Here is a 140,798-nt window from a genome sequence, read left to right as displayed (position 1 = left end):
ACAACTGCAGAGCAGTAATATCTTATCTGGAAAAAGTGTGGGATCCAGCGTTCCTGAGGCCTGTCCTTGTAAATTCGAGCCCAAACCTTACAGAAGGCAAAAATATGGAGATGGCTTGGCAAGTGCAAATAATTTCACTGCTTGGAAATTCATTCATCGTGTTATGTAAACCTTGAATAGCATAATGCCGTGAACATAGGAGCCCCATGCACTGGGAGAGTGACCAATCGAAAAGGAAAAGGAACATGATCCTATTAATTTGAATATTAATAGTAATATACAGAGGGTTAAAGGCTGGCTATCCGAATGAGGAAATAGAGTTTATAATATGTCCAGATTGCTGATGCCCTAATACACAAATTAATAAACAGCATCAGTAGACAGCTGAGCTGCAGCAAAGCGTAGAGAAGGCAGAGAATTAATTTGCCTCATCACTCAAGATGATAAAAACGTAATTAAGACAGTTAGGAAATTAATTTAACAGGAGACTGATGACAGAGACTGGCAACAAGTGGAAAGGCATATGTTCATCTTTCTTGGCGATGCGTGTCATAAAGTCAATATTCAAAAGCAACGTAAGTTAGCAGTTAAACTCCATCGTCTTGTCATAATGCTGTGACACATATCAATCCCAGAAGCAGAACATAATGCATGTACAGGCTAACATTAAGTGACCTTTGCTTCCTTTGTTGAAAAGAGCTTTTTGCTTGCGAGACTCAATTCAAACTATGATCACGGGTTTTGGAAAATATGCAGTACGGAACACTGTGGATTCTATTGTTGCCTTATACAGCAGCCCTGGAGCTTGCAGGTTTGAGTCTGGCCCCCTTCTTGTGTACTTTTTCAAGTACTTGCATTTCCTCCAACACTGCAAAAACATATGATCAGTTGACTTGTGTATATTTTTTAATGACTTGCAATCGGCTGGCATCAATTTCCGGATTTTCCTTACCTTATAGCCAATGTGTAATGTGTTACATTTACATTTACATTTACATTTATGCATTCCACAACAGACAGAGGACTGAGATATAAACAAATGATTATCAAAGTACTGCTGGTTTGATTGATAGCACCATTTTCCTTTCCCAAATATTCGAGTAGCTGGCAGCTTACAGTATATGAATATTAAAATGCACAGAATGGTAAAGGACTAATTTATGAAGCTGTGACAAAGTCAAGAGGGAAAAGGATCCAAAACTAATGAGTTCTGAGACACTTCTTAAATCCTGGAAGGGATTCAGCAGTTCCAAAGGACAGTGGGAGTTTGTTCTACCACATCGGGGCCAAGACTGATAACTGACAGGCTTTTGATGTTTTACCCCTTGTCAATATTAGGCTTTGAAATACTGTGTCCATGGCCATGATTTCAAAAGTTGCTACTTTTAAACATGTAATGTTTTTGTGAAGAAACTAAATGACCATACAAATATAACACCATACTTTTTTTTAATCTTAACTGTGACTCAGACTTAAGACTGAGCTGCTGAAAAAACAGACCCCAGGATAAGGTCTGAACTTGAGGATATGGAAAGCAGTGAGGAAATATGAGAATTCATAAGATGTCAATCATACAAGAAAACACAATCAACAGACAATGCCAGTACATTAAATATAATTCCCTGCATTATAAACGATCCTTTGTGAAAATAATCAAAATTTCTATGTGTGCCAAACACCAGCAGCTACCAACGGGGTTCTTGTTTGATGAAAGTTTTGTGAAAGCAGTCAGTTCTCTCTCTGCACTAATGGAATTGGCCCCCTGCTCTGACACATTAGTGACACTTTAATCCCTTCTCTGCCGAGACGCTTATCGTACTGCATGTAGTTCTGGCACTTAGGACGGATCCAGCAAATGCACAAGTCTGTTAAGGCAAGCTCAAAGGAGATTTAAACCCAAAAAAATTATTCAATTTCTCATATTCTTTCTCTGGAGGAAAGCAAAAAATATAGTAAATTATTAGAATTAGCATAAAAATCAACACCATCAGAGCTGAACAACTTTCTTTTTCCATCTCAAACACTGCTATAAATGATGTGTTTGAAGCTACATTAATAATTCAAGTGCAGGCAGAATGTTTCTAGGGCACAATTTCAGCAGAATTTGCCCTCTTTCTCCCAACTGTAGAGTATTTGGGCTGGAAAGGATGCTACTTTGATGGGCCAGAGGTGTAAAGATATTGATCCGACCATAACATGAATCTGCAGTTCTGCATTAAAGAATTCAGGTCAGCATTTATTAAATACTAGACCGAGATAAAAAGAAAATGGGAGAGGGCTAACTGGAGCATTGTGAGGGCCAGAAATGGGAGCTTTTATTCTCATGAGTATAATACCCATCAGGAGACACTGTGCTTACATTGCTGTTGTTACTTTGGTTTGCTCATCGTTTGCTGTGCAGATCAGATTTTCCTGACTCATCAGTCATTAGTCATACCTCCAACTCATAGTCGTACACAAAGGAAGGAGAGTCAGTCAAAGCCTAAAAACAAGGCTGACTTTATGATTTGAGAAATCTCCATTTGGACCATTCTGGTTGATCTATATATATATATGGTTATATTTTGACATGAAATGTCAATTTTTCTTTTGCTTTCTGTTCTACAAACTCTTTAAAAATGTTGTTGAATTTCAAGCTTTTGTTTCATCTTTTCTTAAGGATAATATTGCAAGGCTGCTACATGAGCATGTCTTATTGACAGAATATGGGTATAGCAACTGGGGGGGGGGGTGCAGTGGTGCAGTGGGGCAGTGGGTTGGACCACGATCCTGCTCTCCGGTGGCTCTAGGGTTCGAGTCCTGCTGGGGGTGCCTTGCGATGGACTGGCATCCTGTCCTGGGTGTGTCCCCTCTGGCCTTACATCCTGTGTTGCTGCTGGGACAGCTAGTAGCATAGTGGTTAGAACTACTACCTTTAAACCTGAAGGTTGTGGGTTCAAATCCCCCTCCAGCTGTAGTACCCTTGAGCAAGGTACTTACCCTAAATTGTTCCTGTAAAAAAATTACCCAGCTGTATAAATGGGTAAGTAATTGGGCATAGCTTGATGCTGTGGGTATAGCAATAAAAAATGGAAACACAGTAGGTCTGTCTTTCAAAGAAAGGAATTCCAAACTTTCCAAAGGATGAAAAAGGAAAAACTGAAATCAGTTTTCCATTTCCTTGACCAACTCTGGGTGGGGGCCCCCATTTGGTCTATTGACCAGCACATTCCAAGAAGATACTAGTATGTGATTTAGGCAAATGTTTCAATCTGCATGAAAGTAACTGGAGACCTTAGGTACAAGACAAAGACCTTGTCTTCTACCCAAGCCTTGAAACATTAAGCTCAACAGGGTGGAAACCGAAGACTGTGGTGATGATCGTTTTCAAAATCCAAATTGTAACGAAATGTAAATATTTCTTTGGAAATGCACTGCTTACTCTGGTGTGTAATGACGGCGTAGTTTTGTGTGTACACAAAAACACACAATAACATGTGGTTACATAAAACACAGCAGCCTTTTATGCGTTACTAACTATACTGACTACTCTTCAGTGCTGTCTTCTAAAGAAGTACTTATGAAGACAGTTCTTCGTAAGACCTTTTATTTCTTCCACAGCTGTCAAAACGATCCCATCAGTCACCACGTAATCTGCTGTGCAACACATGTCACAAATAAGGCATGATTTTTCATCCTAAACTGCCAACAATATGAAAACTTCTGACCCTGGAATAATCTTTCCATGCAGGCATCTTGCAGATATTATCATTTTACAGTTTTGGAAAGCAAGGGACATCATTTCTAATTTTCTTGAATAAATACCTTCTGTCATGAGGTGGAATTGAGGCAACAAGTAAAAAAACCGAAATTAGATGCTCTGAGCAAATAAGAAGATTGAAATATACCAAGAGAAAACCTACTCTACAATCACTGAACTTGGCATGCAGACACTGCCCTCTTTCAAAAAGTGCAGCCTGATTTGATATCTCCAGCGAGAGAGTTCTCAGTGCTAGGAGGAGAAGGTCACAGCGCTGAAACCAACAGATAACAAGTGATTCTCAAAGACACACAAAATGCATGCACTGAATCATAAAATAGGACACATCTTCTGACACATACATCCAAATTCATACATGGGAATTAATTAAATTAATTCTATGTGAATTTCTCTGTGAAACTGGCCCTTGCCAGCAAAAATCAGCAGGATGAAGAGAGGTGGACTGCAACAATGAGAAATTATCACCAGTCACCCACGAAATGCAAATATGTTTTACAGATGGCAGATTAATTTCTGAAACCTTCCAGGCATAGTGCTGATGCAGCCAGAGGGTGGCAAGAAATATCCGAACATCAAAAATGCATTTACAGTAAAATTTCCCAAATGCAACTTCCGGCTCCTTTACCTTTATTCATTTAGCACATGCTTTTCTCCAAAGTGACTTAAAATTAATAAAGTAGTATATACTACAGGTCAACCAATAGCGTAGTGGATAGAGCTGCAGGATCAAATCCTGCCTGCAGCTGTAGTACCCTTGAGCAAGGTACTTACCCTAAATTGCTCCAGCTGAATTACCCAGCTGTATGAATGTACCCATTTATTGTAGGTACACTGTAGGTACACTGTAAGTTGTTCTGAAGAAAGTTGTTTAAATGAGACTTGACTTGAAAACACACATTTGGACCATGGGAGGAAACCAGAGCGCACTTACATTTACATTTATTCATTTAGCAGACGCTTTAGTCCAAAGCGACGTACATCTCAGCAAAAGTACGATTTATGCAATACATTAAGAGAAAGAGACATAGCTGCAGACATGTGACTCAAGTAAATCTAGTTTTCTTGCCAAGCATGCACAGGAAACCATTCCAAACATCCGGGAGAACATGGAAACTCCTCCCAGGCCAAGAGGGGATCAAACCCACAGCCACAAACAGCTCCCAGGCACTGTAAGACAACAGCGTCACCATACCGCCCCATGGTGAATCAGCTTCTGTGAATCAACTGTTTTCAAAGTCGCCTCTCCGATAGGATATCACTCTCTTTTTCATGTGATAGTATAACACACAGAAAGAGTACCAGAAACAACGGGTGTGCATGTGTACTATTCATGCATTTAAGAAAGACAGAAAATGAACTATGTTAAGTAAAATGCAGTGTCACACTGCAGGTGCCAAGATGCCCTCAGAAAAAATAAAACAAAAGATTAAAACGGAGAAAAAAAACACCCAGGGAGTTGTTCTTTCTTGTTTGGTGTCATTAAAGCTCTACCCATGCATTACCAGTGTATGCAGTTCTCACTTACACTGCTTGGTTGTGTATACAATCCAACAGGGAATTCATACAAAGGGGATAAACAATGGGATTCATGTTCTCATATACAAAATATAAATATATTAATAGCTTTCTGCTATTAATGCTAGCAGAAGCAAGAAAAAGTGTAGTACTTTGGTGATAGCACCAGGTAATATTATTGATGTATTGTTCTAATTATAAATTTTGCTTTCAAGGTGACCCTATTGTGCATGATCGCCTGCTTTTGAGATTTAAAGGATGAACACATGAGACCTCTGCCCTGTCCTGATCTATCAGTGCCGAGATGGCAGAGCTCCAGTCAGGCTGTTAGGACAATCTCAGACAAGGGAACAACAGACGGTAATGTTTAAGAATTACTGGTTTTATATCACGCACCGAGTGACCTCACAGTCTGTTTTGATCATGATTTCTGCTATATTACTGCCCACAAGTGTTCTGTTTACGTGATAACAAACCAAGCACTAAAGCTCTTTCTACTGCCGGCCTGTACAATGCAGGGCACAATTTACAGGTTGCCTTGTGAGCTGCAGTGTTATTATATACCCAGAATTCTCATATAAAATCAAACACTGGAAATTAATATTTATGGCAGGAATCCAGTTATATTGCATTGTGTTTGCAGTAAGAAATGAGAGCATAGTATGTGATTTGATGCTGACATCATCAGCATTATCTGTGTAAAAGGCTATGGCATCTTATGCATGTGCATGAACGTCTATTGGATTATACTTAATGTGTGTGTGTGTGTGTGTGTGTGTGTGTGTGTGTGTGTGTGTGTGCATGTGTGTTGCTGTACAGGTCGGTGTGTGGCCTTCCATCTTTACTCACCATCTCTTTTTAGATTGCTGCAGGACCAAGTAACCTATAAAAATTAACCACTTTGTTTCAGTAACTACCAAACCTTTGCTAATATGCTTTGTATGTGAAAGCTTTTTTGAATGTATGTGAAAATTTTGGATGAAGGTGATCAGGAATAGTCTATTCTGAGTTTTGTGCACCTACTTGTGCGATGAACATCGGTGAGTATACTGGAAAGAAACAAAGTTTACTTAAGAATCACATGTCTGCAACTATGTCTCTCTTCCTCCTAATTTAATAGACAAATTGTATTTCTCTGAAATGTACGTCGCTTTGCAGAAAAGTGTCTGCTAAATTAATAAATGTAAATGTAAAGCTGATGTTATGACATTTCGAGAAAATGAGATTTCATTTCAACCACACACGGAAACTAACAGGCATGTAGCAGTATACTGATTTTTTTTGCAATGCTCACACACCACATAGTGAAGCTGGAACCATCATAAGGGTGAAACTCCCATTTAGAAATATATATTTGGTTAATCTAAAATAATCTAAAATAATAATGAAATATAGAAGGCCTAGTACAGAAACAAAATAACAAACCCCATGAGAAAGCCAAATTCATATTATGAGACTATGATATTATGAGCAATACTGCTGCGTGTGTGTGTGTGTGTGTGTGTGTGTGTGTGTGTGTGTGTGTGTGTGTGTGTGTGTGTGTGTTGGGGGGTGGGGGAGGGGGGGGGGGGGTGCTTGGATTTCCCAGCACGGTGACGAAGCGCTATTCGATCAGCTCTTTTCAAATGATCGATGACTGAGAAACACATCCAGGCCCAGCCGCCAGGGTGGAGACCATCATAACAACACATTCATTGTCTGTCTTTTGGGGCAAAATCATCGCTTTTCGCAGAAAACGTTTCTCTAAACGTGACCGGAGACTGTTGTTGACATTTAGACGCATCTCTGACCCGCGCGCGCTATCACATAACATAAACACACAAAAAAAAAAAAAAAACAATACAATGCAATGCATAATTAATATGGTATTAAGTTAGTGACGACATAGCATATTATTATTATTGTTAATATAATAATAATTATTATTATTATTATGGATGTATGACATTTCTATGTAGACAACAAAATTATTGCTGTGAATTACGGTAATATATAAATAATATAACAAGAAGAAAAACGCGGTAATAGTGTAACTCTGGAAAGGAAAGGTGAGGAAGAAGCGAACGTACCCCAATGATCACAGTGTCGTCTCCTTGAAATTTGGGGAGGAATTTGTCCCCGCGGACGACTTCGGCCTGATTCAGAGGACGAAAGCGACACAACACCTTGATGTTGCACTCTGCGGTAGCATCGGCCATTGCGGGGGCTCGTGTCGTGTGTCGTCTCTCCTCTTCCAGCAGCTGCTCCTCTGGTGGAGAAAATTCGCGGATGCTTTGCAGCTTTTGACTGCGACGAAAGGCTCGAAACGATTAAGCGAGGAGGTGGTGCAGGCAGGGTTTGTCCTTGCAGCGCTACACAAGTGACTGTTTTTTTGTTCTACTAAAGAGGATGAGCGAACGATGTATCGATGTTGCCGCCGCGTAACAGCTCCGGTTCGCTGCAGAGAACCAGTGCAAACAGTTTCACTGGTCGAATGCAGCTCGGGGTACAACGTTATATATATATATATATATAAGAGCAGAAAAAATATTCTGTCGCTCTCCTCTAATTAGATAAAGATAAATAACAGCACAAACTTATGGTAAAAGATCATATTAGGTTAAACTGCATTTAAATTTTGCTGGATCTTCTCTGTTCTCCTTGACATTGGCTTTGCGGCTGCAGCTGGAATAACGATGTAACTGAGGTGGCTTCTGTTTTTTGTTGTCGGCGTTACGATGTCCAGCTGAAGGTGAGAGGAAGCGAACGGAGACCGCGGGCTCGCTGATTTTCTCGAGACGCGGGGCGTGGTCTCTGCGCGCGCTGCCGCTCGGCCCCTTTAACTGGGGAGGCTCGCTCGCATCAGCACCACTCAATGACGTGGTACTGAGACCACCGCGGCTGATCCCAGATCAGTGTGCATGCTTCGCACGTAGTGGGTCAACACTGCGGATTGCGGAAGAGGGGACCTGATCTCAAATCAGTTTTCGGAGACAGAATGGGAAGCTGATGTGAGTTAGACAACATGGTGGAGGGGTCGGGGGATATGGGAGTTAGTTTTTATTCGAATGCTAAGCACGCAGTTCCCCTGCAACTTGTCGGGATTCTTTTGTTTTTTTTTTTGTTCCTGATTTATTTTTGCATAATTGAACGGAACCGCGTGATTTTAGAGAGAGGTGAAGAGTAAGCAGGTCGAGGAATTATTTGAATCATGCTTCGAGAAGAATATTATTTATTATTAATATTATTATAAAAATGTGGATTTTAGGGTTCCTGAGCACGTAGCTGTTGAAAATCAAAAATGATATGAAGAGATTAAATAAATTATTTAATTCTGAGTTTAAATAATCAGGAGATAACTCGGCTCGCAAAGATGTATTGTCTTATTGCAGAACACATCTTAACTGGTATAAATAAACTGTATTAAAGGACTGGGCCTTCATTATTTAAAGCATTCAGGTTGCTTCAGAAAATACATCTGAAATGTATTCAATGGGTTGTCAAATTTATTTTTAAATTCACATCACTTTTTTATGTGATTAATATGACAACCGAGGATTTCACAATTTTTAATTTTGTGAAAATATGCAGTATTGACAAAGAAATAGTCACCATCATATCCATATATCACCACGAAATTACACACATGTATTTGAATTTTTAACATACTTTTATGCATTAATTTATTAACAAAGCATTTCATTTATTGACTGGTCTGTGTTTTGCTTGACATTTTATCTAGATAGGAAGATTTCTTTTAATAAAATAATAATTATAATAATAATAATAACTTCATAAGAGAAAGAAAGAATGTTTGTCTGACATGATTGTTACATGTTTACTTGAAATTCTTTAAAATATTTTAATATTAATGATGTACATTTTTGTCAGAGTATGCAGGGTTGTCTGCTGTTTACTGGAAGATGTATACTAAATGTATAGTGCTACTGTGTACAATGTATACTAATATGTAACGTAAATGTTTATATGTATCACAAAAAAAAAACTAGGAATTAGGAACCAGTGATATTCAGGTAAAGTTTTATGCAGCTGCTTGTGTGATGAACATTGGTGCATATGGTGAAGGAAATAAACTAACTGTACTTAAGAATCACACATCTGCAGCTATGTCTCGTTCTCCTAAGGTAAGGCACAAACTGTATTTTCTATGAGATGTACATCACTTTGGAGAAAAACATCTGCTAAATGAATAAAGGTAAATGTAAATATACTGCAGTCTGTTTATGCTTGAAGCAATTCTATCCATTATTTGTGTCAAGTGTGGCATTTTTCTCTTTAACCCCAGTCCCTATCAACAGCCAAAATATTCCTACTCTTCTGATTATTACTTAGCCTTGTAACATTTTTCTCCTACATTTATTCATGCAGTTGATACTTTTCATCAAGGCATCTTACAATGATTTATACATTCATACAGCAGAGTATTTTTTTTCTTTACTGGAGCAATTTAGGATAAGTACTTTGCTTACGGGTACAACAGCAGGAGGTCATATTTGAACTTTCTCTGAGTCTCTGACTGCTCTAAGCAAGTACACTGATTATGGATGTTATATAGCCACATTCTAGAATTCATCTCTATTATGGATTTTATTATGGTCCTTTTGCACTTGATCTGGGGTATCAAGGTTGTTGTTTTGTAGTTGTTAGTAAACGCATTATTATTATTATTATTATTATTATTGTTGTTGTTGTTGTTTCTACAAGGACAACTGTGGCACAGTAGGCGACAGTGATTACGTAGTTATTGAAATATTTTTTAAATTACCACTTTATCTGATACACTCGCAGTTAATTTACCAAGTATGAAACTACAAGTGGCAGGATCCTCCAGTACAAGTCTTACATCATGGTCTGACTACCCACACCTCGTAATCTCGTGAGACATGCGGATTAACGCGAGATTACGCGCCGTTTGTCCTATTGAGCGCTAGATTTATCAAAACCGTTGGAAAATAACTTGATTTTGCGCCTTGGAGCGCTAGACTGCAAAATTAGACGGTAGCCAACGCGAAATTGTCCATTGTCAGTGCAGTTTATTTGAGTCCTAGGTCAGCAGTCACTGTAGTCGCAGAAGTGTCCACGTCTTCTTCCGCGCTCCGTCCGTCCGTGTCACGTCTCGTCTGCAGCAGCAGTGTCCACAACAATGGCGGATCCCAAATACGCCAACTTGCCCGGCATAGTAAGTGCAATGAAGTCTGAAGCTTGTCACTTGTCGATTTTTGTTAAGGTGTTTACCCAGTGGAATACGTTTATAGCGAGTGTTTGTAACGCTGTAAAAAGAGCTGCGTTGTCTTGCTCTGTCTGTCGCCCCTGCCTGCCTCAGTGAGTTGGCTGGTTCGATCGTTGTCCCGACCTAGTGGTGGTAGGCGAAACGCGCCCGCGCGAATACCAGCAGGAGGAGACGGCGAAGGCCGGTGGGAACTTCATTTACCCCCGTTATTATTGGGCGCAACACGCTAGAATAGTTCTTTCCTGAGCACGCATCGGGTTCGAGCGCGATATGTATTTAGCGCCTCGTAGCTAGCTGCGTGGCATCACACAGGAGCTACGGTGACTGTACCGGAGAGCGGCCACGGACAGTGAGTCAGTGGGCGCGACAGACACAGAGTCAGTGGCAGATCGCCGCGCGTTCGGCCGGGGTCGGTACAGTGACAGTCGGACACTTCACTTGTCGACCTGGTAGTTGCGATCTTGCGGGGGCTACGGGCTGCTGACTCTTATCAGGGGCATCTCGATCTCCAATTGATTCATGATTAACTCGTCAGATGTGCGCTTTTCACAGTAGATTCCAGGCAGGTCATGTGAGTCCTGCTGTTCACTGCGGTCCAGTCGGTGTGGCTCCGTGTCGAGAACCCGGAGGCCCTCCGGTCCTTTCGACCTTCTGGTGGTGGTGTTGTTGTTGTTGTTGTTGGTTTGGGTGCGCAAGAGGCGCTTCGAAGAGGTTTGAACCGCCTTTCGAGGTCGCAGCGCTCGGGCCGCGGTTCTCAGGGCGTTGGCCGCTCCGCACTGTGTGGGACCCGCCCTGGCCGGGCCGCCGCTCCATCTGCGCTGCCGTCACGGTCATCTGAGGCCTTACGCTGCTTTTTTTTTGGCTTCACATTGAGAGAATGATGTGTAATTTGCCAGGTTTGTTCTCATCTTTAGCTGCAAGAAGCGCCTGTCCGGAGCTGGGACAGGATAAACACACTGGCTGGAGGGGACAGCAGTCCAACGGGGGGGGCGGGCGATAACACACGCGTTCACTTCCATACAGATTGCAGTGTGACTGCATTAATCCTTTAGTTCATCTTTATTCATTTAGCTGGCACTTTTCTTCAAAGCAACTTATTTATACAGCTGGGTAATTTTACAGTAAGTACCTTGCTCCCAGGGTATTATAGCTGGAGGTGAGATTCGAAACCTGCGACCTAAGTTGGGGTCCAAAAACAGCCCCTCTAACCACTAGGGTACCAGCTGTCCTGTTAGTTGATGACGTTATAATTTATGGCTAAAAATGGACTTGATCTGCACAGGTGTGTGTGTTTGACAGTGGACTGAGAATGTAAGTTGTGTAATTAGTGTAACTAAACTTCACTTTTTAAAAGGCTTTCAATGAGGGTGTTTTGTGTTAACCATCCACCCCACCCCACCCCACCCCACCCCCCCCCAGGCCTTCAATGAACCGGATGTTTACGAGACGAGTGACCTTCCGGAGGATGACCAAGCGCAGTTTGAGTCGGTAAGTGAGAGGCGGAGGAGGTTTCCATGCCAGAGCCATTGCACTGTGGTCCAACGCGGTGCCTTTCCACTCATGCGTTTTCAGTGAATGTTTCGGACATAATTGAGCAGCTTCTCAGCAGACCCAAGCGGTCGTGTTAGAACTGTTTTTATCAACCTTGTGGAAATATGTTCTTGAATGGCAGAGGAAAAGCTCATTTTGCTCTTAAAAAATTGTGAAATATTTTGTCCTTACCTTGGACAAAGGGGTCCGCTTAATAAAGAAAAAGAACCTGAACTACATCGTGGAACACTATTTTTAGAACAATGTATAATAGATAAAATGGGTTTTTGCAAACTGATATATTAAAATTGGTAAATAGTAATATTCTTTGTAAATAATCTTTAAAAATGGCAAACAAAGGCATCAGCGTGTTCATGTTCATCACTTTTACAGCAATTAGGATGCTCAAAAGTACATATACTGGTTCTTGTGACCTCAGGTTTCCTTTCTTTTCAGGTTTTTGAGCATTGGGCACTGAGAATATAATTACGATGTTATAAGATATCATTATGCTATTCATCAGTTCAGAATAGATTCTTCCTAATGACTTTTACGAGAAATTTGTGTAATGCTGCTTTTTTTAGATTGATCATTACCTCAGAATCCATATTTTGATGCTGTCTTATGTGTTTACATTTGGCTCTTGTGTTTTCCCCTTTATGTTTTAATCTAATAGATTTAATGTTATTAACACTAAAGGTAAATAAACATTCAAAAAAATAATCATTTTGGACATGAATACTATGCTTGCTTACTTTGTTTCTATTACTTCATGTTCATATATGGCAATTATCTGAGCATTGTTTTATATACATAAAGTAAAACCATTTAGTACAAATGTCTTTTGAGCAAAGGTAATCCTCATAAAAATAAAGGTAGGCTCAGTTTTACTCCGTGCTGAGAACTTTACCAGCATATGGACTCAAATTCCTCTAAGTGCTCAGACTGCGGGTGGTTCTTTCACAGAGATGAAGGGATCGAGTCTCAGTCACATTTTCTGGTGGTGGAGTCATATGACTGGAATCCTTCTGCTACTTCAGAATGGTCTCCTTATATATGTAATTATGATAAAAATGTAGCCGTAACTCTCCTGTTAAAGTGATTTTTTTTATTAAATGCCTACTGAAATATCAGATGTGTTCTTCGTGTTAGAAGTGTTCTCTGTCAAGGTGAATAATTGGTCAGTTGTGTCTAGTGCTTCTTTGCTGTCAGAATTATATCACATTTCAGTTGAGCATCAAGCAGGTGACTGATAACCAGATGTTGAAATGTGTTTTCTGTTTTGTGAATAACAGAGGGAGAGTTTGTGTGAGGGCAACGTGTGTAAAGTGAAGCACCTTGTGTGTCACATTTCTGTACATCAAATCACTTGTTGAACTTCTGTTGAGCAGGTCATCAGAGACAAGGAAAATACCCCCCCTCCCCCCCATTGTGTTGGTGCCCAAGTACTGGTATAAGGTGCAGAAGAACTGCTCTGGGGAAGCTATAGCTCTTATTTCATATTAGCTACTTCTCATGGTTTTCTGTGCAGGGTTACTGGAAATCTTTGCTCTCTCCGTGAGACACAGTACAGGTGCACTGCCGTCTTGGCAAGGAAGGGCAAACCATTTCACACAGTCCACATACATTAGTTTTATCTGGGGAATATCTATGGGCTGATGCCTTTGTTTCGGACCTTTAAGTGTAAACACTAAGAAATATGGAATGCTTTTTGAACGGAGCTTGTTGTTGAGCCCCTCCTTGTCCCTTGCTTGTTGTGCTTTTGGTCTTCCATTCATATTTCTGTTTGAGGTGATGCTGCAGGGCTGGCGGGTTCAGTGTCTTTCACTTTGCGTTCATGTGGGCAGGACTGTGGGGGAGATGTTTCACTTTACCATCCATATTTGAAGAACATCTTGTGATGTTTTGGCACTGCTCTCTAAATCTTAAGAAACCAATTCCTTTCCGTGATACCTTTTCCAATTCTAAAGATGGTAAGAAGTTACTGGCAACATCTTAGCTTTTATGTTCCCAGCAGAAAAAGTATCTTTATGGATGCACAATCATATTTAATCACCACAGAAATTAGATCACATTTTGCAAGCTGTGAGGATTTGACACTTATATTTTTATTTAATTGTCCTATGCTTTGTCTGAATTTCGTTTTTGTCCTTTGTGGCAAGTCAAATGTAGTATTTATGACAAATATGAAATTATCAGTGACTTTAAGACTAAGTGTAATTAAACTGAGTCAGTAACACGTTAACAAATAATCCCGTCACAATAGATATACATTTAAAAACATTGACCTGACATCTATGTTCAGCACAATAGGTGTGTGTTTTAGGTTATTTCGGATATTGTTGTACCACACGTTAATGCTGTGTACCGGGACTGACTCCTGATGAGCACTTATTCCTCCTCTCCCTTTTGTTGGGGTGTATCCTTGCTGATCCCTGTTGCAATGTATTGTTGAAGCACTGAACCCACGTCCCCCTCAGATCACAGCAGCATGTTCCTAAGATGCAGTGTTTGTTGTGTATATTGTGCTGACTGACACGCACTAAACCTAATAGCATTTTCCCTCCCGTGTCTCACCCCCTGCTCCCTTTCTCCACCCTTGTTTTGGCTCTTTCCCCACCCCACCCGGGATGCTAGTTTGTGCAAGTAAGAGCTCTTTTTTTTTAAATGCTACAAAAAAGTACATGCATGGGTTGTAATTTTTGATACTCAAATCAGATTGAATTGATCGTTTACATGGTGTTTTGTCATCTAGTGTTATCCTAGCATTATGAACTTGAATCCTCTGCTTGGATGTGCTAGCAATGATTTTTGTTTCCCCCCCCCCCACCTCTCTATTGTAACGTTCATTTATGTTTCCAGCCATGATTCCATTAATTCTGCCGGAGCTGATTAGTGTCTGATTTGCTAATGAGTATATCATATAATAGAAGATCAGACCCTAATTAATAAGGCTTGCACCCTTCATTCTGTCTCATGTAGAGTAGAAATACACTACATATGAAAAGTTAGTTAAGCCCTTGTCAGAGAAATGGCAGTGGAGGTTTGTGTGTGTGTGGTTTTTAATTTTATTTATTATAAATAGTTTTGTAACCTCCATTAACAGCTAACACTAGCTCTGTGTTCCACCTGCATTAACTCTGCCCTCTACTGGTGATGTAACCGCACTGCAATGAAATGTCTGGGGCCTGTATGAAAATGAATGGTGTTCAAAAGAGCTGCTAAAACATTGGTGAGGTGTCAGAAAGAAGGGAGATGGCAAGAAATGACTTAATCGTAGACCGGTCTTGGGTCGTACTGGGAATACTGTCCCTATCTCCTCTCTACTGGCCACTCCTGTTGTGCATGGCATGTCAATAACCACATTAATCTGTCTCTCTTTTCTCTCTCTGCATTCTGTATCTCTAATTTTCTTTGGGAACCCAAGGAGCTGGTAAGAGCATACCTGACTCCCCCTGTTAACATAGATCTTAAACTTTGTTTCTGTGCACTTGTGTGTCTGTTTGTGTTAATGGAAAATGAGCACTACACCTTCACTTTGTGTGTAAATCAAAGGCAAGGGAAGCGATTCTGCCTAATTGCACAGCTGTCTGAGCTATAAGCATTGATATTATGACCCCCACTAGTTAATTGTGGAGAGAGAAAGTGACAACTAATAGACCAACACTCTTTTCATAACATTTTCTCTAAACATTTAATGTAAAAAAGTTACAACAGTAATTTTGTGCAGCTGCACCTTTAATCCTAAATCTTTGCTTGTGGTCCTCACAGTTCATCACACCTTTTTGGGCTCAGAGGTCTTATTTGCCCAGCACTGATTGGGAAATTTAACAGAATATATTGCACAAGCATGTAAAGCATTTGCTTTTCAGTCCCGTTAAACCAAATTACTTTCATTAAGAGGATACTTAGCCGGGTTAAGAAAATAAGAGATATTTTGAAAGTAATAATTTGCTCCAGTGAAATGTATCCATTCTGGAACGATTTCTTGTTTCTCCCTCAGTCGTCCACATTACAGTAACTGATTGCTTTGTCCACACTAACTGTGTACCTTGGCCAACAGTGCTTTTGCTGGGCTAAACTTATTCTGCTATTCTGTTTAGGCTGGTTAACCACACGTTTACTTGGGAATTAGCGGGTCTGCGGAACACTCATTCAGTTTTCCAGATTTCACACTACAGCTCTTGAGTAGGCATTTAGTGGGTCAAACAGTTTCATTCTGCAAGTAAAGGTAAGGTAAATAGTTTTTCTTGGCAGCTTCTGAGCAATCATCTCATGTTTTGAATTTAATTGAATATTGCAGCAATCCTATACTGTTCAAATATGCAAGCTTATTTCCTGCTCAAGACATATGTATAGATGCCGTAACATTTGTCTTTTGCTTCAACTGTCATGATTTCTTCTATAAATCCCTAGTTGAGAACAATTGCTTACAATAGATGAATGGGGTAGTTCAAGCCAAATGAGAGTAGCGCTGACTTGACTGGTAATTTCACTGAAGTAACAAGTTGTCATCTTGTTTTGCTTCATGTTTAATTAGTTTTTTTTTCCTTTATATCTGTCCTCCCATTCATTGTTTTGCCCTCTGCCTCACTGACCTCATACCACCCTAGCACCTCTCCTACTATCCTCAGTGCTGAAAAGCCCAACAGCGCTATTCAGACAGCTCTGCAGTAGGGGGCAGTGTTCATCTTGCATTTCTCCTTGAGTGAATGGAACTCAACTGACCTCATAGAAATAGTCTATTTACCAAGCAAAAAGGCAATAGTACTATATCTAAATCCTGTTAACCTGGCTCTACTTTATGAGAGTGATTGTGGAGTAGGAAATTTTTTTTCTGTAGTGGTTAATTCCTCCAAACTGGGGTCATCATGACATAGTGATCCCATGCTAATGATTGCATGCATTTAGTCTTGAAATGATCTGGGTGGTTGTGTGCAAATTTGAAGTCTTTATGCATGCTGTGTTTCCTGTTGTTACTGGGAATTCTGTTGTGTACTGAATGCACTTCAGCATGCATAAGTGTAGAAAGGAATAGGATGACAGTGGTCATTCCTTGACCTCAGTCAGCTGATCTGACTGACCAGCTGGGGGACACAACATGCATGCAGAAATTTGGCAGAAATCTCTGAATCACAAATTCCACATTCTGTACTAGATCCACCTTGGTTTGTTCCATCCCAGAGATGTTTTTCAATAAAATAGCAGGAAGGGGGGGGAGAAAAAGAGTCAATGTTACATACAGTTGTGAGGGAAAAGTTTATGAACCCTTTTCAATTATTTGGATTTCTGTATGAATGGCTCCTAAAATGTGATCTGATCTTTATGTAAGTCACAAAGTTAGTCTTTTTTACCACACAAAATTTTACATGGCTTAAATGGTTAAGGTTATCGGAAAAAGTATGCGACCCTCAGGATAATGGCTTCTTGAAAAGAGAGTAATTGGAGTCTGGTATTCCAGTCAGTTAGTTTGAGTTTTGCCTTGAGGTATTGTGAAGAATACAATTCTGCTGAAGGGCAATATGACCCGACAAAGATTTGAAGCTACTAAGACTGGAAACGGTTACAAAAGGATTTGTAAAGGCTTGCTTTGGTCCAGTCAGGCAGGTAGTTTACAAATTGAAGAAATTCTGCACTACTACAACTCTGCCTAGGAGTGGCCATCCTACAAATGTTTGTAAGGACATTCTGTGATGCATCTTAGCTGTGAATGGTGGGGGGAGTATAATGTTGTGGGGCAGCATTGCTGCCACAGGGCCTACGTGACTTGCAATGACTGAGGGACTAATGAACCTCAAATTATATCGGGAAATTCAATAGCACAGTGTCAGGGCGTCTGTCAGTGGAGTCGGACTCATGAGTTGAGTCATGCAGCATGACTGATCCAACACCAAACAGAAAACATCTGTATTTTACAATGACCAAGAGTCCTGACCTTGATCCTATTGAAAGGCTGAAGTAGACCCTTTAAAGCAAGAAATCCCAAAAATATACATGAACTGAAACAGTTTTATATAGAGTAGTGGGTCAAAATACCAGCAAGCCACCATGCAAGTTTGGGCAGCAGCTGCAGAAAGCTTTTAATTGAGATTATTTCTATTAAAGGTGGTTCTACCAGTTAGTAAATATAAGCGTCCACACATTTTTTTTCTATCTGTGACCTTGGTTGTTCAGTAAAGATATTGCAATGTGTTTGTGTTGTTTTATAAGTCTTCCTCTTATTATGGCTTAGATGAATTTCAGATCACATTTTATGAGTAATTCATGTAGATATAGTTCTAAAGGGCTCACAAGCTTTTTCCTCCCTCTAAAACTGTATGTGTGCAAATTTGGTATAGTTTATAAGTCTAGAATATCTTTTATAAGGTCTATTAAGGCTTAACATTGTATATTGTATGGTTTTGGAATTAAATTTAACAATAAACAATTATAGCTGACCAAAAAGAACACATCTCAGGAGAATATACACACCAGTGCTATGGAATAATCTATGGTGGCTCTAAGTGCTGTGTCAAGTGTGTGTGCATGTGTTTTGTGGGCCTTGCCCTATGACACTTGTGGATGTCTCTCTCTCTCTGTGTCCCTGTTTCACAGGAGGAGCTGTGCAGTGACAGCGTGGAGCGCATCGTGGTCAATCCCAATGCAGCCTATGACAAGTTTAAGGACAAGCGTGTCAGCACAAAGGGCTTGGGTCAGTATCTCTGTTGCTTTTTGTGCGTTGTGATGGGAGGACTGTGCGTTGGTGTTTGGCGTGTACCAATGAAGACAAAGCTTCTCAAGTATTTTTCATTCTTGCTCTGTCTATCTCAATGTCTCAGACTTCTCAGATCGCATCAGCAAAAGCAGGAGGGTTGGCTATGAGTCTGGGGACTATGAGATAGTAAGTACCTACAGCTCTGCTGTTTTCTCTTGAAATGATCTGTTAATTAGTGTAAAAGTTGAGAATCCTTTTTCCAGTTTTGCTGTTTTCTGACTCGTCATCAGCTTTGTTGGACATGGGAAATGTCCACATGTCCATTAGATGAGGGTTAGTATTGTGCACATGGAAATGTACCTTTAAGTGCAGAATTACATTAAAAATGGAATTTCATGGTTTTAATAAAGTCTGCTGTGTTTTCCTGTTTTGCTCATTTCCTGTCTCATAGGGCACCAGAGGTTTGAGAATACATGCATTATGGAAATGCTGCATATACTATATATAGACATGGTTCACAGAAAACATACAGTATAACATGAGCACCTTTTTTGGTCATATTGAATAATCGTTGATGATCATTCAGGTCTTGGATTCACTTAACCCCTTTTTAGTCTCGCATCTACTCTGTACTTACCCTTTAAATGTTTAAACCATTGTACAGTTGAGGTTTTGTAGTAGATCATTTACTTGTTAATATGATTTTTCCCTCCATTTTGAACAATGGTTTAGTTCTTTAAATGTGCTCCTTCAAAACTGAGTTTATTTTATTTTCTGGATCATCACCTGTGGAATACAGCCCTCTGACTTAGCCACATCTTTGAAATAACACATTTGTGTGTTTTTTGTTCATTTATATATTTTTTTTTAATGGAATGTTTTTAATCATCCCTGTGAAAGAGCCGCTGTGACGGTCTAAAGGTGATGTGGCCATTTGCCGCCCCTTTTGTCTGTCTCTTAGCTGGCGGTTGGATGTGGGGTGAAGGAGACCCCTCAGCAAAAGTACCAGCGTTTGGTGAATGAGATTCAGGAACTCACTCAGGAGGTGGATAACATCCAGGTTAGTATCTGCATTCCTCTGGGCCTGTCTGTCTCTGTTTTTACTATACATTTACTCATTTAGCAGATGCTTTTCTCCAAAGTGATGTACGTCTTGTAAAAAATACAAGTGCATTAAATACATATTGAGATATTTACTATACAGGACCCACAAAAAAAATGACAAAGGAGCCACTTAAAGCTAAATCATAATTTTAGCGTCCATGGCAAAAAAAATATAGTTCTGGCAGAATTTCACATTTTGCACTTTGTGTTTTCCTTTGTCACCTACAGTACAATCCTGCCTAGATAGCATGAAAATCAGTCACATACCTCATTATCTCTTATGAGTGTTACAATAGAAATTAAACTGGTAAACATTTTAGAACATAACCTTTGGCAGATTATTCAATGTCCAACATAAATAAGTATATAGGTAATTTGTTACCCTTAATGTCATGGTGTTATTTTTCTTGTCATTGATGTCATTGTTTGTGTTAAGATCATGTAGTGATATACATATTTTCCAAGAAAAGTAGTTCTAGAATCAAGTCACTCACTGGGTTGTAACCTCAGGTCCAGCACCTGTGAGCTGGTAGGCAGAGGAACACGGAGTAGAGAAATGAGGATGGACTGTCACTCTGACTGACAGCACTGCTCTGTCCCCAGGCGACGACTCGCGAGAGCAGTGCCGAGGAGAGGCTCACCCCAGTGCTGCTGGCCCAGCAGGCCGCTCAGCTCAAGCAGCAGCTTGTCTCTGCGCACCTGGACTCTCTGCTGGGCCCCCAGGCCCACATCAACCTGGCTGACCCTGATGGAGCCCTGGCCAAGTGAGGGAGGGGATGGTTGGGAAGGAGGGAGGCCTGGCGAGCACGAGAAAGCACCAGCGACTTATTGTCCTCCGTGTGTCCCTCGCTAGGCGCCTGCTCACCCAGCTGGAGGTGGCGCGGGGCAGCCGGGGGAGTGCGGGGAGTGACAGCAAATCTGGGGGGGCCAAAGCCCCGGACGGGGTGGTCCTGTACGAGCTGCACAGTCGGCCTGAGCAGGAGCGATTTGTCGACTCGGCCAAGGTGACAGTCAGATGGGGCTGGGGGGGGGGAGTATGGACAACGGCGAGATGTCTCACACGGGTTTCTCCCACTTAGATTGCCGAATTAGAGAAGCGTCTGTCAGAGCTGGAGACGGCAATGGGGAGTGGCTCTGACAAACAGGTATGCGAGACTCCAGCACTGCATGCGCAACGTGGCACACCTGGGATAGAGACCACTTTTACCATTTATGCCGTGTCCTCTCTTCCAGAGTCCTCTGACTGCTAGAGTGCAGGGAGGCAGTCTGATGGTGAGTCTCTGCCCTCTTGGTCAGTGTAAACCGTGAGCACCTCCCAGATGGCAGACCTTCCTTTGGATGTTGGTCTATTGTGTGTGACCTCCTGTTTTGTTTGCTCAGGAAACCCTGGAGCTGCTGGAAGCGAGGGTCAGCGCCCTAGACTCAGCTACGCTGGACCAGGTGGAGGCCAGGTTGCAGGTACCAGCTGCTGCGCGCGAACAAGGCTGTAGCTTGTGTTTAACTTGACCTCCAGAAGGTGGACCTCAGTACAAGTGCTTTGCAGCATTAACAAAGGAGTGGAACGCTGAATGTGGACATGGCGTGACGTGTTGGTGATTGTCCGATGACGGGCTGCTTCACCTCGTCCCACTCCTGTCTGAACGGAGTCCGAACTCCTCTTCCGTGTCTTTCAGAGCGTCTTGGGTAAGATGAACGAGATTGCAAAGCACAAGACTGCCATTGAGGACGCTGAGACAAAGAACAAGGTTGGTACTGCCTTCATTATGCGGGCCACCTGCTCTTGAGTGCAGAAATCAAATACATTAATGTAAATTTGATAATTGTATGCATTGTTGTATCACTAGACAGCTGTATTTTTTTTTTTCCCCCCCTTATTTCCCAGGTGTCCCAGCTTTATGATGTCATCCAGAAATGGGACGCCATGGCAACCTCTCTGCCCCAGGTGGTGCAGCGACTGGTAGCTGTAAAGGAGCTGCATGAGCAAGGTACTCCACTGATTCTCATTGCAGTCCTCCTTCAGTGCCTCCAACTGAAGCCTGAGGGCTGATTTGGTCTCTTGTCCCCCTTAGCTATGCAGTTTGGCCAGCTGCTCACTCATCTGGACACAACTCAGCAAATGATCAACAACTCCCTGAAGGACAACAGCTCACTGCTCACGCAGGTAGGGTTTCTTTCCTGTGCTGTCTTCTCATAACCTAGAAGACAATGTCACTTTCTGTTGCTTTGCGCTAGCAGTTTTTCTGTTACGTACTGCATGTATTCCAGGCTGTGGAGTGCCAGTCAAAAGTTTGAGCGCGCCTGGCCAATCTTGTTCCGGATTAACTGGACAGGAGTGAAAACATAGCAGCTCACAAGTGCCTTACACGTGTGGGGACTGCTGCAGAAGCTCTGGGAAGATATGGTGGCTCATTTTCAATGTTAACCAAATGCTTTGAGGACAAAACAGCTCAAACTTTTGACTGGTACTATATCTATACCCATTAGAGTAAATGGAACTGAATTGTCCCTCAACTACTGTGGTGTGGCTTTTAGGTGCAGCATACCATGAAGGAGAATCTCCAGGCAATTGAGGAGAATTTTGCAGCTCTGGACCAGCGGATGAAGAAAGTGGCAAAATAAATGTCTCTTTACAAGTAGCGATGGAAAGTGGAGGGGGAACATGAGCGTGTGCAGCTGTTCTCTCCCATCTCTGCCCCTCTCTCCACCGCTGCCTTTTTCCAAACGGTTGGGGAAAAGATTTTAAGAGCGACCAAATGCTCCCATAGTACAATATCCAATCGCCTGCTCTTGAGTTTGCTTCCCTTGTCTCAGGTTGCAGCTTGTAAAGCCAGTGAATCTGCCTCTTGCTCCCTTACAGGCCAACACTGCCTGAGGGATGAAATAAATAGAACGACAAACACTGCAGATGTTGTTCAATCCACATTTTAGCTATATTTAGATTTGGACCCCCTTGTCTATTAGAGTTGGTTTGTTCGAATTTACTTTGGGTTCACACTTGGATCAGCTGAAGTTTCATTAATATTGCACTTGAGTCATGTTTTTCTATGGAAGATGAATCACATTTCAAAAAAATCCTATTTAAAGTTGTCATCTTAAGTGTCAAAACCTGGTCTTCATAATTAGATGGGGTGTCTGTGTTAGGGCACATCTTGAAAGGATGCTTGTATATATTGCCTGTGTACCTTATATTTTCATGCTCATTTGCTTGTGATTGTCCCTGTATAATAATCAACACTGACCACCACAGGCCAAGCTGAGCTCTGCTTTGTCATGGCCTACAATGGACTCTACTGTACTTTGGACTGTGGTGTTGGAAACTATTAAAGATGCTAGAACCATTAAACATGCTTTCAGTGCATTTGTTCTTAAAAACAAGCAGCAAGGCTTATCTGTTGGTAATCATTTTAATCTGTTAAATAAAAAATTAACTCCCATATAAAAACAAAGCTACAGTTCATTTTTTTTTTTAAAAGTATCTGTACAAAACAAAAGCAACCATGAATATGAAAAGGATGTTGGGTTGAAAACTTTTTCTAAAAAGTACAAAATAAAATACTAAAACTGTACATATATACAAAATCCAATAGTAAAAATTGCATAATCTGCTTCATTATAACTTTTCATTATTTAAATACAATAAGTAACGGGTGCCTATATTGAATAAGAACTGGCAGTCAGTCGTACGAAAGACCCACTACTACTATGACTCAGTGTTATTCCTACTGGAGAAAAATGCCACTACCGCTCACACACAGCTCAACACACCTGAATTTAAGAACGGGGACACGATTAACTCCTGTTTTCCAATCGAATGGAAGAAACTGCGGTTCCAACAGAAATTCCCAGGTCGCTTCAAGGTTTCGTTTGGGGGAGGGAGCGTGGATTTGGATCCCTTTGAGAGAGCCAGCCGACAGGATCGGAGCCCCAGGCTACTAGTCAAGTGTAAAAGAACAGCTGAACATGCAGGGTGCAACTGCAGGCAAGTGGGACTGCGTCACGGAGCAGGCTCAGTAACAGCAGGACACACACACACACACACACACACACACACACACACACACACACACACACACACACACACACACACAGAGTACACTCTAGGCCTCACAGCCACAATCCTGTAGTCTGGCATTCAAGTCAACCCTTGTAACCCTGATGTAGTATACATGTGCAGACACACACACATCCACACACTTTTCACAGACTTAATTCTAAGACTCATGTACGCTATTTAAAATGTTCACCAAAAAAAAAAAAAAAAAAAAAAAAACACGCACACACTTCAAATGAAGAGCTGGTTGGGGTGGAGCTAATCCCTCTGATCTTTTCTCTGATTCCTTTCCATCTATCACAACTTCTGTTGCTCACACTCCCCCTTCCTTCAACACGTGACACAAGGCGAGTTTAGTTACGGACCGTAACGTAAAGGTTTGTTGAAATAACGAGTACAGAAGGAGTGGGTGGCAGAAATCAGAACGCAACGCGCTGACAGCACACGTCCTTTCGCCTTAACAGTCTTGCAGTATTGCTGGGTGCTGCGGTGCTGGTGTCCCTGGGGCACATCTATCTGAACACCCTTCTCCTCTTCCCCTTTACCGACCTCTCTGGTTTCGGCTGCACCACCTAAAAGAAAAATGAAAGCAAAATTAATTGATTCTCAGTTCTAAGACCAAGGCCCAGCACTACAACTGAAAGGCAGGGTTCACTGGCCGCTGGCAACCAGTACAGAACGTAACGTTTCACGACACTGGGGCAGCGTGATTCGCTCGTTCGTTCATTAGTATCAGATCTTTGTTTCAGTGCAGAGTCACGGTGGTCCAGAGCTTACACTGGACGCATGGAGCGCAAGGCAAGTAGGGTATACTCTGGATGGGATGCCAGAACGTTGCAGGAAAATCACACACTGCCACTCGCACATACACACCTCTGGCAATTTAGAGTCACCAATTCACAATTCGCATGAAACATGTCTTCGGACTGTATGGGGAAGCACGCAAGAACATTGAGAGAACATGCAAACTCCACACAGCGAGCCACATTGAAGCCCGTAGCTGAGGTGCTGCAAGGCACTGCTACCTGCTGAGCTGCTCTGCCACCTAATTCAATAGCACAATAATACATTAATATTTCATTTTAAAAAAGTTGCATTAAAAATAAGGCTTCTCATAATAATTAAGAGCATGCAAATTGTGCTTATTCCTAAAATATTATTTGAACCCCATACATAATGTTGTTAAAATGAAGTGTCAGCTGCAGGATGCATGATATAGCAAGGATCAGAATTTGGTCAATAATGTGGAGTGTAGTGAGACCACAGCTGAGTGTGACTCAGGCTTTCAAACAGCATTGTGATGAGCAAAAGTAACAGATGCCAAAGCAACAGAAAGCAAGAGTCCATCTCCCAACACCCTATTTCTCCATGTGTAGGGAAAAAATTCCCAGCATTCCCTGAAGCACTAGGATGCTTATTTCTTTACAAGGAATAATTCAGTTCAACAGATTGGTCAATATTCCTTCCTGATGGGAAGGGTGTGAACAAGGATTACTACGTTCCCATCCACTGAATGCATGGTGTCAACAGTTGGGAGAGGAGCAGATGATACACACTTGTCTCTCTACGGCCTCCACAAGCACCAGGCGCCAAGGGCTAGAAAATGGTTCATATTTCTCCAGGAGTGAAACACGTATGGCATCGACTGAAACATAGGCATCATCTTTTGAATATTATAACTACTACTATAAAAAATTTATTTTAGACATCATTAAAGCAGCACTAGTAAATGAAAGCCCATTAGGAGAAGGTTATCGAAGAATTTGCTGTGATCTTCAATCAGTAGCTGGCTTGGTCTACCTCGTAGATTGAGCAGCATCGCATTGTAGGGGCAGAGCAACAAGCTAAAGTTCCTGTTCAGGAGCCTACAGGAGGAGTTTCAGGGGACACACGTGAGGGAAGTGCTGTAGTACGGGCACTGAGCTGAGGACAAGGAGGAAGTTGAGTGTACAGAGAGATGACAAGGCCCAGGAACAGGAGAAACCCAGGAGGTGCACTCAACAAGACAGGTGACTAGGAGTGGACAAGGTGGGAAGAGCTTAGGAGAGTAGAGCCTCAGCATATGAAGTTCTTGAACCAGGCAGTCTATGATGGCTTCAAAATCTAACCTGTTCAGTTGAGGAAAAGTTGACCCTCCATCACACTTGTTATGTCCAAAGAGATAGATACTGGAGCACATCCTGTGAGCAGTGAGGGGAGCCATTGTTGGCCCCATGACCAGGTGCTCAACGTTGTGGGAGAGTCTATCAGTGTGAGCAATACTAATAGGACCTGCAGGACCTGTTGAACAGCAAGGTGAGCTATAGTGTTTGTCAGGGAGGGTGAAAGAGCAGAACTGCTACCCAGAAACAGCTCTGGATTTCTGGTGACTGCACATGGCAGGCAGTTGTTGGTTGACATAGGAAGGCTACTGAGATTTCCAGCCTCTATCACAGAGATGTTGCAAAGACCAGACACTGTGATGATGTCTGAAGCTCCTGGACAGGTTGTCTTGCTGGAACTTATAGTCCCATGGAAAGAAGACATGAAGGAGACCAATGACAGGAAGAAAATTAAGTATTGGGAGATGATGGAAGGTTAGAGGACAAGGTGTGTACCCACTGGAAGTGGGGTGTAGTGTACAATGTGTTGGGTATCATATGCAGTCAGAGGGAAAGACCATTAAAGCTGCTACTGATGCTGCGGAGAGGGTGTCTGATGGCTGTGGATCAGGAGAGGTAAGAAATGGCCTCAAGGTAGCGCCACCCGGATACAGGCTGGAGTCTGATCAACCCAGGTTGCATCACCTGAGCGAGGGGGTCTTATGTTGAAACACCCCAAGTGTGATAGACAAATAAAAGCAGAGGTGGGTAATGACAAACCATGTTGACTCTGTACCTTGTACTTTGGTAAATTTCTGGAGCAACTGTATAATTTAGAGTACACACACACACACACATTTTCAGAACCGCTTGTCCCTCACGGGGTCACGGGAAACCGGAGCCTACCCGGCAACACAGGGCGTAAGGCCGGAGGGGGAAGGGGACACACCCAGGACGGGACGCCAGTCCGTCGCAAGGCACCCCAAGCGGGACTCGAACCCTAGACCCACCGAAGAGCAGGACTGCGGTCCAACCCACTGCGCCACCGCATCCCCTTAATTTAGAGTAGTTTCTGCCAATAATACTTGTTATTTTTACTCAAGTATTTATGAAAGAATGATTGGAAAGAATCTAACTGCAAAATGTACACTCCTATTGCTGCACTTGATTTATATTTTCAGATTTAATATTTTGATCTCTCTTTCAAACTAGTTAAGTCACTTTTACGGTTGTGCAGCAGGTAGTGCTGGGTGCTCCACAGCTCTGGGTATGACTTTGGACATGGGTTCAAATACTGCTCTTTCTGTGTTCACGTGGATATACAAGTTTTTCAGGTAAACTGGTGTCTGAATGGGGGCGCAGCGGATTTGGCCTGTGCCTGCTCTCTGGTGGGTCTGGGGTTCGAGTCCCGCTTGGGGTGCCTTGTGATGGATTGGTGTCCCATCCTGGGTGTGTCACCTCCCCCTTCAGCCTTGTGCCCTGTGTTGCCGGGTTAGGCTCCGGCTCGCTGCGACCCCGCTTGGGACAAGCGGCTTCAATCAATGTGTGTGTGGTGTCTGAACTGCCCCTTTCGTGTGCATGTCTGAGTGACTGTTTTCTGTGTGTTTCCCTGAGATAGACTGACATCCCTTCCAGAGCGTACCCTGCCTGCACCGTGGCCCTATACCTCCAGGCTAGGCTCCAGACCATGGTGACCCTGCAGTGGAAAAATGTCAACGCTGAGTTTTTTTCATTTTTTTTAATAACACTACTTCTACTTGACTGCACTACTCACCTGTGGTAACTTAAGACCCAGGTAACGAAAACTGAAATGGTTGCAATTATTTGGGCAAAGGGTTACTAACAATGAGCGAGTTAGAGAGAAATCAGCACAAAAGACCGAACCCACAGTCCAGCATCTATGACGTTTCATTTGGCTCATTTCACAAGCAGTATAGCGCTCATTCCTTCAGATAGTTTTCTCTAGTTTCTTGGGTGTTGTTATATAATCGATTTCTGTATTGTTTACTTTTTGTGGTAACCAAAGAGGAAATGTCAAGTCCTGCAACGGGTCAATAGTATTTTTTAAAAAAAAAAGAAAAAAAAAAAAAAGAAAAAGCCCCTTGCTGGAGGTAGTACAGCATTACGTAGAATAAAGTTGTAAAGAATGTGCAACAAAGAAATAATCTTAACACCTGATGTAATACTTCAGCTCCTTTGTTCTACTCCTGGGCTTAAGTTCCAGGACGTTCCTCAGGTGGGAACCCGGTTTCTATGCAACTATGAATTAATTAGTATTTAAAGCAGTGGATTACTCATACATCAGACACAGTTCTTGTTCCGTGCTAATGTTCACAGTGCCTATGATTGTCTCACCGTGTCCCTCTGTTCCTCAGTGGCCCCACTTTGCATGTCCCCAGGGCCTCCCGGCATCCTCTGCAGTCTAACACAGAGAGAGAAACAACTCCCGTCACTCACAAAAAGAAGTGATGACACGTGGCTTCACATAAGAGGCTGCTGCTGCAATACACTACTGGGACCGTGTATCCATATTGCTAAAATAAAAACCACACAATACACTTCTCATGGTAAAATTCTCAGCCAATATGCTTAACAAGACAGAGATGTAGCACTAACTCAAAATGTAAAGCGTTTGGATGACCTGTAGTTTTACTGAGCTGTCTGGGATATTTCACTTACGTTTGCTTTCTCTTTCGTCCTCTCCTCGCTCCCGATGTCCGCCCCGTGGGCCCCTGTGCGAGTGACAGAAGAGGAAGGGATGCAAGGTGTGCAAAAAAGCAACGTTCAGGAAGGATTCGGTCAAATCCAGTGGGTCGTGACCTCGGACTCACCCTTCCCTGCACGGCATCCTCGTGAGCCATGCTGTCCTGCCCCGTTCCATTAACTCCCTCTCTAGGGTTAAGGTAACCCTGTGATGGGGGTTGCCCCTCTACCTCTGCCTCAGCCGCTGGGCCTGAGGGCAGTCCATTGCTGTAGGGGCAGATGGAGGAACAGTCGGTCTTCGCTTCCTCCAGGAAAGCAGGTGGTAGAGGAGGGTCGCTGTGGCCCTCTGCAGCCCCTTGCTTACTTGGAGGGGGTGACGAAGTATCGTCTTCGCTAAGTTTTGGAGTGCCTCGAGCCGGGGACTGGGCCACCTCCATGCCCAGACGGGACAGATCAGGATTGCGTACAGAACATGCTCGGCGAGGACTGAGAGAGGGAGGTGAACTTGGCTGGGTGGGCAGCGCAAAGGGGTCTCCGGAATAGGAGGGTGAACTCTGGGTACCTCCCTCAGCGTGACAAGATACCCCTTCAGGACACTTGCCGCTGACCTGGAGGAAAGAAGTGTAGATGGTGTCCATAAAGGAGCTATAGGGGTCAAGCAGGGCCCCTGTAGCCCCTTCCCTCTGCTGGGATGTTTCTAATGCATGTCCTGGGGAAGGTGCAGGCTCTGGGCCAAGCTGACTGGCTGGAATGTCCTCCTGAGGCGTGGGGCTAACAGTATCCTGGAGGCTCAATGGCTTCTCCCCTCCCATTGCAAGGCCAGGACCCATGTTAAGCTGAGGAAGTGACAGAGATGTAGTTCCATTACCTCACTCCTTCACCACAGTACAAAGAGTGGACATAATTGGATCAGAGGCGGAGCCAGATCCACGGTGATCCAAACCAAGGGTACCTGCAAGTTGTTGAGGAGGCAGGCCAGAGGGTTGAGGCCCGATGTTGTACCCTGAAGGATGGGCATGCCCAGCGCGGGGGCCTGCAAAGGGGGCAAAAGCAGAGGTCCACCACCCAGCAAGTTGTTTCCTATCGCTGACATGTCACCTGCAACGACAGATGAGACACAGCTATCACACCAGCTATAGCAATGTCCCGTGTGTCTGTCGCACCTGCCACACAACGCAGTAAACACAACACGCAGAAACAAGAGAAAAACTGTTAAGTATGTGCTCTGTTGACTTGACAATGGATAGAAACATACTGTGACCGAGAAAGCGGGGTATCCGAACACAACGGTTACCCAGTGTTACTTGGACACCTGAACCCATCTGATGAATACCACCACGTCAGGGGACTCAGGTGTACTTCACCATCAAAGCACTAGGTGGAAGCAGCTCTTCACTGTTTCCCTATTTTTAACAATCACGTCTCTCTCATAGTCAGCACATCCCTCTCCCACCAGCTGGTTTGGTTCCATGAATACGGTGCGCTGCGGTCTCACCAGAATTGCTACAACGAGGTGGTTGCCGGACTATCTAGTAGAATATCTTTTCCTCGCTTATGAGGAGCAGTAAAATAGATGGAAACATGCAAAGAAAAGCAACACTAACTACAGGTTCTCAGAGCCGAACTGGTCCATTCAGAAAACAAAGGAAGACGGTGTACTACGCACCAAGTACCCCAGGGGCCAGCAGGGGGGGCAATAGCTGAGGGAACAAAGAGCTGTTCTTGCCTTGTCCTGACAGGGGTGACAGAGTTTCTGCTACATCAGGAGCGGAGGCAGGCACCAGGGACGAGCACGACACAGAGGCAGAGCCCAAGGAAGAACTGGAGAGGGTCACCTGCACAGGTATACGCAAATCATCAACACTTCCTCAGACCCTTGGAGAGAACATGGTGACATCAGCCACACAATATTGGTAGGACTGAATACAACATTTGCAACAAAAATGTGGAATTTGTAGACACAAACAGCTAAATTAAAAGTGAATATGACACGTAGCATAACGAAACACTTTGTGCTCTCTGCAAACAGCATGCTTGTGGTTAATAACTAACTAAAGTGTCATGTATTTAGAGCTGAACACCTGGGATGGTGCAATGCAAGTTAAAAGATTACTGATTAGGCCCAGCTGATGCCTACCTGAGTATGGGCTTGTTGGGAGTTTTGAGGTGGCTGCTGCTGTGGGCTTGGCAGAGGATCGGAGGGACCCAGGGCAGCAGCCAACAGAGCAGGGTTAAGGGAAAGGAAGGCTGGGGGTGGCAGGGGTGTTGGGAGCAAGAGTGACTGCAAAGCCTGGAGAGCACCCTCCAATGGGGGAGAGATCCCCTGCAGGGCCTCCTGGAGCCCAGGGCCTGAGAGCACTGAGTCTGAGAGCACTGGAGTCTTCTCCAGAGCAAGGCCATCCTGGAGGGGAGGGAACTGCTGCTGTTGCTGTTGCTGAAGGAGAAGATCCAGGTTGAGCTGGCCAAGTCCCGCCAGGGGGAGCATGGCTGCAGTCTGCTGCTGGCTGAGCAGCAAGGAGGCTACCAGCAACGCCTGGAGGCCGGGCTTTTCGCCCACATCTCCCACTTGGTTTGCAGCAGGTGGCGCAGTCTGAGGAGGGGGAGGCGGGTTTAAAAGACTCAATAGATTAAGTGGCAAGTCTCCCTGAGCTCCCACTAAGGAAGGCAAAAGGTTTAACTGGGATGCCTGGTTTAACAGGCCACTCTGTTGCTGCTGCTGCTGATTCTGTTGCAGTGAAGTCTGTGCTTGCTGGCCACCCATCCACAGCCCAAGAGGTGGGGAACCCAAGAATGGGGGGCCCAGTAGGGAGGGCAAGCCAGAGCTTGCAGACAGCAGTTGCAGCAGCTGATCCTGATTCATGAAGGGGAAGGATTCCCCCAGCTGCAGCGGGCTGGAGGGGTCCCCTGGTGCACTAGGAGGAGTGGGGACAGGTCCAGGGACAGATCCAGGGCCAGGGACAGACCCAGGGCTACAAGTTTCTGGCAGCCTTGTTTCTGGGGATTCCTGAGGGTCCGCTGGCACGAGAGAAGCTACAGGAAAGGGTGAAAAACACAGCTTACAATGAGGTAAATGCAAATTCTTGAATGAGATCCCAGAGCTTCCTCTACCACAGGTTAAGTACGGTGGTACAACCAAATGAAGTGTAACACACAACACTATATATTCAAAAAGGTTCTAAACTTTTTATTATTACAATTCACAGGCTTCCCTCAGATAAATGGAATGCCTTCCTGATAATCTGCTCATAAGGTGAATGTTTGCGAACTCTTAATGCCATTTATTTAAATGGGGCAAAAAAAAAAAAAAAAAAAAAAATTCACGAACCACAAATATCCACCCATCTTCACTAAATGAGCAAAATTCCTGTCCTAATTTTAAAACATATAATAAACTAACTGAAAACAAGTTCAGAGTATCAGAACTACATAAAATTCCCTTAAATTCAGGCTTAAGACCCACATGTTCTAAAATGCTTACAAATTTCTTATGCATTTGTGTACTACTTTTTCTCCATTGCCCTAACCCCTCATTATTTATCTTACATTACTTTAATTTTTTGTTATTTTATTCTGCTGTTTTTGGGCAGCACGGTGGTAGCGGTTGTACCTGGCTCAGTCTACGTGGACTTTGCATACACCCTCTGTTTGCGTGGTTTTCCTCTGTGTGCTACGGTTTCCACCCACAATTCAAAGGACATTTTTCAGCGAAATTGGTGGCTCTAAACCGCCTGTAGCGTGCGTGCGTGTGTGTGTGTGTGTGTGTGTCTGTGAGTGAGAGACAGAAAGGAAATGAGTGCGCCTGTGATTGCCATGCGAAGGACTGGCTTCCCAGACTAGACTCAGCACCACTGTGACCCTGCATTGGACAAGTAGTGTACAAATAATATGGATTCTGTTGCTTTTATTTATATTATAATTTTTATATGCTGATATTTGCTTAAAATTTCTTCCGGTTCCTAACATATCTTTATTATAAGGTGCTTTTGAGAAGAATAAAAAATTTTTTTTTTTACATGTTTATATTAATATTACAGGATGAAAATTACTAGAAAACTACGTAATAAGGCAGTTCTCAGAGTACTTAAAACCCCCTTTGCTGAATTATACTTCAAGTTTCACTTGCACCAAACCAATATAGACAGTCGTGCAAAATTATTCGCAATGATATTGGCATTTAAGACCATTCCATGCCTTTCATCATTTTCATCAAGTTTTACAATGACAGGCAAGACTTAACCTTTGCCTTTTAAACTTCATTTAACACTCTTTTTTTTGGCTTAATGTGCAACATTGTTCTATTATAACTTTAAGAAAGAAAGAAAACACTAAATTTCCAAGTTGCTTGCGAGCAAGTTCTCAACTACAAGACAAGATGCACAGAAGAAGCCATACCACACGTAGGCGGGCTGTTCGCCTTGTTCCATGCTCATCGAGGCTTGCGTTTTGAACTGAAATTTCTGTTTTCATAATTGATTCTTGTAACTGATGGCTCATTGAGTAAATTTTAATGTACAAATGACATGTTCTCATAAGCCGCGATTCTTATAATACAAGCGCTTGACACGCAAGTGACGTCTGGATTAATTTAAGTAGTTAATTAACTGTTAGTGTCCACTTCAGTCCAAAGTGTGTTTTCTACAACAGGTTACTCTAGTGCAGTAATTTGGTGTAAGTATTTACTCCAGAACAGTCATAAGAGGGGCTTGAGCTGGCACTTGTCAGGTTGCAAATCCGTGACCTAAACTGCTATGCTACATGCCTTTAACCAATAAGCTACATACTTTTATATGACATTTAGTAATTCAAATGGCGCTTTTCTCCAAAGTGATTTGCAACATTAAACTACTTACAATTACTTACCCATTTATACAGCTGGGTAATTTTACTGGAGCAAATTTTAGGGTAAGCACCTTGCTCAAGCGTACTACAGTCGGAAGTAGGAATCAAACCTGTGGCCTTTGGGTCCAAAGGCAGCAGCTCTACCCACTATGTTACCAGCTGTCGCCACAAATTCTTCTATAGTTTTTGCACTTTTCTACAAATAAATAGGATGTAGCTCATAAGCCTACATCCTATCCACCAGATGAGTAAACTTGAGCTAAGCATTCTTGGGTTCACAAGGGCAAAGTGAAATTTTATGCCACATGCCAAAAAAAAAAAAAAAAAAAGAAATATATAATGATATAATGTGTGACAAATACCGCTTAATCCTGTATAGTGGCTAATGCTAAGGAGTACTGCCTAAGCCGTACTCTGAAATAGCGCCATTACAAAATCCAACCAGTGCATACTATCGTATTAAACACTGCCTGAGGTATGCTGTCTTTAGTACAAGTCTCAAAGGGGGAAACCACAATTTTATGCACATTTTATACTACATATGAATTACATAACTCTCATAAGGAAATCTCAGAAGTTTTCAGTGCCGGAGGTAGAGAATAGGATGCCCCCTGGTCACTGTCAGACACTGAAAAACTGATTATTTATCCAAAGACTTTCCTCACAAGTTGTGGTCCTTTCATTTACACTATCAATAACCAAAACCAACTACCGCCAAGCAGGATTCAGTCTTGACAACCTGACAAACAAACACATGAGACTGAGTTAAGGTTCACCTGCTGTGCTGCTATCATGGCTCTGCTGAGATGTGCTGTTGGTTTCCTCAGGTCCAATTTCTTCTGTTTTTAGCCCCGAGTTCTTCTCCACCAAGGAAACAGATGGAAGAACTGAAGATGACAGCTGACCCAGCATACCAAGAATTTGGCTGCTGACATCTTGAGATAGAGGTGTGGTGGTGCTGTGGGCCTGGCTGAGGCTGACATTAGGGCTCTGGCTGCATTTGAGGGTGGAAGAGCTGCAGTCAGATTCCTCAGACACACCATCTTGAGTGAAGGTTTGTGGTGAACATGACTGGCTGGGCTGCTCCATGGAGCACGCAAGGCTTTGGGGTTGCTGGTGAGAGGTCTGTGGGTGGTACTGTGCTTGCTGAAGAGCAGAGGAACCAGGAGAAGCAGAAAGCATGTGGTCCTGCTGGATACTGAGTGCAGTCAGTGATGGGTTTGGAGAAGCCTGGGTGGCTGCAGCTTGGGTGCTCTGAACGCTAAGCAAGTGCAGGAGGGCAGAGAGGGGCTGGGCTGGGGGCTGTGGAGGTCCAACGGCTGGAACTGCGAGCTTCTTGTGGTCCTGCGAGTCAGAGTGCTTGGGGATTTCGGAGGAAACAGAAGGCTGGCTTACAGCCAGAGGCAAGTGGTTCTCCAGGTGAGGGTGCAAAGCTGAGGTAGAAGCAGAAGCAGGGGGGTATGAGGCGCTGAGAGCTGTAAGTTCTCCAGGCGTCCTCAGGCTCCTCAGCTGAGACTCCTTCAGCATGCTAAGTACCGTAGGCGACCTGCGCTGACGCTTCCGGCGTGATGCCTTGTCCAGAAGAGCAATAGAAAGGGCACGTGGAGCCCGTGACATGGCGGAGTGCGGGAGGAGGAGGGGAGCTGCGGGTGAAGGCCGTGTGGTAGGGCGAATGCTATTGTGCAAAGTGCTGATGAATACCTTGGACTGCTGGGCCTCCTTCGCAGTGCCTGCAGAGGTGGTTGCAGTACTGACACCAGCATTATTGCTTGGATTCTGGATCTGGCTTCTCTGGCTGGCCAGCTGTGCCTGTGCCGAGAGGAGGCTGCTGGCTGGGAATGAGGCAGAATGCTGCTGGTTCTTTTGTTGAGTCAGGAGCTGGCTCAGAGGCAGTCCGAGAAAGCCGGCAGCACCAGCGCTTCCCGTACCTACACCAGGGTTCGTGGCTGCTGTTGCCGTCTGCTGCGCATTCTTCCTGTCAGAGGCGAAAGAGGACATTATGAGAGGTGTGGGAACACTGAAGTTGCTTTGGCTGTTGGAAGCATGGCGGGCCTGGGTAGGATTGTTACTGATTGGTGGAGCACTACTGTTCCCAGAGTCCTTGTACTGCTGCAACATGCCCTCCAGTCTGCTTTTTGGACTGATCGGGGGAAAGGCTTTGGGAGAACCCCCTCGTGTGATTAACGGCAACGGGGAGCGAGAGGGGCAGGACAACTTGGCCCCAGGGAGGTAGGCAGCTGTAGATATTCCAGAGCCCTGTTCAGAAAATGGGGACGAGGCTGACGAGTGACGGGATCGCGGCTGGGGAGAGGAGCAGTCCAAACTCCCGGAGGGAGAGGGGCAACTTGAAAATGGGGATGGGGAGCCTAGCTTGGCTCCTTGCTGGCTGCTTTGCCCGACTCTCCCAATTTCCACTGTCACAGAAGAGGGGGAGGAGAGAGGGACGTCCAGTGAATAAGCATTCACGTGTAAACTCAGGCTGGGGGAAGCCGGCGGGTCCGGCGTGCACGCCGCTCTCTGGTTCTGTATTACGTTTTGGGACAGGTGGGGGAACCTCTGAGGTGTCCCATACCCAGAGAAAGGTCCGCACCCTGGGGACGTGGGGGGAAGCTTCCGTGGGAGCTGAGTCAGTTCGGGAGAATGCGGCGAGCTAGAGCTTGAGTGAGAGAGGGGCAACGATCCATTGCAAGGGAAGAGGACGGAGGGCAGTTGGGGCGAGCTGCTGCTGCTTCCTCCGCTCCCTCCACGTGGGCTGGGACTAGGGCTACTGCTGGTCTTGGTCTGGCTTGAGAGGCGAGGCCGGGGGGAGTAAGTGCAGTGGCCTCCGTCCTCTCGCGGTTCCCTGCTCTCCACAATACCGGAGTTACTGCCTGCTAGAATAAGAGCACATAAAGGTGGAAGTCAAACAAAGCATATTTCTCCTTGTCCTCTTACAGTTTGTTGTTGCTGTATTAGCTGTGACAGAGAAAAACATGGATGTCCTGAAACAGGGCTTGTACAAGGATGTGTTGGAAGTGGGAGGGGCATGTTTAATACTACTATGGACTGTACCTGTCCCACGGGCTGGAAGGGGCAGCTGAGAAGCCTGCATGCTGCGGCAAAGTGCGGCCATGGCAACCACTTTCCGACGGTGGTTACAGAGCTTGGTCATGTCCTCTTCTGTCTTCCCAGGCTGCTGGCTTCGCTGCTGAGCCAGTGCTCCAGGGTCAAAGTTAAACACCTGTGGGAAAAGATGACTCAGTGAGGGTGGCTGATCGTGTATACACAAACGTGTATACATTTAGCAAGAGAGAGCTCTGCAGTCCATCAGATACCAAAGAATCACAGACAATAACGTTTTGCTCCTGTCCGGCGATGTAACTATACTGGGTGACTTGGAGATTTTTCTCCCAAAGACTATAAATTATGGGGGAAAATGTCACTAGTTATGTGATTCCTCACAACCATCTCTTTTTTTTTTTTTTTTGCATTTTATACATTTCCAAGGGCACCATGGTAGCACAGCAGGTAGTGCTTGAGTTTCACATGGGTTTGAATTCGCTTCTGTCTATCTGGAGTTTGCACGTTACCCCTGTGTTCGTGTGGGTTTCCTCTGGTTTTCTCCCGAAATCCAAAACCAAAACCACACACTTCAGGTGAACTAGTCTATCTAAATTGCTTGTAGCACATGCAAGTATGAGTGACTGACTGTGCCCTGTATTTCTGAGTCAAGCTCAACACTGTCTGCAACCCCGTACATCTCAAGCAAATACACATAATAGTTGGACAGACTTTTCCTTAATTACATTCCAAAACAAGGATGAATCCTAGACAGTGAACAAGTACTTCAAATAAATATAAGCCTCTCACCTTGTGCAAGACCAGCGGACACTCCAGCCCACACTTACAGGTACCGTCTGTCAACAAGTACGTCTTAACTTCCTCCACCGATGACAGGACTGTACCACTAGGGCTACAGGTCACGAGGAGCGGTGGATAAACAACGAAGACGTTGGTAAGAAATGCATCCTGAAATATGTCAGCGTTTAGATATCTTCAGCATCCAGAACTCAAGCTTACCTGATGTAGGCCACAGTCCCATCCTCAGCTCTCCTCTGCCAGCCAACAGGAACCTGTGCAACTGACGTGGGGACATTGTCTTTGTCTCCAGCACCACTCTCGCTGCCTCCCGTCATTTTCTCACCTCAGGCTTCCAGCACCTTGATACAGGAGTGGAGACATTGGAGGAGAAACGAGGCAAGAAAAGCAGACGACCACATGATACACAAACGGCTGAATAAAATGCATCCAAGATCCATAATGGTTAAAAATAACCAAATATAAAAATGTAAAAATCACACTGCTTTATTATATGCTTTTTTAAGAAAAGAGAAATGGAGAAAATGACCAGAAGAATGTCAGAAGTTTTCATTACTGCAACTTTTGTCCGCAATTACGCTGTATATCTTGGACAACGTTAAATGTTTGAGTTTGCAGTTAGACGCAGTTACGCAACCTTCTCAAAGTCACGAAAGCAGTGCCTCTACGTGCTCTGAAAGGCTGCTGCACCAACCGAGAACATAATCGTAAAAAGAAGGAAAGAACCACATCCATACCTTTTCATCTTTATAAAGCCTTGATCAGCGTCATCCATGGAATCCACCCGTCAAAACACATGGTTTTGGAATGAAAAGGACGCAGTGGGACCCGGAACAAGCCGACGGCCCCTGTTCAAACTTCAGTGATCTTTCTTGTGCTTAGGAGTTACCTAATATCCCTCGTCGTCACAAGCTGCAACACACAAAGTTTATATAAGCAAACTGTAATTGACTGATACAACACCAATTAAGGCACGATGAGAAACGGATCCCCCTTCCCTAACCATACCGAGACGGTAGTTGAGACAGGTTTGTAAATATTCGAGCCGGTTGTAAATTCTGCCTATACAGGAGAGTAAACAAAGAGGGAGGGTCAGAAGAACGGGGTAATCAGGAGGTGTGAAATGTGTCACTGGGCTCCACGTTTGAAGTCCTGACTGTCACTTTCTCCCCGTTGTGTGACAGCAGCTACCAACAGGAGAGAAAAGCGGGGGGAAAAAAAACGGGCACGGAAAGGAAAGGAGGGAAAAGAAAAATCAAAGCAAGGAAAACAAGAAAAGTGAGAGCGGTAAAGAAAGAGGTAATGGTGGTAAAGATAAAAGAAGAGCACATCAAAGAGTGAGAAAGGCAGTGGAAGCACAAAGTGGGGTTACATCTGTGACAGGAGAGCAGAGCGCCACTTGGCACAAGGGCAGCACCGCGAGTATGAGCATCCCGCTGTCGTCTCCAAGCCGCCCCTGCTTCAACAGCATTTTCCACATTCAGAGAACATGTGAATATGTATGGGATAACAACGGACTGAAATCTACACACATCAAGGAAAGATACGCATCTCGCACCCATCAGCCGACACCCCCCCCCCCCCCGGTGTCATTCTGACTATCACTACTATATCAGCTTTGGATGCGGGGGGGAGGGGGGGATGACAGTGGACTTAAGCTTCAATATTGCACAATCTGACGTTTAAAGTAATATCACAGAGAACCCATCATAACATCATATTTGATCACACCTCAAAGGTGTATTTTGTCAGGGACAATCTGATTCCCCCCCCCCAAATTCTATTTGAATAATATTATCTGTATCAGTCTCTTAACTATTTTCTTAGAAAAATATATTATTGACAGAAAAGACTGTAATAGATTTTTTTAATTAAAATAAATTACAAATATCTGTTTCAGTATAGCAAAAAAAAAAAAACAAAAAAAAAAGTCTTGGACTTACGAGTGCAGGATGGTATTCCATCATCCATGTCATTCACGGTTTATGTTTAAATGCAGCGGTAACGTTAAGGGAAACAAACACTTTGATACTGACACACAGTGTCAAGTTGCCCCGAAGTTCTCGTGTGAAAAGCAGATTAAAACGCCACGTTTCGCTATGTAGACAGTACCGCCAGGTACGGTTTAGCGAACTGAAGAACACGACTACAATTTATTTATGTACATCCCGCGAGGCACGAGTATCACACAGGAGATTTGTTGTTTTATTTATTTTTTTTAATTATTTTTTTAATTTATTTATTTTTTTTAAATTTATTTCAGCTGCTCGAGCCAAGCCGAGGGAGCATTCGGAGCGGCACCGACCGAGCCGCATCCACCTTGTGTCATGAGTAAACAAATCCACCATGTCTGCGTGCGCTACCTACGTCCCGAGCCCAGGCAGCGCGCGCACCGTGTGTCTGCAGCCCGTCTGCACGGCCCACACGGTCCGCGCGAGACAGACAGACAGGCAGCCAGCCGCGCGCCAGCCCGCCGCAGCTGTGCTGGGGAAACGGTGCGAGCAGCAGCTGCGGGGGCAGCGCAGCCACTGCGCGAGCGGCAGCTAACAGCTAGCGGCTAACAGCTAACAGCTAGCCGCACACAGACAGACAGACAGCAGGCAGGAGGGAGCAGCAGGCAGGGACCTACCTCTGTTTACCAAGTTTCCTGCTTCTTCCCTGCGCCGCGCACAACGGCGCTTGACGAGCCGTCTGCCACTTGAGCGATTGTTATTTAGATGGGCCTTGATGTTTTTTCGCTTTCCTCGCTTTCCCCCTAGTGCCTCCGTCTGCCCCGTCCTGCTAAAAACAAAGGGCAATAACGCAGGGTTTTATTGCGCCCGCTGCATTGTCGCAAATGACTTTAAATTCGCCAAGGTCCCGGTCGAGCGCTACGCGGGCGATCGCTCCCTTTGACCGCTCTGTTTCTTTGCCTCGGACCTGTTTCGACCGCACGGCGTTGCCCTGCGTTCAGATTTTGACTTTCTGGAGCGCGTTTTCGCCCGTTCCTGTTTCCAAGTTCCTATTTTTTCCTTCGGATTCCGTGCCAAAAAAAAAAAAAATCATGGAGTTTCCCCTCTGCGCATGCGCACTTCAGGAGGGACAGCCCTGGGAATTCCATACCCACAATGCACCGAGTGCGCGAAAGGGACGTTTGAAAGTGTAGGGAGAGCCGTGCGGTGGAGGTGTCACGGTGTCCAAATGAAATCTTTCTTATTACAGACATAATCGCGTACCGTTGCTCACAGTTTCACCTCAGGCGATGTACACAATCTGAGCCATACAGGGCTGCGTCCTTAACCGCTGTCCTACCGACCTCCCCGCGGGTAGCGCTCATCTAGCCATCCTGTCATGTCATTTACTCTGCCGGCAACCATGTTAAAATAGCCAATAAGTTATACCTTTTGTCAGTTACTATTCTGAATAAACTGTTGCTACTGATTTGCCAGTTTTTCGGAATTTAGCTGTGTGTGAACTTCGGCGGTGTGGCGAACCAACACACAGTAACTTAATTTTTTCTTCCAGTTTGGACTGAGTGTCTGCGCGAGAGCTCTCAACATAAACGTGTGCAGAATACGAGTGTCGCACTCTTATTAATGATGAGCTGTGCATTATTGCTCGGCTACGCGATCAAAACTTGTTTCGGCTGTTTGTGACTGAGCGGATCACATTTTAAAATCTGTCCAATGTTCGTTCAATTAACAGTCGAGTCGCACTTTTCGGTTTTGGAGTCTTATCTGTGTAGAAATTCGTGTGTGATTTTTTTTTTAAATATGAAAATGGGTTTTTAGGTGTGAGGTGTTGATTAAATTCACAACCATTTTGAACTACCGTTCTTTATCCAAAAGAGAAGGTATTATCTCTCCTCTCTTTTCATTGTATTTTAACTATGATACTTAATCGTCCTTCGCAAGATTTTAACAACTCCTCTTGCTCACCTGCTATCGAATCTCTTTATTGTTGCTATTGCAACAAAATGTATCATTCGATTCAATAAGTGTAAATAAATATATTGGCAAAGTTCAGAAGATTAAGACTGCTTGTACACTTGTCACTTCTATGGAAGATTCATTCATTAACTGACACTTTTCTCCAAAGTGACTTGCAATGTTAATCTACTCACAATTATTTACCCATTCATACAGCTGGATAATTTCACAGGAGCAATTCAGGGTAAGGACCTTGCTCAAGGATACTACAGATAGAAACTGAACCTACAACCTTTGGATTCAAAGGCAGCCAGTCTAACCACTACACCACCAGTTGTTCCCTGGTAGTGTATAACATGATGTGATATACATGTATCTATATTTATATGGTAAGGGCATGTTGGAGCTGCCGGTATCAAGTTTGGTGGCGGAGTATAAGTGTGTGAAGGTGGGTTTGGAGCTGACTCTAGTGGAGTAAAAAAAAAAAAAAAAAAAAAAAGTTTGTGAGAAAGGTGGTGCCATCAGTGAGGACAGGTAGGGGGTGGAACCCCAGAGATGCAGCTCAGAGAGCAAAAGGGGCGCTGATGTTGTTGGACATGATTGGGCATGTGCAGAGAGGGAAGGCAGGGTTTGGCCCTAGCCATTTGCAGCGGTTGTGGAGTGTTGTCCCGGAGGCAGGGGGACAGACGGCGGTTGGTTGTTGAGCAGGTCTGAGGGCAGGAAGAGGAGATAAGGCGTGCAAAGGCGGTCGCATTGGTGAAGCAGGGTCAGTCGATGGGTGAACTGGAAAGGTGTGGAGAGGAGGAAGTTACGCTGGCAAGATGTATGGGCGATGGAGGCAAGTTGCCTTAAGTTTATTGTTGGAGCAACTTTTGATGTGCTACCAATGCCACAGAATGTTAAGCAATGGGCAGGTGGCGATGGTTCTTGTAAGTTGTGTAGTGGTGTGGCGACTCTGAGGCACGTTTTGTCAGGGTGTAAGGTTAGTTTGGGGCAGGGGCGCTATACTTGGTGCCATAATCGAGTTCTTAGATGTTGAGCAGGTATGTTTGAGAGCAAGCGGCAAGTTGTTAATTCTCTACCTGTTGGCAGGTTAGCCAGAGCAATTGGTTTTTTGCGGGCAGGAGAGAATAGCACTATGCAAGGGTAGATGTGCCCTGATAGGTAGGGTAACGCACGGGACTGCTGGCTGACGTGGGCAAGCGGCTTCAGGTTCCGCAGGTCATTGCTGTTATTTCACTGTGGCCGGATATAGCGTTATATTTGGAGGGTGAGCGTATCGTGTACTTTGTAGGGTTAACAGTGCCGTTCGAGGATGCTACTGGGGAGGCATATGAGTGGGAACTGTTAAAGTATGCTGATCTGGTGGTAGAGGCAAGGGAGCGTGGTTAGTAGGCTCACGTGAGGCCAGTAGAGGTTGGTGTTAGAGGGTTTGTGGCTAAATCAGCTACAGTACTGTTGGGGGAGTTTGATATTAGAGGCCCCTTGTTAACTGGGGTGGTGAAGGAGCTGTCTGAGGCAGCTGAGAAAGCAAGTCAGTGGTTGTGGCTGAAAAGAGAGGAGAGTAGAGTAGTTGGGGTTATAGGCTGGAGGGAAGTGTATGATGGTGGAAAATTTAGTGGCAGGTGATGAATAATGGGAGGCAGCTGGTGATAATTAAGGTGTGGCCTTGTTAAGTAGGGTAGTTTAAATTTGTGGAGTGGTACAGCTGTACTTGGTTTGGTGGCAGCTATGGAGGTAAGGTTAGAAGGTATGTATAGAACTGTGGTTTAGCTGGTTGAGTTAGCAGGTTTGTGGTAGTTGTGGAGGGTATCAAATGTGTGAAGGGGGGTGTGTCTGGGATGCTGGATTGCACTTTTGAGCCTTCTGGAGGTGTCATGGGCCCAATTCAATGAAACACTGATGATGGGAGGTGCCCACTTAACTTCAATGAAATACTCATGTTGGTGCCTGGCTGGTGTGGTTTGGCTGGTGAGTTAGGCTTGGTCTGGTGATTTGGTTTTTTTGGAGTTGGTTGATGGTGTGTTGTGTGTGTGTGTGTTGGTTTTTTTTTTTTTTTTTGTGTGTGTGTGTGGCTGGTTAGCCTTGGTTTGGTGGTGGATCAGATGTGGTGTTGGTGGGTGTGGTTTGTTTTTTGTGTGTGTGGGTTAGACTTGGTTTGGTGTTTGGTGGTGGGTGTGTTTGGTTATTAGGCTTGGTTTTGCTGGTGGTATGGGTGGATGGTTCTGAGTTGATGTTAGCCCTGGTCTGTGTATGTTGTTGGTGGTTGTGCTGTGGTCTCTAGGTTTGGATTTGTTGGGTGTGGTCTGGTGGTTGGTTATTAGTGGGGTGGCTGGTTTGTTGGGTTAGGCTTGCTTTGGGTGTTGGGTGTGGCTTGGGTTTTTTGTATTTGGTTAGGCTTGGTTTGATTATTTGTTGGTGTGTTAAATCTGGTTTATTGGTTTTGATTTTGGTTGGTGGGATTAGTTTTGGTTTTGTGGGTGGGTTAGGTTAGTTAAGTGTCTTGGTTTCAGGGCATGAAGATGTATGTTGGCTATGCTGGGTGTTCTCTGTGATTTTAAGATGGTGGGTGGACTGGGTCTTTGTGTGCAGCCATTGGAAAAATATGCACGGGGTATAACATCTTTCCCTGTGTATCATGAATGAATGTATGTATTGTGTGGACATATGTAAATCAAATTTAAGGGGTGAACAAAATATTTTGACCACCACAAGGAAAAGGACTTTACCAACTATTATTACTTAGCTGACACTTCTGGCATTTGCAATGTGAGGTTTGTACATGAAGCTACATAAAACTATTTTTCTATTTATGCAGCAGGGTCATTTTAGTGGAACAATTCAGGCTAAGTACTTTATTCAAGGGAGCTACAGCAGGAGATGGGTTTTAAACATAGTTCTTAATTACAATGTGATGGTTCTTAACACTATACTACTTACCATCCAGGTAGCTAAGTGATAAAAAGCAGACAACTTTTGTCCTGTTGAGTACCACTTACCAATAGGTACCAGCAACAAAAGAGGTCTAACAACCAACTATAAAATGTAACTTTTTTTTTTTGAAATTTTAAAAGGGACTAATAACTTGTATGAACTGCAGATATCAGTTCCAGAAAGTGTTAATCTAGCAAGAGAAACAGATCAGAAGAGGTGTGGAAAAAACAGAAATCACTGATTTTATTTTGAGATTTGATTTCTAAACAAGAAAACTGCATTGTAAAAAGGGACAGTGGTTGGAGTCTGAATCATGATCATGGAAACATGGACACTACACAGTAGAGTTACTAAAAAAGACAAAATAATGGCCTCCAGTATTACAACAGAACTGAATTGATTGCCTTCATGACCCAGTCTTAATAAATGTGTATGCTGTGAGCTTGAAAAGTATAGCTGCTGTTTGGTAAATACTTGTATCCAAGGCTAATGCACAAACTACATGAGCACAAAATCTGCCATGAGTACCATAAATAGCGATTTGATATGAGTGTCTTGCTCTTTTCCCTCCATCTGGATGTATTTGTTTGAAGAACACAAAAAGATGCCTTATCTGTTGCCAACTGTTAAACACAGTTGTGGATTTGTAGTGGTGTGAAGAGCCAGTTCCTGAGAGTCAAGATATAAAAGACAGCATTCTAAGAAGTTTAGACCTGTTTTGGAAACAGAGGGGCCTCATTCCTTATAAGTTAGTTGATATTCTTATATTTCTTTTGTATTTACAAGATTGTGCTTGCCTATATAAATTGCATTGCAAAAGTATTCAGACCTTGACAAGTTCCCATTTTGCTGAATCACAAGATTGAATGTTGAAATTTTGATTGATATTTTATTTCAAATCCTTGAAACTTTAATGCTCTTATAATTGAAAATGAGTATTTTTTAAGAAAAATAAAATAAGCTTAAATACACTGTTCAATAGCATGGCTATTCAAACTCTACATGTTTCTGACAACCATGTCATGAAGTCTAGGTTGAAAATCCCCCTTTATGTGAACCATATATAAACATGCATAAATGCTGTTATATAATGGGAATCTTTTCAGATTTAATACAATACACATGCTGAAATAATACTAATAGAATACAGTACAATATATTTTCATGCACTATTTTCATTCATTTCTAAATCAACTGGCTTCTACTTTTCTGTTCAGCACCCCTAGAACACACTTTTTGGCATGCTAGCATTTAACATAACTTGATAGGAATCATAAATGTTTTATAAACAAATCACCATTGCTGCGATACACCCAAATGCTGACTAGACTGAGACCCAAACAATAAGTTTGCGGCAGTGTGGCCAGCCGATGTTATTGTACAGCATAGGGAGCAGTCATTGTTAAGCGTTATGACCAAATGTCAGGACTTGAAAAGAATAGTTAAGAAGGTTAATGGGACATGCAGCGTGAAGTCCACATTGTTGTAAGTCACATATGTTGTGAGTCCAGGATTACCTGTACCAGCTTCTCACATGGTTTTAGAGTCATTCTGGGCCATACTGTTCCAGGTATTTCACTGTGGTTGGATGACAGTTGTGGACTGCAATTTCCAAATAGTACCACCGATTCTCAAGTGGATTGAGATCAAGACTTTGACTGAGCCACTGCAGGACATTCACTTTTTTGTTCTTGAGCTATTCCTATACTGCCCAAGCCTTGTGCTTGGGAACATTGTGCTGCCGAAAAGTGAAATTTTCCCAAGCTTCAGTTTTTTTTTTTTTAAATAGCAGACTAAAGCTCTTTACTCCTATTTCTGAAGCTGGTATTAGCATTTCCCTGTTTTGATCCATCCATTTTTTTTACATCTATTATAAAAATCCCAACAACTCCTGATGAAAAGCAGCACGCAGTATGATGCTGCTAACGCCATACTTCATGGTGTTTCTTGAGGAATGGGCAGGGTTACCCAAAACTCAAAGCACTGTTTGGGGCAAACCTAACATTTCCAGTGTTAATTTAGTAAAGGGTCTTAATACTTGTTCAAGACACTGTATAGTATATAATTATCATAACAGATGTCAGGCACTGACTCACAAAATAAAGGGCAGACAACAGAAGTATGTGCCATCGCTGCAAATTTGAAAGTATTAAGGTAAAACATTCTTATTAAACCATTTTTTCTGAAACTATACTGTGGAAGTATTGATTCACTTTTTTTTTATTAAACCATGATATTTACATACTGTAAATGTTCTATGGGGGGGAATACCACAGAACTTATGTACTGGCAGGTTTTGCTCAACTCCAGGGCCCAGAGAAATTAAGTAATTATGACTAGTTCATCAAGAGGCCAACAAAAAACATTAACTTTAGTAAATACTAATATTACTACTACCACAGACAATACTATATTTATTAGTAGTAAATATAGTATTTCAACATAATAAATTCAAAGAAAAGTGACTGGAGAAGAGACTTGCTCTAAGAATTCAGACAATTTGCTGGTAACAGGGAAAGGTAACTCCGAGTTAGACAAAGACTGACAACATTTCTGCATATTTTTCTTTCATAGACGACTGCCCTTGTGATAGACAAGCAAGTGTGATGCACGAGCAAGGACCTGCTGTCTTTGCCTATCTTCACCTGGCTTGTTAACTCAAATTTCTGGGTTCACAACAAACACATATTTTAAGTACATATAACTTAAAATGAAGTGTCTATAAAACTGAAAAAGTGAACCACCCATACATGTCTACGCAACAATACTTTACAACATGCCTTAAATTAATTTTCAAGTGACAGATCCTTTGACCACCTTAATTGTCTTCCAGACTCATTTCTCTGATAGACTTGGCAAATCACAGCAATGTCCCACCTGCTAAGAAACAGACGACAGCTGACGTATGCCTTGGAGTCAGTTCCCTGATGTTCTAACCTCTTTTTGATCAGAGAACCACTTTGGCACTGTGCTGCAGTAAACTGTCAATCTGAGGAGCAACGCAATCCTTTCCGCCTCCATGTACGGGGACCAGCCAAGGTACCCCGGCCAATTTAAATCCTCCCTCCCAAAGCCGAATATAAACTTTTTGTGCTGCCAGGGGCGCTCCCAGTCACAGCCGGTGACACGGCCCATATTGAAATTATGATCTGAACTGTAGAAACTAAGATGCACTCAGGAAGAGTGCCTTAACTAGCTGAGTCACCTGTGAGGCAGCTAAACTGATTTATTAAGTAATAACAAAAAGTGACACTTTGCTTAACTAAAGGGCTTGGGCAAATATGACTCAATATAATCCCCTGAAAGTTAGTATAATTACTCATTGTCATATTAAAAAAAAAAAAAAAAAAAAAACCATTCTCAAACGGCACCTGTGCAGCAGTCTGGGCTGCTGATTTCTTTTTTTTCTCCATTGTGATTAAGTGATCATATCACTGTTGTTGATCAAAAGCTCTATATACTTGTGGGGAAATGCTACTACAGTAAACTATACACAAACTGTAAAAAAAAAAACTATTTATTTTGCTTACACCGTTGTCTGAGGCCACTTACAATTTTCTTCTTTTCCCTCTTCATGTGCTGCTCTTCAGACTAAAAATGTACAAGTATCATGCTATCACAGCTTTAGAGAAAATCTTCAACACAGAAATAGAATTTCACACGATTTCTTGAAGAGGACTTCAGCGACTTGCAATACATGCACTTTCACACCATGTTTGTAAAAAATTTCACAAAATCACTGAATTTTTTTTTTTTTTTTTATTACAGTGCATTAAGCTATGCATGCATCCAAAAACTATCAGTTTAAAATCAAAGTATTTTCATTTATTTTTCCTGTCTACATGTGATGCTAGACAATGTACTGCATTGTGACGCATGCTTATTTGGCAGAGCTACAAAGAAACATACAATGTATTCACACAGTATTTGTTGAGGACTGTTAGGATTAATTACACAATTGTGCAATTTAACTGTGTAATTAAGATACCACTATCATTGCTTGAGGTAATTAACTTTATACTTACCATTTTATATATTTTTTTTTTTATTTCAGTGTAGGGGAAAGTCCAAATTGTATATTATCACTCCAGTTTATAGCAAAATAGTGATATTTTTGTAGATTAAAATATAAATCCTCACTATTACGAAATGTATTTAAGAAGTTATATGCTCCCTAATCGCTTCTAGTGTAATAATCCGGAGGAACAAATAATGCATGATGTGAACTACAAAACTGTCGAAATGAAACGAGGGACTTTTTGGCAGCGTTTCATCATTTGGGCTACACAAACATCTTTTTTTTTTTTTAGCGCACGCATTTACTGCAACTTAAGTTTTGTTCTCGTGGTTATTTAAAATCTGTGTCCAGATGCTGCATGGATAATTCTCATGTGTACATTTTTTTTTTTCTTTTCTTTTTACATATCATCCGCATACTGATAAACATCAGCAGGCAAAAAAATAAAGAAATAAACCAGAGTAAAAGAAGCAGTAGGGAGAAGACTAGGACGAAGTGATTTTATCATGAGACACGAGTTGTCACGTTGTGTATCGTACTACCTACCGCTCATTACAATGAATGTTTCAGGGGTAAGGAATTTTATGTCGCCTTATAAAATAAATTATTCGACACCAAAAACCGTCAAAGGCGTTTCCTTCCACAATGCCAGGAGAAGCGGGCTATCCGAAATAACAAACATTTGTAGGTGGAGAACATGAACTATTAGCCTACTCGGCAACAGCCGCCGGTTCCGTGACGTACGAGCGGCGTGTCCTGTCGCGCGCTCGCCGCGCTCCTGGAGACAGTATTTCGCTTTTCTATTCGCTGCCCTCGCGTACATCCCTCTCGCGCTGTTGCTAGGCTATAAACACGGCGCTTTGCACCATGCATGCATTTTGCAGTCACATTTCGGTTACTATGGACATTTGCGCTACTTCGGCGAATAAAAGTAAATGCGGTCATAATTACATTAATGACCGGGTGTGTATTTACTAACCGTTTCATTTTGCTCGCTCTATTATTACCTACTGCGGTATCGCGTCGTGTTTTTTAATTAAAAATTCTCATTCCGTCACTCGCACACACAGAAAGACAAATCTTTTCCTTACGAAATATTTAGTCAAGCCTAATAACTCGTTAAGTTCGGTCAGGTTATAAAACAGCCCGCTTATTACTGCATGGGTCAGAGTCGCTGCTGCTGCTGCTGACTGACCGCTGCGACATTCATTGACCGCTCGAGACAGGCTTCTACGCTTCATACTTTACGTACACCAGTCGCCTCCTGTATTTCCGACATTTTGCGTGGCAAACAGGCCAATTTCTACAGACACAATGGGCTATCTTTAGCTTCGTTGTCTGTAAAACTTTTTTTTTTTTCCTGCATACCAAGTATTTTTCCCTCATTTGGCGATATCAAACCTTAAAGAGTTTATAAGAAACGGTCGGAGAACTATGAAGAAAATAATTCACTGCCGGTGTTGCTTAGCTGTGATAACGAAACGGCTAAATACGAAATACACATATTCCGACCTTAAGCTAAGGAGACTTGTTTAAAGTGTGGATACACATTAAATCCCGGTCAGACACTCAGACCTCATATACACCGGAAGTGAAAGGAAACAAGGAGGTCGTTATCAGATAACTATACCGTATTTCAGAAACAGAAAAAGGTCATCCGTCGACCCATTTTAGTTAACCAGACATTAAAGTACCCGATTTGGTTTTAAAACAAGAAACGACAGGTTCTTCGTGTTTATCGAGTTTCTTTTCATCATGTCCTACCATCATAAAACGACAGGAAAAACGGCATAGCTACACCGAAAGGAAAGTCAAATGTTTGTTGTGTCGATTGCAGCTCTCTCGATAGTCTAAAATTAAGAAAAAAATAACGTTTTTATAATGGCGCGAGTCGAAGGTAATGCAAACGCAAGCAAAATAGATTAGAAACTTTCGAATATCCTTGCATAGTTGTTATGATTTAACGAAAGACTGTTAAATAAAACATGCTCCGATTTTGCCAGTCTTATCTCCGGATGGAAATTGGTTGCCAACGATTGCATCATTCGTTTCATGTGACTCCCATACGCCCCAAATTCGTCCTGGCCGTCTTATGACTGCATCACATCTTTCTTTACACACAAACTATCTTGAACGGGACAACTAGCAATGTCATAAAAACCCCGCCCCTTTTTACCCTATCCATCCATACAGTGAATGTCACCAAGCAAAAGAACTTGACTCTTTGCCGTTGATTGGATAACGTCGATGGCAATCTTCCGTTCGCGGAAAACCTAAGATAGGTTGTGAATTCTCTCCTTCCCTCTTAGTGTTTGGTTGGCCTACTATATATATAAAGATCACCGGGAGTTTCCTAAAATTCACATTCAGTGACTTATACTGAACAATGGTTAACATGAGCTATCAGCAATCTCAACTAAAATACATACATACTCCAAACCCTAGACAGTCGAAAAAGCGAAATAATAAAAGGAAAAGGGTAAGTGATTTTTTTTTTCCCCCCCATTGTGTCATGATATATTACTACTAATTACCGAGGTATTTATGTAACGAAAAAATGCATAACTGTTTTCTTCAAGAATGTTTTCCTGCTCGCCTTCGTGATGTGCTGTGTATTCAGATGCTGAATTGACACGAGTGTACTTGTGATTTGTCCAAGTTGCGATGGTCTGCACACGCTGTGAGAACTTTATGAAAAAGGTGGAAAAGTGGACGGGTTCTGTCTGACTTGGCACCTTTCCCAGATCTGTTTTGGGAGTACAGTTGCCGTTCCCATGTTAAAATGTTGACATGTCTTTTAATAGACGTTTCCTTCAAGCTGCCTGGCCAAAAAAAAAAAGAGAAAAAACTCAGTCACATAACGACATCGTCACGCGTGAAACTTTGACAGGATCTGCTAAAAAATGTGCTGGACTAGTTTTAATACAAGACCAGACGTACTCAGCTAGAACTGTGGATCCGTGTGATAAGCCATCTGTTTGCCTAGGGCATTTTTCTAACGAATTTAATGCGGCTTGCATAGATGTTACTGACCGGGATACTGTACTTGTGTGTTGTGTGTGAAGTGGTGTGAGCGCGCGGGCGGCTCCTGCTGTGTAACGGGACTGTTAAAGGGACCGATGGACGTGCCCGCGCGGGCTCGCGACCTCACTGAAGTGTCGCGCGCTCGCGGCTTCTACTCTTTGTTTTCCTGCTGTACTTTGGTTCCATGACGTAAAACACTACACTCCGGAGGAGTTAAACATTTAATGTACCTGCGTCGAGAAACTGGAAAGCGTCCGTCATGTACAACCATCGGCGAGTTGAGTGGCGACACACGCCGGGCACTTTTGAGTGCAGAACAGTACTGGACGTTGAGCCAGAACAGCATTAGAACCGCGTAACTGGCGACATGATCGGACATGTCAATGTCATTCGACATTTATAGCACTACTAACTTAACGAAGCAGCTGACCCATGAAAGGGAACGTTTTTTTTTTTTTCCTTTTTTTTTTTTCCCTCCAATTGAATGAACTCAGTGACGTTGTGGATAAAGGGCGATAATAAAACTCTTATCTCCGCAAAACTTAACTTGCCGCTGACTCGGATTTAACACAGTCCACTCAGTTCGCGTCAACGTTACTAGCTCGTGCCTCAACCATTCGCTTGACAACTGCCTAACCAGTTCGACACGCAGACGCGTTAATGCCTTTCGGAAATTTCGGAAAGGCTTTCCGCTGGAGAATGACTACACTTCTGGGCTCAATTACGCGCTGACTTAGAGAAGGGGGGCTGTGATGTTGTTACTTAATGCTGAGGTAAAGCGCGGCGTCGCCGCCGCCGCCGCCCACCGTGGACCCTAGTCGAGGCGGCGCGCGCGGTGCTGGAGCTCTCGTGCCGCGCTGCGGCGGCGGTGCCGCCGCCAGACCGGCGCGAGGGGCACTCACGAGCCGCGCGCGTCGATCTTTGTTTACATGAGAGCCGATGACCTAAATTCCGCAACGCGAGAGCTGAACGATCGCGCGGCGCGAACCGTAGTAAACGGAACGTGCGTGCGATCATTTTATTCTCCGACATCAGTTGTCCCGACCCCGTGTGCTATGAATAAGAGTCGCTCTGCTATACCCTGGTTATGGGGAGACGTTTGCTCGCGTCGTGGGACTGGAGTGTTGCCCGAAGCCCCCAGGTGTGCAGGTGGTGGAGCTGCTGGGACACTGGAGTCCCGCTCTCACTCTGCGGTGCTGCAGTGCTGCTCTCCACACAGCGCGCTTCCCTGTAAACGTGTCCATTCACCTGCTGGGTTTCTTTAGTCATCAAATTGCACATCAGCTGTCATTCTGTTAGCCTTGAGTATAGTGCTCATAACTAATTTCTGGTTTCTGTTTTTCTTTTGTAGACTTTTTGGGACAAATTATCTCCGACCACACACCAACAGACTTGATTAACGGGCGATTTTAAAATAGAAGGTAAATTATTAGTAGTATTACTATTTTTTACCAGAACCTCAAGAGTGTTGAATACGTTAATAAATACAATAAACTGAAATGAGGTCTTTGCCCATTACATCATTGTGATGTTATTTTCAATTAGTGCAGTACGCGATCTGTCCACTGGGTGTCACAGTTTCATGTGGCCACTGGAGGAGAAGCAAATAATTCAATGAATTGGTGATCCATTTTAGTAACATTCAGTCATGACCATCCACCCGCTCAGTGCATCTTTAAGATGTGTTTGGGAGAAAAGCTTGCTGTTGTTGATGCTCCAGGTTCAGTGTGTACCTGTGTGGAAGCATATCTGCGTTGCGACTGTGTGGTGAGATGACTGCGGAGTGGCTGCACTTGCCCCCACCGTATCCCCCAGGTGTGGGGCCGTTGTGTGGCGCAGAGCTGGAGGCGTGGTACGAAGACCTGCAGGATATCCTGGGCTCTGACACGGGTGGGGCCAAACATGCCCGCGCCCCACCTGGTCCTGAGGTCAGTTTGTGTGCTCATCTTCTCGTTTTGAAAAGTGCCTCGCTGCTTCTTGTGAGGCGTTGGACTCTGGATGAAATGACCTATCTTTGTCCTTGCGTTTCAGAAGGAGCCAGAGTTTCTGGATGTCCTTGAAAGCTGCTCTCTCACCTGGCTTACAGATGGCCAGGTGTGGGGTGAGGGGGTCCAGCAAGTTGTCGAGGAAGAACCCCAGCAACTGCCCAGTCATGGCTCCTCCTCAGGTTTAAGCCCCCCTGTTGGGGGAGGTGGTGGTGGAGGAGGAGGTGGGAGCGGGAGCGGGGGCGGGGGTGCAAGTGGAGATCTGTTGCCACCAGAGTTCTTTGAGTTGTTGAGTGAAGGCGGGGTTGGCTTGATGGAAGCAGGGGCAGTGGAGGTGAGCAGTGGTTACCTGCCAAGCCAGCAGCCTCCTTCCCCTTCTGCAAGTGAAGAGGAGCTGCCTTCTGCTCATGATGACTCCTCCTGTTCTTCCTCCTCTGCTTCTCAGTCCCCCACCTTAAACAGCTCTCCTCCTCCCTCTCCTCGCTCCCCACCTGCTGTTCTTCCACCACGGCTGGGAAAACGCAAGAGATGCACGGAGAAAGGTGGGGTCATCTCCAGCACCTCGGCCTCCAGGTCCTCTACTTCAGCAAAGAAGAGCAGGAGAGAGAGGGAACAGGAGAATGAAAGGAAGGTGCAGGAGCTGACTGATCAGAACGAGCGACTGAAAGCAGAGATTGAGAGATTGGGAGAGGAAGTGCAGAGAACACGGCGAGCCCTCATTGAGAGACTGGTCAACACTCGAAAGTGAGGGTGCGGGGCGGTGCAGAAGGGAGCGTGTGGAGAGGTAGGGTAGTTTAACATCGTGATTGTGGCGTGGATGGTTAGGGAAGGTCGAGGACAATAACAGGGAGATTCACATGGATTGAGACAAAGTTCATGAAGGAAAGAACTTGTGAGCCATAGCTGAGTGCAGTGGTGAGAAGGTAGTAAAGGCAACTGGAAAATGGAGTGGCGTAGCAAATACGATGGATACTTGGAGAAAGGGCAGGAAAGATGAGCTTCTCTAGTGAAAATGGTGAACGCAACTGTGGTGTCAATGAAAGAGATGGAATGGTGCTGGAATTCGGTCAGAAATGGTCAACTTCCTGGAATATCTGTTGTGTAGGAACGTAAATGGGTTTTACATCCTAAACGTTTGTGCTTTTGGAGAAATGTGGCTATGGACAATGTACTCAGAGTAATAATGGGTGGAATAATTGAAAGGCATTTGTTTGAAGAAAGGTGTATGCAGGTCGTTTTCAATGTATTTGTAGTGTCGCTAAAATCACCCATATCCTTACCTATCCTCTTGTAAACAAATATTAAGGGCTTTAATATTAATACGGTGTCCCTCGGTTCGGTGGTAAGTGAGATCGGCGATGAGCGCGACTCGATGGGGTAACTTACCAGCTCACGACTGTGCTTGTTTTGAATGAATGTATGAATGTTGGAAAGAATGAGATGATTTTTCTAGTACTTTTTATGCAGTAACCACTCTGCCTAGTGTACTGGGTGTGGGATTGGGGTGGAGCGGGATCATACTAATGGGTGCGAGTGCCTGTGCAGGTGGTAGGCGGACTGCCCTCCTCCTTTCAGTTAAGAAAGGGTTAAAGGGGCAGCAGTTTTTGCCACCTTATTCTGCACCTATTTTTTTATAGTACCTTCTTAAAGGCATCATTTAATTCAGTACCTTTATTCATATTAATACATTTAATTCATTTAAAATGTATATTCTTAATGTAGACAACTGCATGTTACTGCAAAATTACTGTAACCAAAAAAATGCTACTTTAGAAGCATATTATTAGGAAGTTGGGATTATTGTACTGTACCTGTGCATTTACTATTAAAGTTGCATTTTATTTCAGATGGAGTCTTCTTTCCATTCATTACTAGGAGAGTGTGTGTGTGTGTGTGTGTGTGTGTGTGTGTGTGTGTGTGAGAACAGGAAAAAAAAAAAAACAATCGTGGAATATTTATCGACTGGTACTGTCCCCAAACCCAGTTTGCTCAACTACTCTCAGAAGGCACAGATGTTGGCGACAACTTCAATTTATTTTCATTGTGCAAAAAAACAGTGGTACTGTGTTGACAGCAAAGATGACAGAAGACCAATTATAAATTTATACAAGAGTTGATGAATGTAGAAAACATTTGGTGTATTGGTCTCTCCCTTGATTAATTTACATATTTGTGCAATCAACTGCTTTTGGTACAAAGACCTAAAATGCAGGCTCCAAAAAGCCATGTGTATCAGTTCCACCCAGCTGCTTTAACATCTGTCTGGCTGTTTCAACATGTCCACACTGATTCTGGAAACCCAATTGGTGCACATTCTGCTTCCTTCTTCCCTCCATTTCTCTTACTTCCTACTTGTGCTTGGAGCTGCCTTTTCGTGTTCCTTCCTTCATGTCTTCCACGGCCTCAGTCTATCATTTCTTCTTGCCTTTCTGTGGGGATGGTTCAGGGTTCTTGCCCTCTGCTGCCGCCAGCTGCTTCTTCAGCTGGAGCAGTTTCGCAACCTCCGCAGTAATCAGGGTCTTCTCTGCTTTTTGGGCCTTAAGAGCGCGCACTCTGTCACCCTGAAACAGTAAAACGAGCGTTAACCACCAAGAACGGGATCTGCTCGTGCTGCACGCAGCATGTTTGTAGTCTGTACGCAATTCCTCGTCCTCATGGAGGTCTAAAGGTGCCTGACGTGTCTCCAGTTCATCTCTCTGCCAGCCCTTTCCTACACGGAGCCAAGTGGAGCAGTGTGGGTGGTACAAGCACCAAACGGAGGAGTGACACAGCCCTCACAACTGGCAAACAGCCTGAACTACTTGTGTACATCTGAGGAGCTGAAGCCAAATCTGTCCAAGTACCAGCCTGTTCTGCTACTATGGGCTTCTAGCCACAATCCACGCATGGATGACCTGGACCTGAACCTTGATCTGGGTGCAAGCGGTTTAACCTGCCTTTCAAATTAATGCAAGACCACATGTATACCTTTAATCTTCTGTTACTGTGTTACCTGCTCTGCCACTTCCTGTAGCAGCTGCTTTGCCCTTTCAGGATTGGCAGAGGTCTCGATAGTAGCGGAAGGTGAAGCGGGAACGGTGGCGGCTGCAGGTGCAGCAGATTGTATCTGAAAATGAAAGAAAGTCACTTGTGAGTGTAACGGCACGCAGATACTCATACCAAACTTAAATTCCTCAGTCCAGTTAACAGATCAACCACACAAAAAAGGGACAATGCCCTAACAACCGATGTGTGTGTACTCAAGAGAATGCTAAAATGATCACCCTGTTAAAACACACCACCCGAAATCAAAATCTCATGCAGCAACTTTACTGCAGTGTTAGAACAGTGCTGATCCACTGATGAAACAATAATGCTGGGCAGGAAAATCAGAACATGCAGAAGAAGCAACCGTTGCACCCGCCCAGATACCTGCTTTTTAGGCTCATCTTCCTCCTCCTTGCAACAAGAAGGGAGAACAAAGCAAAGAGTATAAGGCATGAAATTGTGCGGAAGGACAGAGAGAAATTAGGGAAAATGTACAGGTAATCCTCGATTTAAAACACGTCTTTTAGGACAACCCAAACTCTCAACAGCCGTTCCATCAATCTCATTATTTTCAAGTCGTGACGAACGCCGTCTACTGTACGATAACATCGGCTGCCGCAAGACATCCGTATTTACATTTATTTATTTAGCAGACGCTTTTGTCCAAAGCGATGTACATCTCGGCAAAAGTACAATTTATGCATTACATTAAGAGAAGGAGACATAGCTGCAGACTTGAAAGTCTCAAGCAAACCTAGTTTGTTCCCTACCACTTGCTGCACTGAGGTTCATCGTTCGAGTAGCTGCATAAAACACAGGATAGATAAATCCTGATGCCCTCTTTTTTTTCCCCTTTTTTTTTTTTTTTTAAATATTCTAAGATATAAAAATACTCAAGTACAATGCCGGCCTAGTGGCTGAATAAAGGTTGTATCGGGGGATGCTCATGAAGTTACGATGCACGCACCGTAACGTCACGCATATTTCTAATGAACGCTGTGCCTGTCGGCGATCACATTTTATTTACAAAAAAAAGTTTCATTTGCAGAACATTTCAGTTGTGATTCCACTCAAGTTACTTTGATAAAATGGCTAGAAAACGATAATGTGAGTATTTGGGTGGTGCAGAAAAGCAAAAGCTAAATAAAGCTTTTTACAAGAAAATGATAGCGCAGCGTGAGAAACCAATCACAGTACTGTTCTCTGTGTGTGTGCATATATATATATATATATATATATATATATATATATATATATATGTATGCACACACGCACACACACAGATATTCTATCTTAGTATTATTTTAACACAAAATGTGAAATTAGTGAAAAATTGGGTGGAGTAACTGAAAACAAACCCCTATTATACAACGTAGCATTGATGCGGGTTAACTGTTTATTCATCCACGTGTAGCGAGGTCGTCGGTTCAGAATTCCGTTGAAGTAAAGGACTACCTGCACTGGAGAAGAGCTCTGACAGCGTCACCGTGACAACACGGGCAAACCTCCGAGAAACGAGAACCGCCGCGCACTGACCTGCTGACCACCGAACCGCCGCTTAAGACTCTCAATCTGCTCGGCTTCCAGTTTCTGGAACAACGGACTGATCTAGAAGAACGGGAAGGTGAGAGGAGTGACGCGTTAGTGATATGAAAATAAACACACAGGAGGCAACCAAAAAAAAAAAAAAAAAAAAAAAAAACGAAAAGCCACAACCACCTCTACCCTCCCCACGCCCACGATCCTCGTGAGATGGTCTCCTCACCGTGCCGATGCGATGTCCGGCAGGCAGCGTGCAGACGAAACTGCCGGCGCCCTGAAACATGGCGTCCGCACAGTTGGCCGGAGCGCACAACTGCTCGCGGATGGTCGCGCTCACAGCCGGCATGTACGGCCGCAGCATTGCGGACAGCAGACAGGCCACGTTCACAGACACGCCCGTCACAGTACCTGCTCGTAGCCTACAGGGCGCAGGGGGTTTAAGCAGAACGAGCGACTGTCGTCAAGGAGTCTATGCCGCAGTATGGATTCGGGGCTCATTTTGAAAATGGAAAAACGGGATGTATAGAGAAGGGCAAAACTTACCTGTCTTCATCCCCTCCTTTGATCTTCTTCCAGGGTTCATTCACTTGAATATACTGGTTACCATGGCGAGAAATGTTCAGGATGCACTTAAGAGCATCACGTATTCTACAGGAGGGAACAATTGAGGGGTTGATGTTGCCTTATTAAGCTGTAGGATGATTTGTTACACAAAACTAATCAGGTGACTTTAAATCAAGCCGCTCAACATAAAAGAATATGTATGCGCGCGCACACTCTCTCACTCACCTGACCCGGTCGAGCAGCTGAATGTACTGCCGCAGCTCGAAGCCCACCTGTGCCAGCAGCCGCTTGTCCTCCTGCTGCAGCTCCATCTGGGGTACGCGCCCCTCGAAGAACTTACTCGCAAACATTCCCGCCCTACGGAGATAAGCCCGCCGAGCGGCAGCGGAGCGAGGCGTGAGCCGTTCACACTCACACTACAGCCGTTTATCAGTCATACTGTCCATACTCATTTATCATACCCATATGTGTCATATCATATAACCGTTGAAACAGTGGCCTTATTCAAGGTTATTACCAGTACTAGCACTCCGCTCAGGACTTATAACTTACACCTTTTTTACTCAGTGCCCCTAAGCTGTAGAAGGTGTAGGGTGATGCTGGATGGCTTCAGCAGCAGAGTGCCAGCCTCTGACCCCCGGGTGAACGCACCTGTTGATGAAGTTGCCCAGGTTGTTGAGCAGCTCGGAGTTGTTCTTCAGCGCCATGTCGGCCCAGGAGAAGGCAGAGTCCTGGCCCTCAGGCCGCAGATAAAGCAGGTAAAAGCGCCACACATCGGAAGGGATGTCCGTGTCTTTGGCCATGTCCCCGAACACACCCACACCCCGGCTTTTGGAGAACTTCGTATCCTCGTAGTTCAGGTATTCTGGGGGGGGGAGGGTGAGAGTGCACGTCCACTTGGTACAGTTCGCACTGTGCGGCGTGTTGCCTCAAGTCACATTTCAGCGCTTGGGCTTCAGGCGGTTCAGTTGGTTCGTAGGTGAGTGTTACCTGTGGCAATGAGGTTGCTGACAAGTGTGTAGTTATCCTGGGCACCAAGCAGCGAGCAGGGGAACACCACGCTGTGGAAGGGAACGTTGTCTTTGGCCATGAAGTTGTAGAGCTCCACCTGGGAGAAGAAGGACAAATAAACATGCAGTATGTTTCTCTCTTCCGTTTATAAAGTGAGAACTTTCCATTGATACTTGCACCTGCCTACAGTGGGACACACTCCTAGATATACACTGTATGGTACCGTTACTTGTATAAAGAGAGTGTACATTAATGTATCGCAGGTTTGCTGTAATTCCCCACGTTGCTATGATCTGCTGAAGTCTCTCGTGCAACTGAATGGGGACATTCAGACTCCCTTACAAGACTGCGGAGATTTTTTTTCCCCATGAAGCAAAATCTAGAACCACATTTTCAAGCTAATTATAGAGATCCCAGCAGAATTCTTCATTAGAAACTTCACAGCAGGAAAAAAAAAAAGAAAACAAAAACAAAACAAAATTGTCATTGTTGCAAACCAGAATTTAATTACCGAATTAAAACAGGTCTGTCCCATATCAGAGGAACCAAGCTGGAAATGTGCATTAGAAACAGATATTGTACAAATACTGTATAATACCGCATTGATTCATCATCTAGATGTATAATACCACATCTGATTCATCATCTAGATGAATCAAAACTCACACAATCTCACACCATCACTCCTCATTGTGTGAGTTTTGATTCACCTAGATGAAAACCAAGGTACCTTTTCTGGATTCTTCCACCACTTCTCCCATTCATCAGTGTAGCTGGCAGTGATGGAAAGGTAGCCGATGGGAGCGTCAAACCAAACGTAGAACACCTACGAGTGCGAAGGAAGGGCAAACAAACGTTTGTCAGTAGTTATTTTTCGCCTACAGTTAAACACTGCAGCATCTCATCCCGCGTATAAACACAGCAAGTCTCCAGTATAAGTTGCATTCCTTAATTTAGCTGATGCTTTTCTCCAAAGCGACTTGCAATGTTACGCATCTAACAATTACATACCCATTTATATAGCTTGACAATTTCTTTTTTTACTGGAGCAATTTAGGGCAAGTACCTTGCTCAAGGGTAATACAGCTGGAAGCGAGATTCAAACCTGCGACCTTGGGGTCCAAAGGCAGCGGCTCTAACCACTACGCCACCAGCTGCCCCTAGATTAGAAGGAAAGCGAGCTCCTCTTAGCTTTTGACACTCATGAAATCGACAACGTGGCAAGTTTTCAAGGCATTTCATGCTGCTCTTTGATCCACGTATAAAGGATGCTCCTCGCTATTACATCAGCCTTGGCCTGCAAGGAGCCAACAAGTACGTAAAAAGGGCTTTTTCCACCGAATCAACATCGTGCTGCGCAAAGAATAAACTGTCGCTTCGGTTACACTGCGATCCCCACCAGACTGGGCGAAGCGCCTCGTTCCTCACCTTGCCCGAGAAGTCGGGGTGCGGCACGGGCGTCCCCCACCGAAGGTCCCTGGTGATGCAGCGCGGTTTGAGGCCGTCCCGTAGCCAAGAGCGTGTGATGTGTCGTGCGTTGCTGGTCCAGTTCCCCGTGCTCATAGACTGCTCCAGCCACTGCTCCAACTGGGACTCTAACTGGAGAGGCAAGGGAGCCCGAATACGAAATTATCAAGAACCGCCCGTCTAACGCGGGGTTTCGGTGGTCCGGACTCTGTCCCACATTCAGAGGATGTGAAGTAGGGTAAACCCTGGACAGGACAACATTCCATTGGAGGGAAATTTTTTTTCTTTCTCTCTCTCTCTCTCTCTCTCTCTCTCACACACACACACACACACACACACACACACAAAGGCCTATTCAGATTACAAAACCCCCCGAAACACGTTTGGACCGTAGCAGGGAAGTCACACGAACACAGGGAGAACAGGTGAACCGCTCACACGCTGCTGTAGATTCGAACCTACGTCTGAACCCAGGAGCCGTGAAACACCTGCGTGTCACCCGCCATGTCACCATGCTGCTCTACTACATGTTAATAATATAAAACAGCGGCAATCATAAGCGATTTCTCTCCTTACCTTGGGCAGGTCTAGGAACAAGTGAGCGGAGGAGCGAACAACAGGCGTCCTCTTGCACACCTTACACTGGGGGTCCTGAGAAGGATACCAAGAGCCGTGAATTCCTTCTTTTCTTCGCAGGACGCTCTCCGACGCCTCCGCCAAACGTTTCAAAAGCACCCAGGCGTGACTCGATCTTGCCATCAGTTCCGTTTCTCGTACGAGCGATAAGACGGCGCTGGTTAACGCTTGTATCCATGCTGCCATTTCCTGTGGCATCGCGGTAGAATCGCACTCGGAGCACATCACCCCCTTCCCTGCGGTTTCAAACGTTTCTGCTCTACCCTGACGTAACTTATCTGATTAATTTCCAGCCAAAGAGAAATATTCGCGATGACACTTTTGACAGAAATCGAGCCTTGACTGCGTATATTTACAAGCAACGACATGTGAGACGCATAATTGGTTTTTCACAAAACGTCCTCGCTAGCTTTAATATTACACTCAGACTGCCGTCTTCTGCACCGCTTAAATTTCTACCGTTGCCCGTGGCAACTGTCAAGCTGCTTTAAAAAAAAAAAAAAGAGAGAAAAACCCTTTGCAACGTGAACTCAGCTTTCCGCGAGCTTCAGCTGTGTCATAGCGCTGCTATGTGATGTGGCTCCGTCAATCAGCTTTCAGAAACAATTTCTCAGACGAACAAGTCCCGGATATCCCGAAACGAGATTGCCTTCGACAACTGACCTTGAGTTCCACGGCGTTGATGAGGCGGCCGCACTTGTCACACTGGTCCCCGCGGGCCTCAGGGTAGCGGCAGTTGGGACAGATGCCCTCCACGAAGCGATCGGCCAGGAAACGCTGGCAGTTCTCGCAATGCAGCTGATCCACCGTGTCTGGGATGAGAAAGCCTCTGTCGTAGAGCCGCCAGAAGATATCCTGCGCTATCCTGGGCGAGGAGAGGTCACGGCAACGGTCACTGTCTGCAGCTCTGCTCCATGCTCAGTTATCAATTAACCAATTTTTAAAAAAAAAAAAAAAAAAAAAAAAAAAACCTTCTTAACTGATTTCATCCAGGGACTTACAGCTCCAATCACTGTCGCAAGTGGATCTTTTCACATTTCCATTTATTCATTTAGCTGACACTTTCCTCCAAAAAGACTTACAATGTTAAGCTACTTTACAATTATTTACCCGTTTATACAGCTGAGGACTTTTTTACTGGAGCAATTTACGGTAAGCACCTTGCTCAAGGGTACTACTTCAAACCTGTGACATTTGGGTCCAAAGGCAACAGCTCTAACCACTACACTACCGGTTTTTTCCTAAAGCAATTGAGTTCTTGCACGTTGCTTGCAGGTGAAGCACACAGGTTTAAAAAAATTAATTTAAAAAAAAAAAAAAAAAAAAAGCAATAAAAGTTCACTCCTGAGACTCTTCACCTGGCAAAACACAAGGCCACAAATGCGTGAGTTTAACCACTACAATTCCTGGCGCTAAATACCTACCGCACTACAAGAACAGATCAATATTTCCCGTATCAAAAGAAATCGCACACGTGCTCGTGCGGACGCGACCGATCTCCTTACTCCGTCTGCTTCTCGGTCGTGGTGCGACCGAAGTGATCAAAGTCGATCTGGAACCACTTGTAAATGCTGGCGTGTACAGCGTGGTACTTGTCGCAGATCTCCTGCGGCGACAGGCCTTCCTCCCGCGCCTTGTTCTCCGTGGCCGTGCCGTACTCGTCCGTGCCGCAGACGAACAGCGCGTTCCAGCCTCGTAGCCGCCCGTACCTGACGGATGAGCAGACCCGCGTCAGAGGCGGCCCGCTGGCCGCGGCTTCTACACCGAACGCTCCGACGGCGTGACCCGGGGCGCTCGCCAATTTGCGCGCGCTCGATCGCAGCGGGAGCTGCGGAGCTCACATTTTGAACATTTTCCTTTCGCCCATTTTATACTGCACTAATCCAATAATAATATGCTCAAATGGAAACATTACAACTCTGCGATCGTGACCTCGGCATCTTCGATGGCGGCTGCAGCCACAGAGGGGTCACGGAAGACCGGAGAGGCGACGGAAGCAGCCGCCGGCAGAGGACGCTACCTGGCGAAAACGTCCGCGCTGAGTACGCAGCCGATGATGTTGCCCAGGTGCGGGACGTTGTTGACGTAAGGCAGCGCGCTGGTGATGAGGACGTTCCGCTTTCCCTCCTGCGGCAGACTGACGAGAGTTGCACGTCCGCGGTTAGCACGGCTCCGCTACAGCGCAGGTACTGGAGAATGGCTTGGCTACGATCGCACAGCGAAACGCACACGCGAACACACGCGACTTGAGAATCGGGGCTGCAGGAAGCTCACATGGGATGCCGTCTCTCTGCAGGGGTGGGGCGGTCTGCCAAGCCACGGCTCCAAGTGGCGCCGGCCGCCTGAATCTCCTCATCAGTCATCTCACGCTCAGCATCCTCCTCCTGAAATCCATTTGACAACACAGTCAGATGGTATCCTCACGGTAAACACCGGGCGTAAACCCGTACCTCTCTCGGTCACCATCGCTTCGCCTCTCGCGTCGTCACCTCGGCCCGGTTGCACAGCGGAGCGTTTCGGCATCGGGCGGGGGGCAGCGGCTGCTTCTGCAAGAAGCGCTTGAGCGACTCCAGGCTCTTTTGCTGCTGCACACGCTGGGCCACGGTCTGACATACGGGGAGCGCATTCACCTGCTCGAACCACCTGGCCACACACTGCAGCTTGTCTACAAGAAAGAGATGCACATCAAATGCAGGTACACAATGGAATGTCAAACTACACACACACACACACACACACATATATATATATATATAAGGATTGAACACAAATCAATCTGTAATTACTATTGTTCTTATTTATTATTAATAATAATATATTGTATAATGACAATGAAAACAGAGTAATTAAAAGATTAAATACTCACCTGGCAGGAAGCTGGAGTTGGACAATAAAGGATAGAGTGCCGCCCACAGAACAATGTCTACCACTGTTGCCTCCTCCTATAAAAAATATTAATTTGTAATAAATAAAGTTTAAAAAAAAAAAAAAACACACACAGTTGGTGTCAGCAATAGCTGGCAGTGAGAATCACATGAAAAATTACATCCTGATGTCAATGAAATAGTGACAAAATGGAATAGTAAGTGGCAAGAAGAACCACGTGAGGAGGAGGAGCTGTTAAGGACAGGGCCTTGTACCCTCACTGTTGCTGGTTCAAGCCCTACACCCCTTGTACCGCTGTAGTACCTCTCAGTAAGGTACTTATGATGAAGTGCTCCAGAAAAACACCGAAATACTTCGCGTGAGCTCGTGACAGTCGGTAGAGGGTCGACGTACTGCAGCGAGGAACGGAGTGGCTCCTTTGCTCAGGCGTTGCTCCATGTAGGTGAGATGTCCTTCGAGGGTGTTTGCAGCCTCCGTCATCTTCCCCAGCAGTACACACTGGTAAAGGGCCTGCATCAGGGCAGGCTACAGGGGACGCAACGGGCAGCGAGTAAAGCGAAGATACAACATGCAACAGGGACATGTGCCATTCAGTACGAACACGGCAAACCAAGAGGGGCTGCAGAGGTTAAGAAACTGAATTTTTAATCAAATCTCTGCAAGTGCTTAGGCTACATTTAAAAAAGGAAAGAAAAAAAAAAAAACTGTACAAAATATTTTTGTGAAAGCTGTATAAAGTGCTCGGTAAAGTTGTTACGCAAAGGAACACAAATAAATAAAAATAACTACACCTGAAGTTCTGCTGCCTCCCATTCCAGCCACTGACTAGTCAGATCGCAGACGTCCCGTCCGCTAACTTCTAAAAAGTACCTGCGAACCAGAAACGGGTAACTGCACGAGGAAAAAAACTGGCACAACAGACCTTCTCTGTAAACATGACCACATGGTGTAGATGGGAGATCAGGGAGATGCGAATCTCAGAAACAGAGAATCTCTTAAAACTCCCAACAACCGACTGGTTTTTGACGCAACATTTATTTATTATTTGGACGGTAGATCCGCAACCAGAATGCTGTAACCAAGAACGCTGAGGATGAATAACGATGTTATCGTCATACAAAGTTTTAAGCTGGACGTGTGGGGAAAAAAAAACAGGACAGCACTTTCATGTGTACCCCAGCCTAAACCTGCTTTAGTACAGGAATGAATTTTAATAATCTCTGATCTCCTCTGAGCACAATGAAGATACGATGATAATTTCCCAGGTGACTCGGGTGACATTTTGACGTCGGTAATTCCCCGTCTGACCTTAATGAAACTAACCCTCCAAACTCCTAAAGAACTGACAAATTTAAATGGAGATTAAACCTCAGTTTTTCCCAGGTAACTTCTTAACAGAGCTACAGGAGAAAGAGCACGGGAGAGGAACCTGTACGGACGCTGCTTAGTTTTAAAGGCGAATGAATAAATAAATGAATCAAGAGAAATAGGGAAAAAAAAAAATACATAATTTGAATCCGAATGAATCCGGGAGCGTACTAAACTGTCTGAATACGAGGTACGGTACAAAGCTGTCGTTGGTGCCGTCTAGGGATCTGACCGCAGAGCACTCACAGGCAGATGGGATTGGCTTTGAAAAGGTGTTGTCCGCACGGCAGCAGCAGGACCGGTCGCACCGGGTGGCTCAAAAAGGGTACCAGTCGTTCTGAAAAGAAAGGAGAGCAAACTGGCCGGTCACAGCAGCACACTCCTTTGACCCCCCCCCTACAAATAAAGTTCAACTGTCACAGCATATTTTTTGACTGGGATCCTTAATAACTGATAAACACAACACCGCTCTTAGCATTACATGTATTCATTTAGCAGATGCTTTTCTCCAAAGCGACGTACATTTCAGAGAAAATACAATTTGTGCATCACATTAGGGGAAAAAGACACGGCTGCAGACGTGCGACTCTTAAGTAAACCTAGTTTGTTACTTTCCACTTGATGCACCGATGTTCATCGCTCGAGTAGGTGCATAAAAGGCCGGACAGATGAATCCTGACAACCTTCCTACAATTTTTTAAATTTTTTTTACTGGAGCAATTTAGGGCAAGTACCTTGCTCAGGGGTACTACAGCCAGAGGTGGGAATCGAACCTGCAACCTTCGGCTTGAAAGGCAGTAACTCCAACCACTACGCTACCAGCTGCCCCGTACGCCTTGTTACCACACGAACCAGTCCACGTGTAGGCAATGTAATGCAATTGTGGTTCAATCGGATCAGACCTGCTGAGAATAAAAAGGAAATAAAAAAAAAAAAAAAAAAAAAAACATAATCCGGATGGAGGAGTGGGTGGGGGAGGATGGTGATCTCCAGCCTTATGGATACATGCCAGATGGTGCCCGGCCTTAGTCATTACAAAGCTCGCAAGTGTCTAACAGCTGGGAGATCCAGCCAAACTGCATGGAGTCTCTGGCTGTCGGGGGTGATGGATCAGAGGTGCTCACAACTTCACACTTCAAAGATCAATTGAGGAATCATAGTTTCTCACTCCTAGAGTAAAAACTGGGGGTGAATGATCATCATTTAGAAGAAACTGCACACTGACTGAACCAACTTATGTGAGACTACAATCTCACACTGTACACAGTCACAGTGTGTGGGATGAGTATTTTCCATCCGCTGATGTTATTTACGCACAAGTACAAATGTTTATCACCTGTAGTACAGGTTTGGCTTATAAACTTAAACTTAAAGTAACTTGCTGAAACACTAACTAACTAACCCAGATGGTCAATCAATCAATGTGGAAGCTCTGCGCCTCCGAGCTGCTCCGGTTCCCACTCACCGTCATCGCTGGCGTGACAGATGTCACACTTCACTCCAGTCAGCTCCGCTACTGCCAGCACTTTCAGACAATGTGGATTACCATCGCTAACAAAAAGCTTCATTTCGCTCATTTTTCGCTTCCAGCACAGCCCGCTGAATAAAAGTGTAAGGTTGTGGCTGTTTCAACGTGCAACTTCGCCGGTAAAACCTAGGAACACTGTGCGTCTGATGCAACGATGACCCAATTGCCAATGGCGAATATTGTAGTTTTAGACACCTACTGAGTCCTTTGAAAAGAAAAGCCTGTCGGCACTCTATAAACTACATTTCCCACATACATTCTTCATCACGCGTTAGCGTAGGGAAGCGTTCTGAAACACAGTAACTCTGATTGGGTCGCTGAAGTCACAAGGAGAGTGTTGACCAATAGGAACTAACTTTTCACGAAGCGGTTTAACCAAACATTCGACAGTAAAATCGTCATAACGCTTTCAGCAGGCAGTGGGGCAAGACCCCTGTCACGTGATTCGGCACAGACTGACGTTTGGACTTGTCGTGCGGTGGAAAGCAGATATTAAGAGTACTGTTCGCACACCCGGTGCGTGGTGGTTGCCGTTAGGCTGCATTATAAACTTTGAAAAAGAACGCTGGAGCAGTTATTCCGGTGAGTGAAAGGCTGTTTCAGCATCAGATTTGTCATATATAATATTTTTTAATCTGCGCTTATTTGCTTGAGTTTTATGTTGACTGTTTTTTTAAGTTGATTCGAGTGGCTGGATGAAAGTGAATGAAACTAAAAAAAATCTTCATCTGGACCCCTGCTTGTTCCTCAGTGTGATGTTCTTAACATTTTTTAAACGGCACTTCAACCTTTCCTCTTTAATTGTTCTATTTTTTAAAGTAATGCAAAAATTTAATTTAATAGGTTTACTTCATCATGATGGAGAGATTTACTGTGGTAACAGAAAATGATCCGTATTGTGTTTTAAGATAATTTCAAAATTAAATAATGCACTACTATTGTTATTATTATCAACAGTTACATAGCTACTTGTATGCAACCTACCTTCTCACTGTTACTCACTGCTTTTTGTGCTGTGCCGCAAATCATAATTTTTTTAATAGTTTAAATACTTTGTTTCATTTACATCCCGATTAATTCACACAGTTATTGATTGGACATGGACTGGAGTGTGGCTATCGTGATTTGTTAATATGTACATGACATGTTTGTTGAGATTCTCAGATCGTAGGATTGTTCAGTAAAAAAGTCACACACACAGACAGAGTCGTTCTTCGTGCGGTATTTATTCCGTGATTTTTACACCGGCACTGTGTTCGTTCGTGTTCCCCGCTCGAGACTAGACACAGTGACAGTCTCTAGCCGTTCTGTGAAAGTCTGCGTTTTGCGGAGTTTTGGTGTTTCGGACGGGAGCCGAACCCGCGCTGGGATGCTGCGTTGGCGCGGGACGCGGGTTCGAGCGGCAGCACCGTGAACGCGCACTCAGCGCGCGTGACGAGAAGAAGGCGCGCCGCGGGAGCGCATGCTGCGAGCGGCCGGTGGTCGTGGGTGTGTCGGGGGTTTGGGGGGGTGTTGGGCGGTCCCGTGACGGAGCTGCTGCGCTGCCCCGTTAAGCGCGAACATCACAACTTGAGTGTGTGTTCCACACGTGTGTGTGTGACGCGACTCCAGCAGGACGTGTCGTGTGCGGGACACACACACGCGGCAAAGAGGACTAACTCCCTGCAAGTGCTTTTTCCCACAGTAACGTGTTCACATCATTTCGTCATAGTCTCGTAGAACAAAAAAAAGCATTAGGAAACACGCATCCTCTCACACACTGACTGAGTGAACAGGATATTTACCGTGGAGTTCAGTACTGAGCGGCACAACACAAAAGCTCAGTAACTGTAAATCAGATCAGTAACACTAAATCCTGTTCCTTCTCTCATCTCAACGTGTCATTCACGTGTGGGTTATGTCCGTTTGAACAAAACATTTTTTCACTATATATTATAGTGGAAAAAAAAAAGTTTCTAATATATAAATACACACATTTTCTATATATATATGCAGTTTATTTATACTATACAGTATATTTACATACTATATACTGTATATATAGAGTCAATACTGAACTCCACAGTAAATGTCATGTGTATATATAATATAATTGATTAAAATGGTATCCAAAGTTTTTAATTTATACATTTATTTATTAAACTTGCATACCTGGGCATACAGAAGTGTTGGAATTCTTAACAGGTAAAGATTGTTCTTATCATCTGTACTTGTTTCATTCTGATATTTCTGTTCATTTTTATTGGTTATTTATTCCAGAATAGCAGTATCTTTCATTAGTCATTTCCTACTGCGGGTCACATCCTTCAGTCAAGGGTTCTGCTAGTGTCACCCTGGTTATGAAACCATGATGTGTGCATTTTGTCATCAAGATGGTTTACGTTTACATTTATTCATTTAGCTGACACTTCTCCAAAACGTCTTACAGTGTTAAGCTACTTAGAATTATTTACCCATTTATACAGCAGGGTAATTTTGCTGGAGCAATTTAGGCTAAGTACCTTGCTCAAGGGTACTACAGCCAGAGGTGGGATTTGAACCTATGACCTTTGGGTCCAAAGTTTTCTGAGATTTATGGGGTGTCTTTCTTTTCTTAAGATTGTAACAGCAGTTCAGTTCTCTTCCTCCGTTATGATGTGGAATTTAAGTCACCTACTGCGTACTGTATTCTCTGTTGAGTGACATGTTGTCCAGCCTTGGCTCCCTATAAGGTAATTATGTATAGCTGGTGCCTGATCAACTTTAATTGTCAATAAGAGGACAGGTACATGTCTTTTGCTCTAACATGATTTTTACATTAATCTGATTCTCTGAAAGCAGGATCTGTCTGTTGGGACAGCAGGGACTATAGTAGTTTGTTCTGACCCCTGTGCCCTAGAGGTTCCCATTGCAGCATCCTTCATCAAACCACTTACCCTGAAGTGTGCTCGTAAAATACCATGCTCTTTGAATGGTTAAGCTATTGTAAGTAACCTGATATGCAAACCCACCCGCAAGTCCCCGTGTGGAAAGGTGTCGGCTAAATGAATATTAATCTGTTGTTTCTGTGATGCATCGCAACAATGTAAAGGGCCAGGACTTCCAGGGCAGATGGAGGCCTGGGCACAACTGAAATGTGCTCCTAGGGATTACCATGTTCTTGGCTGTTTAATGAAGACCGAACGGCCATATGCCGATACTTTTCATTGCAGCCACCGTGACATAGCATCATTTTGGACAAGCCAAGCAGTGGTTATTAGTGGAGTCCACTTCCTGCACGTGTCTGTTTGTCTCTTAGTGTCTAAATGAGGTTTCCCTCCGTGGTTTTGGCCATATGGCCGAGAGCAGGGGATACATCTGTTACTGGGGCTTCTGAGCCCACTCAGTTTCGTTCGAATTCGTTCGCCGGCGCCTCGTCTCTCGAAGCCTTTCATGTAAAAACCGATCAAACATTCATACGGCACCAAATTGCTGCAGGCAGGATTTTTAGGCAGAGAGGAAGTATTTCTCAGTCTCATCTAAATGGGGATTTTCTCTTTATCGGTTTTTTTTTTCGCTCCAAGTTTCACAGGGAGTTTTTCAGCAATCTCACTCACTCACAAATGAGGACAACATTCGCGGGGGGGGGCATATTAAATGTTTGCCTTGCTTTGATGCGAAAATAGGAAGAACCACGGGCTGTTCGCGGATGAAACGAGCTGCGTAATTCGCTTAACAGGTGCAAAAATAAAAACAAACACATTTCTGTGTGCAAAACAATACAAAGATGTCCAGAAAGTTACTCGGGACCCATTCAGATACTGACATTTTCTGGCAGTCTCACTAAAGACATCATACCCTTGTAACTCATTTGTAACCCTGTGACTCACACAGCAAACACGGTTAGTCTGTTTGAACGTTCGCTCGATATCCTGTCAGCTCTGCATTGTTGCATTTTTTTTTTCTAACGTTCTTTTTTTTTTTTTTTTTTTTTTTTCTTCTCTCTCCATCCTGTTTACGTAGGTGCTGTGAGGTAGGTCGCTCTTGTTGTGGGATCTTCTTCAACGTGCCGAAAACATCAGCTCAGCCTTTCATCCGCAGGCCCCTATTTTCGCCTTAATTAGCGTTATTTCCGCGGTGATGCAAAACTGCGGCGCCGAAGAAAGCCTTACGTTTATGACCGGCTAAGCGCAACGATTTTATCTTTGTTCTTTTCGTTTCTGAAAGAGTAGTCGAAAAAGAGGAAGGTAGCTGCACGACAGTTTCGATGCCATCGGTACATCCTGCCCAGACACGCTGCCTAGCAGCCTCTGCGTAACCTTGCGATAGGAGCATCTTGATCTATGGCGCAGGCCCCAGTGACCCAAACTGCCATCCAGCCCATATAGCCCTCACTACCGTGGTGTTTACGGCCCCGTTTTGCGGTGTGTGTGTGTGTGTGTGTGTGTGTGTGTGTGTGGGGGAAGGAAGAACGTTCTGCAATTTCGTCTTTTGTTTATGCTGCACTACATTTAGATGTTGTAATAAATCACAAATGGAGATAAAGTTCTTTAATACAAAACAAAGAAGAAAAAAAAAAAAAACTTCCAACCGCTCTGCTTTGCGTGGAAGAAATGAGTCTTCTTTATGTTGCATTGTTAGTTGTCGGCGCTAATTCGTTTTCTTCTTTTACTTCCTGAGCTCCGTGACTCGGCCGGTGCGTGGAGCTCCGAGGTGGGGCCCGGGTTTGTGTCCGGGTGCATCGCCACGCTGCGTCACTTTGAATTATAGACCCGATCGCCGCATCGCTACGAGTTCAGCAGTCGGGGCGATGCGTCGCGCTGCCGCAGGCTGGGCCGAGCTCGGCTGAGCTCCGGAATTGGCCCGGCAGCCGCCGACAGCCCCGCCTAAGAATCAATTATTTCTGGTGTGCATTTTGAGAGAGCCGTCGGGGGGCCGCAAGGCCACAGCGTCCCGTCGAGTTGACCCTGCCCCCTGGGTACTCCACGTCAGCCCCATTCCAAAACTTTGACAGGGTCCAAATCGTTGACTTAACATGCCGTAACGTAGTACAAATAATAATGAAATAGTACAGTATATTTAATAGAGTGTTAGTTTACTCATTTAGCTGACGCTTTTCTCCAAAGTGACTTACAGCGTTTAGCTACTTTACAGTTATTTCCCCCTTTATAGAGCTGGGTAATTATAATGAATCAATTTTAAGGTAAGTACCTTGCTCAAGGGTACTTCAGCTGGAGGTGGGAATCAAACCTGTGACCTTTGGATCCAAAGACAGCAGCTGTAACCACTACAGTACCAGCTGTCCTCATATTTCAGTCCCTATAATTTAATGCTGCAGTGATTCATTTAGCTCAACTATGTTGGGCAGATTTGAAACTACATGGCCACAAAATAAGACAAAAAAAAAATGACAGAAATGTGGCATTAACTTTATTTCTTCCGTTTAATGCAGTAGAATGAAAGGTTTAAGGAACATACTACATATGATATACTACTGTACCAAAATACAACATGAACTGACAAATTAAATAGCTTTAAATAAAACATAAACTGAAACATTTTGTGCTGTACATCTGAACCCAGTGAACGAGTGTAAGAACAATGGTTATTTTTGCCTGCTGTTTAAGTGCAGATGTTGATGTTTACCCTAAGCATTGAGCTAAAGGTCAGCCTGCATCATACCGTAAGGGGATTTGCTGGAAATTGCAAGTACATGATATTTATTTCTGTGACTTCCAACATTACATCATGTCACTTATATTTGTCATGTGCTGAACACCCCTAGAAATAACTCGCATTCATGTGATCATTTTTAAGTTAAAATATAAAATTGATATTTTAAAAAATAAAATATTTTTTTTCCCTTCTGCTTCGGAAGATAATATTGGAGACTGTTGAAACAAACCGGATGCACAGGGGCATTGTTGAAACCGTAATAAAGAGTCGAAGGAGTCGCTAACACAGTTCAGTTCCCTGGGGGACATGGAAGCGTTGTGTAATAAAATGCAATAAATGAAAGGGGTATACGCATGAAACCGAGCCTGTGAGGGGTTATTGCATGCCTGTCATCGTTAAGCCTGGAGATTTACTTTGTCCGTCCTGTTGTGGTTAGGTACAGGAACCTGTAGGACGATTGCGGACTGTGACTCGTGATCCTGCTCTTGTCCGATTGATATAATTGCGACAACAGCACATTCCTGTTACGGTGCATTATTTTTCTACTGTATGTTATTTTTCATGCCCCCCCTACCTTGTGCCAGAGGTATCCTCCGCATTGCTCTATTGATGCCAAAATAAAGATCGGATGATGCTGATGTTCAGGCATATTGTTCACGTTGTAAATTCATGCAGTGGTATTGTGGGTAAATATTGTTATTCCACATTTGGTGATTAGTTTCTTTATGACGTTGCTGTGGTTGCAGTAAGCGGAAGCATAAATAATGAACTAGGAGTTGTTCTGTATTAAATATAGTGCAGTACAGACTGGGGATGAAGGAACTGTACTATTGTTAACAGAGAAACATTCATTTGTATTGTTATTTCTTTTTGCCCTATATATCTTATGAGAATGGGTCAAAGTCATCATTTCTGGTTTGTTACGTTAAAGGGACAAAGCAGTGATTTGTTTGAAAAGATCATTAATTTGACTTTGATTTTTGTATACTTCTTGATTATTTTTCTACAGGTAGAGCGATTGCACATTTTAGTAAAGATTTGTTCACATTGTTGTCTTGAGGACAAACCCATCCACTGCAGTTAAACATTAATGAGAAAACAGTCTGGATGCGTCACCGAAATTGTCACTGAGCTCTCCTTGATGGGCACAAAGCATCACTGATCTTCTGGGCTCTGTGTCGCACTGTGTCCTGGTGATGCTGTTCGCAGTCGGTCCGATGCTGAACGAGAGGCTTTTGGTGAAAACGAACACAACTACTATAATAAAATAACAAAAAACAAAAGGAAAAAACCTGGAATCTCTCTTTCATCGAGAGATCATATAGGTTTGAGACCATTCAGTTTTTCTTTTTTAGTTGTTGCCATTTTACGAACGTCGCATTTAAATACTAATCTTGGCGTAATTCGGTCGTGCATGGAATTTTTTTGTACTTAGTATAAATTCTGAATAAAATTAAATGGTATCATGCAATGTGCACTGTGCGGTGATTTTATTGTATTTCAGAGAAATGGCACGTGAAAATTTATATTACATGATCAGGGGTAACTGTGTCTAGACTATGTCTAGAATGTTAAAAAGTGGCCAAACATGATGTAATTTTTACCACCAATTTGACCTCAATAAGCTTGCAGTGTAGTACTGTGTTGTACATTTTGCACAACTTCTTCTGAATTGCTGTTGCTATGGTGGCAGTTGTATGACTTGACCAATTAAATTCCTCCAGGCGGCCTATCCTCGCCCCTGATTGGCTGCTGTAGCCCGGCTCTTCGTGACAATAGTTAGCGAGGGGAGCAGCCAATCCCGCCGATCCCACCCTTCCCGGTTCGATACTCCGACCCCGAACGCAGCCCCCATCCGAGGCGCCCGGACCGCATGCGGGGACACGGAGTGCGTTTCAGTGTTTCTTTTTGTTTGGCGCATCAATAATGCATGCGCTGGAAAAGATGAAAACCAATGCTGGCTGCAGGCGCTAGCCTCGTGCAGAGAGACATGGGTGCGAGAGGGTGCCGCCGTGATCCTCGGCAGGCGAATCGGGAGGGCTTTATCCCGTTTCTTGCAGCATTTTGCCTTGGCGCCACGTTTACCATCTCGTGCCCCGAAAGTGAAGAACTTAGAGTAAAGTTCTACGGTTCTGTGAGTCGGAGACTTTCGGAGCGATCATTTCACTTCCCTCGTTGTGGTGGCAATGGATGGTTATTTTATTTTTTGTTGTCCTCCAAATTGGCGGTTGTTTTCTCTCATTACAAGTTGGGAAGAACCCGCTTCTGCGCTGAAGACGTGGTTTTCTCAAAATGCGTGCTCAAAGCCTCGGGGGAAGCCGTTAAAGGCTGAGTTCTTTGGCGCCGAGACATTAGGAAGAGCGAGTGGAAGAAAGCACTGCGTTTCACCCAGGTACATGAGTCGGACGAGAAACTCGAGTCGCCAAAAGCCAGCCTGTGCTGCGGTTCTTACCTCCTCTCGTCACGGACGAGGCTGCTGGGTTGAACCGCAACCTATTTGCATGTTGTGATGGCCCAGCTACGCGAATGCCCGTGTCGGACACATCCAACCAAAAAAAAACCTGACTTTTAAAAGTTATTCCTGGACAAGAGATTGATTTAAATGTGTTTTTTTAAATCCTTTAGCTTCCTACACAAGTTTTATCCAAAAAAGTTCTATTTTTACACTTCTAAACAGCTCGATGTTGAGGTTTGAAGTACCTGGCCTAAGGGCACAGCAATCTGGCCTCCTAAGGAAAGGTCCTTAGCGCCATACCACCTGGAGCTCCAATAATTAACATCCGTAGATCCTGGAAAAACTAACACGTTAATTATCACGGCAGCTGCGCGGTTCCTCTTCGATTAAAATTTTCCGACGGCTCGAGCGAACTTGTTCTTTCGGACCTGCCTCCGCGGGTCACGCGGCCTGTCGTGCCGCACGCGGCCCTCGCGCAGGGCGGGCGACGCTCGTCAACGGCGTTATTGTGTAAATGTCACTTGCGCGTAAAGCCTGGAGGACTGCTCTATTTCTGTGGTGTGCGAAGCATTGAGGATGGGGATATTTCCGCTGTCGCCTGCCGTCTCGCGCGGTCCGTGCAGAAGCGCGGGCGTCACGAGATGCGCTTCCAGACAAACAGGTGACCGACTCCCCCCCCCCCTTCTGCAGAGTGTCTCTCCCTGCCTCCTCAGATCTCCGCAAAAGGATTTCAGCGTGACAGATGCCCGCATGTTCAGCAACGCAGAAAATACACAGCTTCTGGGCTTTCGAAGCAACGAAAAAAAAAAAAAAAACCTTTTCAGCATCATCACGGACGCTCTTCGTTTCCGGAACTGGGCCTTCTCTGCGCGTCCGAATAAAATGGACATGAATAAAGTGGAAGCAAAATGTGGTCAAAAATGTGTCTGCAGTTTTATTTTATTGTAAAGTAAAGAAGTAGAAATGATTGAATTAACTCAGTGTTTTCTGTGAGACCATTCAGTGGGAGGGCAGTCGAGAGACGTGTGTGTGTGCATGCGCGCGCGCGCACACGCATGTGCATGCGTGCTGTAACCACACTCGACAGCGAAGGTCACCGCAGGGAAATAAAATTTTTTTTTTTAACACATTTTCTGTAGTCATAACTTTGAGGCAGCGACCATCTCTCGGCTCCGATGAGGTCAGGGTCCTCAGTCTGGGTAGATGAGGACGTTCGCCGTCGTCGTTTTCGCCGCTACTGGCAGGTGGCTGATTATAATCGATGGAATTTTTCATACCCCCTCATAAGGTGAAAAACAGCAGGCAGAAATCTGCTTTTCTCTCCATTCCGGATATCATCTTTCTGTGCCGCTGATAATCGAACCTCAAAGTAAGTTAGAAACTGCCTCCCTCTCTGTCTCACTGTCATTGAAAGGCTCACATTTCCCATGTACCGATTGTGACCGTCAGAATACCTCAATGAACCGCTCTACCAATCGCGAAGTCGCTGACCAGCCAGGGATGGAACGGAACGAATACACAGAAAGAGTGAGTTTCAAACCACTGATCTGCAGGATTGCCATCCGACCTGAGACCCTCTCGCGCGAACACGACGCTGGTGTGCAGCCGCACTAATAAACATGTGGTGTATTTACATTTATTTCTTTAGTAGATGCTTTTCTCCAAAGCGACTTCCAGTGAACTCTATGTAGTGTTACCATTTACACACCCTTATTCACCGTGGTGACTTACACTGCTAGATACACTACTTACACTGGTCGCTCATCCATACATCAGTGGAACACATGCTCTCTGTCACTCACACACTATGGGTGCTGAAAAGTGCATGTCTTTGGAGTGTGGGAGGAAACCAGAGCACCCGAGGACTTCCACTGCTAGATGCAAGACTTACACTGGGGCACTCATCCATACATCAGTGGAACACACTCGCACACTGTTTCTGGAAGGAGGCAGGTTATCAAACACACAAGCTTGCGCAGCTTTTTCTGAAAGGTTCTTGTGCCACTTTAGCGAGTTTGGCCCATTGTGGTTATCGGACATGTTGCTCCACACGCTTGGCTGGCGATCAGGGATCAATGGACACATTGATGAAGTTGATGCAGGGTGCGCTGTAGTGGCGCACACAACTGAAACCCCTGGGGGGGGGATGGTAAAAAACATGGAAATAAACCATCACCGAGGGTACGGTCTGTTTTCCTGGATATGCCAGCAGGGAATGGGCTTTGCCTCCCTCTGCACTGTGTGTGTGAGAAAAAAGATGCTGGTCAGTTCAGCTTCTCTTGCTTGTGCTTTAACACTTGCTTGTCAAGTATTTATAGAGAGTGTATTTATATAGGTTTCTGTAGTTGCCTCTGCGAACTTGAATGTCCACTTTTGGTCAGAAGTCTGCGTGTTTCAGGCTACCCCGGTACATTCGTGGTAAATGATGCATTCTAATAGAGATACTGTATTTCAGGGTCAGAGCGCGATGCCAAGGACTGAGGAGTAGCCTGTTTTGTTTGTACTTCCTTTGAGCTGTCGGAGAGGCAGACAGAGATGGTGAGTTTTTCACTCCCCCCCCCCCCGCGCACGCACACACACACACAAGTAATTTTTACAATTTTGTCATGTTAGCAAAGCACCTGTGACAGTACGGAGGATGGAAATAGGATTCTGCAGCCAAATGATGCAAACTGAGAAGAAAAGACACACTAATGGAGTGTGAACTTGTTCCTCCGTGAAAGAATGCCTGTGTCTGCGGGACGTGACTGTACCAAGCTCCGGTTCGCCGCTGTCTGCGTGTGCGAATGTACCCCCCTCCCCCCGTCCATCGGCAGTGCCAGCCCCGTCTGAGCGGCGTGCCCTCGGACACTGGCACAATCTGCGCGCAGCTCGCACCCGGCTCAGAAGGAAAGGCTCTGCCTTTGTCACCATATGGGCTCACTGCATGTGTGTGTGTGTGTGTGTGGGGTTGTGCTACTGTGCGTTGTGCTGCGGATGCAGTCCCATGTTTGCTCATTTATATTTGTTAGTTTATTTTGCCCTTTTAACTGTAAGCCTGTTACTGTGTGTATGCACCGTGACGCAGCCCATGTCGCACAGTCAGCTCGGCAATTCTGGCACAGGCACCAAATGAGCTTAAGCCTCAAATGAAAGAATGGAGCAGAAGGAGATCGGATTGAGGGTGGAACACGGCGGCGCACGTAGCGAGCGCAGGATGGAAACCAGCAGCAGGTCTCCACGCGGCGCCGTCGTACAGCGGGGTCTCCGTAAGCGCGTAGGATGCACTTGTGCACCGTTGTGAGGAGAGGGTTTTGCACGCGCTTTTGGGATCGCAATGCGTTGCTGAAATGTGCTTTTTACCCCGAAGAAGGAGGAAGTGGATTCTGTCCCCATGTGGAGACACCGCAGTGTATGCGCAGGTGTTCTGCTTCTCTTTCTCTGTCTAACATCCCCTGCTCATTACCCTGTCCCCACCTGACCAGGGTCAGCAAACTCAGCACTGCTCACCACCTATTCTTATATACTCTATGGCTGTACTGTGGGGTTTGTCCAGAGCGTCACTCCATGGACTTAATTTCTTGGGGTCCGGGACTATGTTTTCATTTTTGTCATGTCAATTTTAATTTTTCTTTTTTTGCTGTTTTGCTTGGGACATCTAGCAAACCTCAAGGGTTATCAAAAACTCTTAGTGGTCAGGAGCCTATCCTGGAAACGGTGCGACGTAGGGAACACCCTGGACGGGGTGCCAGCCTATCACAGGGCAATCACATGCACTCATGCACCCACACACTAAGGGAAATTTAGAGTCACTAATTCAGCTGATTGACAGACTGTGGGAGGAAACCAGAGCGCATTGAGGAAACACACACAGAAATACAGAAAGAATTAGGCCAACTCCACATGGACTGACACCGCTTCAAACCCACGACCTGCTGTGGCACTGTGTGCTGGCAAGGAGCACAAGCTTCTTGTTTCGTCTTTTCCCTCCACTCAGAAAATTAGATATTAAATAATTCCTCTGTTAGGCAAACAGGTTTCGGAAGAATGTCGACCTTTTCAGGGTGAGATAGGCGAGGATCAAAACGACGTTTCGTTTGCGATCGCTCCTCAGCCTACGCCGACGCGCTCCCAGGGTCCGATGGTGGCGACGCGTGTGCCACCCTTCCACCCTCACAGTGACATTTTTCCCTCCCGCTTGTTTGTGCCGTATTTGGATTAGCAACCTTTCAAAGCCCAGCGTGAGCCCCTGAGCCTTCCATATGCTGGAGCGGAGGGCTTTGGGTAATTCTCGCAAGGCAAGGGTCACACATTCTTGCGGCACAGATTACGGGACGCGCTCTGTCGAAGTCCCCTCCGCGTGATCAGAGATGGCTCCGTGCGCCAGGGTGTGGCGTCACCGGTGCCCGTTCGTGTCGGGTTCGTTCTCGGACGACGGGCGGCCACCACCTCCGCGCTCGAGCCCATTCCGAATTCGCGCTCCTCCGGGGTTCTCTTCTGCTCTCATTTCAGCGCTCTGTTATGTGTGTTATGTAAGCAAGGCCCGGGAGTCCCGCCTGGCGCTTTCGAAACAGACGGATTTTGCTGATTTTGTAGAGCGCCGAGGATGAATCTGACTGGCAGGGGAGCGGTATTTAACTGTTAACTGTATCAGGCTCCCCTCCGCAGGTTCGACACACGTTGGACGGGCGAACCAACCGTTTATTCCGTCAGTAGCGGGACGCAGAACACCGAACGTGCACTTTACAGGTGCTCCCTTTGGCAGCAGTCGTAATGCACCGGATGGCCATCCGCCCCCTCCCTGTACGTGCGCTATCCTGGCTTGAAAAAATAACAGTGAAGCACGAAAGATTCGGCAAATGTACAGTGTACTGGTTCGCGTTGTGCGTTAATTTGCGCAATTGGCTCACACGCAAACGTTGGCTGAAGCCGCTTGTCCCAAGTGGGGTCGCGGTGAGCCGGAGCCTAACCCGGCAACACAGGGCGCAAGGCTGGAGGGGACACACCCAGGATAGGATGCCAGTCCATTGCAAGGCACCCCAAGCAGGACTCGAACCCCAGACCCGCCAGAGAGCAGGACCCGGTCAAACCTGCTGCGCCACTGCACCCCCCCAGTTTGCGCAGTATAAGAGTATATTGTGTGTCATACACTTGTGTGTGTGTGTGTGTGTGTGTGTGTGTGTGTGTGTGTGTGTGTATGATTCGCTGTGTGGACAGTCTGTTTACATGAAATCAGTAAGAAACACGTAGAAAGAGCAGAACATGTTACTTAACGTGATCCCATCGTTCGCTGTTGGAGCGAATGGGTTTTATGGCTGTGAATCGACACGATTTGGTAATTGTTACTGGAGCACTTCAGCCTAGGTGCCTTGCTCAAGGGTACAAGAGCGGGAGGTGAGATCGGAGCCTGCATCATTTAAATGTAAGGTGACGGCTCTAACCGCTGCGCCTCCTGCTGTCCCTGCAAGTGATGACGTGGCCGTGGGTTTATCGAAGCTCTGCGCTCTTTCCGTTTCAGAACGTGCTGTCGACGCTCTTCCAGGCCGCGCTGCCAGTCCTTTGCACTGCCTCCAACGGCTGCTCCGCCGCCCTCTGAGCGCGGTGCCGAGAGCCATGCTGTCGGGAAGCTGGCGCCGCTCGGCCGTGCCCAAGTCTGCCGTCTCGGTGCCAGGCGGCAGGGGCGGCGTCCGTGGCGCCGTGGTGCTGGAGGCGCAGTATGACTATTCGTACCGCGGTGCGGACGGCCGTCAGGTCTCCATGCACGAGGGCGAGCGCTTCATCCTCCTCCGCAAGGCCAACGCTGACTGGTGGCAGGTGCGCAGGTTCGGGGGGACGGCAAAGGCCAAGCCCTTCTACGTCCCGGCCACCTACGTGGTGGAGGTGCCGACCACGCCTGCGGCCGCTCCGAGCCCTCAGCCCGCGTCCGTCTCGCCATCGTCCTCCTCCTCTGTGGTCACCATGAGGCTGCAGTCGAGGGCCTCGCTCACGCCTTTTTCACCCACGCAGGACTCAGGTAGAGCCGCCGTCACTTTGTGTTTCTCTGCAAGATAACGTGTGTGTGTGTGCGCGCGTGTGTATTTCTTAAATTTTGGGGCAATATCTGAATTTCGAGTCCAGAACGACTAGCTGAAGAGAATCTGTGCGGAGTCCCCACCGTGACGTGAACTTCCTTCGACAGGGACCTCCACCTTCTCCCCTGTGACCAAAACCTTCTGCCGCTCCATGGAGAATCTCAACTCCAGCTGCGCCTTCCGGGGCGGGGGGCACGGAACCGGCATCGCAGGGGACCGCTTCACGACGCTCCCCCTGTCTGGTCCCCCAAACCCGGTCGCCTCATCATCCGGGCACCTTCTGGTCCCCCGTGGCCCCTGTGGCCCGATGCCTCGCAGCAGGAGCTCCAGCAATCTCCCTCAGAACCCGTACGGTGACCAGGGAGGAGCGAGCGACAGGGTCGCGCCGGTGGGCGCGAACCCCTCCAAATCTTATAGCCAGTGGGACATGGCTGCCTCGTCCCGAAGGCTCGGCAACAGCCAGGTGAGCCCCTCGCACCCGGAGCCGCCCCGAAACAAAGGATCGGGTGGCACGAACGGAGGCGCGCTTGCATTGTTAGTAGGTCGCGTGTTCGACACGGCTCCGACACGGCCGTCACGGCGCGTTCCCTCTACGCGGTCGCGTCCCTCTCCCTTCTCCCCTCGCGCCGCTAAGCTCGGTAAGCGGGGATTAGAGCCGCATTCGGGTCACAAGCTCCCGTTTCCGCAGCAAACGCGCAACGCGGCGCGCGCCGGCCTGTCTGGGGCTCGTCTGTGAGAGGCGGCACGCTGTCACACTCTGTCACTCGCTCCCTGCGCTGAAGGCGTTCCATAAAGGCTTAATTAATCACTGTATTTCACTTTAAAACACACTTTATGTATTTCAAAGGTTACCTGGATCTAAATATATATTTACTAATTCGGCTGATCCCTAAGGCCTCCTGTTTCGCCATTTATGATACCTCCCTAGAGTTTTGTGTTTTTTTTTTTCTTAAAACTGACTGGAGAATCAGTTTTTTTTGGGCTGATTGTTGCGTCTGCGCTCGACCACCGTAGCTCAGTATGAATTACATCAGTAATTGTGATTAAAACCCTAAAATGTCCCGGGTTCGGTTCCCGCAGCGCGCCGCGTTTCAGGATATATCGTGCGTGAGCGTAAGCGGGGCAGCGTTGACCGCGCTCCTCAGGCTCGGTGTGAGGTTGTGGGGGCGAAGAGCCGCGGGGGCTGCGCGGGCGGCCGGCTTGTGGCGAGGCAGGAACTGACACCCAGGACGAGAAGAGGCACGAAGTCTGTTGCAGGCGCGTAGTGAAACTGTCGCCATTTCCTCCCTCCGACCTGGCAGGTTAAGGTCCCAGTATCTCAAAACAAAACTGAAAAAAAAATGAAGCAAAATTAAATGAGCTCAAAAGTGCTTTTCCAAGAACAGCACAGATCTTTGTATCTATAATTTTTTTAAAATTTTTATTTTTAACCTTTTTTTTTTTTTTTTTTTTGAGGTTTTGTGGAGGAGTTTGTTTGTGCTGCCCTCTGGTGGCACCTCTCAGCACTGCAGCAGGATGCACTTGGGGGGGGGGGGGGGGGGGGGATGGCTGCTTTAAAGACAATTGACTGACAGTTTTTGCAAGTTGATTTTAATATTTCTTTATTCACCCTCAACATAAAATGTGCGCCCCTTTTTGTGTCATCAGTTTACATGTGCGGTGTGTTTTCTGTAGTCTTCGGCTTCATCGAGTCGTCGTTTCCAGGTCCTGTCCACAGTTCCCCCGGGTCCCGCCGCATGCCCCCCCCCCCCATTCCTTGCCTCGACGAAGGCTTCCTACAGACACACTACTGCGTCTGTCCGCGCTCGCCGGGCTGCGGGGGGCTTATGCAATGCCCAGCAGTTCGAACCTTATCTCCTGCGGTGGAGCCACTCCAGTTCCCCTGCCGCAAAGCCCCCCGCTCACACGCAGCGTGTAACATCGGTTTCGACCGGAGCCGCAGCCTGACCCGTTTCTTTCTCCTTTATTTGTTCACGTTTCACACGTATTCATGTAGCAGACACTTTTGTCCAACGCAGCGAACGATGACTGCTGCGAACGGGTATTTGGCTGACACCTTGATCCAAGGTCACTTACAGGTACACTGAACTCCCTAGCATCACTCGTACATCTGAAAACTCTCTGGATTGTGGGAGGAAAGCCATGCCAATGCCACGCACGCTGAGCGGGATTCGAACCCTCAGCCCTCGGCACCTGCGCCACCCTCTGCGCAACCGTCCTGCGGCGTTTTCTTTCGTACGCACGCTGCCTGCCGCGCGTTCGCCCCCTCCTTCGTTCCACCTCTCAGCTTGGCCCATTTCCCGTGGCCCCCGTCGCTGTCGCCCAGGCTGCTCTTCTGCTGCGTTTCACCACAGTCTCCTGCGGTCAGCACCCTCCGTCCCCCGCCCCACCCTCGTTTTTTTTTTTGTGCCACGCTCTGCAGATGGCGGCCCGCTCCTACATCCCCCAGCATTCCTTGCTGGAGTCTCCGCTCTACAGCGGCCTGCAGGAAGTGAAGCGGCGCCAGGCGGAGCCGCCCGGCCCGGCCCCGGGCCAGCGGCCCCTGCAGGTCCTCGACCTGTGGGAGCAGTACGTGGACCCGACCTCGGGCCGCTGCTTCTATGTCAACAGCGTGACCCAGGAGCGGTCCTGGAAGCCGCCGCGACGAGCCCGCAACCGCATTTCCAACCAGGTGCCTCTTATTTATTTATTCAGCTGACACTTTTCTCCACAGCGACTTGCAGTCTGAAGCTGGGAAATTTTACTGCAGCACTTTAGGGTAAGTACCTTGCTCTAGGTTGCTACAGCAGGATGTGGGATGCAAACCTGTAACCTTTGGACCCAAAGGCAGCAGCTCTAACCGCTACACTACCAGGTCTGAACCGCTCGTCCCATACGGGGTCGCGGGGAGCCAGAGCCTAACCCGGCAACACAGGGCGTAAGGTTGGAGGGGGAGGGGACGCACCCAGGACGGGACGCCACTCTGTCACAAGGACTACCAGGTGTCCCTTAGAAATATTTACTTGTTTATACAGTGGGGTCGTTTTACTTTGGGATCAGTTCTTGATGAAAGGCACCACAGGTAAACGTGGGTTCGAACCCGGGTCCTTCGATTGCAAGGCGTTTTCTGCAACTGCCGTGCCACCTGCTGCCCTCCCGCTCGCCTGTCGGAATTGGCGCCGGTCCCGTACCGCCACAACCTGGGATTCGGACGTTTCTCAACCTCACTTTGTGCGTTTGTCCCAGGCCAGTCCGGTGCAAGGAGGAACATTCCCCTGTGAGTCGAACCACCTGTCTCTGACCAGCCCAAATTCTGGCAATGGCAGCGCCACCATGCACAGGGTATGGCCGTCTGCGTGTGTGTGTGTGTGTGTGTCGCTGTCAATGCCCCCTGCCGTGCTCTCGAGGCTTTCTGTCTGGGTTCTGTGTGCCTGAGAGAGGAAATGCCGCGCCGCATGTGGGGCCCGGCTTTTCCGTGTCACGATGCAGACACGGTGCCCCCGCGGCCCCTTTCGATTCCGGGCGTCACACTGCTGCCCGCGTGCAGCCAGTCTGCTTGCACGCACTGCTTGGGCAGCGCAGCATTAAGGCTGATAATGGAAGAGAAGAAGAGAGTTTGGCTGTCTGGTTGTCCTCACCGCGCTCTTATATGGTTTTATGTTCAAGTCAAACAAGGTTCATACCTCTTTGTCAGGAACCGCTTTTACCTATCAATATCCGTCAGTAACTTCTGATCCAGTGGAGGGTCGCAGTGGTCCGGGGCCTCTCCTGGAAACACGAGGTCGGGTTACCGCCTGGGCAGACGCAGGTCCGTAACAAGGCAGTCTCGCACGCGTGCTGGGAGGAAACCAGAGCACTTGGAGTTAACCCCAGGCAAACTGCACGCAGACCGAGCTGGATTCGGAGCCGCTTTGGGGAGTGACCAGGTGGGGAACAGCGGTGGGTGGATTTGGGAGACTTGGACCCATGGTCCGCAACAAAAGTACCATAAAGTCCATAATATCGCCCCTATGCATTGGGTCCTTAAGGTTAGTTACAAACTTTCGAAGATACAAATCTTTTTCAGTTTTTGTTCTTAATAGTTTTTTTGATTGTATTTTTGCCGTCCCCACGCAGCGTGCTGTGCCACCCATGCTAGTGCGCACTTGTTTCGGTCTCCGTGGAGGGTTTCTGGCCCCCGCTGGCGCACTCACCATGAACGTGTTCCCGCTGCCCTGTGGAAGGTAGCAGGAATGTTCGGCATTTCAGCAGCCAGGTTTGAAACGGAGGACAATTTCCTGTAAAGTGTGTTCATGTGGTCGCTGGCCTTGCCCGTTCGCACGGCCCTGGGGTTCGCGCACCCCGCCCCCCCCTGCAACGGTCCAGATTAAAGGGGCCGAATTAAAAAGGGGATTAATTCTCTTTTCATTATTTTTTCCCCCGTTTTATATGTTTCCCAGAAATGGCGCTTTGTGCAGCGCAATCCTATAATGTTTTGAAGGGTTAGGTCTCTTGATCTAATGCGGTCGGGGGTGGGGTGCTGCACGTGGGGGCAAAGCTGACTCCGCGAACGAGGGCGCCGCCATCAGGTTGGGCCACGACCACGTGGCCGCTCCGTACCTGTAGCCGGACTCCCCGGAGCTCTGCCTCGCGTTCGCCCCGAGGGCCGTCCCTCCGTCCGTCCGCTTCGCCCCACCTGTGCCGTCCCAGAGCCGCCCCCCTACTGACCCGCACGTGCTCTCCGGCACAGCTGTCACTTGCGCCTCTCGTGCTCCGTGACGCCGCGCCGAAGCTGCAGCTTCCTCCTGAGCAGAGAAAGAGAGATCGCAGCTGCTGATAGAGCAAACCCAGCTTCCGCATAGAATGGGGAAGTGTGTGCGGTGGCAGTGCGGAGAGAGAGAGAGAGAGAGAGAGAGAGGGAGGGAGGACAGGACAGGTCTCAGCATCTGTGCCCGTGTGTGTGTGTACGTGCCCGCACCTCGGTGTGAGCCTCCCCGATCCCTTACCGCTCGCCGCGTACGGGTTCAGTTCCAGCCGATTGGTTTATCGCTCTGCTTCCTGGCCTGTAATCTCACTCTACAGATGAGCTACCGCGCTGTAAGTTGAGTGCCGAAGTGTGTGAGAAGCAGAGGCACGTCTGTGCGCGCGCTGCGTGTTGACCGTGTTTCGGCGAGAGGGTGCGTTTGAGAGAGCCTCCCCGCGTCGGTGTGGGACTGAGGGTTACCGCGGTGTTCCTTGCGGTACGTCGCTCACGTGTTCGTGGCGTAAAGGTTTTGGAGAGGAGCGGACGTACGTGGACCCTTGTTGCTCTGTGTGAGAGTGTGTGAAGGTCTGTGTGTGTGCTGACCTACGTGGATTTGTGTGAGGAGCGAGTGTGTGTGTGTGTGTGTGTGTTCGGAAAGCGGTGGCAGATGAGATTTCTTTCACTTTGGGATTCCTTTTAACCCTTTGTTAGACATAAAGATGTGTTTTCAGGGCCGATGGGTGCGTTACGATGGGAGCGCAGTCGGGCTGGATGCGCGCGCGAAGTCGACACGCGCTCCGCATCGAAACGGAAAGGTGTCGCCGCGAGAGGAGCCACGCTCCGAGGCGAGTGCGGCCGACTGGTCGGGCGCGCCAAACCGTGTTTCGGCTCTAAATCGCGTGCCTTCCTCCTCGCAATTTTTTTGTCTTGTTTTTATGCTGGAGAGTGAAGAACACACCCCGAGTCTCTCTCTCTCTCTCACACACACACAGCCGCTGGGTGTGTGTGACGGGAACCCGGGTTTCCTGAGCTACTGCTGGTGACACAGGCGATCGAGCCCCTGTATGAGGTGGAGCTGGCGGATGCTCCAGTATTGCTAAATTCCGCTGTTTATCCTCACGTCTCGGTCTTGTCCACCCTAGTGCGGTTAGAACATCCGGATTAAATGATGGAAAGAAGACTACGTACTTTCACAGACTCCTCGAACCCGGGCGGTATCGGGCGCTCCTCGTATCGGGCAGCGGTGCGTTACTTTCTGTAACGGTGCCCACATAGACGTGTTCAGTGAAGGTTTTTGGATTGCTTTGCTTGTGGTGTGTATCAGCATGATCATCAACAGGTGATAAGAAGGTCCTTTGCGTCTGTTCATCAGCAGAATTAGTCTTTTTTCTACACTGGTTACCATGGTATGTTTCAGCACTGTTCTGACAATTGCTACATGGCTCATAGCTGGCCTGACAGACATATCGCTGCGGTATTGATGAGTAGCTGTTGCCACGGTGACCCGGTGGCATCAATGATCTGGAGTTCTCTGTGTTCCAGCTCTCCCCGGACATCATCTACAGCATCCAGGATGCAGCGGAAAGCGGCTGGCATCTGAGACAAGTGAGTTGATCGCAACCCCTGGGCAACCAGTAGGAACACCAGCAAACCCTCATTTACATTCACTTATTTAACAGACACTTTTGTCCAAAGCAACTTCCAATGAACTCTGTGTAGTGTTACCAGCCCACACACCTTATTCACTGCAGTGACTTACACTGCTAGATACCCTACTTACATTGGGTCACTCATCCATACATCATTGGAACACACTCTGTCACTCACACACTATGGGGAACCTGAACAGCATGCATTTGGACTGTGGGAGGAAACCAGAGCACTCAGGAAACCCATGCAGACACTGGGAGAACATGCAAACTCCACACAGACTGAGCGGGGATCGAACCCATGTCCTCTCGCACCACCCAGGTGCTGTGAGACAGCAGCGCTGCTCGCTGTGCCACCGTGCCACTCGCATCATCGGCCTCCTCGTGTCATGTGGCCGTCCTGATTTCCCGACATCCACTTATTACACTTATTCATGGGAGAATTGCTGTGCGACGAGGCTGTTTCTTGCGAACGCTTGGGAGCACAGAGAGTCCAGCAAGAGCGATTCTCCCCAAAAAGTCGACTGCAGCGCAGATTGAGTGGAAATTCAGTGCATCTAAAAACACCAGCAGGGAGGCTGTGTGTTGTTTCCACCCAAGTAACTGACAGCCGATTAGCATCTCTTCTGGGGAAGTAAGTCGAGGTTTAATCAGGGCAACGCGGCAGCCCTCCGTCACAGTTCTCCATCGGTATATTTTTGCGGTACCCAAGAAAACACAGAGGTGAGACAATTAAAAATGGAAATCAGATTAACTCTTCTCTTTAACTTTGTCACAACGAGTTTAATTATGTTTGCCAAAAGTGTGAAGTGACACATTTAACTTGTGACGGGTAACAGTTATAGGGGATGCGGTGGCGCAGTGGGTTGGACCGGGTCCCGCTCTCCGGTGGGTCTGGGGTTTGAATCCTGCTTGGGGTGCCTTGCGATGGACTGGCGTCCCGTCCTGGGTGCGTCCCCTCCCCCTCCGGCCTTACGCCCTGTGTTGCTGGGTTAGGCTCCGGTTCGGATGCGACCCCGTTTGTGTGTGAGTGGGTAACGATTACGAAGTGGAGCTCGCGAAGAGTAATGAGCCGCCGAGGCAGCAGGGTCCGTGAACATTGCATTCGTTCGTTTTTCCATTCAAAACTGAAAGACAAAATGCGAATTACGATGCCTTCATTCAGTTTTTGATTTAATATTAAAAGCGGGAAGATGAGAAATGGAAAAACGGCTTTTTATCGTTTCTGAGCAAAGACACAAAAAAGAAAAGGACTTGTTTATTAATTTTCTCTTTTTGTTTAATCACACAAAGTGTAGAAATCAAAACCTCATAATACCAAATATGATGAATGCTCTGAAGTGCACAGTATTTCCGATATAACAAGTACAAGTAACCTAACCTAGAACTTCCTCCCTGGTGCTTTTCACCCCTGCGCTTAATTAGTAATAAGATTCTTCAGAAGCAGCACCTGAAAAATCCTGCCGATTTTCTCGGTGGACATGTCTTCCTCCCTTACTGTCACTCTCTCTTGCTGCTTTTGAAAAGCATGCAGTGATCCATATTAGCTTATGAAAAACTCGGAGCGAAGGCAGCACGTTTGAAGCCGCTGATGGATTACGCACGGTTCCGGTTTGTTTGCGCCCAAGTTGTTCAAGAAAACCACAAAACGAAACGACTCAAAGTCGAAAAATAAGACGGCAAGAAACTCTAAATGAGGCATCTTTTCAATTTTTACATTTTGTGCAAAAATGGTTTGTAAACACAGTTCATTCATAATTTTTCCTCTTTAAAAGAAAAAACTAATGAAGGCATCGTGACTCGCATTTTGTTTCTCAAATTCGAACAAAAAAAGCAAACGAACGCAACGTACACGGACCCAGCAGGCAGTGCAACGGTTAGAGCCTCTGCTTTCGGACCCAAAATCCGCGGGTTTGGATCCCACCTACTGCTGTTGCACTAGTGATCAGGGTACTAGCGCTGAACTGATACGGTAAACGTGACTCAGCTGTATAAAGGGGTAAATCGTTGTACGTACCTCAAGAGCACGTGTCACTTCGGGCAGAAGCGTCAGCTAAGTGAACAAATGTATAGGCAGCGAACCGGAGTCTAACCCGGCAACACGGGGCGCGAGGCCGGAGGGGGAGGGGACGCACCCAGGACGGGACGCCGGTCCGTCGCAAGGCACCCCAAGCGGGACTCGAACCCCAGACCCACCACACAGCAGACCGCTGCACCACCGCACCCCCCCTTGGCATGACTATTCGGGAGTAATTTGGGCAGCGTTGATAGTGGCGCACTGTCCATGGGTCGGCCCGGAACCCGCTCCTCCTGACCCCTCCCCTTAGGTCATGGCCGCCTGCCGAGTTCCTCGCTCTCGCCTCCCACAGGACGTGCAGCGACCCGCGTCCTCAGATGCTCTCGGCAGCGCCTCCTTGAGCCTGGACGACATCCAGCTCCGTAACTCGACCCCGTTGCGCGGGTGCGCGCAGCTCGGGCAGTCGCCCGCGGCGGCGCTGCCGCACACCAAGGTGAGTGAGCGGCCGTTCTTCGGAGCCCGTGAGAGCAGGTCGGTCGGTCCGCGTGCACGTGCCCTCATGCCCCCTGCTTCCGCCTCCCAGCGCTGCATGGACTTCTCCTCTCACGCGAGCGGCGTGGCCCTCGGGCACCGCTTCCCAGCTGAGTCCCCGGATTGTTCCGAGAACGTTACCCCGGTGAGATTGACCGTTACACCCCGCTTACCTCCCTCCCTGATCATTCCACCCTCGCACGGTTCTGGCACCATGTCGCACTTGCGCGTTCGAAGCGCGACGGTTTCGGGACGGCAGCTCCCCTCACCGTCCCGTCTCTCGCGTTTTGCGGCGCAGGAGCTGGAGAAGGCCGGCCTGCTGAACAAGACGAAGATCGCAGAAGGAGGCAGGAAGCTGAGGTACGTGAGCTCTCGGGGTGTCCTTCACCTTGCTTGAACCCTGTGGTACGGCGTTATTTTTAGGAAGAGAGAACGAGTTGCGCAAAAACCTTTCTGTCGTCACCCTCAGAAGCGACACGTTTATTTTAGCGTCAGGGTTTGAGAGAAGCAAGGCCGGGCTCTTCGGGCCCATGCGGCGTGCTTGCTAAACGAAACGAAGGAAACCGCTTGGGTGAGAAGCTGAACGGCTTCCCGGTGACGGAAATGATGCGCGAGCTCGCTCCGACTCGGGACGCCAGAGCGGAGTCGTTCGTGGATGCCCCCCGGCGAACACTTGGCCCGGGGGGGGGGGGGGGCGGTGTGCGCTCAGCGTTCGGCTGCCTGTACCCGCAGGAAGAACTGGAACCCGTCCTGGGTGGTGCTCGTGGGGAACAGCCTGGTGTTCTTCAAGGACCCCAAATCGCAGACGCCCTCCAGCTGGGTAAGTGTGTGCGCATCTCTTGCATGAGCCCATGTGATCTTAATGACTATATTAATCAAGAGTCAATCAGTGCTTCTTTCTGTAGTCTTGGTGCGCATATCAATTAGAGACGACGCGACATTTGCATTTTTCCATCAGTTTACGCCATAACCCCAGCAGAAAAAAACACAGTAAAAATGTACCGCCGTTTCCGCAAAACCTAAAGCAACCTCCCGACTCCGTTGCCTTCCCCCGGTGTGCGCTTGTCCTCCGAGTTACCGTGGCCCGGACATCGATAACGGCTTAATAACCGCTGCGTTCTGGTCCGTATTGGATCATCTGTAATACCTTGACCCGGTAAAAAAAAAAAAAAAATTGAAAGAAATCCGAAGTGCCGCCATGCTGTACTGATGTGTGTCATGGCAAAGAAGCACAGAATTCCCTCACAGCGGTGGTACGTACTGATGGTGATGCACTGATTATGTTCTAACTCTTCCCTTTTGTCAATCACTGCATCCTGCAGCTGAGAGTTAAACACTGAATATTTCAGCCACTCAGCGGGACTGCGCTCATATGGTAATCAGGCAGTTTTTTTTGTTTTTATTAAAGATAACGGTTCGGAAACTAACTAGAGTTATAGCTCAGAGGAGGCACGTTTTGGCTCCAGGGAAGAGTGTGTATAAAGAAATCTGCTGGAAAACGGTGTACCTCGGGGGGGGGGGACACGGACCGCTCACCGGGTTCCGTGGTACGAAGATGTTTTCCTGCGTCACGCGGCGAAAAATCACAGCAGCTTTAAATAGACTGAGCCTGCACAAGAAGTGTTTTGAAAGAGTCGGGAGTGGGGGGGGGGGGGGTCATTTAGAGGCTGAAAACACACATAGTGTCCGGATGCTGTTAGACAGGTGCTGTTCTTTTTTTATTCATAACACTTTTCTACTTAGTGATTTAGGGACGTTTGTACCACGTTTGCATTTACACATATTCATTTAGCAGACGCTTTTCTCCAAAGCGACGTACATCTCGTCGAAAATACAAAGTGTGCATTACATTAGCAGGAAGAGACACTTGGATGCAGATGCGCGGTTCTGTAGTTTGGTACTTTCCGCCATATGAGCCAATGTTCATCACACGAGTAGCTCCATAAAGGTTTATCCCAATATCGACAGTTCGTAATCACTTTTTATATTATTAACATTTACGTTACATTACTGGAGTAGCTGCGTGAAGCTTTATCTGTTGTTTAATGGTTGTGATCTCAAATTTATAGAGCGTGAACTTGAGAGATCGTGGGAGAAGTGAGTCCGGCTCGCTGCTCAACCGCCGCAAATGATTTATTCGTTCGTAGAATTCGGCCGATACAGGGATCCCCGTTCGAGGGGAGGGTACTGCTGTGGGAACAGGGATTCGAACCTTGGTCCTTCGACTGGACGCTGACTCCTCCGACTGCTGCTGTTGGCACTTAACATAAATGCAAAGCCCAGAGTGACTGGGTGGGCACAAGTTTTGGAATCCCAATTCCCCCCCCCCCCCCCACAGTTTCTCACCCATTTTCACAGCATCCAGATATGAACGGGCGAATCGATGATGTTTCGTGTGAAATATCCGCTGACCGTTGCGCCTCTGGCTGTCCTGCAGAAGCCAGGGAACAGTAAACCTGAAAGCAGCGTGGACCTGAGAGGAGCTCAGCTGCACTGGGCCAACGAGCTCTCCAGCAAAAAGAACGTGTTCAGGGTAAGAGCGAAGGGGAAGGAAGTGAGACGAGCGGTCGGGAAACGGGCGACAACAATAGCGAGAAGGAACTCGGACGCGGGCCCGCGATGCGCTCTCGGCGTATCGCAAGTATGTTCGCGAACCAGACAAACCGGATTTGGCTCGGAGGTCTGGATGTGCAGGATGTCATGTGGTGCGGGACAGGGATTTGCCGCGAAGAAGAGGGAGCCGCGTTCACGCGTTTCATCCACGTGCTGACGTATGAACCTTGTGACATTCTTCGTACGCTTCTTGCGGCCCCTCTGCAGCTGTCGCCGTTTCATAAGATTCGACAGCATTTCTCAACCATTTCCTTCTCTGTGCGTTACCCCAAAGCAGAGAAGTCTTACACATGTGCCACTGAGTATGGGTGACAGATAATTGGAGTTTATTGGTCACTTTCTTCCCGTGCAGAATAGTCATTTTGCCAAATTGGAATTACTTTTATTCAGTTAGCTGGCGGGGGTACGGCGGTGCAGCGGGTTTGACCGGGTCCTGCTCTCCGGTGGGTCTGGAGTTCGAATCCCGCGGGGGGTGCCTTGCAGTGGACTGGCGTCCCGTCCTGGGTGTGTCCCCTCCCCCTCCGGCCTTGCGCCCCGTGTTGCCGGGTTAGGCTCCGGCTTGCCGCGATCCTGCTTGGGACAAGTGGCTTCGGTGTGTGTGTGTGTGTGTGTGTGTGTGTGTGTGTGTGTGTGTAGCTGACACTTCTCTCCAAAGCGACTTACAGTGTTAAGACACGTACAATTATTTGTCTGTTTATACTACTGGGTAATTTTACTGGGGCATTTTTGGGTAAGTACCCTGCTCAAGGGTACTATAGCAGTTGGTGGGATTCAAACCAGCAACCTTTGGCTCTGAAGGCACCAGCAGTCACTACCGCTTAGGGTAATTTCCATGCAAAACGGACAAAGGCAGCCATCCACCGATTAGTTTTGTGGCACTTAACACGCTGAAAGCGGCTCTTCGACTTTGTTTGACTGCAGCTGAGGACGGTGACCGGGAACGAGTTCCTGCTGCAGTCAGAGACGGACTCCGTGATCATGGAGTGGTACAACACCCTTCAGAGTGTCATCGACCGCCTGGTGGGTTTCCATATGCTCTCATTAATGTGTCAGCAGCGGCAGCAGAATGGAGTTACGCAGGGTTATGGAAACAAGTCATGGGGAATATTTTGCTGTGTTGTTCCATGTAGGTTCGAGCCAGATTTGAGCATCTTAACGGTGTAATTGTAAAGCTTTCGTAAAAACTGGTTTCTCGAAATGGTCTCAGATTTAAAATTGTACGTTATAAATTTGATGTAAAAGAGAATTTAACAAATTTCCATATATATGTGTGAGTGTGTGTATACACACACACACACAGAGAGAGCAGCTTGCAAGAGTATTGAGAACCTTGATAAAATCACACGTTTTACTGGATAACAGTGTGATGCTTTAATATTTTTTTCCAGCTGATATTTTCGTTCAGAACAATACTCCTCTAAGTCCTTGTGATGGACTGGCACCCCCCCGTTAGCCTTGCACCCAGTGCTTCTGGGATAAGCTCTTAATCACCGCGACTCTGCTCAGGACAAGCGGTTATTGAAATTGGATGGACGGATGGGCTACTCAGAATGAATCATAAGTCAGCAGTTTTGCATCACTTTTTTTTTTTTTTATTTAAATAGCTGAAATATTATAGTTGCGCCGTGGCAGTATGGCAGGTTGTGCTCATGCCTCACAGCTCCTGGGCTGTGGGTTCGAATCGGGTTTGTTCTGTTTGGAGTTTTGCATTTCTCCTGATGTTCGTGTGGGTTTCCTCCCACGGTCCAAAGATGTTTCAGTTGGATCTACAACTCTAAATTGCCCTTTGTGTGCGATTGCCCTGTGGTGCACTGGCATCCTGCCCTTGGTGAACCCTGCTTCACACCTTATTGTTGTAATATGGGCTCTGAACACTGTAACCACATAGGACAAGTGGTTATTAATAATGAGATTGGTTATTACTGTATGCACAGTTGCAGGGTGAGCAAAGCATGTGCCGTACTGTGTTACGCTGTGTTCTTCCGTGACCGTGATCAGGACCGTGAGAACCCCCTGGACAACGTGCTGCTCTACTCCCTGCGGAGGGCTGGCAGCATGGAGATGCTGGACCACAGCGGAGATGAGGACGACGGCCGCGCCGGACACAGGCCCTCCCGTGAGCGGCGCCGCCACACCCCTCCGTCACGCCGCCGCCTTCCTCCCCGCGCACTTTTCCAGCTCGTAACAAAATTAAACCTTTTTTCATGACCTGCTAAATGAATAATTGTAAATAAATGTAACAGCAAAGTCCCAGAAACAGGACACACAAATTGCAAAAATATCCATATGCATAACACAAGGCAGCAAATGGGTTACAGTATTTCACAGGCGTGACCGTGTAGTTCTATGTGGGAAGGGTGTCCGGGCGTTTCCGGATGCATTTCAATTACAGCTCCAGTGTCAGTTTATCCATTGAACTTTTATCATTATTGAAATCATCATTATCGTTAAAATTGGATGGATGTGGCCTCGTGGTTCGGGGGGCGTGTCTACAGCTCTCGCCGCGTGACGAACGGGGCCGTAGTCGGCGTTCGGGGAGCACGTGGAACCAGAGCTCAAAGACCGTACCCAAGTGTGCTCTTGGAGCCCAAGCTCCGTGAAAGGTCCATAAAGCCAGCCGTGAAACGAGAACATCCGCATCAGACCCGTACCGCCGCGGACCTCTGACCCGTGCGTCCGTGTCCGAAAAGCCATTTATTGACGAAAAGAGATGAAGGAACAGCTCGCAGGTGTGGCTTCGTGGTCGAGTCTCTTCTGGAGTCCGAAAGCTCAAGAGCAGCAGTGAAAAGAGCATTTTACAGTAATGGTTTTACCACAAGTGTGGAACCCACGTTGAAGCAGAGAGACGCACCATTGCATCACAGGCGCTGAGGTTAATACCCATGATTTGGTGCAGTAATATACTAGACCTGCCTCACTCCGTGAGGGTTCTGTGCGCGCCACCCCCTCTCCACAGAAAGAAAATGAAATTCCCATCAATAGCCAATCTTTATTCTCTAGACGGGGGTGCGGCGGCGCAGCAGGTTTGGCCGGGTCCTGCTCTCCGGTGGATCTGGGGTTCGAGTCCCGCTTGGGGTGCCTTGCGATGGACTGGCGTCCCATCCTGGGTGTGTCCCCTTCCCTCCAGCCTTGTGCCCTGTGTTGCCGGGTTAGGCTCCGGCTTGCTGCAACCCTGCATAGGACAAGTGGTTTCAGACTCTGTGTGTGTGTATTCTCTAGAACACCCCCCCCCCCCCAAAAAAAAGTAGCAACTATAAAATAACAAATCATTAATTTAGAGTGCAGAATAAAAAATTCTCAGAAAACATAATGAAATAAAAAGAAAATTCGGCGTTCGTAGCGCTACTCCAAAAGCAGACTTTAAAAAAAAGTCTCAGATGTAGGAAGGTGAGGGAGATTTTTCAGACGTTCGCAAACGGTGAATGAGAGTCGCTGTGATAAACGGCATCAACACGGGAAACCTTTGCTGACACAACTGAATGAAAAAATGAAATGATTATTTTCAGATTACTTCCTGGGGACAAAGTGCAAAAAAGTAAAACTAAGTTTTCTAAAAAAAAAAAAAAAAAAAAGTAAGTATTTGCACGTTAAGGGTTGAGTGCAGCGTTAATAAGAGCCGGTTCTGTAATCGGACGAGAAGTGACAGACAGGTGTTGACGTAGGACAGCAGGGTGAACACCTGGACCAGGAGCTGGGTAGCAAACGTGTGGCTGTGCCGGAAAAGCCGGTAGATGAGGAGATGTTGAGCGCGAAGGGCGAAGGACGGGCTCCCCGGGGACGAGAGCGAGTGCTGCCGGCGAAGCTTGCGAGACGGGATCTGCGGGGTCACGGAGGTTCTCTCGTCCTCGCAGTGCCTCGCTCCGCCTCCAACCTGGAGAACTCGGAGAGGAAGCGCGTCAAGAGCCGCCTGAAGAAGCTCATCCAGAAGAGACCGCCGCTGCAGGCGCTGCAGGAGAAGGGCCTCATCAAGGGTGAGCCGGGACCGCTCCTCCTCCGTCCACCGATGATGTGCCCCGGTCGCGTACGCTCCGGGTTTCGTTCCCATCGACGTGGCCCCCGGGTGTATTTTCTCCCATTTCACGTCGGTGTGGAATTTTTGTTTTCCTTTCCTCTGTTGCCGATGGCGACTACACGTCGTCATCCCTGCCGCCTCGAGCTACATCGGTGATTATTGATGATTTTATTATGCGAAGTCTTACGATCTCACTCATTTCTCTCTCTCGCTTTTGGTTCGTCGTTAATCTGCAACCTCTAACGTGATCTCGGCGCACCTTCACGGTGCAGCGCTGCGTAAGAATGAATTGCGTTGTGCGTAGCAATTACAGCGCGTAGCATCGACCTGCTGTATTATAGATGAGTAGGCAGGACTGTAGGCAGTGCGCTGTAGGCACCTTGCACGGAGAGGGTTTCGGCGAAACGCTGCAAAGCTCTCGCTGGCAGTCCCTTCTGAGAAGGAAGCGTCCGCTAAATGAGCAAATGCCAGCGTGATGTGAATTGTGTGGTACCTGCAGTACGTAACGTTCAGGTGCCGGAGCGGCGGAGATGCGGTGGAGGGCGCGCTTTGGGAGCCGTGCGCTTCGGCTCTCTCCCCGACCGTCTCTCCTGTCTGACCCCACTCGCAGATCAGGTGTTCGGGTGCCGCCTGGAGACCCTGTGCGAGCGGGAGAAGAGCACGGTACCTCGCTTCGTCAGGATGTGCACCGAAGCCGTGGAGAAGAGAGGTGGATATTCAGTCGGTCCGTCCGTCTTTCCGGTTTATACCGCAGCATCCCATATGGCTAGAGGAGGAATGTGTTGAGTAACGGGAATTATTTCTCCCCTCGTGTCATATGTGCTCGATAAGCACGTACTACGTTATGTTTAATAATTTAAAAAAAAAAAAAAAAAGAAAAAAAAAACACATGCAGCTACTTGTGTGACGTATATTGGCCTATATGGTGGAATGTAACAAATTGATAGTATTTCAAGGCGCGGTGGCGCGGTGGGTTGGACCGGGTCCTGCTCTCCGGTGGGTCTGGGGTTCGAGTCCCGCTTGGGGTGCCTTGCGACGGACTGGCGTCCCGTCCTGGGTGTGTCCCCTCCCCCTCCGGCCTTACGCCCTGTGTTGCCGGGTTAGGCTCCGGCTCCCCGCGACCCCCTATGGGACGAGCGGTTCGGACAATGTGTGTAGTATTTCAAGAATCACGTATCTGCATCTAGATCTCACCTCCTGTTTGTGTAAAATACTTCTTGTATTCTTCTCAGATGTGTGTCACTTTGGAGAAAAGCGTGTGCTAAATGAATAAATGGAAACGTAAAAGCTCTTGCTGATCCTGGTGATCAGGCGTAACGGTTTGGCTCATTTAGGCAGGCGATTCCTTACAGCCGGTTTGCCGCTTCCATGATTTTGTTTTTCACTTATTCGCTCATTTAGGTGATGCTTTTCTCCAAAGTGGGTGAAAATACTGAGCTGCTTACAACGATTTACCCGTTTATACTCCATCAGTTCAGGGCAAGTACCTTGTTCAAAGGTGCTCGAGCGGGAGGTGGGGGTCAAACCTGGGTCCTTCACGTGCAAGGCGGTGGCTCTCGCCACGACGCCATCTGCCGCGCTGTGACTCTGAGCGCTTTTCCGTGTTCCCCGTGTCTCAGGGCTGGAGACGGACGGGATCTACAGAGTGAGCGGGAACCTGGCCGTCATTCAGAAACTGCGCTTCACCGTGGATCACGGTGAGCGGACGGCCGAGGGCCGGCGGGCGCGGCGACGTCGTTCGGGTGGCCCCGGACTCCGAGAGGCGCGGTCACCCGGGGGCGTGCGTGGACGCGGGAGCCGTCGTTTGTTAACGCGTGTCGATCCTTGCAGAGCGAGCCGTGAGCACCGATGGACGGTATCTGTTCCCTGAGGAACTGGTGCAAGGTAGAGACAGACAGACACAAAGTCACGGCAGCTAGAGAGAGCGGAGAGGCTGTTTGCTTTGGCACGGCGCGCTGCCTGTAGCACGCACGCACGCACACACCTGCACAAAATGCCCCATGCTTGTCGCTTACTATTAAACGGATCACACGCAGCTATTCTGAATCTGCTGCTCTCGCTCAGCTTGGAAGCTCATGTCCTGCAAAACGCTCTTGTAATTTATCAAGAAGCCTTTTTAACCGCTGAGTACTTGCTAGTGCACAAGTGTCCTGTCTGCTTCTCTACTGCACGACGTTTCTGTTAAATTTCAATTCCTTTTTATAGCTGAGCTCAGATATGTGCAAGTAGCCTCCTTCAAAAGGGACAGAGATCATTTGTTACACATGCCAGCTCAGTACCGGAGTGTAAACATAGTGTGTGAGTGACAGGGAGAGTGTGTGTGTTCTGCTGATGTATGGGTGAGTGACCCAGTGTAAGTAGCGTACCTAGCCGTGGAAGTCTTTGGGTGCTCTGGTTTCCTCCCACACTCCAAAGACATGCTGTTTAGGTTCCCCCATAGTGTGTGAGTGACAGAGAGAGTGTGTTCCACTGATGTATGGGTGAGTGACCCAGTGTAAGTAGTGTACCTAGCTGTGGAAGTCTTTGGGTGCTCTGGTTTCCTCCCACACTCCAAAGACATGCTGTTTAGGTTCCCCCATGGTGTGTGAGTGACAGAGAGAGTGTGTTCCGCTGATGTATGGATGAGTGACCCAGTGTAAGTAGCGTACCTAGCCGTGGAAGTCTTTGGGTGCTCTGGTTTCCTCCCACACTCCAAAGACATGCTGTTTAGGTTCCCCCATGGTGTGTGAGTGACAGAGAGAGTGTGTTCCGCTGATGTATGGATGAGTGACCCATTGTAAGTAGTGTAGCTAACAGTGTAAGTCACCGCGGTGAATAAGGTGTGCGGGCTCATGACACTACATAGAACTGATTGGAAGTCGCTTTGGAAAAAAGCGTCTGCAAAATAAACGTAAATGTAAACAGTCTCCTGTTGTTCCATGTAGACCTCAGCACTTTAATTGGTAGGTCAGCAAAAGTGCCATTAATAGTTGAACTCTGTGTTAATCAGGATGGCATTTATAACTGTGATGGATCAGAGCTGCAGGTCACCGTTAGCTCCGTCGAGTAATTCAGCGGGACCCGGAGGATGCTGTAATAGGTGCATTAGTCCGTATGTTTACTGCATGAGGGGAAAAACATGGAAACCAATGTAAAGTGTGTAAAATGAAGTGAGGAAAATATTGAATTTTGTTGCTTGTGGCCACAGCGAATTACTGCAGCAGCGCTTTGGTTTTCCAGTGTTTCTCAACACGTGGGACCTCAAGACGTTTCACGTGATGGTGAAATGCGGTTAAAAAGGGAAACACGTGTGAACCAGATACCAGGGGCGTTGCGAACAACAGTTACTTCCGTGGTGCTAAGTGGGCTGCGCACGATGACCTTAAGCGTTTGTCCTTTTCAGGTTATTGCGGATTGTTGGAAATCGCTGTTTAACTGCTGCTATAATGTAACAATCCATACATAATTCATAGTGAAGAAATGGCTCTGATTGCAGGAATACGGAGCCAAAATGGTTATACGAGGATCGTTTCGGTCTGATTTTGAGTGTTTAGATGGGGTGCAGTGGGTCGGACCGGGTCCTGCTCTCCGGCGGGTCTGGGGTTCAAGTCCCGCTTGGGGTGCCTTGCGATGGACTGGCGTCCCGTCCTGGGTGTGTCCCCTCCTCCTTCAGCCCTACGCCCTGTGTTGCCGGGTTAGGCTCCAGCTTGTTGCGACCCCGTATAGGACAGGCGGTTTCAGACTGTGTGTGTGTGTGTGTGTGTGTGTGTGTGTGTGTGTGTGATGGCACTTCGTAGGGCAGCCTAAGGGAGAAGGTAGGCTGCAGTCACGTAAGAATAACAAGTGCTGTGTGTCACGCAGCAAAGTCCCTTCTGTCACTCTTGGTGTCGCCGCTCTGCTGCCGCTCTGCTTCACGTCACAATGTGTTCTGCTCAGAACGTTTTCAGCGACGCGTACGGGTCTTCTCGGCCTTTTCCTTGCTGGTCTTCATTTAGTTTTTTTTCATCCGTGGCCCTTTCCATCAATTCCCCCTTCATCCTGGAATCCGTCTCCTCCTGCACCCCGTCCTCGTCCTCTACCTTCCTGTCCTCTTCCTTCCGTGCTGCTCTTTCCCAGAAGAGAAATTGAACCTCGACGACAGTCAGTGGGAGGACATCCACGTCATCACGGGGGCCCTCAAGCTCTTCTTCCGGGAGCTTCCGGAGCCGCTGGTCCCGTACTCGTCCTTCGCGGACATCGTCGAGACAGTCAGTGAGTGGACTTCATCTCGAGTTTCAGACCGACCCAAAGCAGTCTTTCTCTTGTGCTCCCCCCCCCCGCGGCAGGGCTTCACGGAAAGCGGTGTGTCCGTCTCTCGGTTCCGTGGGCGAAAACCCTTGGACCGGCAGGCGAGAGAGAGCTCTGGCGCGCGTCCCTAAGTGCCGTCACGTGACACGCGCGGAGGTGCGTCCACGCGGTGCGGAGGCTCCCCTGCGCTGGGAGAAGCTCACGCTTGTTCCGCTCTGTGCCGCAGAGATGTCGGACTACCTGGAGAAGGTGGATCGCATGAGATGCCTGGTGCTCAGCATGCCGGCGCCCAACCGCGACACGATGCACTTCATGATCCGACACTTGAGAAGGTACGAGATGCTCCGCCGCGCTCCTCGGAGGATCCCCTTACGCTGCACTCCGGAAGAAATGTCTCGTGGAGGTCACGTGAAGTACAGCGTTAGCGGTATACTGTATGTTATAAGAAACTAAAAATGTATTATAGAGACTTGAGAATATCCTTCATAGATGGACGGTTGTTAGGTGTTAATCACCTGGGAATATTTACAGAAGAAGCATGTCTTAAAACTAAGAAAGATCTAAAGATTTTGCGGTGAAAGAAAGGAGAAGATCTTTTCTTTGCTTATAAATTTAAGATAAGCTTGACTTCTTCCTTGGAGCCCGACTGACCCGGGGATCAGGACCCACGGGCTACTGCCGGATGTGTCTGACATCATAACGTTTTTTGGAGGGCTGCTGCTAATCACTGAAGTCTTGTGAACACGTGTTAAATATTCCGAAGAAATGTGTTGGCATCGTGCTGTGTGGATCGTCGGCATCCCCGCATAACAGTTCTGGAATTTCAAATTGCGACTGACGGCATCTCGGTGGATGGAGATGTATCGAAAAAGTTTGGGGGGAAAAAAAAAAGCACAGAAATCTGGTAGCGTCTCGGAAAACGGGTTGGTTTTTTTTTTTTTGCCCACATTCTATGAGTTGAGTTCAACGGGTGTCCAGTTCTTATTCGAGGAATGATTTTTTTTCCAGCCGTTTCCCTTATGTGTAAGATGAAAACTCTTCGGCTGCATGAAACACTGATCATTACAACGAATAAATATCAGAGGTAGTTGTGACTGTCCGCAAACGCGAGCGACGAAACCGGACCGCTGCTTCCGTCGTGTTGAAAAATCCCTGACTTGGACCAACGGTCTGTCTTTGCTATTTTAAGTAAAATGAATATGATTAATGAATATTAATGTGAATATTAATATTAATGTGGATGGTGAACAAGCTGCAAAACGAGGTCCGGCCACAAGGGGGCAGTAGTTGACCGAATAGAGCGCAGCTAGAACGTGCCACCTGATGACTTCTGCATGTGCCATAGGGGCACGGTGATGAGACACAATAGAGAGGGGACGGTCGGGACGCACACAGGTGACAGCGGAATGGGACTGTTGGTGGAAAGTGGATGAAGGAGAAACGCCGAAGAACCTGCTGCTAAAACGAGAGAACGCGGTACCGGAGCATCGTGGCGTGTGTGTGTGTGTGTGTGTGTGTGTGTGTCCCTGCCTTCTGCTCCCTTCCCGTCCCACCTCGGTCTCTCTGTTTCTCATTTTCCCATCTCTACCCGTCGGGTCTGCCCCGGTCCATACCAGCCCCGGCCCCCTCCCTGTCTCTCCACGCTCGGCCCCGTGGGACAGCTGCGGCTCGTCTGCTGGAAGCTGCACCGACCCGGCCGCCGCCGCCCCTGGAACCTCTCTCCCGCTCTCTTTTCTTCCCTTCCCTCTTTTTTTCCCTCTCTCCTTTTTTAATGTGGAAGTTCTGAGCCATTGCTGGCTGCCTCTGTGGCTCGCTGGGAACGGCATTTTTAGCAGAATGCCACATGCCGCGGCTTTAACCCCTCGCTGTCACCACGAGCGCGGGACACATGCGGATGTATGACGTTAGTGTGTGTGTGTGTGTGAGAGAGAGAGAGAGTGAGAGAGATCCAAGAGCAGGACTTATACCAGTGGGGTCTTCACCTATGGGCAGAGCAGAGTCCTGGCCTGTGGAATTATTAATTTTTTATTTACTCTGCGTACCGTTTTCTTCCTGTCCGCAGTTTATCAAGTGTAATTTCCGCAGTTTTAACCCAGCTCTCATTGCCAGCTCAGCTCCCTTGACATACGTGTTGGGTTTTTTGACCCTCCCGGCGCTTCCCGTTCGTACCGCGTTCCTGCGCCGTCCGATACGTGCGAATAAACCCAAATGTCCGCCGCGCGCCGTGTCGAAGTTGTGATCCTGCGTGACGTGGTTAAGTCACTCGGTTTGCTAACGCTCGGCCTGTTCTCGCCCTCAGAGTGATGGAGCACTCGGACTCGAACCGCATGACGACCCAGAACATCGGCATCGTTTTCGGACCCACGCTGATGCGTCCGGAGCGGGACAATGTGAACATGGCCATTAACATGGTGTACCAGAACCAGGCCGTGGAGCTCATCCTCGGCGAGTTTGAGCGGATCTTCGGACCCGACCTCTGACGGACGGCCGTCGGCGATCCGCCGCTTTCGCTCCGTGCCACGGAAACGAAGACGAGAGGACGAGGACGGCGGAACGAGCGTTGACGGAATGCGGCGAGACTGCGGATCCCCAGCGCGCGCGCTCCCCTCGACCCACGCCGCCCCGCCGCCGGATTTGCCGTGGCGTGACGAAGGCCTTCGTGGCCGCGTATAAGAGCCGGACGTTTGCTACGCACGAGGTTTTCGGTTCATGTCTGGCACACGTACAGCAGCAGCTTTTGTTCATGCGGTCCTTCATCTCCTTGCACTTTGGGTGTACGGTGGCTACAGGGTGTGTGTGTGTGTGTGTGTGTGTGTGTGTGTTTTCTGCAGTTGGGGAGGGTGGAGGGGTGGGTAATGTCAACAGAGTGTGACAAGGTGCTGTGGAACCGTGAAAGTTTTGATGGCGGAACGCGGAGGCCCTGAAGAGGAGCCCCTCGAACCCTTCCGCTAGAAGCGAACGTGGCAGTCGGCGCAGCAGTTGGTACAATTTACCACGATGCCCTTGCTGCAGAGGTTCTGTTTGATGGACGACGCGGCTAAATTCTCAGGGTACGAGCGCCGCGTCGCGCAGGCTTCTCGTCGGGTGCGCGTCCGCGTTTGCAACACGACGGCCCTCCGAGACGAAAGCGGAAAGCGCCGGTTCGGTTCGGGAGGGGTCCGTCCGCCGTCTCCTCGCTCCGCCCGCTCTCCCCGACTCGTTCGCACCCACCCCCCCCCCCCCCGTCGCAGGAAGCGTGACGTTTCCACGGCATTCGCTTGTCTCGGTTCTCGAGGGACGGTCCGCCGTTTTCTGGCCTTTTCCTTAAGTGCTCAAAACGGTTCTTTCCTCATGCGTTGAGTAATACCTCTGCATGCGCACCGTGCGTAGCAACGGTCCCTGCTAAAGGAGTCGCCGTTTCACTGGGCGAAACGGGTCCGGCGGTGCCCGATGGAAGGTTTCGCTGTCGCTGCAGCGCCGACAGCCCTTCCCACCGCTCCCATTGTGTCGTTTGCCTGTTTTTCCTGTCTGCCGGTGTGGTGTGGAGGTATGAGCCCCTCTCTTGGGGAAGAGCCACCCTGCCCCAACACACACACACACACACACAGGATTGGCATCTATTCTGCTTTTAATAACAGAACAAAAGAGAAACTGGAAATACATATGTTTTAAAAAATGCGGAATCCCCCTCTGCTGCTTCTCCTGCGGCTTTGGTCATTTCGCATTTTACTGTGGCTTTTGGCAGGGGACGAGAGAGAGCAACAAGAGAAGAAAAACCTACAAGGACTTGAATGTTTTATATATTTATTTTCTTTTTTATTTTCTTCTATTATTGCAGTTCTGTTGGGAAAAGAAGTGTGTGCATGCACGCACGTGTGTGTGTGTGTGTGTGTGTGTGTGTGTGTGTGTGTCCGTGCGCTGACGGGCTGGGTGGGGGCCGTTCTGCTGTGGAGCCAACATGCAATGGACTGGACTTTGAGTGTTAATTTTTTGATTTTTCAGGAATCGCGGTTGTGCCCTTTCATGCGCTTTGTAGGGACCGCCTGCCGCCGACGTGTTGTTTTCATTCTAATGTTTATGGTCAGCATAGAAAACCCCACCACTGACATCTTTTTCGTTTTTCCTTGTTTAGCCGAGTGTGGATTGATGCGCCGAAAAAAGACCGCGAGTTATGCATATGATTTATTTGTATATACGCACGTAATTTTGTCCATATGGCCTAATAAAGATGCTTTAAAGTCGCAACGTGAACACAAGCGAAAAAGCAGGCACACGAGTTGATATTGGACTTAAAACCGTGGTATAATTTTACCAAGGTCCTTCAATTAGAACTCGTTAACGCCAATTCCCCCCCCCCCCGAGCGCTCTGCTCACGGCCTCCACACTACTCGCCCTCACACTGGTTTCAAACTACGTGGTCTGAATCGCGACACTCTGTTTACGTCTGTCATCGTTACAGTCATTCCTGTGGTCTGTTTAGAAACGTAAAATAAGAGCTTTCCCGTTACTTTCCGAAGCGGCGAAAATGCTGCCGGATTAACTCAAAAGCCACTTTTCCTTTGCGAGGCGAGATCCTCGTGTCCGCCTGTCAGACGTGTCGAAAACGGCCTCTCTGGCCGGTTACTTGTAAGCGTGACAAACCCGAACCGTCTCGGTGCCATCTTTTACACCACTTTATACACCCGTGTCTGTGAATTTTGAAATATGTGTTATACCAAAGATGATAACAGCATGCACTTGAGCTCTTCTCTGTAAAACATTTCTGTGAAATTCCTCATTTGAAGAACTAGCTGTGTGAATTGTAACCGAATATAAATGAAGACCGTAGTTTTTAACGTCTCCGGAGTGATTTATGTGTTTAATTACACACACGTTGCCTGAATTGCTTGTCCCATATGGGGTTGCGGGGAGCCTAGCCCGACAACACAGGGCGTAAGGCCGGAGGGGGAGGGGACGCACCCAGGACGGGACGCCAGTCCACCGCAAGGCACCCCAAGCGGGACTCGAACCCCAGACCCATCGTAGAGCAGGACCCGGTCCAACCCACTGCACCACCGCGCCCCCCATACGTGTTTAATTGTATGACTTAAACGCGACCTTCCGTTATGTCACTGTGAAAGGGATGGGAAGAGACTTTGCTCGGTGACTCGCGGTGCGTCATTGCCTTTTTCTCATTAACGTCGTCCATATGGGGATCCAAACCGGCGTCTGGCCGCCGATATCCCATGATGCACTTGGGGTCTACACGTGGCTGTTTCTGTACGCACGCCCTTTTCGAGGAAAGCTGTTCGAACTACCCATGAATCATTATGCAAATAGGATGCAAATGAGTGAATTAATTAAGAGCAAAGCGCAAACATGAGGGGCTCGTTTGTAAGAAAAAAGAAACCGTGGCGGCAGTTCGAGGTGCAACGTGCATTTTAGTAAATCGTTATCTGCGAGGTGTTGCTTCCGAATAACGGGAAACAATCAAGAGTGCCTGCAGTGTGCGAGAGGGGCCGTTCGTTCACCGCTTCTCTTCTGGTCATGGTGCGCGCTGCAGTTGCGTTATTAGTGTGGAGAAATTCCCGTGATGTGCGTGATGCCAGGCGTGTCACAGCAGACACCTTTGCTTGAATGCAGGGTCACCGAATCGCTCACTCCTTCACAGCATTTTTTTTTTTTTTTTTTTAACATCCGTCGCGTTGCTTTAAAACCCACTTTTACTCATTGCGGTGTTTTCTTTCGGTAAACCTTTGCGTATGCTGTGAACAAAAACGGTTCCCGCGGCCGTGGAGCGCCGTGCGAGGAGCCCTCTTGCGTGGCACCGCGACGTTCTCGACCGAACCGTCCGGGGTCACCTGCCTTCTCGCTCATTTCTAAAGGCGGTTCCCGCTGGCTCGCGGCCTGGCCCGTCGCGGTCTCGGACGGCACCGGCCTCGGCCTGAACTGCGCGCGCGCGACTGACGCGAGGCCTTAGCCCTAAACCAAGTTTGATGTAATAACGCGGCGAGTGACTCTGACTTACAATCCCTCGTTCCCCGAGTAAAGTCATTTCAGACTTTCTTAGTCTGTGCGAAATGAGTGTGAGGAAAAGCGCGAAAACGGAAGGAGTGCGCCGGCGCTTCGGACGGCGGCTCCTCGGCTTTCCATCGGAACTGAAAGACCGGAAGGTCCCAACGGCGCAGATCTGGTTATGTGCACGTTTTATTACAAACATATTTACAAAAAATGTAAAATACAACAAGCAAAGTGGCATGTTAATATTCAGAAAAAAAAACAAAACTGTACCATTGGTTAAGAAAGTTGCCAAAAGGTAAATAAAATATCTTCTCTCAAGCCACAAAAAATAGTTGATTTGTAGTATATAAAATACAAAAAAGTGAGGAATATAAAGCAATGGCAGATGTATAGCACCTGTGTACTTTTTGCGGCCCCTCCGCGGCGGGCTCACGGCTCCACGGTACCGGCGCTCAGTATGGCGGAGACGTGTCGCGGGGTCACTTTTCCCCGCTTCCCGTTCCCACGGATGCGTGAATCGGAGCCCGAAGCCGCCCGGCAGCGGCGGAGTGTCCCGTCGTGCCGGCGCCGCGTTTCGGGGCTCGGCGGTGCCGCCGCCTCGCTGCGGCTCGCCTCACGGCCTCATCGGCACGTCAGAGATCGTGGCCGATTAGTCGGCGCGGTTTGATATTTTCTCTCTGCACCTCGACAAGTCGCTGCTCGGAGGGTTAAGAGCCGTAATTACCCTTCTCTCGCCGCTCCCGGGGCAGCGCTGGAGATACGGAAAGCCGCGTCCCGTCGTCCCGAAAACACGGACACGCCGGCAGGCCTGAGTTACACAAACAATTGCACTTGGGCTCTTTTTTTTTCGAAAAATCCGATTACGTGATGGAGCGAAATGAAAAATGGGCGAACGAGTGACATTAATAATGGCTCCGGACACTTTGGGCTCTGTGATTTAACTGACAAGCTTAGAAAAAGCAGATCTTAGAAGCACAAATGGTACGGTGCGGTGACCCGGAGGAGGAGATGAAGAAGGAGGCCCGGACTCTGGGGGTTTGGAGGTAGGAATGAACTCGTCGCATCGCTCCGTTCTTCGCCGCCACTCTTCATTCGCTCGCCGTCCCCACCTCGTCCGTCCTTCATGTGTCCTGAGAAGAGCTGCTCTACTGCCTAGTTTTCAGTCATCGAAATGCATAGAAAAATCACATTCTCAAAAAACGGATCTAAGACTTAAAACCGTTAAAACGGCATCTGACAAATACAGCCTTAGGTTCAGCCCAGTTTTTAGTTACCGATATACTGACAGCTCCTGAAAAGAGTCCTTCAGAAATATGTAGAAATGACCGTCTCCCAATTGGCCAGTTCTAATTTTACAGTCGCACCCTATTACCTTTACGAAAGCAAATTTTTAGAACGAATATAATGTAAACAACATAATACTGCTTATGCATTTTATGAGTAACTGTTTTTTTTTTTTTTTTGGTTTTTTCTAAAAAAAAAAAAAAAACAAGCTTTAATTCGGTCCTTTGATTGGAAGTGATTTAACACGGACGGGAACTTTGGTTCATCTCACACTTCCTGGTAGTCAAACGGTGGGTTTCGAGGACCTTCGTGTGTCGAGAAAGGGACATTAAAGGAGTTTCTTTCCTGAAGGCCATTTCAGGGCAGCAGCTGCGGCGGGTTTTGGAACTCCTTCCAGGCTCGTGCGGTGAGCGAGCGCCATGTCTGCGGGAGGTTTCGGACGACATTTGTTCCCGGACGCCGCGGAGCGGAGCGCATCGTTGCCGGCGCTCCCTTCCAACAGCTGGATTCTTCACCATTTCGATGAGGCGTTCCACTTCTCATCCCTGCTGCCATCATCCCTATGCGTCTCCGCCTGCCTGTCGCTAACCGTCGTTAACCGCCGCTTCGTCCCCATTACTTGCGCCGCGGTCTCCGGGCGATTCCACCTTGAACCGGAGACGGTCAGCGCCGCCCTCCCTCCCTCCGGCCTCCGGCTCCGCTTGGCCGCCGACCCCCTCGCCGCTCTCCTCGCCGCTCAGCTCTCCTTCTCCCGCCGAGAGGGACTCCATCGCGTGGTCCGGCGTCAGTCGATCCCCCTTCTCTAACGCCGCACCCTTTAGCGCCCTGCCCATCGTCAGGCCGCACGAGCTTCGGGAGAGCCGCTCCTCTTCCTCCTGCTCCTCCTCCCTAAGTCCCCCGTCCAAGCTGGAGTCGCTGCCCTGACTGAGTCCCGCTCCCCCTTCCGCGATGCCCAGCTCCAGGTCCCCCCGAGGGTTCGGCACGTCCTCCCCCAGGGCCAGATCCTCGCCGGGGCCATCGGGGTCGTGGTCGCGGCTGCAGTAGGCGTAGCGGTGGTTCATGTGCTGCGAGTAGGATCCCGAGTGGGAGAAGCGCTTCCCGCACTTGTCGCACTGGTAGGGCTTCTCCCCCGAGTGCAGTCGGCTGTGCTCGATCAAGTGGTGCTTGTGCTTGAAGGCCTTCTTGCATATGCTACATTCGTGCGGACGCCGGCCTGACGAAGGGGGAGGGAAGGGAAACACAGCGTCGCGTGAGCGGACGAGGGACACCGCTGGCAGCGGGCGGAGCGGGGAGAAGCGCGCCGTACCTGTGTGCTCGTACTTGTGCCGCAGCAGGGAGCTGCTCTTCTGGAAGGTCTTGTCGCATAAGTCGCAGGCGTAGAGCCCTTCCTCCGTCTTCTTGAGCCTCTTCCTGCCGGTAGCCTCCCCCTCTGCGGCCTCCTCCATCAGCGACAGGTAGTCCACGCGCTTCCGGCTCACAGGTTCGCTCTGGAACACATTTACATCGCGCTACATTATTCTACATCAGCTGGCACTTACAATGTTGAGCTACTTACTGCGATGCGATTTACCCATATGTACTCCAGGCAATTATTACTGCTTCAATTCAAGGTGAGTACTTTGCTCAAGGCTACTACAGCAGGAGGCAGGATTCGAATCCTGGTCCTCATCGGGCGACAGCTCTAACCGCTACGTGGACCGCGGACCCCGCGGAACGCCGCGCTCCGATTTGTGGGTAAATACGGAGTACGGCATGGTGCGACACCGACCCGCGTCGCAGACCTGCTTCCGTGACGCAGCAACGCAGCCTCTAAGCGTTTGAAACGCTTTACTCTTAGAACGTCGCCAATAAGGTGATCGACGTTCTCACGGACGGAGTTGAGCTTTTTCGACTTTCATTGCGTAATCGCACGCGTTTCTCACACCTTCGCGTGGGCCGCAGTTTCCTTTTCGCTGTTTTCTGGGTTTCATTCAAGAACCCGTCCCACGTGATGCTCAAAAAAAGTAACAGCAAAGTAAATGAATTCGGGTGGCGATCGTGACTCCTTTTGAACTTCGTTTACCCAAAATACCTCCGCGAGCCGCTAGCGCTGGAAATCCCCCGCTTTGGGGGCCCCGTGAGCCCGGCGAGGAGCTTCGTAGGAAACCAGCTGGACGGCCCAGTGACAGGCGGCCCACGCGCTGCTGAGTAACGCTGTTTGTAAATGTCACTTCATCTGATATCTGACCATAATGAGGATTCTCAAATGTGCACTTCTGGCCTTAAAGTAATACCAAAACTGACTGCTAATGTCACTGCTCTGGGGTTGGTCCTAAAGGCCACCGGAGCTTTTTGTGTGCCGGGAGACTCGTCACACGTCCTCTCGTCTCGCCCACCTGATAAACTGATGATTATTTTTTGAAGGAATGCATTTTTAAAGTATTCAGCGTAAATATTATTAACATTAATTGGTGGAAAAAAAGGCTCAATTTCACACATGAATCACCAGGTCTGTGGTCGTATCTGGTCTATTTGTGCACTTTATGAATTGCACTTTAATTAAAAATACAAATCTGCTGTCCAATTATGAAACTAATTTAAAAGTGAAGTACATGGATTTAATGCTACAGTTCTCTTTTATGTATTTCCTTCTTATTATTAGTTTTCAGTAGAAATAATATGTGGCAATACCTCAACTGGCACATTCGATGAAACGGCGCTACAAAAGGTCTTAAATTCATTTATTTAAAAATATGGTAGACTACCGTGTAATATTATAAAGGGGTAATATGAAAAAAAAGGGCTGTATAGAACAAATGCTATATAAATTTTACATTTCTGTTGAGACAGCCGGGTACTAAAACACTGGCCATCACACCCAGCTATTATGAATGATCTCAATGCAAATACTGGTAATGTGGGGGGAAGTGGACAGGTACCATCAGCATCTGCCTTTCCTGGTGGATCTTCTTCAGAATGGCGTCTGGGCCCGGCTCGCTCATGCAGGCCATGGAGAGGAGGGCAGAACTGTGAGCGGAGCTGCCGAGCACAAGGGGGTGCAGGCCGTCGTACCCCGAGCTCCCAATGCCAGTAGGGAACATGGGGTTAAAGAAGGGATAGGTACTGTACACCGCACCCCTTAAGAGAGGCGCCCCACCGTAGCTGGTTCTGGGCTGCGGGGCAAGAGGTGGACTCATCCTCCTGAAGTGGCTCTCCTCCCCTTTCTTGTCGTTGCAGCTTCTCTCCTTGTCGGAGGCCGACCGCGGCTTGGGGAGCGAAAGGTCTAGGGGCTCGTTCTGAGACCCGCCAGAACCAGGGGTGCCTACAGGGGGGGTTGGCCTGGCAGGGGGGGAGGTATTGGCGGACAGGTCCAGGCACACAGGGGACTCGAGCCCCAAAGGAGGGAGACTCCTCCTGTCCAGGTAGGATGGCGAGAAGGGTTGCAGGGTGGCCTGGCTGGCAGGACTCATGGGCTCCTGGCCAGGCCAAAAGGGTCGGGGCGCCAACGAGTGGGAGCGGGCTGCCAGCGGCGGCTTGGGTGGACCACGCCATGCCGTCTTGTGCGCAGGAGAGTTCTCCTCGCAGAATCCGTTGGTGGCAGCGACCGCTTTCTGGGATTCGCGAGCCTGCGCCAGGGTCCGAGAGAAGTTGAGGGGCGAAGCGTCCTTACAATTGGCGCCATCCAGCACCTCAATCGCATCCCTGTTCAACTTGCAGAGGTAACGCTCGTGCTGCAGCAGGACGGCGGGGCTGGGAAACAGCTGCGAGCACCAACGGCACCCGACGCCACCCGGCAACACCTCCTCCTGCCGCGTGACCCCACCCACCTGGGCATCGCCCGGCTGCGTAACCCCGCCCCCCAGTGCCTCGCCTACCCTTGCCCTGTCACACATCAGGTAGCTGTTACGGGCGCCCTTTCCTTCTTGCCCTGACCTGTCCTCTCCACCAGAGTTGGTGTCTTCGTGGGTGCCACGGCGCAGCATCTCCTGCAGCAGGTGCTCAAACTTAACCCCCGAGTGTAGGTAGAGAGCAGCTTGGCGGGGCAGCTCCGCCATGGGCTCCCACAGGGACGCGGGGGCTTCCCTCAGGCCGTCCGTGAGGCGCTCGGGTATCCGGAAGGCAAAGGGAGAGCCCCTCCTTCCATTCCTTCCACTGCCTGCAGAGGGTGAGGTGGGGGAGGAGCTGCTGAGATACGAGCCGTAGGTCTGCCCGCCGGATGCCCCTCCCCCTCCATTAAGGCACTTTTTGCTGCTGAGATGTGAGCTGTAGGATCCAGAGTGGGAAAACCGCTTCTTGCAGTTGGAGCATTCGTAGGGCTTCTCACCTAGTGGGAGAAACACCTTTTTCATGACAGTGTTTGAAGTTTTGAATTTTTATTTTTTTTTTGCTTTTTTTTAAACAAATTTGACAGCTTACAGAACCATCACAGACACCGATCCGCGCCTTCGGCACTGCGATCACAGTTCTCTGCGTTCAGTTATCTTTTCGTCTTTTCCACCCGAGCAGCCCAGAAAAACACTTAAAGGCCCCGTAATTGTGCAAGACATTTTGAAGCTCAGCAAGGAATGAAGAAGACATATTGGAGCGTACCGCTGTGAATGCGAAGGTGCTCTTTCAGGTGATGCTTGTATTTGAAGGCCTTTCCGCACTGGAGACATCTAAACTTCCTGTTTTCCGTGGCATTGTCAAACACCGGATGCTGGCAAAAACGCAGACACACTCGCATGTAATCGCACGCAGGGAGCCGGAGCCGGAACCTCGGGAAGCGGCACGGCCGCGGGTCGACTAGCTCACCAACCTTGGCCTGCGCCTGCGCGTGCATCAGCATATGCTGCTCCATTTGTGCTCTGCAGGTGGCGACGTAGCCGCACAGCGGGCAGGCCGGACACCCGCCGTCCCGCTCGTGGCGGAATTCGAGGTGCTCCCGCAGCGAGGTGTCCCGCTGGTACGTGCGCTCGCAGAAGGGACATGCCAGCAGGGTCCCGGACGCATCGGGGCTCGCGGGCGCCGTCTCTGGAAGGAGCGAGGCGGGACACGTGAGCGTGCTGCTCACATCAGACACGAGCACCAACTCGGTATTCATTTTGAGGAATGGTCAACGGTAACGCGTAGCTTTGTGTCGCCTTTCGCAAACATTGTTATGGAACACAAGGAATGCCCTTGTGTTCAAGAATAACGATGCATCGTCCAAAGTTGGAAGCTTGCGTTTCAGGCAGGACGTATCAGACGTGGAAAAGTCAGAGCACAAAATCAAAATCAGATCGTCGGTGCACGCGTCAGTATATCGGAGCCGCCCCACTGCTTTTTTTTTTTAAACAAAGATTTCTAACAAACAGTTATATTTAAACACTCCACTTCAGACATTTGCTGGTTCCTTGGATAATGGGTAACAATCAAATTTTACTTTTGTTGGACTTTTCCAATTACAGTGAAATAATGACTCGAGGGTGGAGCTGCATGGCTCATGTACAGGAAAAAGTTTGCATATTATTTATTTCTGGTCAGAGGGGTAACAAAAAAGAGAATTTTCTTTGAAATGTGTAAATGCTACGGGTGGGGTTAGTTTCATAATCAAGTCAAAAATAGCATGCCAAAATGGCAAGGAAACTTGACGTGGAGGGACTGTGAATAAATGCACGGCTTCGTTTCTAATGATCATGCACACATCCTTTTCGCTGCTAAAGCACCGTCCCAAAGAGCGTTCTTTGTACCCTTTAAAATGTGAAAGCGAATATAAAATGCTTCCGTCAGTCAGACGTGATTGCCCCAATTTTTTTTGCAGTACTAAATATGAGTGACTAGTGAACTGATGACTTGATTTGTTTGTAAATCCGAAGTCACCTCCTCTATTGAGACAATTAAAAACTTAACACTGGCTTGGATGTAGCTAACAAATAAAATAATAAAAAAAAAAAAACTTTTTACATTTTAACTGTGAGCTTTTCAAAATGAAAAACCAAACATACGCTGCCTCCAAAAAACTCCTGTTGAGCCCCGATTATATTCTGATTCATCCCGCAAACGTGTGTACCTTTTGTGCACCTTACTGACATCTGCTGGCTGGCTGTGTAAATGCAGGTGGCATTCGTTCTGCAACGAATAGCACGTTTCTTAGAGAACAGCAAAGTGAAGAAAGTGAAACAAAACATAAACTGGAAAATACACGTATGTTCAGACATGAGTAACTGAATCGCTGGAGCCAGTAAACTGTACCGCCGGTCTGCGTCCCGCACTTTCGCGCCCGTCCTCACCTTGTCCTCCAGGTGAGCCGTGGCCTCCGGCAGACCAGCGATGACGGGGCACGTCTCCGTGGAGGGCGGCGGCGTGATACTCGGCCGCGGAGCCATTGAGGGGCTGGCGCTCCGGGTCGGGACCCTGCCTCAGCCGTACCAGGGGGCCCCCCGACCGCGGGCTGTCTTCCCTCTCACCTAGAGCGCGAGGCCACACAGGGTCAGCCTCCGTCCGGCGGCGCGCGACTGCTACCGTGAGTCATCTCGCACACGGAGCAATGATTCAGCAGAAAGGGGTCGTCTGACTTTCTCACCGGTGCATTCGCACAGCTAGCTAGTTTCTGTAACGTATGATCACTCCATCCTTTTCTACTCAAAGCTCCTCCAGAGGGGATTTTTGACGCCGAGCGTTGCGGGGCCCTCGCGGGTTTGTCTGCATCCGTCTCCTTTCGACTGCAGCTCTTTGTAGGGCAACGCTTTGCGTTTCTGGAACTGCGCGTCGGTGTAATTATTAGCGCGACGTTGGGTTCTCGCTCCCATTTCCTGTTGCTACATGCCAAATCGATAAACCGCTTAGAGGGAAGATGCAGTAGCTGCACAAAGACCTGGCCTTTCCAGACTGATGAGAATAAAACTGGGACTTAGAAGGAGAAAAATTTCAGCAGACAATGCAGCAGTGCTCTTCGGGAGGGAAACTCAGGCCACCGGTCTGGCTTAGGGTTGAGCGGCCCATTCTTCCTTTCGCTGCCGGACAGCTTGTAAGCGACACACGAAGTGCAGCGAGCTGATCGATGCCACACGTGTCAAGTCCCCCGGTCGAGTCGAGCTGTGACTTTGCAGATGATGTTTCAAATGTTAGCAGATGTGGGCGTATTTTAGGTTGTGTTTTTTGTTTTTCATGTGGTGGGTGAGGACCGAGCGTGGCTGAACCCCGCCGGAGCTCCACTCTGCCATTACGTGCTCAACCCATGCACATGTGGTGCGAGAGAACAGGATCGGTTGTAGGCGATCCGCGCAGGCCTTTGATCTCGCAAATTTAAACGAGCCTTATGTACCAAGGACTGATTTCAGTAGTGGAAAATCACTACTTCGACAAAAAGCAATATCGCTCTACAGTGGAATGAGTTCAACTATTAGCCTTTGAAATACTGACTGATGACTGATAACGGGACAGAATTTTATATTCTGCTAGTATTATTAGTAAAACGAGCTGCTCTTCATCATTAATGTTGGCGTTAATTATTTTACCGCTTCGTATAACGCTTAAGGCGGACGCTGTGGAAAAGCACGATGTCTGACGTACGGCGTACGAACCGCAGTACGTTTAAGCGTCACTTGATCACGTAAGCCGAGAGCGGCGCGGCGTAAGAAAAAGCTGATCACGTTTGTCTTTTTTAGAGCGGTCCGGAATTACGCAGCCGCGGCCAGCCCCTCCCGGCGGGAACGCTCACCGTACGCTGGCGTCGCGTTCCTCTCGCCATCCTGCTCCTCGGTCCCAGGGCCGCGGACCTCCTCCTCGTCCCCCCGCCAGTGCCGATCCGGGCTCCGGCCGGCCGAGCAGGCAAGGCCGAAGGGGCTTCGCGACTCCGTGCCCTCGCTAGCTGTCAGGCTGACCTTGTCCGGGTGGTCCTGCTGGTCCTGGAAATCCTGGCCCTCCATTCCCCAGAGTCCACCCTCATCTTCTCCCTCGGAGCCCAGCGCACTCAGCCTGTCGATGTCGACTGGCAGGGAGGCAGAAAGAGGAAACGCATTCACCGGAGGGTCTCGCTCATTTCACATACAAAAATTCAAATCTGGTGTTCATTTGTGGGATTGTGTCAAAGTGCGCGGAAAAGACAAATACGCAAATATAAGAGCTGGCGGCTGATTGGCCGATACAGTTAATTATGGGCAAGGTGTTAAATTCACTTCCTTTTTGTGTCCAGATCTGCTTGCTCAGATATTGGTGTGGGAAAACATTCACCAGTTTAAATTATGTATTACCTAATGATGGCCTCTTATTAATTTGATACATTTTTCTACTTGGCTAATAACTTGCTTCTTGTAGCAAAAATGATGCATGTGTGAAATCCCATAATTCATCTGATTTTCCTTATATAACTTCAAATTCTTCAATGCGTCACATACTTCAAAAAAGGAAAAAAAAAAAAGGTGCTTATTTTCAAAAACAGTTCTCGATTCACTGCAGACTAAGCTGTCTCACAGATTTCAAATGATGTGTTTTATTTAATATGCAAGAACATGAGAAGTGACAATACACCTTAAACTTGTTTTGATAATGAAAAAAACTTATGACTAATAAAAAAAAAAGTTTAGGATACAAAAAAAGTTACATTTGATCAATGTGCATTTACATTTTTTTGTTCCCCTTCGTTTCAATCCGTAATTGTGTCTATGAATTATATTATCCGTAATTGAGTGCCATCTTTATATCGCTTTTAAAACAATTTAAACGAAAAAAAAAAGACAATTAACACTATTTTTGAGCTGCAGTTTCTCTGTTATTATCGCCGTTGCCAAACGTCTGTTTGATTTTAGCACCATTTAGTCTTTATTCTAAAATATAATTTCAATAAACTTGCAGTGAACCTAGACCAGAGAACACACAGCGAGTGTTTTTGGATGTGAATCACCAAGCAGTGTGGCTCCGTTTTTAGAGCATTGTAAACGCACATAAAACATTCCCAAAGCAGAGACAATAAATGGCACTTTTCAACATATGCAAATAATTAAAAACATTTACCAAGATACCCCACAAACTCTCGTCTGGTTTGTCACTCAGATCTGACCTTAAAGTTGAGATAAGCTTGAGTACATTTTTAACGAAGCTTTAAATCCCATCTTAAAAGATGTGAACTCCATTATCTAAATTATCAAAGCAATAAGGTAAATGTTGTTTTTCTATAAATAAAGGAGTTAGTATTTACTTTGATACACTTAATCACAATTAATGACAAATTGCAATTTTGCCTAACAGTAAAATTTTTACCATGTTGTAATATTATTTCATGTGTTTCCATGCGGTGAAAAAACATACTGACTGATTTTCCCCATAGAGCACAAACCAATACTCATGAATTCTACAGGTAATCAAAGGGAATCCTGCTGTTTAAATGTTGTAACACATCTCCAGTGATACAGTACAAGTAGTGGAAGTAAGACACACATGTAGTTCAAAACTATTGAAAGTCCTGTCTACGTTTCTGCAATTCTGCATTTGTAAAATTGCCCTAGAGAGTTTAAAGTATACATACTAAACAGTTTAATTAAAAAAAAAAAAAACTTCAGCAATTTTTTTCCAAGTCTGTATCCATGTTTCTGCAAATTTGACTTTACTGCAGTAGAGAAAAGTGATTTTGATTTTTAAAGATACACAAATTTTTTTGGTCCACTCACATATAATCGGACAATAAACATTATATTATGTAATATATAATAGCAGAGTTTTAAGAAAATATTTCAGCGTACGTTGTTGTAATTGCAGTTACATTAATTCATGTAGTATATGTTGTTCAAAATTTTTACAAGTTCAGAAAACACTGATTCAGAGAACTGGAAATTTATATATCATGCTGAAATAATTATGGTTAGACATTTGAGCTCAGGAATACAGAACTACACGTAAAGACCCAGATCTTAAAGTCACTAATACAGTTATTTTCTTTTAACTGCCATGCTGCGTCCTTCCTATCATTACACACGCACAGTGACAGTGATTTGCACAGAACAACATTCTCTCACGACAGCCGCATGAAGACCTGCAAATGAAGCTTTTTTAGGGAAAAACATAAGTACGGTAACATCTACACGGCAACGGGCACCTAAAATTATCATTCACAGAATTAATATTTAATGAAATTCTCCTGGAGCTCATAAACACTGCTCACATTGCGGTTTTTTTTTTTTTTTTTTCTCTCTCTCTCTCTCTTCCCAATTTCATAGTATCTATGTCACCCGCTGCAGTTTTTCTCGACCCTGGAGAATAACATTTCGGTTATGAAATTATGCAATTTTTAATATAAACAGAAGAGCAACTTCCGTCACATTATAGAGGCCTACTTCTGAGGGCTTTAAACTCCCACACGTGGTTTGTGATGGAAACAAAGAAGAAATAGAGCACGGTCCATTCGGCCTCCAATTTCAAGCTTGCGGCGGGCGTTAAAGGTGAGTAAACGCTTTTGCCGAAAGTGTCGAAGGAGCCGCATGCCATTTAAAAATGAGTAATCCCTCTGCTGCAGCACACCTACGGGGCTCGGGTTCGATGGCTTCACATGCAGCACAAACACGGCGGCAAACACAAATAACGGTCTGACCTTTCAGCTATGACTGTGCAGCAGAGCCGGAGGGGGGGGGGGAGGGAGACAGACAGAGGCGGAAAGAGAGAGACAGTCCACTGGCGCTCACACCGCCGTTGCATAGCAGCATCGCAGACCTCGGGCCTCCGTGCGACAGCGCCGCGGCCCCCCGTGTTGCCGCGGCCCGACCGCGCTGCCGTCACGCACAGAGGAGGCAGTGCCGCGTCCCATTTTGCGCCACGCTCGTGAAGTTTCTCCATAAAACCGTACAAAATGTTCCTGAGAGGCTCCGAGTCCGAGCAGAGCCCGGTCTGGTCCAAATTACCAGCAAATTGAGTCTAATTTTTGCCTTCATAGGAGTGAGTGACATTGCACTGTGTGTGCTGTCATTAAAGCTGCATTGCATAGGGATGGAATTCATTATGCCAAGAACTGATTTATTCGGTTGGAAGAGAAATACTTTCCTTTGAAAGTCCTTTGTTGGAATAGATCTAATAAATCTTCGACCGGCGCGGGGGGCTGACGGCGAAGTTACCGAAGGACCGAAGGCATCGCAGTGCTGTGCGACAGCGCCTCGGGTCCACCTAGATTTACGCATCTCTGCACCGTTCTGTGCGCTCGGGTGGTATCCCTCGGAGGAACTCATTTCGACGGTTACATTGCATCTGTAAACGAGGTACAATGTATGTCACGGTAATTGCGGCAACAGCGCCGTGAAAAACACCTCCCCGCGGGCAGTAATACTCGTCGAGCTAGGGACGCGTTTGGAGCGCCTACGAAAGAACGAGAGTTGCCAATTGTAACGGAGGCCAAAAAAGTGGCGCTGGAAGCTCCGTTCTTTGCATTCCATGTCAAGCAGGGTCGGGAACCACAAGGATCGCGTCGCTGCGACCGAACGGCATCCATCACGTGGAGTTCACCGCATTCCAGAAACTCTTCGAAACTGGAGTTGTCGCAGCATCTTGGAGCGCTTCCGTTTTTGCGGAAATGCATGTTCCCCGCACGAAAACACACAGCTCGGGAAACGACACGTCGTGGAAAAATTAGACCTCGAGGGAAGTATTTGCATTACAGAAAAACCAAGACACGACTTCCCAGTACGACCCACTGGTTGAAGCATCACTGAAGCACAAAGGTGTCTTGATCAGCCAATAAACCATATTTCCATTATAAAAACTGGTGTTACTCATTTTCCATTTCTCAACATATTACATCAACCGTGTACATATTTGCCATGTACACACATGGCCAAAGCTGCCTTTTTAAGCACCATATACTATTTTGAATTAAAATACGGTAGAAGTGTTCCCAATTGCGAGTAAAACATTTTTCTCATCGCAGTAAAAATTCAAAATTGACAATAATCGTGTTCGAGTTTTAAAATGACCAAATTTCTAATATGTAGCAAATGTGCATAAATTACGAGTAACTGGTGGCCAAAACGTTTCAGGCGGTATTAATTATGGTGCGAAATGCCAGACACAGAGAGGTACGAAAAGAAAATTTAGAGAAATTCAAAGGAGTGGGAGGAAAAAAAAAAAAAAAAAAATGGTGCGTTTTAAGTAACCGTCCAAGACCTTTACCACCAATTTTTCAACAATAACCAATTCTAGTGACACGCATAAAAGTGATCTCATTTCTCGTCACAGATTTCTAGAATTCACTCTGACAATTCGGTGTCGCGGATCATTGTTACAGACGAGCCACATCGACAAAATGTGTCGAGCTATTAAGCTTCGGGAGCGCGGGAGACGCGTCCCTTCGCCCATCTCCGCAGGCCGGCAGTACGGCGACGTTCTTGCGGCCCCGCGATCCGCTCCCGGCGCTCGGGTTCGAGGGCCTGCGGCCGGCGGCGGCGGGCTCGGAGCTCGGCGGCCCGGTGGACGACGGCGCCGCCGAACGAAACGCTCGGTACGTAGACGAGCAAAGGCGACGCCGCATTTGCGAGAAAGAGACCTAACCGTCTCCCCTCCCCCCTGCTCGCCCCACAGGGAAACAGGATGTGTGCTCTTGTTCTTAGGGTCCGCGGGCAATGCCCTGTGGTTACAGTGATTAACGCACGCAGGCATCTATTCATCTATCGCCCGCCGCGCTTTACTCATCGCGGGTCGCGGCACCTGCGCAAAACGGCCGTTCCGTGCCGTCGGGAGCAAAAACTCGCCGCGCTGCCGTCGAGGTGCTTCTCGGCGCTCACGCGGGAGAGGAAAGCCACAAGGCCGCTCGGCAATTTTAGCACATGCGTAACAAGGACGCCACATTTTAGCAAACGACGCCATACAATAATACCTAAAGGTGCACTGACGACAGCCTTGCCCATTATGAGTATACAAGGCGCTTGCCCGTAAAGACGTTTTCGCAGTATAAATTGAAGATGTTCAGTTGGGGGGGGGGGGGCAGCGGATACATACATTTCCCTCCGTTAAAACTAAACTGACGTACAGTTCGGTCAGTTTACTTCACGTGCAGAAGATTCGCTCGCGCGCGGAACGAAACGTGACGACGGAGAGCCGACGGATTAACGCATCCCGTTCGCAGCGGAAAGTGCGGTCCTTCTGCGGCTGATCAATTCTAACACTTAAAACGGAAAGCGCAAAGCTGGAATAAAACTGTTTGTTTTCTCCGAGTCACACACGGCAACGTATTTATTTCTTTTCCAAACAAAGAGTTTGCATCGGCTGAGAGGGACCGACAAACATTAACGACTAAGCACCATTTACACGGCGCCGCGACGGCACCCGCTTTCCTGCAGACGCACGTAGAGAGGGACCCGAGCTCACGATGTTATTAGCGAACGCGCCGTGCAGAAGAGCGGGCGACGGCGCAGACGCCGGCAGCGGGACTTGCAGCGACGCTCGGAACGCGCGCAAGAGTTAAACGGCGCAGGAAGCTTCTCTGATAATTACCTCTTATGGCGGCACACCCAGCGAGAGCCCGAACTGCAAACGCGCGTCCGTGTCCGCCGCCGCAGGCTCGCCGAGGACCGCCGCTACGTTCGAGAAATCCAAAGGCCAAAAATACATAAAACCACCGAGTGAATTATTTGAAGCCGCTCTCTGACATTCTAGCAATGACTAAGAGCCACCACATCTAAGCGCAAACACCTCCCACTTGATCTCATCCGAAAGCGCCCGTAGGCCTCGGGCCCTGCCCCACGCTGCCCTCGTCCGGCCCGGCCCCGCGGGCGCCGGCGAGGGGAAGGGCGCCGAGGAAAGCCCCGGGCTGGCGGCGCTCGCCGGCTCCAGGGGCAGCGACGCACGACGACGACCTCCGTTTAGCGGCGCTGCCCCCGGTTCCCCTCGCCGCCTTTCGCATAATATTCCAGGAACGCAGCAATTACTGTACGCCGGCTATGAGAAGAGAAAGCATGAGCTCACGCATGAGCTGCACAGGATGTACGGCGCATGTTTTCTCACACACGAGTGATGTAACCCGAATGCGGGGAATTTGTAGCCTCGAGTCTCCCGTGGCGTTTCGGTGGCGTAACAAGGGAGGCCCCTCCGCGGTCGCTCGGACGGCCGCCGCTCATCACTCGCGCTTTAACGAAGCGAAGAAGCCTGAGTCACTCTCAATCTAGAGGCAGCGAGACTATTTGACCGTTCCGAAAATGACGACCGCGATCGTGTTTGAATCCAGGGCCGACGACACAGGCGCCAACGTCCCCATTCTGGCCAACCGGAAAAGGAAGCGTGGCGAATTGCATGTTGAAATGAGGAGGAGAGACGAGACGAAGCGAACGCAAAAACCGTTTTGCGCTACCTCGGCACATTCCGTGCTCCGATCTAGCGTAACCGTAGTGCGTTTTTGAGGGGCGGCGGGCGGTACGAACGGGGAGCCCGGCAACGGGAGCCTGCGACGAAAGCCCGCCGGGGTCCGTGGCGCGGCGCGCAACTCGGAAATTGGCCTCGGTCGCAACGCCTTCCAAATTTAGTCGACCTCGACCGAGACTCGATGACTTTGAGCTCACGCACAAATTTCCGAACGTGGACGTTAAATCGGAGGAGCTGTTGAGATATAGACTGAGGTTTGCCGTTCTGCGCAAGGGTCAAAATGGCAAATAACGTTGTGGTCGACGAAGGCCGTTAATTTGTCTGTTGGAGCTTCGCTGTTCATTTGCGTCCAACCCATCCATCCATCCATCCATCCATCCATCTTCCTCTGCTTATCCGGGGCCGGGTCGCGGGGGCAGCAGTCCGAGCAGAGTCCTCCGGACTTCCCTCTCCCCGCACACCTCCTCCAGTTCCTCTGGGGAAACCGCCCAAGGCCAGCCGGGCGACCTAGTCTCTCCAACGTGTCCTGGGTCTGCCCCGAGGCCTCCTCCCTTGCGTCCAACCCGATACTCGAAATAAGGCTTCGGTGCCTTTATGCGAACTTCTTTTTTTCTCTCGACTACTGCGACCGTGACAGCACTCGCGCTCCTGGTTTGAGCTGTTCACTTACAGTCAGAAGGTTCCTGGTTTGAATCCCACTCCTTCTGTGGGTAAAGGTACTTACCCTAAACTGAGACGGTAAGAATGTTCTTCTGTACAAATGGGCACATAGTAAGAAACGAAGGCGGTATCCGAAGTAAACTTTGCTCTACAGCAAATCCCGTTTACATCCTAAACGACGGCAAGAAATGGCATCGAAACACACGGTAATCTTTGCTAGGCTGCGCCACAGCACGGGCTGCACTTTTTCACATGCCGTCCACGATTAGTGCATCAATGTCACTTCGTTCGGAGTTTGCGCTTCATCAAATTCTGTTGAACAACATGTTACTTAGGCGCCTTGGTTTCCGTTTTTCGAAGACCCTGAGACGCAAAGCTTAATTGCTGGAAACCATAAGCTGCGACTGGTGTTATTCGTCAGCAGTGAATATTACGTTTGCCTGAGGAACGGGACGCCCCCCGCCACCCCTTGGGAATACGGACAATCGTAGGTTCAGCACTCGGAGATGGACCGGAACCCTCCAGGAAGACGGCAGTCCATTTACTTGACAGGACAGCAGGCTTTCAAGCGGTACAACGATTCGCACGTGGGGCATCTCCCTGGCGTGATCGCCCATCCAAACCAAACCTCCTTTACCTGTCCGTGGCTGTAACAGGACAGAAAAATATGAGCTTTATACCAGCCTTGGGCGGTCTGTGCGGCCCAAATCTGCGCTCGGGTCCAGTTTAGGTGGAAACCAGACACCCCCGCATCCCGAGCTCATGCAAGCGAAAGCGCTCTGATAGCGCAAGTCTCTTTCAAGCCCGCCAGCGCTATACGAAGTGCAGTTGCTCTAGCTGCTGAAAAAAGAGAAAGAAAAAAAAACGCCAGGGTTTCTCGTGTCACATAGAAAAGATACAATCTGACAGTTTTCAGACAAAACAAGGTGTTTTGAAACCTACAAAGGGCAGAACAACATCTTACCTGAAATTGCACATTATCTGGCAGTAACTTTTTCTCCTGTATCATTTATCAAAGTAAAGATCCAAAGTACACTGACATTACAAACTGGTGTGTGTATATATATATATATCTCATATGTGTTTATGTATATACACAGTATTGGCATTACAGTCATTGCATACCACAACTGATCTTCCACTATTTTCAAAACTATATATATTTTCTGTAATTATCTAAAGATACCAGTCAGAACATTATTTTTTTTTTATTCAGAACATTTCAGTTTCCACTTTTTTTACTAATATATTTAACAAGAAAAAAAAAATCAGTTTACAAGTTACTGTTTCTGGACGGGTTAATTCAATTGATTAACCATTTGTTGCTCAAAACTAATTTTGTCTTCTTTCTAACCACGGTTTTTTTTTCTTTTCTTTCAGCATCAGAGCTGTTTTTCGCCAGAAAAAAAAAAAAAGTTCTCCGTGCAGCAGATATGCCGATATGCAGATTAATAACTGTTCGAGTCGGTCTTTCCGCCAAGAGAAAATGTTATCAGGTACCTGGTAGTTTCTTCAGTGCGTACAGTTTCAAGGCAGGATTTTAAATATAAGCAATTTTACTTTTCTCTTTCACAGCAAAAAGAATCATGGTGTGTCTTCTTCAAGTCACTTCAAAGTGTGTGTAACTCCTCACCGCGCTGAGCTTCTGCACTTCACGAGTTCTCATCTTTCATGCTTCTGTCTCACATCATTTCTGGTGTCTTTTCCTCACTAATGAGCCCAAAGTGTGTGTGTGTGTGTGCGTGCACGCGCCGCTTCTTGCAAAGGCCAGACGATAACTTCAAGGCGATCGCGACGTTACTATAAATAATGGGTTTAATAGTTTTCATTTCCAACTTTTCGCCGTTCTGTCCGTGTCGTTTCGGTTGCAGTTTTCACGTACTTTAATAATAACTGATTTATATGTCTTTTTTAATGATTTCGGCTCTGCGGCGCCCTGTTTGTCTTTATGACAGCCACAGCAGAAACCACTGAAGTAAAGCGGTGGGATTGGGAGGGCCTAACGCTGATTAAAAAACCTTGTTTTTGTGTGTGTGTGTGTGTGTGTGTGTGTGTGTGTGTGTCAGCAAGAGAGAGCGAGAGAGAGAGAGAGAGAGAGAGAGAGAGAAAGAGAGTCTGCACATTTGTTTTTTTCCCCTTCTCCACATGTCTACGGTGTGTGTGTGTGTCACTGCAATCAGCATAAAATCTAAAACCAATGCACCTTCATGCATCAGACCACACAATGGGTTTTGTTTGTGCATGCGTGCGTGTGAGTGTGTGTGCGTGCATGTTTGTGTACATGTTTGTGTGCATCAAGCTGCCCCTGCTTCAGATCCTCCCACGTATATTAAAATGACAGAGCGGGGAGAGAGGAAAAGGAGGGAAATTCCCTAGGCGCAGATCTGGCCTGGCACCCTGGTGAGAGAGAGAGAGAGAGAGAGAGAGAGAGAGAGAGAGAGAGAGAGAGAGACACACACACACACACACACACCACAGTCGTGGTGCCCCAGCATCATTCTCCTTTCTCTCATCTGCATGTTCCCACCAAACAGAGAAAACGCTCCTCTCTAGGAACTTCGCGCACCACGCCACGGTGCAGCAGCAGGTACGCAGCAGTACCTGTGCCGACGCGCGCGACCACAAGAAGAAAACGAGTCATTTAAAGGACAGCGCAACGAACACCTGTTGAGACAGCTGTCCTGGGAGGGAGCCACATGTTCTATTTTTCTTATGTCCTACGCGTCCAGGTCGATCGTCCTTCTGCTGCTCTCATTTCCCACGTAATCAAAAGCTGAGCATCATCATCATCATCATCATCATTCACTTGTCACTTTTCGGCTGAGTTCAGACGAGCCCAGCAGCAGCAGCAGCAGCAGCAGCAACAGCATCCTTTTTCTCCGCGTTTCCAGCATCACGGCAACTACATGTCATGTGCTCGGCATGCTATCGACGACGGTGTGGCCGTCGCACGTCGGGAGGAGTGCTCATTTTTAATCACAATAACTAATAAAAGAACCTGCCATCATTCATCGACTTATTCTTGCGCTGCTATCTTGCACATCCTCCCGCTGGTGATAAAGATGACTTGCATTCGCCCCGGAACGGAAGAGGTTGAGCCATTTCTGTTTTCAATAAGGAAATAGCTGTGCAGAAAAGGTGATGAGAGAGAGATACACGGAGAAAATGTAAATATCCTACATGCAAAAAGTAAAGAAATGAGCCCCAGAAAGTGTCCGAACGCGCTCCGGCACTGCGGCGCATTTTACGCGACCGCGACATGATTTTACTCAAACTATTTCTCTCCGTCGCCGCTGCTGTTACTCATTACTGATTACATTTCGCACACATTACATCAAGTAAAAAGGAGAAAACCGACGAGCTTTTGGCAAGTTCAAATTTTCTCAGCCCCTTGCGCCTGTGTTTGGAGACCCTTGCAAGCGTCTGCTGGACCCTCGCGTTTATTATAAGCGCAAAGTCCGCGCATCTTATCAATCACGCTCTCTCTCATCCACAATTTCACACCTCTCTCCCCAGCACACACACATGATGGGTATGACGAGAGCGCACACATGTCCCTTCCGTTGCTGCAAAAAAAAAAAATCACACTGCGCTCAGTTTTCCAAGTGCGTCGGTTTGAGCGTATTTGAGTCAGTCGGGCATAAAGAGCGATGGAAACGGCAGCGGTGAGTGTCGCACTGCAGCATTTAAATTATTTCCGGGCAGCGATGATGAGGAACCTTGTAAACTGATCAAGGTGGCAAAGTCACCCAGCAGTAGCTTCTGACTTCTCCTCTCCGCTCTCCGTCCCGCTCCTCCCTGCGCCCTAATATGTAACTGAGCCTTCAGCACCGACACGAGATACCGACGCACACGGCATCCATTCATTCCAGCTTCGTACCAGGACTGGTATATGTGGAAATCAGAACAAGTTGGAATTATCATTATTATTATTATTATTATTAGCCGAAATAATCATGCGTCACAGATGAACCCAGAGGGCGCGATGGAAAGTAGCAGCCACAAACATTTGAAAGGTGAAAGGTGACTAGGACTAGTAGGAGTCAGAATACACGCCATGTTGTAGCAGATCATGATTACCAACTGCAAGTACCACAATGACACAACTGCTAAAACTGGTATTAATAACTGCGTTTTCACCCCAGCTGGATTTCAGTTTTACAATCCGACGTTCGTGCAGGTTATGGGAATCTTCGAATTCTGAAACCCGAAATAATAAAGCCGTAACAGTCGATGTAAATAACCCGTCCGTACTGTGTGCGAACTTGCGATTACTAACGCGGGGGTGTGTTTTAATAAGTGTGTACTTTTCTCGAATTGGACGCGATGCGTGAACGCGCGAAGCTGCCCTGCGATGGCTTCGCGTCTCGTCCAGGGCGTGCCTTCCGCAGGCCTCGTGTCCGGTGCTTCCGGGAAAGGTTCCGGATCCCCGAGGCCCTGACCGGGACAAGAGTGAGCGAGAGCGTTTGTGTCATGAACGCTTGGATTAATGAACATTAATAGCTGTGGAAATGCGTGACTTGAACATGCCACGCGCAAATATCAGCGCGATAATCTGCGCGGCAACGAGTGCCGAAGCGTGTAATGGAAAAGTGCTGCGAAAAGGGCACGGGGCCCTCTGAATTCTGAGTAATATCTCAACCGCTCCTTATCTTCTCGCCAGGTCTTCCGTAGCGCCCAGGCGATAAGTCGCACGGTCGCCGTACGATGTAGCCGTGTTGCCGGAGGACACGGCGAGTTGAGCGTGCGTGAGCTTGCCTCTCGCAGCGGCGGAGCGGTGCCGTCGGAGGAGCCGCTGCTCCGGAGTGCTGCGTCAGGGCTAAAAGTGAGCGACGGAGAGGAGGCAGGGGAAGGGGGCCTGGGGCCGCGGGCCGGCTGCGGAACGGAGGCGATGTCGGGAGGGCATTAGTCAGCCGCCCACTGGCGTTCCTCTTCGCCTCCTTTTCTTCTCCTTTTGTTCTCTGTTATGTTGCTACAGTACAGTCGTGTGTGCGTGAGCGTGTTGCTTTCTGAGTAAACCAGGCGGGCACGTTTCCGCGGGGCGCGAGGCGTCTCGAGCTCAGGTACGGCGTGCCGCTCCTAGGGCTTCGAGACGCCGCAGAGCGGTGCAACGCTGGCGGAGAACACACTCTTGTTTGCACTCGTGCAGCCGCGTCCTGCGGCTTTATTACTGTACGCGCTGCACCGGGCGGCCACCGTTTGCAAAAACCCGAGCCGCACGGCTACAGCGAGAGGACGGAGCGGCGGGATGGCGACGGGCACATCGCGCGTGTGCGGAAACAGCCGAGAGCAAATGCACCAATTTCTCGTCCGAATGAGAGGACGCGGAGGACAGGGTGGACCCAATGAGCAGAGAAGGACAACAGCCTGGCTACAGGTCGTTATTGAAAAAAAGGCTCATCATCACTGTGCAGACTAACCCTCCCCCCTCCCCTTCTTCTTTCTGCTTCCTGAAAATCGTCTCTGCCCCACTTTTCACACGCTGCCGCTTTCACGGCGTCTCACTGGAGGGCTGTGACACATCAGCTCTGCGACGCAGCGTCACCGCAGGCCCGGCTCCTCGAACCGGAGGGGTCAGAGAACATCACATTTACTTGTACTCATTTAGCAGACGCTTCTCTCCAAAAGTGCATTTCACCAACAGATGGAGAGACAGAGACACAGACACGCGATTTCTGAAGTAGTCGGTGTGACGCCGCTATTTAAACCAGAGTACACTGCATGGGTAGTATGTGTATACGTGTATAACGTGTACATATATATATATATGCTAAATGAAGAAATGTAAATATACATACATATTATACACACATACTGCAGATAGAATTGGTAAAGTGTGCAGATTTAACAGATAACAATAACATTACACGAGTAGCAGCACAAAGAGCTGATAGGAAATACAAAGTTATTGGTGACATGATACAAAGTAAATGCATGGAGTAGGTGGGAGATGACAGCTGAAGTAAGTCTGAAAGAGATGCGTTTCGAGACCCTTCCGGAATGTCGAGAGGGATTCAGCAGTTCTGAGTGACGGGGGGGGGGGGGGGGGGACAGGCTGCCCTGCGCTTGTCGCCTCAGAAAACGACGGGGGCAGGGGGGATGCAGCGGCAGGCACGGACGGACCCACGCAGCCACCGCACCGTGAATCAAAACCAAACTCAAGTTCATTAACGTCCTGTCATTCCTTGGTCTCTCACAGCGCTCTATAAATACTTCCCTTGAGTGTTTTTCCCAAGATTTGTTTCTCTCCCTCCTTTTTTTTTTTTTTTTTTTTTTTTTGCACTTGAAAATGCTGCTGCGTCTTCCAGCTTTCTGATGTGGCTCTTTATTTTGTACATTTGCTCAAACCGCACAATGGTGGCTCTTGAATATTAAAACTTTCTCAAGGATCACAAAAAGTTTTGAAGTTTTAATAGGAGGCGCTAAATAAAACTTCCCTTTGAGCTAACTGCTATTTAATGTGAGGCTGGGCTAGTTCTACTTAAGTTGCAACTTTTCCCCCCCTTTTTTTTTTTTCTCAGTAAATTGAGAAATTAGTTTTGAGGTTTTGCAAAAATTCCTGGTATCCCTGACCATAACTGCGCCTCTGTAAACATTGTTACAAGGTACAACACGAGCGCAGACGGTTCCCGAGGTGTGACTCACGACAACAGTGTTAAAAACACCAGGCAGACTAAGGTAAAAAATATGTGCCTTAGCCCATAAGAAGTTGCAGTTTACAAGTTTTTATTGTTGTAAACAGTCTTTCGGCCCACTGTCTCCCTGCAACAGCGTTCTACGCACGCCGAGTCCTGGATAGACGTGCAGGTACATGAACTTTTTTGCGCTGATGGAGGTATGAATGAATGAATGAATGAATGAATGAATGAATGAATGAAACTTTACTGTATGGTGATGGGCTGCGGCCGAGATACGATGCAGTAGGAGGCACGGTGCTTAGAGCCGCTGCCTTTGGAAGCCAAGGATATGGGTTTGAATCCCAGCTCCAGCTATAATAGTGTCAAAGCGAGGTGCTTACCCTGATCTGCACCACTAAAAGTTACCTGGCTGTACAAAAGGAGAAATTATCGCAAGCATCTTAATGTTGTCAGTTGCTTTGGAGAAAAGAGTCCTGTAAATGAAATATAGGGCAATAACTGGTCCAAAAGCACTTGTCTGCGCTCCTGGTGAGGGCTCACGAACAAGCGATCCTCAGAGCGCCTCTGGGGTTCCCGGCAGGATCCCGAGCGCAGGGCCCCCGCGAGGTTCCCTCTGCTCGGCCCACCCGGGCCACATCTCTGCCCAGCATCTCACAGTGCGTTTTGTTGTTATCTCTAGAATTGGCACACTTCTCCCCACCTCTCTTCCTACCTCATTTTTCTCCGACAGCTCGTTCTCCAACCGCACGATCAATCTTTCCATTTCTCTTTTTCAGATGAGCACGACCACAACCACGGCCTCGGAACGCGGAAGCAGTTCAAAGGTGTAAGGAGGCGGTAAAATCCAGCGATTTGGCTCCTGTTGGACCGCGCTGTCACTCAGTTAAGGCCTCTAAATTGCTTACACTCCCTTGTGTTTAATCAGCGCTTCGAAAGTTAGCTTGTACCCCTGGCCTTTAAGTCACTGCTAACCGTAAGTATCAGCTCAGCAACACTGTAGCCCTGCGACACACACACACACACACACACACACACACACACACACACACTCTGCTGTCTGGCAGAATGGTCTTGATTGCTGTTACTAGAAAGCAAGGCGCCACCTGCTGGCCACTGTTATTACTGCAGCCTCTGCATGGACTCAGCTGTTGCTTTTATTCATAAACTGCAGTTTGTACATGAGCGAACAGCAGCATGGGGGCACCTTGTGAAATAAATGTTCGTTCACGTCACGACTGATACATAAATAATCTACGATCACAGCAGCTTACAACGCAACGTCAGCCTTTACAACAGGGTGTCCGATACACAACGGCGACGCTGTTAATACGCTATAAATACGATTAAGGTGTTTGTAGTTTTTTGGAGTGCCAACTTGACTTGAACGCTCACGCGACCTGCATCAAAGCTGAGTTTCTTCCTAAAATTTCAGATTTGATAACAAAAGTTCTGTATGGATTGGGAGGGGGCGGAGTCAAGTATAGTTATTACCGAGTCACAATTCTAACGGCATGATTGTAACGCACAAAGCATGTTAATACCTCGCATATTAACACTCTCTCTATGGGGAACGCATATGTTCCGTGCGGAATGACTTTGTGCTACTCGCTCAAGTGCTGTACATCTGCGGACGACGCTTGGACACGCTTAGCTATTGCGGCAACAAGAGTGAAGTCACCATCTTAACACTCTCAGCATCACCTCTGAAGGCCAGCGTGAAATCCCAAAAGGGTGGTAGCGCGCAGGCCTGTGTGAGGGGTCCCGAGGTGACCCAGGGTGCACTGCACATACACAAATACTTGTAATTTAAGGTGCATGTACAGTGCCAAAAAATCCATCGGCTCTCATCCCTGGCAGGAGCTGCTGTGGAAAAAAATATGGCACAAAAATGGAATAAAATACAAAGAAGACCTATTGAAAATTACTCTGCTCTCATTGTTTTTAAGAGAAAAATGGAGTTTAAGAGGATCTTTGATGTATATCGCACGAGGAAAGCGGGCCCTGTGACTAGGATTAGAGCAGCATTAAGTCGAAGCAGAAGGCACTCTGGCAGCGGGGCTTTCATGGGCCTGTCTGATGTGGTTTCGGGGGGATGGGAGTGGCGTGTGGCGTCAGGGGGACAGAGGCGTTCTGAGGAGAGGCTGGGTGGCGACAGGGACATGGGACGGGGAGGGTGAGAGGGGCCCACCCTCCTTCCCGCTCCCCACAGGGCTGCTCGACGCCGGCAGCCTGAGCCAGCTGTCCCATCTGCAGCGTGCCGTCAGAGGGGGCACCCTCGCAGCCGTCTGTCATTTCAACAGCTGGAATGAAGGTGTTTTCACGTCTGAGGTGGTACACCGCTCTGCAGTACACTGCTGGGTTAAACCCCTGTGGGGTCACAGCCCATGGTGGGTATCACTTGAACACTGATAGAACTTTGAAAGAAAGTCTGCTTTCTACAGTCATCTGCAAGACTCCATGTGCCCGATCAATAACTTTTCTGCGACGTTTAATACCCTCGTGTGTGTGTGTGTGTGCGCGTGTGTGCATGTCTGCAGAGGTCTCTCACACTCATTCGTGCGTCCCCTGTTCTCAGCGATATACCAGTATACCGCCAGGAGCCCAAATCCCCCAAACGTTCCCAAAAACCCAAACGAGAGATTATCAGTTGTAAGCGGATGCTAACGTGGCGATACAAGGTTTTTTTTTTTTTTCTTTTTTTTTTTTTCAGAGCTTCGCCGCAAAGATCAACCCCCTGGAGCTTCCGCTCTTATAAACGCAACAAACCTCAAGGATCCTGTTAGTCATCAAAACGTGCGCTGACAGATCGGTCGGCTGATGCCGCTACTAAGAAAGAGCAGGCTGGACGAGAGGTCATAGAAATAATTACTGTAAACGGACGCATGGATACCATGGAGGCCGGAGCTGTCACACGCACGCAAATTCCCTCGTGATCCACTTGTGAAACACCAGGAACGTGCACTAAGCGTGAGCACAGCTTCGTACGTAACTAGAAGCTGCACGTCTCGTCGGACACGGGTTCTACTGACAACCGATGCTCGCCTCGGAGCCCCCCCGCCACCTCGGACGATGAGCTATGGAGCTGGCTTCCTGCGAGCAGCGGGGAGGATCCGGGTCGTACCTGTTGCGTGCAGGTACGGGGTGGGGGGGGCAGGCTCCCACTACACCTACCTCTCCCATTCACTCAGCTTCACCGTGTCTCACTCCCCCTCAAAGGTTCGCTCCTTTCACCCGCTCGTACTCCCCCGGCCTACCTGCCCTCCTTGCTCTCACCTGCACGGGAAAATAGCGCAAAGGCTGCCGTTTGGATGGAGACACTTGGCAACCTAGATAATAAAAATTCCGCAAGGATAAGCGAACGTGAAACAATAAATTCTACAGAATAAGATTCAGAAAATGATAAACTTTAAGATTTGTACCTACGCTTACGTTTATTCATCTAGCTGACTCCGTGACCCCGACCGGGACAAGGAGCTAAGGAAAATGAATGGACGACGTTTTATATCCGGCTCCTCCGACACAAGGCAAAGGAAGGCAATAATGTCCGTGCTGTTTAGCAATATACAAAAAAAGCCGCAGAAGACATTCCCTCAAGCGGTGCGGTGTCATATCGCCTACCCCATCCCACATGGGCTGGGAGCCTTTTCTAGGTCTATACCATACACAGCTGTTGCTTTAAAAAGGCCCAGGCAGATTAACATGGCTGTCCACGTAGGTTTGCACTTCTTTGCAGATAAAAGGTTAAATTGGTTTGGTCCCCGTTCGTTGGTCGAGGAAACCAGCTGCGTCCAGCTGCGGAAAAAGCCCGAACGACCGGATTCTTCCAGCATTTGGTGCCAGCAAGCGATTGCAATCGAAAGTATCCGCCACCCAAGCGCGATGACAGAAAACCACAGGCAATGTGCTGCAGGGGTTCAGTATGGCACACACCTCTGTTTCGCACCCCACCATCCATGCGCACCTACATTAAAAAAAAAAAAAAAAAAAAAACCACAGAAACACTCGCTGCACAGGAAGCAAACCGCTCTTGGCTCAGAGCACAGCACCTGCCGGTCCCCCAGGGAGGTGTCGCTGCCGAAGGCGCGTGCGCCGACACACCTATCTGGCTGACCATCGGAGCGCGATCTGCGAGATGAAGCGCGTACACACACACACACTTGTACGTGATGCTCAGGGCCACCGACTCGTTGCGTATCACCCCAATCTACCACTTCTGCCTCTCCAGTGAAGCTGGCCAGATGCTGTTTGCAGAAGACAGAGAGAGAGAGAGAGTTCATTCGTCTGTCCGCGATGCAGCCACAACCCCCTCCCCCCACCATTCGGACCTCACTTCCTCCACCTAGAACTGCTCTAAAGCCATCGGGCCTGTCCACCCCCCTCCCCTGGCCCGACACGTCCTGCGAGGAGCGTCGAAGGAGCTGAACAAACCCTGGTGCCCCAGACCTCGGCCTCCCGGTCCAGCAGCCTAGCTCTTCGGTTCCACCACGGGGACAGTCCTTGCCCCCGTCCCCCCAGCGTGCCCTGCCCGATGTGACCCCCCCTCCACACACACACACACACACACACACGGTCCTCCCCGTGGACTCTGCCCACTGCGACAGCACCGTGCCAGAGAGAGACACACAGCCAGACCCACAGCTGGCCTGCAGCTGTACACAAAGGCTGGGGTTTGGAAATCAATGAAGGAGAAAGAAGAAAAAAGGGTGGGGGGCGACTTACACTGGCACTTGAAAAAAGAAAACATGGATTAAGACTTAACGAAAGTGAGCGAGGGCGAGAGAAGAGAGAAAACCGAAAGGCGACACGTACATAACAATGTTCGAGGAAAACACGGGCCGGCGCGCAGTCAGTTTCCCTGACGGCGAACGTGAGCAAATTCATACTGAGATCCATAACCCGCATCTAGGAGCGGCAGGGAGGACGTGACGCAAGGCTCTTCCGGTGTGGGGCAAGCCTTGTGACACCTTCGACTCCGCTTTCCGCGACATTCCGGTTGCCCCTTAGTGCCTTCGGGACCTCTGATCCCTCAGCCGGGAGCACCGGGTCCGCCGCGCCGACCCCCTGCAGTCCACCTCCCGTAACAAGCGACGGAGGGAGTCCGCGGTGGTCCGCGCGGCCGGGACCGTTCCGAGCGTTTTATTCGAAACACATCAGCGACGAGAGACACGTTGCTCATTCATCTTGCGCTCCACAGGGAAGAAAGGAACAGATGAGAGCTCTCCCATCCCAGCAACGAGATGTTCTAATCGTTTCTATTTTTTTTTTTTTGTTGCTTTGTCAGCGAGAGCCAAGTTCGCTTCGCTTTATCTGCGAACGTGCGAGGCCGCGCCGTGTCCAACGCATTCTCCCTCTCCTCCGTAATGCGCCGCCAACTCGGAGGCCTCCGAAGACAAAAGTCAAGCAGAGACACCGCAGCGGGGATGTGCGCGCTACCACGGGACGCTCTACTCGACGTTTACTTCCACGCGCCGCTCGCCGTCGCTTTTGTGACCCTACAGGAAAATATGCGAGAAATGTGTTTTTCATTCAGGCTGGAATGATGAAAGCCCCAAAACTCGTTTTACAGTTTGATGGAGATTTCGGTTCACAAACAATCAAGCAAGTCCCATCGGCTCTGTACGCGAGAATACAAGTCGAAGCAGAACCAATGCGTCAGCGAAATATCAACAGTTCAGGAGGTGGTTATTATTATTATATTTTCCATTATGATCAGTAGTAGTAATATTAAGATGATGCATCAAAGGGGGCCTCCATTGTCTAGTTTGCTCCACATTAAGAGCGCATAACTATCAGTACACTCTTGAATTGTAAGCATTTTCAAACAAGTATGAGAGCGATGAAAAGAACTAGTTTACTCCTCTTGCTCTCCCTCTCTCTCTCTCTCTCTCTCTCTCTCTCTATATATATATATATATATATACATATACTGTATATATGCACACATATATATAATGGGCTTGTATTAGCTTATCAGATTTAGCAACCTGTAAAGGCTAATGATGATCCTTTACTGATAAGGTGAAAGAGAACTCAACCACCACAGACACCAAGTAACTGTTTTATGTTTCTCAAGCCCAGTTACTGTTCATCTGACCATGTGGTACCAGAGAGACTTGAGTTACTCCGGTTACCTTTGCAAGAGCAATCCAGATGTTTAATATATTTATATTAGGCGAACTATTGTAGATGAAATAAATACCTGATGCGGGCTCAATGTAGAGCTGTACAGCAAATGTTGTCACATGTGTTCATGCAAAACATTTTCTGCTGCGTTCTGGCAGATTGCAAAGTTCTGTCCTCAAATCGGTGACTCGAGAGACTTCAGTTTAGCTGCAGATGTGAAGGATCCTTTTCCCTTCGTGCCTCTGGTCTGCTGAGCAGCACATGTGCGACGGGGAGGCGATGCTCCGACCGCAGCCAAAACGCTGGTTGACACGGAGGGGTACCAGCGAGAGCTCACTGGTGCCCTTTTTTTCCGCTTCGAGAGGGGCTCTCGCCCTGGTGCGAGCCTGCTGAGCGCATCACCTCGTTTCAGCCTCAAAATGAGGAAACACTGAAAGCAGTAAATTGCAGAGCACACACGCTCTGCGTTTATGTGCGAGTTCCTCTACCTCTCGTCTTCTCTGCTGTGTCTAGACAACGAAAACTAGAGCCGGCTTATCGACAAAAAAAAAAAAAAAGAACTACTGATCCAATTCATACAGAAAGTTAATTCTTATAGTCATACGGTTATCTATTGACTAACAAATGTTAGATTCAGACCTGAAACGACACTACTTACTTACGAAAAAATCCCTTACTTTGCCATTTCCTACATCTGTCAGGCCTTAAAGGTTTGCTTCGAGAGAGGGCCCAGAATCAAAGTAGCATTAAACATTCAGGAGTTGATGAAATCGTGAGAAAGAAAAAAACGACTGCAGTGCAAATATCCATAGTGTATAAAGCAGGAAAAAATAGCAGATAAATGAATTAGTTCACTTTTAATGATAACTGCAGTTATCTGTGTAGGCGCACTATACAGCTGTGTTTCAACTGGAGAAATGTCTCAGCCCTTGGAATTACTTTTTCCACTTTTTCTTTCATTATGCAGCTCACAGATGTGCTTCTTTACGCCGAAATGTAAAAAAATAGCACCGAAGGCGTGAATATGTCCATTTATACATCACCACCTGTTGGAAACAAAATCCATGGACCGCCCTCTCACCTGGAGCGCTCTGCTGGATCTGGGTGCGAATGGAGGACAAATTTAAGAGAGGACTAGGCGGACCAGACTAGATGACACGAAAAGAGCTGTGTTCTCAGTTGGTCTGTGTAATACAAGTTTGGTAAAGTAATTCACAGATGAATTAACGCTCTTTCTCAAGACAATTTAGCAGCAGACTCAAAGGAGCCGCTTGAAACACTCGATGTCCATGATGTCGCTTCCTCACACGCTGCCCATGAGCGCAATATGAATGTGTCAGAATCAGATGATCGTGTCACATGCTGTTTTTTTTTTTTTTATACAGTTTACCTCAGTGAGTATTTAACATAACAAACGTTTCTTAAACTGCAGGTTGCTGCTGCTGTAGCGGGCCGCATAAATCACATATATATATTTTTTTTAAATTAAGCATTACAATGACTTTAGACAATAAAGCGCAGACTAAATGTATGGTGATAATTAAAAACTAACTCAACTGATCCTCCGCAGCAAAAATACTCTCCCACCAGCACACGCCTAGAGAACACAATAAATAAATTAATAAAAAAAAAAGAAAGAAAATATACAGGCACTGATTTCAGAAGCGTTTGAGTGCGCAACAAAACAGAAAAGCGTGCCAACATCAAAAGGAGAGCAGAGAGAGAGGATGTCCCACATGTGTGGGCTTCGACCTCATACTCGTAGCTCAGCAGAAAGCGCCTTTTCATCATCACAGCATCCCACCTGATTTGCAGTATTCGATGACGAGGCTTTCGCGGCACTCAGTTCTGGTAAGATGAGGCAGCGAAGTGACCCACGCGTTTCTTCTGTTCTTGCGTGTCGGCCGCGCGAGCGCCGCGTGCACGCGCCGACCTTACAACAGAGTGCGTGACCGCGCGACTCTCCGACCGAACTTCGGCTCCGCGACACGCGCTGCGAGGCGCGGCGTGTTACCGCGCGACTCGGTTCGAAACTACTGCGCGCACGGTCACGACGCGCGAGTCAAACGTGGACGTCCGTCGCAGCTCGCCGCGTGTGGCGAAATAATCCATGAAACAAAAAAAAGAAAAAAAACAAAAAAAAAAAAACACGGTATCGCTCGAGTCGATTCGGTCCACGTAGAGAAAATACAGAAAAGTTCAGTCCACCGGCCGCGACCGCACAGAGCAGATCAGATCCTCACCTTCGCAACAGCTGAAGTTCACCCCTCAATTATTGTTATTACCCGTTACTTGGTTCATACCTTTACACAGTCGAGTTACACCGATTTGCACCTTAAACAGCACGGAATTCTTACTACCGCATCAGTTCAGAGCAGGACCTCGATCAACAGCAGTGGGATTCGAGCCCATCGATCCGTCCGAGCCGGGAAGCTTCGGGCGGGCGGGCGGGCGGTCTATCTGTATGTCTTACCTTGGTTCCTCCTCGGGTTCGCCTGTTTCCTGCGCTTGCCCCGGCTCTCCTCGGCCATCGTGGCCCTGCTGCTGCGCGTCCCGGAGGCTCCCGCTGCGGTGCACGGCTGTGGGGAGGCGCGGGATAGCGGTCCACATGGCAGCCGCCCACCGGGTGAGCGCGAGAGTCCCGCGGCAGCCCGGCGCGCAGCGCAGCGCAACGCAGCGCTCGAGGACAAAGTGATGTCACGCCGTGTCACTGGGGGGTTGGTCCTGCCCTCACTTTTAGCCCGGCGCTCACTTGTAGTACCGTAGTCATCACTTCCAGCAGCACGCTCATCGATCCTACACCCTTCGTTCGCTTCTCCATGAGTACTCCTCGCTCCATCTCAAGTCCTCACTTCTAGCAGTCATCGTCGTCGCCAGTCCGCACTTGTGACTTGAGTGACTTGCACCGGAGTCCTCGCTTCCCGCGCACGAGTCACTCAGCAGCACCTCGCTGTACCCCCAGCACTCGGTCGGCGAGCCTCGGGGTGACAACCGCCGGCTCACAATGCCAACGCCTCGTTGTGTGAAAGAATATGTGTGAATGAATGTGTGCGGCCAGTTAAAATGAATTTACATGATGATGATGATGATGATGATGATGATGCGGGGGTGTTGCGACTCCTCAGGATTATTGGCATTTGCGCTTCTTTATAACTTTCCTTCCACTTTCACTCCCACGCAGTTCCGTGAAACAGACCACTGGGGTAAACGCGGTAAATGCAGATACTCAGTTTGAAAATACTAGGAATGTATGATGGTTTCGCAAACGAAATGTACTTCTGTATTTTTTTTTGCTTTCTTGCCTTTCCACACTTGTTTCTTCTGTGACTGCATTACAAAAAAAAATAAAAATAAAAAAAAAAGAATAAAAAGCACAGCAGGTTCCTACCCGAGCAACTTTTTAAAATACTTCACATTTCTATGATAATAATTAGATGGGCACCTCAGTCAGTCAGTTTCATCATGCCGTCTTTCGACCCCGTGTGCACCTTAAATCTAGACATGAATCAACAGTAAATTAGGGTTCATTAAGAAGAATTTGAATTATAAACCAGTATTCCAACGCGCAACTAGTATATGAACTTCACATCTGTGGCGTAAAAGTGTCTCGTTGCCAGGCGGCCCGAAGCGATTTCGGACGCGTCATTCTTGAGAAGGAAACGTATCTCGTGACTCGAAGCAGAGCTCGCGACGCAGCGCGCGCGCGGAAGCACGCCCGCGAGAGCACTTCGTTTTCTTCTCTTTTTTTTTTTTCTTTTTTCTTCTTCTTCTTTTTTTTTGTGACGCGGGAGCTCGCGCCATGGGCACCCGACCGCGCCGTACGACTTGAGCCGAGGGGCCAGAACTCTCTCGCACCTGCGGCCGCCCCCACCGCCTCCGTAGGAAGCGCTCAATACACACCCGTTTGTTTCTCGGAGTCCGTCCTAATCTGTTTAGCAAGTGAAAAAAAGAAAACTCCCTCAGACACAATAAGAGCCCGATCGACCCCCTGCCCCCCCCCCCCATGTCACTGTGCGCTCACTGCGTTGTCTCGGGTTGTACAGTAACAGTTCATTCCGCCTCAAATTTTGAATCAAAGTATGGGAGGGAGCCCTAGGGATGGTCATTTTCCTCGTATACATTATTAAAATACACTCATAAAATTAATACATGATTATGCTTTGCACACCATTTTCTTCTACGCAACATATGGAATTGGTCATTACTCACATTTTATGTCACATGACAAAGATTGCTTCACATTATTAAATAACCATTTCGGGGTAAAACCAAGGGACACGTAGTACTGCACTTTGAAGCAGCGCTGGTGCGACAGGTGCATAACAGCTTATTCAGCTTACAGAAAAAAAACCACACGAATAGCCGACCCTCACTGACTCTACAACTACTAAGAATAAAAGCAACAATCAACAACGACATGCAAAGTTGATGAAAAAGTCCCAATTTCTGCCTGCTGTGTGTGAGTTAATTCTTATTGAAAAGCAGTATTTTGTCCCGTTCAGCACTTGGAAGAACATCTTTGTAGTTCCTGACTGTTTTAGGAAAAAATGCTGTAATGCGGCACTAATTGACATCATGAGCATGATTGCTTGGAAAAGAATAAGAGGTGAAATCCAAGTTTGTAGTAAAGCAGTCATTTGCAATCAGAGGT

General features: G+C 47.4%; 7 protein-coding genes across 19 annotated transcripts in view; 3 read left to right on the top strand and 4 right to left on the bottom strand.

Moving 5' to 3' along the window:
* Positions 1-8,075, bottom strand: part of kif5ab (kinesin family member 5A, b) — a 29,313-nt gene extending 21,238 nt beyond the window's left edge. For both annotated transcript variants that reach the window (XM_018742316.2, XM_018742318.2), the window contains exon 1: positions 7,345-8,075. In XM_018742316.2, coding sequence (XP_018597832.1) covers positions 7,345-7,473 — 129 coding nt within the window. In that variant the 5' untranslated portion in view covers positions 7,474-8,075. The remainder of the gene's footprint in view (positions 1-7,344) is intronic.
* A 2,100-nt stretch (positions 8,076-10,175) lies between these two features.
* dctn2 (dynactin 2 (p50)) lies at positions 10,176-23,176 on the top strand. Of its 3 annotated transcripts, none has more exons than XM_018742219.1 (15): positions 10,176-10,454; positions 11,925-11,993; positions 15,463-15,468; positions 18,630-18,726; positions 18,854-18,915; positions 19,691-19,789; positions 20,437-20,597; positions 20,687-20,837; positions 20,913-20,978; positions 21,067-21,105; positions 21,214-21,291; positions 21,507-21,578; positions 21,716-21,818; positions 21,903-21,994; positions 22,366-23,176. In XM_018742219.1, the coding sequence occupies exons 1-15, from the start codon at positions 10,419-10,421 to the stop codon at positions 22,450-22,452; spliced, it is 1,218 nt and encodes a 405-aa protein (XP_018597735.1). In that variant the 5' UTR covers positions 10,176-10,418; the 3' UTR covers positions 22,453-23,176. The 3 variants fall into 3 exon arrangements, with proteins under 3 accessions (XP_018597735.1, XP_018597734.1, XP_018597736.1); XM_018742218.1 differs by lacking the exon at positions 15,463-15,468 and adding an exon at positions 14,673-14,681; XM_018742220.1 differs by lacking the exon at positions 15,463-15,468.
* A 912-nt stretch (positions 23,177-24,088) lies between these two features.
* On the bottom strand, positions 24,089-40,407 carry mbd6 (methyl-CpG binding domain protein 6). Of its 3 annotated transcripts, none has more exons than XM_029248005.1 (13): positions 39,995-40,407; positions 38,103-38,277; positions 37,567-37,706; positions 37,357-37,459; positions 36,559-36,727; positions 34,284-36,380; positions 30,806-31,698; positions 30,335-30,503; positions 29,621-29,766; positions 28,797-29,504; positions 28,645-28,697; positions 28,321-28,387; positions 24,089-24,456 (listed from the first exon to the last, which is right to left on the bottom strand). In XM_029248005.1, exons 3-13 carry the CDS (start codon positions 37,680-37,682, stop codon positions 24,397-24,399), a joined length of 4,581 nt encoding a protein of 1,526 aa, XP_029103838.1. In that variant the 5' UTR covers positions 37,683-37,706; positions 38,103-38,277; positions 39,995-40,407; the 3' UTR covers positions 24,089-24,396. The 3 variants fall into 3 exon arrangements, with proteins under 3 accessions (XP_029103838.1, XP_018597822.2, XP_018597821.2); XM_018742306.2 differs by having other exon boundaries at positions 30,395-30,503; XM_018742305.2 differs by having other exon boundaries at positions 34,284-36,377.
* Positions 40,408-50,520: 10,113 nt separating this feature from the next.
* Positions 50,521-54,098, top strand: ddit3 (DNA-damage-inducible transcript 3). Its single transcript, XM_018742307.1, has 4 exons — positions 50,521-50,704; positions 52,601-52,670; positions 52,970-53,177; positions 53,281-54,098. The coding sequence occupies exons 3-4, from the start codon at positions 53,022-53,024 to the stop codon at positions 53,980-53,982; spliced, it is 858 nt and encodes a 285-aa protein (XP_018597823.1). The 5' UTR covers positions 50,521-50,704; positions 52,601-52,670; positions 52,970-53,021; the 3' UTR covers positions 53,983-54,098.
* Positions 54,099-55,254: 1,156 nt separating this feature from the next.
* Positions 55,255-67,416, bottom strand: mars1 (methionyl-tRNA synthetase 1). Its single transcript, XM_018742355.2, has 21 exons — positions 67,201-67,416; positions 65,982-66,072; positions 65,159-65,237; positions 64,761-64,892; positions 64,348-64,423; positions 63,971-64,146; positions 63,756-63,865; positions 63,502-63,618; positions 62,987-63,190; positions 62,145-62,346; positions 61,422-61,496; positions 60,807-60,977; positions 60,109-60,204; positions 59,358-59,475; positions 59,019-59,232; positions 58,593-58,724; positions 58,347-58,451; positions 58,027-58,222; positions 57,798-57,869; positions 56,227-56,340; positions 55,255-55,795 (listed from the first exon to the last, which is right to left on the bottom strand). Exons 1-21 carry the CDS (start codon positions 67,310-67,312, stop codon positions 55,646-55,648), a joined length of 2,742 nt encoding a protein of 913 aa, XP_018597871.1. The 5' UTR covers positions 67,313-67,416; the 3' UTR covers positions 55,255-55,645.
* Positions 67,417-67,681: 265 nt separating this feature from the next.
* Positions 67,682-106,010, top strand: arhgap9 (Rho GTPase activating protein 9). Of its 4 annotated transcripts, XM_029247761.1 has the most exons (21): positions 67,682-67,845; positions 77,808-77,890; positions 80,850-81,344; positions 81,510-81,865; positions 83,825-84,073; positions 84,628-84,723; positions 87,647-87,709; positions 90,123-90,263; positions 90,354-90,446; positions 90,600-90,661; positions 91,034-91,121; positions 92,739-92,834; positions 93,836-93,934; positions 94,913-95,030; positions 96,766-96,885; positions 97,537-97,635; positions 98,546-98,623; positions 98,757-98,810; positions 101,022-101,156; positions 101,419-101,524; positions 103,492-106,010. In XM_029247761.1, the coding sequence occupies exons 3-21, from the start codon at positions 80,945-80,947 to the stop codon at positions 103,670-103,672; spliced, it is 2,634 nt and encodes an 877-aa protein (XP_029103594.1). In that variant the 5' UTR covers positions 67,682-67,845; positions 77,808-77,890; positions 80,850-80,944; the 3' UTR covers positions 103,673-106,010. The 4 variants fall into 4 exon arrangements, with proteins under 4 accessions (XP_029103594.1, XP_029103597.1, XP_029103596.1 ...); XM_029247764.1 differs by lacking the exon at positions 84,628-84,723; XM_029247763.1 differs by lacking the exon at positions 90,354-90,446.
* Positions 106,011-106,290: 280 nt separating this feature from the next.
* On the bottom strand, positions 106,291-138,914 carry LOC108928357 (zinc finger E-box-binding homeobox 2). 5 transcript variants are annotated; one of them, XM_029247759.1, is made up of 8 exons: positions 138,621-138,821; positions 116,116-116,385; positions 114,686-114,862; positions 113,233-113,447; positions 113,025-113,133; positions 111,374-112,758; positions 109,762-109,942; positions 106,291-109,668 (listed from the first exon to the last, which is right to left on the bottom strand). In XM_029247759.1, the coding sequence occupies exons 1-8, from the start codon at positions 138,676-138,678 to the stop codon at positions 109,040-109,042; spliced, it is 3,024 nt and encodes a 1,007-aa protein (XP_029103592.1). In that variant the 5' UTR covers positions 138,679-138,821; the 3' UTR covers positions 106,291-109,039. The 5 variants fall into 5 exon arrangements, with proteins under 5 accessions (XP_029103592.1, XP_029103588.1, XP_029103589.1 ...); XM_029247755.1 differs by having other exon boundaries at positions 113,025-113,447; XM_029247756.1 differs by having other exon boundaries at positions 106,291-109,942.
* Positions 138,915-140,798: the final 1,884 nt, after the last annotated feature.

This window comes from Scleropages formosus, chromosome 22 (assembly GCF_900964775.1).
Source record: "Scleropages formosus chromosome 22, fSclFor1.1, whole genome shotgun sequence".
In the NCBI taxonomy this organism is placed as follows: Eukaryota; Metazoa; Chordata; class Actinopteri; order Osteoglossiformes; family Osteoglossidae; genus Scleropages; species Scleropages formosus.
The sequence above is the reverse complement of the archived record's forward strand: the minus strand, read 5'-3'. Positions and strand labels throughout refer to the sequence as shown.

Bases quoted from the DNA above. Each gene is read 5' to 3' on its own strand.
- dctn2 (XM_018742218.1), top strand. From the start codon at position 10,419: ATGGCGGATCCCAAATACGCCAACTTGCCCGGCATA. The intron at 21,106-21,213 runs GTGAGTCTCTGC...TTGTTTGCTCAG, and splicing joins TGCAGGGAGGCAGTCTGATG to GAAACCCTGGAGCTGCTGGA. The intron at 21,292-21,506 runs GTACCAGCTGCT...CGTGTCTTTCAG, and splicing joins AGGTGGAGGCCAGGTTGCAG to AGCGTCTTGGGTAAGATGAA.
- mbd6 (XM_029248005.1), bottom strand. From the start codon at position 37,682: ATGACGGGAGGCAGCGAGAGTGGTGCTGGAGACAAAGACAATGTCCCC. The intron at 36,728-37,356 runs GTGAGAGGCTTA...CTTTTCCCACAG, and splicing joins GTCCGCTGGTCTTGCACAAG to GTGTTTAACTTTGACCCTGG. The intron at 31,699-34,283 runs GTGAACCTTAAC...CCTTTCCTGTAG, and splicing joins CCATGATAGCAGCACAGCAG to CTTCTCTCGTGCCAGCGGAC.
- ddit3 (XM_018742307.1), top strand. From the start codon at position 53,022: ATGACTGCGGAGTGGCTGCACTTGCCCCCACCGTATCCCCCAGGTGTG. The intron at 53,178-53,280 runs GTCAGTTTGTGT...CTTGCGTTTCAG, and splicing joins GCGCCCCACCTGGTCCTGAG to AAGGAGCCAGAGTTTCTGGA.
- mars1 (XM_018742355.2), bottom strand. From the start codon at position 67,312: ATGAGCGAAATGAAGCTTTTTGTTAGCGATGGTAATCCACATTGTCTG. The intron at 57,870-58,026 runs GTGAGGAGACCA...CCGTTCTTCTAG, and splicing joins CCGGACATCGCATCGGCACG to ATCAGTCCGTTGTTCCAGAA. The intron at 56,341-57,797 runs GTCAGTGCGCGG...TTTCATTTTCAG, and splicing joins GGCGGTTCGGTGGTCAGCAG to ATACAATCTGCTGCACCTGC.
- arhgap9 (XM_029247761.1), top strand. From the start codon at position 80,945: ATGCTGTCGGGAAGCTGGCGCCGCTCGGCCGTGCCCAAGTCTGCCGTC. The intron at 91,122-92,738 runs GTAAGTGTGTGC...GCTGTCCTGCAG, and splicing joins CGCAGACGCCCTCCAGCTGG to AAGCCAGGGAACAGTAAACC. The intron at 98,624-98,756 runs GTGAGCGGACGG...CGATCCTTGCAG, and splicing joins GCGCTTCACCGTGGATCACG to AGCGAGCCGTGAGCACCGAT.
- LOC108928357 (XM_029247758.1), bottom strand. From the start codon at position 138,678: ATGGCCGAGGAGAGCCGGGGCAAGCGCAGGAAACAGGCGAACCCGAGG. The intron at 116,386-138,620 runs GTAAGACATACA...CCTCCCTGCCAG, and splicing joins GAACCCGAGGAGGAACCAAG to TCGACATCGACAGGCTGAGT. The intron at 113,448-114,685 runs GTGAGGACGGGC...CGCTCCTTCCAG, and splicing joins CGGCTCACCTGGAGGACAAG to AGACGGCGCCCGCGAGCCCC.